The sequence below is a fragment of the Lacerta agilis genome, chromosome 8 (genome assembly GCF_009819535.1).
Source record: "Lacerta agilis isolate rLacAgi1 chromosome 8, rLacAgi1.pri, whole genome shotgun sequence".
NCBI classification, from domain to species: domain Eukaryota; kingdom Metazoa; phylum Chordata; class Lepidosauria; order Squamata; family Lacertidae; genus Lacerta; species Lacerta agilis.
This window is the reverse complement of record NC_046319.1, coordinates 75162015-75305538: the sequence shown is the minus strand read 5'-3', so window position 1 is coordinate 75305538 and position 143524 is coordinate 75162015. Positions and strand designations below refer to the sequence as shown.

General features: G+C 47.9%; 1 protein-coding gene across 4 annotated transcripts; it reads left to right on the top strand.

The window, feature by feature from the left end:
- Window positions 1-79932: 79932 nt before the first annotated feature.
- On the top strand, window positions 79933-143217 carry BCAM (basal cell adhesion molecule (Lutheran blood group)). Of its 4 annotated transcripts, none has more exons than XM_033158355.1 (17): window positions 79933-80023; window positions 119740-119873; window positions 119982-120198; window positions 123214-123284; window positions 124339-124435; window positions 125135-125317; window positions 126608-126732; window positions 127011-127170; window positions 127646-127761; window positions 129412-129553; window positions 131244-131371; window positions 132959-133097; window positions 135891-135926; window positions 136105-136125; window positions 138379-138526; window positions 140060-140174; window positions 140912-143217. In XM_033158355.1, the coding sequence occupies exons 1-17, from the start codon at window positions 79948-79950 to the stop codon at window positions 140915-140917; spliced, it is 1914 nt and encodes a 637-aa protein (XP_033014246.1). In that variant the 5' UTR covers window positions 79933-79947; the 3' UTR covers window positions 140918-143217. The 4 variants fall into 4 exon arrangements, with proteins under 4 accessions (XP_033014246.1, XP_033014245.1, XP_033014249.1 ...); XM_033158354.1 differs by having other exon boundaries at window positions 135888-135926; XM_033158358.1 differs by lacking the exon at window positions 136105-136125.
- The last annotated feature ends 307 nt before the right edge of the window (window positions 143218-143524 follow it).

Sequence of the window (143524 nt, the reverse complement as noted above, 5' to 3'; positions counted from 1 at the left end):
TGCAGCGAGACAAGAGACGAAACCCAAATTATTGGAACTCCCTTATCCGGCCTCGCACGCCCGTGCAACCCAATGCCAGTTTCGCTCCTGCTCCTTTAAAGGTTGTTTGCCCAGCATTTTTTTTTTTATTAAAAAAAAAATGTTCCCAAGGCCTTTTGGATTAATGAGATGGTTGTGTAATCGCGTGCCAGTTCCTCTCGAACCTGACCTGCCTTTAGGATGCTGAGGCGCTAACAAGCGGTTGCAGAAGCTCACAGACGGCAAAGCGGGGAAAAGGAAGGATCGGAAGAATCGGCATGGGGTAGGTTCCGCAGAGGTGGGTCCTTCTGAACCTGGGACCTGCAAGGAAATCAACGTTGCCAGCGGTGTTAGAAATTAGCCAGGCGCGTTTTCCGACTGGCGCGGGTCCAATCGCGACCACATGGAGACCTCTGGATGCCGAGTTGGCGACAGGGGAAAGCAAAACGTCACTTAGAGAAGGAACTGAAATAGTTTTCCTTGAAGCCTTAAATTTCTTTTGTTCTGGATTTCTTCATTTGATGTTCTGATGTGTTGTAAACCCGTCGAGATTTGTTCTTTGAAATATAAAGCGGTATACAAATTAAATGAAAAAATAAAATAAATTCCACCAGGGAGAAAAACAGTGCCTAGACGTTCCATTGTGGCAACCGTAACCTAGGTTTGGCGATTAGATTATATATCTGAGTTTCTAACCATGGTTGTCAATATACCATGGTTGTCTTTCCTGGCCCACTGAGAGAGAGAAGGTGGGCAGCCATCGTTAGTTTTGCAATTCTTCATGTAAGGAAAGGAAAGGGAGTCAGCGAAGCAAGGAGTTGGCAACGCCTAGGGCTTGATGAGGTATAGCGGATGAGAGCGCAATGCCCTACGAGACAGGACGTCCTGGGTTCGAATCCCCACTCAACCACAAAGCCTGGTGTGTGACCTTTGGCCGGCCACCATTTCTCGGTCTAACCTACCACACACATTCGTGGTGAGAAACGTGGGGTGAGAGGTGGCCGCCACCGCCGCTAAATGCCAGCTATGACTAAAGGCTTTTCCCATACGGAAAAGGCAGGGATCAAAAAATAAATATATATCAAAACAGGATTTTAGCTTAGTCACCACCACCTCTACTGCCATCTGCCTGGCTCTTTCTCTCTCATCTTTCCATCCACACTGTCCTGCCTAGCCAAGCAAGTTAAGCAGAAGGGAAGGAAGCTCTAAAAAGAGAAAAAAAAGGACGAACGAGAGAAAGAAAAGGGAGGCAAGAGGTCACACGCAGCACACACAGCTGCCCGACAACAGGCCTCCAATTCCCAGAATCCCCGCAGAATAGCATTGTCTATTAAACCCAGCCTTGCCTCAATTTGGAGGCTCTTGTGCTGCAATCGCCCCCCCCCCCCCCGGCTGGCCAAGAAAGCTTCTTTACTGCCCCAGTTTTGATGGGCAGAGCCGCTCTTTTAGGGTGGGGGTGGGTGGGTGAAGGTTCTCCAAGGGGGAATTTGTGGCAGTGCAATGGTTAAAGTGCCGGACACTGGCTGACCTGCGAGACCAGGGTTCAAATCCCCACTTGGCTGCAAAGCTCACAAGGCGAAGCATGTTACAAATGAGCCCGGCGCGTTTTGCGACTGGCGCAGGTCCAAAATTGCGACCACAATGTGGAGACCTCTGGGCGCAGGGACATCTCCATCTGGCTTGCCCCTCCGGCTTTCTTAAGCAGAAGAGCTCATTTATATCCCCACCTTTATTTCCAAAAAGTACAGGATTCAGGCCCCCTTCTTCAGTTAATCCCCACAGCGACCCTGTGAGGTAGCTTTAGAGGCTGTGACTGACTCCAAGGCCACCCAGTGAGCGACAGGACTGAGTGGGGATTTGAACCCTGATCTCCCAGTTCTGAGCTCAAGGCTCTAACCACTACTCCACACTGGCTCCCTAGAGTCCTTCTGCTATGGGGAAGCTATATAAGTGAAGTAGGTAAATACATACGGGGAAAGCTAGATGGATTGTTTTATTAGATGTTTTAATGTGTTGCAAACTGCTTTGAATTTTTTTTATTTAAAATATAAAGCAGTATATAAACAAACAACAACAACAAGTTATTGCAGGCAGGGGGAGGCGCGTAGACATTCCCTTGTGGTGACCGTAACCTTTAACCTTATGGTGATTATCCGATATATCTAAGAATCTGTTGGCGAATCACTGCCTCTCAGTCTAACCAACCACGCAGGGTTGTAGTGGGGATTAAATGAGTGGGAGAACCATGTACATATGGTACACTTTGGGCTCCTAGGAGAAAAAAGGTGGGATATAAATTCAATAAATGAAATAAAATAAAATAAAAGCTATGGGACCAGGATAGCTAAAAGATCGCCTCTCCCTTTATGTACCCAGTCGATCCCTGCTCTCTGCAGGCGAGGGCCTCCTGCAAAGGCCATCTTACCAGGAGGTCTGTTCTTGCACATTGCATGAATTCCTAACCTCTGGAATTCCTTCCCCTTGAATGTTCAACAGACTCCGTTGTCTTTTCGGCACCTGCCAAGACCGTCCTCTTTCAACAAGCCTTGGAAGCCGAGGTCTTTCCCAGTCTGCATTCTTGTACTGGAATTTTATTTTATTTTTAATTTTAAAGATGGCGTTACTCTTTTATCGCTTGTTGTTTGCTGCCCTGGGCCACATTTGGAGAGGGAGGTTGGGATATAAATTCAACACATAAATCAAATCTTACCAACGCTACACCCCAGTGCTCCGGAGTGGCATAGTTTGACACAAGGGGGCTTTCCGAACCCAAAATGTGAAAAACGAGGCAGTTGCTGTCCTGCAAAAACAGGGCTCTGCTGCCTAAAAAGTTTGTTCCACCAGCTCCAGAGAGAAGCGGTGCTGACATGCGCCATTAACTGTACTTTGGGGGTTCCTAAAACACCAGAGCAACTTCCACGCCGCTGAGGTAACTTTGGAAAAGGCCCTCCGTCAGTGCAGGTTTAAAACGGCTCCAATGGTTCAACTTGTTCAATTCTAATACAGTGGTAACCTCTGATTATTAATTTAATTCGTTCTGGAGGTCCGTTCTTAACCTGAAACTGTTCTTAACCTGAGGTACCACTTTAGCTAATGGGGCCTCCCGCTGCCGCCGCACAATTTCTGTTCTCATCCTGAGGTAAAGTTTTTAACCTGAGGTACTACTTCCGGGTTAGTGGAGTCTGTAACCCAAAGTGTCTGTAACCTGAGGTGTATGTAACCCAAGGTACCACTGTACTAAGAATGCTGTGCAATAAACACACACAGAGACACACACACGCACACACACACACACATACACGTATTTCTGGCTTCAAACAGGAAAACTACAGGCAACCCCAAAACCTTGACCTCATCTTGGTCCCTAAGCAGGCCATGCTCATATGCAGCAGCCCTTCCAAAAGTCTACACCTAATTAAGTCCAGGCTTTAATCCAGCACCTGCGCCACACAAATCTGAATCCTAAAACCTTGAGTTAAATATTCAAATAAGTAACTTTGCATCAAAGTGGGTTGATTCATGCAAAATAAGTACTCCCCCCCACACACACCCCTAGTCACAGGCAGATCCAAGGTGCTACTGGGGTCCTTCACATCCTCCCAAGCCTTCCTTCTGGGTCTGAGTCCTTGTTTAAGCTTTCGTAAGTATTTCTGAACCACTCCTCTGCCTGTCGGCCCTTCAAGGTAGCTAAATTTATATATATGCTGCAGCACAAAACAATAAAGAACAGGATGAATTAGTGAGCACAATACGGCACGAAGCAAACCTCAAGTGAAAATGAAGAGAGAGCCAGGAACAAACAAAAGTCAAAGCCAAAAGCCTGGCAGAATAACATAAGCTCCCGTTGCTCGGTCCCAGCTCCTGCCCACCTAGCAGTTCGAAAGCACGTCAAAGTGCAAGTAGATAAATAGGGACCGCTCCGGCGGGAAGGTAAACAGCGTTTCCGTGCGCTGCTCTGGTTCACCAGAAGCGGCTTTGTCATGCTGGCCACATGACCCGGAAGCTGTCTGCGGACAAACGCCGGCTCCCTCGGCCTATAGAGCGAGATGAGCGCCGCAACCCCAGAGTCGGACACGACTGGACCTGATGGTCAGGGGTCCCTTTACCTTTACTTTAACCGCACAGCGGAAATAATAATAACAACCTAAGCCATTGGTGTTCAACCAGACCTGGTATTGACAGCAGCGCTACTGCTATGCAAACACATGGGGAGAGAGCAGTGTTCGAAATTAGCCAGGCACATTTTGCACCTAGCTTTTGAACACTTGCAACCAAGTGAAGATGCCTGGGCGCCAGGATGGCGCCTGACATCTCTGCCATCTGGAGGATCATTGGATCTGGCCTGTTTTCACACACTAATACCCCATCCTGTAGAATTCTATCAGTTATATTTCATCTGCACAATCGGAATGAATTCCTGGAACCAAAATGCAGCCTGAGCAGGAACAGTCACCTTTAAGAAAAGGAGTTCGGAAGAGGCCAATATATATGTGGACTGTCCCTGGATCAAGTGACTTTTCTTCTTTAAGTTCCCAAAGTTCTTAAACTAGCTCAAGGTTGTCATCTGAACTAGCCAGATGCTTAACTGATAGTCCATCATAGTCAACACACCATTTGAAAAATAAGACTTTAGAGCTGTCTTGCCCTAAAATGGCAACTAGACATTCGGTTTCAGCGACTGTAACCTTGGTTTAAGGAGCCATTTGGCACCTAGCTTATATATCTGAGTTTCTAACACTGGGTAAAGCCTGGCATCAACAGCAACGCCATCACCATGCAAATGCATGGTGAGAGAGAGAGAGAGAAATGGGTTGCCAAGCATTTTTGGGTTAAAGCGAGGTCATAGCCTGGAAATTGGGTATTGGTGCCATAAGCCATACTGTCAATGCACTCCCGGTTATGTGTCACCAACAACTACACTTCTAATGTTGGGGTGACATGGAACCAAAGCCTCTCTGCTAAAGATCTTAACAAGCAGGCATGTTGTGTCTCCTCTCCACACACACACACACACCCAAAAACATACCCCAAAGGGAACACATTTTCAAGGCCACTGAAATTATACCTTTCGAAACCAAATTCCGCATTTTTGCAAAACGTTGAAATACACACCTAGCCTATCAGTTCACATCTCTGCAAGCACAACAGCTAGACAGCTTGGCTAGGTTTCTGAAGGGAAGCAACGATCTTCCAGAGGTCACACGCTGTGCCAAATCGTAAAAAAAAAAAACTCTGCTGTACATGGAACACAAACTTCTTTAAGAGACAGCTCTGATTTGTTGAGGTGGGTACACAATGCACTCATGTTCGAAGTGGACTTCTTAGGCTTCTTAGATGGGGAAAGGGGTGGGGGGTGGAAGGCCTCCTACAGCTAAGGCTGAACCTAACCTTGTCATTATTTGGGAACTTTTCTGACATGAGCAGTGCCAAAGCATCATCTTAGAACATGGGTAGGCAAGCTAAAGCCCAGGGGCCAGATGCGGCCCATCGCCTTCTAAATCCGGACAGTCCGGGAATTAGTGCATTTTTACATGAGTAGTATGTGTCCTTTTATTTAAAATGCATCTCTGGGTTATTTGTGGGGCTTGTCTGGTGTTTTTACATGAGTAGAATGTGTCCTTTTATTTAAAATGCATCTCTGGGTTATTTGTGGGGCATAGGAATTCGTTCATTTATTTTTTTTCAAAATATAGTCCGGCCCCCCACTAGGTTTGAGGAACAGTGGACTGGCCCCCTGCTGAAAAAGTTTGCTGACCCCTGTCTTAGAATCAGAGTTGGAAGGGACCCCAAGAGCCACCCAGCCCAACCCCCTGCAATGCAGGAATCTTTTGCCCCACGTGGGGCTCGAACCCACAACCCTGAGACTGAGCTGGCTTGTTTGTGAAACGTGTGGCACACTAATCAATTAAGCAGGATAGCCCAGACAACCGATTCAAGAAGGAGAAAGCAGCAGCAGCTACAACAGCCCTGGGCAATAGTGAACTAGGTGACTGTACACACACACACACACACAAGCCAAACCTGGCAAATATTCCATGCAACACTATGTGCATCTGCTGGCAAAGAGATAAAGTCATAATCAGATGCAGAATGGTAGACAAGATGGACCAAAGCTTTGCCCCAATGTGGCAGCCCTTGTGTCCTTACTCGAAGGATAGTTTTAAAAATAGACCATAATTATGTTCCTCTGTGTTCCAGTATAAAGCCAGAGAAGAGAGCTCCGGGCTGGTTTCGCCAGACAATTCCACTCTGAAAGAAAGATTTTGCTAAGGAAACAGACAAGCCACAGTTCGGCTTTTATAAAAATAGTCACAGGGTAACAAAGCCCCCACTCCTCTGTGCTCTCCTCCCGGCTGGCAGCTTCCACATTCTGAAGGGGGTTTTCTTTTCTTTTCCACTGTGTTTTGTTTTAAGAAGCCCATCCCACCCTAGGACAATTATCCCAGGGAGCCAAGCGCACAGGCCTGTGCCCCTAATGGGAAGCGACATTCCCGTCCGTAGCCCCACGCCGCAGTCAGGGCAATTCGGAGAGCGTGAATGAAGTTCCCCTTAATTTAATAAGAAGACAGATCGAGCGTAAGGCAGGAGCATTAAAAATTCAGCTTTTGCATGGGGGTGGGGTGGGTTTTTTTTAAAAAAAGAGGGCAAAAAGGGTAGATGCGGGAACAAGCAACCCTCAAGGATGTGGGTATATCGAAGAACGCACTTTGCGCGAGCGGCTATAAATAGACAGTCCTACATTTTAAGCCACAGATACTTTCGGTGCAGTTCAGAGAGCAGGGCTGCGTGCCTCCCACAATTCTGCAGAAGCGGAGAACGGGGATATTGGCCACGGAGTTCAAGTTTCATTGACGAGAACCCTGCAAGTTTCTCGAACTCATGCCTTATGTGAGTTGGCAACACGTGCTGCAATTCTCTGAAGACGAAGCCAGGGTTCAGCACTAAGCATAGCCTTCCGCTGCTCCTCGCTGGATGAATCAAACCGGAATAAGTTGTTCAGAGACAGATGTTGAAAAAGCCTGTGCATAAATCTGCATGCGTTTACCCAAGCCACACAATATGGCTTTTAAAACCAATTTTAAAGGTACGAGGTACACCCAGCCCAAGCCACGCAACTAGAGGAAAAGTACTGCATTCAAAGTTGCGCAAAGTTTTCCAAGCCTCATCCCTTCTTCCCATGCCCCACTGCCCACCCCCTATTACAACACACCCTGAATCGGCCAAACGTTGCTTTGCAACTACTTTGAGACCAACCATTTGATGAATTTGACAGGATTAACCACATGATATACTTGGGCATCTCAGCCCATATTCCTCAGTTTTGCTTCTGAAAACATAGAATTGCAGAGTTGGAAGGGACCCTGAGGGTCATCTAATCCAACCCCTGCTATGCAGGAATATGCAGCTGTCCTGTACGGGGGATGGAACCTGCAACCTTGGCATCATCAGTGCCACGTTCCAACCAACTGAGCTATCCAAGCTACATTCCCTCAATCTCAGGAATCCACATCAACCGCATGTTATCATGCGTATAGAAGTGGGGTGAGAGTTATGATTCTGTCTTCCCATTCCCATCTTGCAGGCTAACCTAATATCTGTCCCTGTGGGTGAAGCCCCAGAATGTCACCCTGGTAGTAGCAAAGGCACCCGAAAAGGTGAAGTTACAGGTGGGTAGCCGTGTTGGTCTGCCATAGTCGAAACAAAATAAAAAATTATTTCCAGTAGCACCTTAGAGTCCAACTGAGTTTGTTCTTGGTATGAGCTTTCGTGTGCATGCACACTTCTTCAGATACTCTGCTGCTCCAGAGAAGCGGACACGGAGCAATGGATTCAAACTACAAGAAAGAAGATTCCACCTAAACATTAGGAAGAACTTGCTGACAGCGAGAGCTGTCAGACAGTGGGATTTGCTGCCAAGGAGTGTGGTGGAGTCTCCTTCTTTGGAGGTCTTTAAGCAGAGGCTTGACAGCCATCTGTCAGGAATGCTTTGATGGTGTTTCCTGCTTGGCAGGGGGTTGGACTGGATGGCCCTTGTGGTCTCTTCCAACTCTATGATTCTATTTACAGGTGGGTAGCCGTGTTGGTCTGCCATAGTCAAAACAAAATCGAAAATTCTTTCTAGTAGCACCTTAGAGACCAACTGAGTTTGTTCCTGGTATGAGCTTTCGTGTGCACACTTATCTGAAGAAGTGTGCATGCACGCGAAAGCTCATACCAGGAACAAACTCAGTTGGTCTCTAAGGTGCTACTAGAAAGAATTTTCGATTTTGTTTTGTCTATGATTCTATGATTCTACAAGAGTGGGCAATGCATATTCTGCAATTCAACAGACAGACACACACACACACACACACACACACACACACACAGTGCTAGGTGCACAATGCGTCTTCCAGAGAGTCCAAACCTTCATGTTAGAAATGGATCAGGTTTTAATCCTTGAGGCTACAAAAGATGGGCTTGAAAGTATGCAGCTAATGTCTGATGCAATCTCAGAAACCAGATAAGACTGCCAGCGATTGGGGTGGGTGTGGAAAGGGCACTACGCACACAGCATTTCCAAGCGTATCTTGCAAACTTAGCTCATATTCTCAGCGTGTGGAATTCTAGATGTGTTCTGCACTTGCACAGAACAGCAATGTGCTATGAAACGTCCTCTGCCTCTGGTCAACATCTGCCTGTTCATCAGAGCCCAGAGAGCCCACTGAGACAGCACCTTCTGCAAAACCCAAGTCCCCACAGTGCTCAATCCAAATACAAATCCAGCAGATTACCCTGGTTCTCTTACTCAAATATTTAATCTGGCTGTTCAGTGATTTCAAGACCAATACCTCTACTGTCAGAAATCATGCTTCTCTAAACGCCAGTTACTGTGAATCACAAGCAGGGAGCATGCTCATGAGCTGGTTATTATGGGCTTCCCAAAGGCATCTGGTCGGCCACTGGACTATGTGGACATTCAGTCTGATCTCACACTTCTCATGTCCTCAGGAGCTGCACAATATGTCAATATATCAGCCGCACAGGGGCCAAATTTAATAGGCAGGTTTGTGTATCTAACTCAGTACTGTCAACACAGACTGGCAGCAGCTCTCCAGCCTTCCCATGGGGATTCCTTCCCAGGGATTACACCTGGGGCATGTTGCATGCTAAGTAGAGTCGTACCTTGGTACTAGAGTCAAATGCATTGGTACTCATATGTTTTGGCTCCTGAATGCCGAAACCTGGAAATAAGTGTTCCGGTTTGCGAACATTTTTTGGAAGCCGAACATCCGACGGGGCTTCTGCTTGAGTACAGGAAGCTCCTGCAGCCGATCGGAAGCTGTACCTTGGTTTTCAAACAGTTTCGGGAGTTGAACAGACTCCCAGAATGGATTAAGTTCGAGAACCAAGGTGCCACTGTATATGTTCTGCCACTGAGCTATGGTCTTTCCTAATGAGCACATTCATTTATCTTTTGATGACATTTCATATGTCACGCTATTGTAATAAGGAACGATAAAGAGAAGTGAGGAAATGTTAAAGCTTATATCTCTCCCAGAACGAACAGCAGGGTTTTATCTCAGTTTTATCCTCATTGTATCCAGAAAAGGCGAATATCTTGGTGATGTGCAAACACATTTAAACTTGATAAAAAAAAATAAGATTCAGAAAGTAAAGAATTTCCAGTTCTTCATCTGTCTGCTGCATAAAAACAATATTCACTTCATCCAATTTAAGGGGTGATATGATAGCCATGTTCAAATATATAAAAGGATGTCATATAGAGGAGGGAGAAAGGTTGTTTTCTGCTGCTCCAGAGAAGCGGACACGGGGCAATGGATTCAAACTACAAGAAAGCAGATTCCACCTAAACATTAGGAAGAACTTCCTGACAGTAAGAGCTGTTCGACCGTGGAATTTGCTGCCAAGGAATGTGGTGGAGTCTCCTTCTTCGGAGGTCTTTAAGCGGAGGCTTGACAGCCATCTGTCAGGAATGCTTTGATGGTGTTTCCTGCTTGGCAGGGGGTTGGACTGGATGGCCCTTGTGGTCTCTTCCAACCCTATGATTCTATGATTCTAATATAACACCCCTCTTTTCTATTCTTTCCTTCTTTTTCCTTCTATTATTTTTCTCCCCCACCTTTTTGCGTTTTTATGGTATCTATATAAAAGTCTTGGTTTGGTTTTAAAAAGGGAATAGTTATTATTATTATTTTATTTTTCTTTATAAACCTTAATAAAATTCATTTTTAAAAAAAAAATGCAAACCTATTTAAACTTAACGATTTTGGTCGATCTGTTGGCCTACGGCAAAACAACGAGTCAAGTAAAATAAATAAATAAATCGAATAAATGGTGGGTCAACAGCGCCCACTCAAAGCACAATGCTGCCCCCCCCCCAAGAAATCTTAGCATGTTCCCACAACAGGTGGGTAGCCGTGTTGGTCTGCCATAGTCAAAACAAAATAAAATAGCACCTTAGAGACCAACTAAGTTTGTTCTTGGTATGAGCTTTCGTGTGCATGCACACTTCTTCAGATACACTGAGACAGTGCTACTGGAAAGAATTTTTTATTTTATATGTTCCCACAAGTCTAGGACAAGAAGACATCCAAGACTGCACTGAGATGCGCAGGAATATGAAGAGTCAAGCCTGAATCTCCCCCTCCCCAGAGGAGTCAGATATTCCTGAGCTGACTGGAAAGGACAGGAGCCATGGCTGCAAAGTGAACAAGCCACTTCCAGCTGGGTTCCGCAGCGCCTCGGCAAGGCAGCAGTCAGCCGCCTCGGTGCTGCCTCCACCGCCCACCCAAAGCCAGCATGTGGCAGCTGCCACGGGAGCGCGGCAGAAGGTGGCGAATGAGGGCAGCAGCCTGACGGAGTTGCAAGCGTCGGGCAAGCGGACAGCAAGCGGCATGCTTCGTATCCCGGGGCAGGATGGAGACAAAACGGCCGGTGTGGAGACAGAGCTGCGACTTGGTTCAGGATCAAGAGTTCAAGCATACCGGGGACAGACTAAGCTCAGTCTCTGAACTGAGCTAGGAAACAGGAGTCCTGCTTTAGCACAAGATCATAGCTACTGGAAACAAGAGAGACAAAGAGTAGATGGGTGGACACCAAAAAAAAAAACAATGGTGGGAGGCTGTTAAAACCCAAGCGCTGCCAGACTTTCTTTAGTTCTGCTCTGCACCCAGCCTCCAAAAATCCTTTGTCGATTCACCGCTTGACAGCAGGACACAACTCCTCCTCCCCGTCTCTTGACTCCATACCTCGGCATGACAAAAAGGCAAGGGAGGAAAGTGTCGTTTTTTAAAAAAAACAAAAACAAATTGTTCAGCGTTTTTCTACATGCCGCGCGGCACAGACGTGGGGTATCACATTAAGTGGCTGTGCAAAACACTGTAAGGTCGTCAAACTCACGAGATCGTTATTGCTTTAAATAATTTATAATTCTTTAAAAGAACAACAGCCAGGAATTCCTGTCGTGAATCACTCTTTCTGCAGAATAACCACAAAGCTCCAGTGTCCTTTAAGGCAATAGGAAAAAAAATATAAACCCATCTTTCCCAGGAGGGAAATGTTCCCAACAATTTTGTCTCCGATAGGTGTAAATCGGGAGTGGGGAATCTGCTCCCTGAGCCATTTCTGGCCTGTCACATAGTCCAATTTGGCCCGTAAGACCATTTCCCCCAAACCATGTCCACTTGCCCATCAGCTGACATCACTGGTGGAAGGACAGGGTTTAATCCTGCATTGGTTGCACACCCTGTTCCCAGCAGGAGGGGCAGGGATTAAAGCCCTTTGCAAAAGTGCTGTTTGAAGCAGCTGATGCTTCTCCTTTAAGTGAGCAGTGGCAGCAGCCGGCATGCCAACTCACTTAGCAAGCTGCTCCAAACTGCACTTTTGCAAAGCGCTTTGAGGCAGCCCCTGCGCTCCCATTTTAGCCTCTAGAGGGCTCTCTTAAAACCTGCACTCCCCTTTTAAATCCCCAAGAATGAGGACTTGAAACAGAGGAGAGGGGGTAAGAATTGGAAAGCCACACAAGGGATTCGGACAGATGGGCTCCCCTATCCATTTCCATTTGGTATTGTCTAGCTTTACAAAATGGGAATAAAAGAGAACAGGTTTGATGAAACTACCAGTTCACCATCCCATTTAGATTAGAACACATAACACTTTTACCAACGCTAGCCGTTTCCCCAGCTTTAAGGAAAGCGGATGTGGTACGTAAACGTCAAAAATGGAGCCAGCTCTTCTCCTCCATCACTGCCATGCATTTCTTTGCCCAGAAGCTGGGGAAGGGAAAAAAGGAGCAGGGTGTGAAGCTACAAGTCAAATGAATAACAATTTTGAGTTATCCAACAACGGCATCCTAATCAGAGCTGTCAACTTTCCCTTTTTTTGCAATGGGAAACGGCGCTGGAATAAGGGAATTTCCCGTAAAAAAGGGAAAGTTGACAGCTATGATCCTAATCGCAGAAGACGTCACGGGGGGTGGAAGACAGCAGCCTGACAACACTTGATCTACTCTGGCATGCTAGCTGAAGCACCTAAGATTTGCACCGAAAGGTGAAAAGGTAGTCGCAACTCAGTCGGTCTGCAGGCCTGCTCAAGACAGATGTGAAAACATCCCAAAAGGGAGAGAAAGAAATTGACATCCAATGCAGCCCAGAACTGGAAACAAACTTGTTTTTGCTTGCGGTTTGGAGATGTTGGACTAGGATGCAGGATTTCCAGATTCCAGTCTCAAGACAAGGTGAGGAATCTTGTGCGTTTGCGGGGGGGGGGGGGGAGAGAGAGAGAAGGCAGAGGGAAACTCCAAGAGTTGTAGAGCAGGCATGTGCCCTAAGTCCATTCCAGGGTCCTTTGGTCGGCCCTCATGCATGTTCACGTCATCAAATCTGGCCCTCTTTGAAAATGTTTGGACACCCCTGTTGTAGAGCATAAACAGAGCCAGAAAAGGTCTTTATGTTAATTTCAGCCTGTTAATCTCCCTCAAGGCCTTCGTTCATAAGAAGGTCCTCTACCCCTGATGGCAGTAAGTGTCCAAGCCAAATGTTCTCACCCAGCAAGTTACTGCATCTGAAAGAGTCGTCTTCTGCAGAAGGGAACTGCTAACACATGTATGAAGGGCAAATATGCCAGCCCCTTCAGCTTCAACACATGCCTGCCCAGCTGCCAAGACAGAGGCAGCTGTCACTTCTGCCAGAAAGGAGAAAAGGACCCCTCAAACTTGGCAGGTGCTGCCAAGACAAGATTCCTGCTGCTCCGAACATAAGCAGCGGTGTTGGCCCTCTCACTGCGAAGGAACAGCGTGGGGCTTTGGGTTTCGCCCACGCTGCACTAAACTCTCAAGGCAAGGCTTAACCCAAGGCTTGCTAAGTACCAAAAGAAAGTAAAAAGATCCTGCTGGATCAGGCCAACCAGATTTCTTTCTAGGAGGGCTAGTGATTTACTTTTTCAGGAGGGGAAGGGAATCTCAAGAGTCTAGGGCACCAAGGAAAGCCTTCATAGGTGCCAAGATGTCAATGGGAACCAGCTTGGTGACCGCTAAACTTCAGTAAATGAAGGTACATTTCCTCGTATTCATTCTGTTACCTGTGTCTTTCCTACCTCTCTACACCAGCCTCCCAACCTGTCATCCTCCAGATGTTGCTGGACTGCAACTCCCATCAGCCCCAGCCAGCATGGCCAGTGGTCAGGGATGATGGGAGACGGAGTCCAACAACAACAAAATTTGTAGGGAATGACATTGTCTACTCTAACTTTATACTGTAAGCTCCTCAGAGCATAGGCCTAATTCTATCTCCTCCCCCCTTCCGTTTCAGATTGCTACCCAGCTCATTCCTGCTCCAGCTCCATCTTCCCTCTCTCTTCCAGCTTTTGTCTGTGGATTAAGAAAATATTTCTTCAGCCACAAATCCCCTTCGCGGGAAAGGCCTCGCAGACCACAGGTTTAATCAATTTGCATCCACACAAGAGCTGGAGATTCATCACCCCTAAGATCAGAGCGAGTAGGAGCGCAACCGTGGTCCTCGAAGCTCGGGCCCCTGAAACGTGCAAGGTCATTTCGCCGGGGAAGCAGCTCGCCAGGCCTTTTGCTTACGGGAGAGAAACCGGGCGAGATGCTGCTGCTAAGAAGAACCCGGGCGTCAAGAGACGATCAATACGGCTTAGCCACAGACCAAGCGTCCCTTGAGGGGATGGATTTTTACATATCTTAATATACATGCAAATTATCTGGGAGAATTAACTAGGTCACCCTACCACCACTACCGTTGCAGGCTGAAATAAAGAAAGACTTTGTGTGTGCACGTGTGTACAAACAACAGGAGACATATACAGGAGCAGAGAAATCTCACACTGGGGGCAGGGAGGGAGCCACGGGCAGAGCCTAAAGTGCTGTTTGATGTTCAGCAGCATGCAAACAAAGCGGTTAAATGGAGCAAGCTGCAGGGAGGGTATTTTAGAGGGCGGGAGCATGGAGCAACCTCCCAGCTATGAAGCCCCACATCCAGGGGGGAAACAGTAAACAACCCAAGCAAGGAGCAGCCAAAGCAGATCTTAAATGACAACCCAAAGAACTAGGCAGGTGAGAGAAAGAGGCTGATGGGGCAGGTGTCCTTCAGGGACTGGGAAGGAACATGTGCACAGAGCTCTCAAGCTTGTGCCTCTCTGTCTCCCCGCCTCCCTCGGCACCTCCAGTCCTCCTACCCATCCACCCAGACCCCCTGGAAAAGAGCAGAGGAAACCAATCAGATCAGAGGAAGAAAAGAGGCTTCGCAAGGTCACGCCTCCAGAAAGCCCGAGTCAATCTTTCTGCAAATCGCACGGAGCACGAACAAGCTGCTGTTTCCGGAAAACCTGAGGCCGTTTTGTTTTATTAAATGCCCTTTTCAGATTTAAAAGATGATAAGCCAGCGTACTGTTACAAAGAGAACAGAGGCATCCTTTCGGCCAATGAGGGTGGGATCTGTAGCCCAACAACACCTGGAGGGTGACAGGTCCGCCACCCCAAACCTTTAGCTGTGTGCCCCATCTTTAAAGGTAAAGGGACCCCTGACCATTAGGTCCAGTCATGTCTGACTCTGGGGTTGCGGCGCTAATCTCGCGTTACTGGCCGAGGGAGCCAGCGTACAGCTTCCGGGTCATGTGGCCAGCATGACTAAGCCGCTTCTGGTGAACCAGAGCAGTGCACGGAAATGCCGTTTACCTTCCCGCCGGAGTGGTCCCTATTTATCTACTTGCACTTTGACGTGCTTTCAAACTGCTAGGTTGGCAGGAGCAGGGACTGAGCAACAGGAGCTCACCCCATCGCGGGGATTTGAACCGCCGACCTTCTGATTAGCAAGCCCTAGGCTCTGTGGTTTAACCCACAGCGCCACCCACGCCCCATCTTTACGGAGTTTCAAATACAGAGAGAATGAGAATACGTTTCCTTTGCTTAGCAACTTCAGCCACAGTCCACATGCTTTAAGCCAGCGGTCAGCAAACTTTCTCAGCAGGGGGCCAGTCCAATGTCCCTCAGACCTTGTGGGGGGGCTGGACTATATTTTTTGGGGGGGAAATATGAACGAATTCCTATGCCCCACAAATAACCCAGAGATGCATTTTAAATAAAAGGACATATTCTACTCATGTAAAAACACGCTGATTCCCAGACCGTCCGCGGGCCGCATTTGGAAGGCGATTGGGCCGCATCCGGCCCCAGGGCCTTAGTTTGGGGACCCCTGCTTTAAGCAGAGAAGCACTTGTGTGGGGCAACATTCTGAGAACACAATCCGAAACACCTTTTTAGGCTTTTGAAAACGTGTAGCAATACTCCTGAACCACTGCCAATACCTTGTTCAGATCACAAACAAAGTCTACTTAGCACGTGAAAGGGAGAAAATAAAGTAGGGTCACGGTAGCAGGGCCTCCCATACTTCCCTCTGTTCAGCCAAAGGGTTGTGCAGTGGTTCGTCATTTCTGCTTTTGCAAGCCCCTAAGTGGACTCCCATTCATGAGCTTGAATATTAAAACAAGCGCCGCCTCTGTTGTCGTTTGGGTGCCTCCCAAAGACTTTCCCCTTTCAGCAACAAGCCTTTTAAGTTGGGGCCCTTCCCTGTCTGCATCTGCGCCGGAATGGTTTTTAAGATGCTTCATTATTAGTTGTTTGCTGCCCTGGGCCCTTTCAGGAGGAAGGGAGGGGTATAAATTTAATTAATAATCACCATGCCGTAATAACATGCTGGTGTTTAAAGCCCTAAATGACACAGGCACCAAATACTTGAAAGAATGCCTCCCTCCCTAAAGACCCCCTTGGGTGCCAGGATTGGCCAAGTGGTTCCTCCACACTCAGAAATTCGGAGTGATGGGTTGCCCAAGACACAGGGCATTGTCCGTGGCAGCCCATAAGTTGTGGAACTCCTTCCTCACTGAAGTGTACCGGACGTCTTCTTTACACAGCTTTCGGCTGAATGCTGACGACACACCTCTTCGTCCTGACTTTTAACAACTGAGGTGTATATTTCCGGGACCCACATCGCTTCTGTGGTTGTGAAGAACAGGAAGAAGAAGAGGAAGAGTTTGGATTTGATATCCTGCTTTATCACTACCCGAAGGAGTCTCAAAGCGGCTAACATTCTCCTTTCCCTTCACACTCTATGAGGTGAGTGGGGCTGAGAGAATTCAAAGAAGTGTGACTAGCCCAAGGTCACCCAGCAGCTGCATGTGGAGGAGCGGAGACGCGAACCCGGTTCCCCAGATTACGAGTCTACCACTCTTAACCACTACACCACACTGGCTCTCTTGTGAGTTGTTTTGGGCTGCTTTTAACATCTTGCTTTAATTGCTGTAACCTGCCCTGGTAACTTTAGGGGTGAAGGGCAGATAATAAACAACAACCACCATCCTGAGGTAAGCAGGGTTCAGGTCTTGCGTCAGTGCCAAATATTGAACCATGCCAATTCACAGTTGCCTCTACAACTGGCCCCAGTTGCGTTTGCTCGCGCCATTGTCTGTTGGTCTGGCACCAATATGGAAGCCCAAGCAAGTCTCCAAAGAGGAACAAGCATTAGCTCAGTGCAGGGAGTGTGTGGAATGGAAAGGGAGCTTAGCTCATCCACGTCCATTAAGATTACTCTTCTCCTAATCCCACTGGGCCCAAGGCAATGCAGAGTCCACGGGGAGATTTCGACAAGCAGAGACAGCGCTTCACAGCTCATCTTTTCAGCTCTCGCTATCGAGCAGCCAGCTCCTTCTCTGTCCTTTGTATTCTCTGCTCTTTCAACCTCCCCTCCCCTCCTCTTCCGCCCGGCAAAGTCTGAAAGTTGTGGGCAAGCAGAAGCAAAGCTTAGGACGACTGAAGAAGCAGCATTTCCACCTTTTCCAGCAAGGAACTTGGAACACAATAACCTCTAGTGAGAATAGAATACAGGAATAGGAAGCCCCAGTTGCCCCGTCAGCCAAGTCTTCTGCTGTGTAGGGACTCAAGAAATTGCAAAGCAGTCGTTTCACCTCCTGTTATCGCCACACTCTTTGCACAGGGAGCAGCCACTGGCTGCATAAACCCAGAGACAACTGGGAAATGGTGTGCAGAGGTCCATTTTCAACCATTCCTTAGCGTCTCAGTACAAAAGGATAATGGCAATGGCATGAAAGGGTTGTTTTCAGGAGAGGAGAGTTCAGTTCCAGGCTTAAAGGCCCCCAAGCAAAGAACCTACTTCCACAAACCTCTCAATGGCCTCATCATCTCAAACTGGACTTGGGTGAAAGGAAGCTCAGGCTGAATCTTACTTCAAACACTGGTGACAGGATAGCATCCTCCATGGCACCTGAAGGCAAGAGGCTGCTCTTCTCCCCATCCCCTGCAGTGTCAAGCAGCCACTCCACTCTGCCTAATGGTAGAGCCGGTAATACAGTTCACAGGAACCGAGCAGATGGGCCCTTGGATTACTTTCCCATTCCTTTTTTATGCACCCTAGCAACTTTCTCCTACACAAGCACACAGGGCTCTGTAAGCCCCTCTTCTCCAGCATAAACAGAAACGGAGGCCTCCATTATTATCTGCATTTGCTCATGCATACAAATGTGCAGCTCAGCTACATAGAGGGAGGATTCTTACAGGACCCCCATTGCTGGAGAAGGGAGTCATAAGAGCCTCTCCTGAACTAGCAGCGAGGGCCAATGCTCCTGGCTTTTTGGCTCCTGCTCAACTCAAAACATGCTCTCCCATCTTAAAGATTAGTTGCACCTGACCTGGGCTGAAGATTACTTGCACCTGACCCACTAATTGCAGTTTTATGCTTTTTAAGGTAAAGGTAAAGGGACCCCTGACCATTAGGTCCAGTCGCGGACGACTCTGGGGTTGCAGCGCTCATCTCGCTTTACTGGCCAAGGGAGCCGGCGTACAGCTTCCGGGTCATGTGGCCAGCATGACTAAGCCGCTTCTGGCGATCCAGAGCAGTGCATGGAAATGCTCTTTACCTTCCCGCCAGAGTTGTACCTGTTTATCTATTTGCACTCTGACGTGCTTTCAAACTGCTAGGTTGGCAGGAGCAGGGACCGAGCAACGGGAGCTCACCCCGTCGTGGGGATTCAAACCGCTGACCTTCTGATCGGCAAGCCCTAGACTCTGTGTTTGCTGCATAAAGCATCTGCAAATGTGCAAGTGATATGAAGAAGTGGATTTTTGGAGCCCACACCCCAAGCTCTCTCTGCTTTACAGACTTTTTAACCTTGCAAGCCAGCATGCTGTGTAGACGTCTGAGAGTCAAGTCCTGATTCCTAAACTGGGCAGAGGCAGATAGTATAGTTTTGTTTTGTTTTAATAGGTTTTATTGATTTTAAGCTGTGTATATACAAATGAACAGAAGGGCGGGGAAAACATGTTAACTAAACAAGTGTCTTTGGGCTACATAAAATCAACATATCAGTCTCATACAATAAAGAGATTTATATCAAAAATAATTGTAACCTTGCAGTATTTCAGTGGAAAATTAACAAGGGCAGTGCCTGCATATAACCTCTACATAAAAAAATTGAGTCAGTGGTGGACGTATCAGGATTCCATCCCTAGTTATAGTCAACATAAAAGTCCTACATATGCTTTCACAATTGACTGGTACAGCAGTTCCTCCAAGTACGCAACACTGATAATGCTATAAACGTTCAGATAAAGCCATGTCCTGTATTTTGTCTAACCAGCCACTCATGGTGAGTCCTGGTGTTTCCCAACAGCCGGCCAATTCCAAACAGCACTGCCGCAAGGAATGCAGAGACCAATTCCCCATAAATTAAGATGACACTGTGGTCTGGTTATCCAGAAGTCTCGAAACCACTCCTTGTCTCTACTGGAAAAGCCTGGCTTCTGTAGTCACAGCCAGAACACAGTCGTTCCAGGACTCAGCCAAAGCCTCCCCTCCGTTTATCTCAGAGCCCATCAAACAGAAATGGAAGACTGGCTCAGGAATGTTATCTGCAGTTGAAAGAAAGCCATGGCCTGAGCTGGGATTAAGCTTGGTTTGTGGAAAAAGCAAAACAGTGGTGAAGGGAAAGAGTTGAGGGGAAGGCCAGAGAAGGAGGAACAGGCACAAGTTTCATTAAGGTCTGTTGATAATTGGGTAGAGCAGGCATGTCCAACAGGTAGATCGTGATCTACCGGTAGATCACTGGACGTCTGTGGTAGATACTGACAAAACCCCCCCCACACAAAGAAGCTAAACAACTTTGGCTCCCCTAAAAAAAAAGCCCAACAACTATCACCTGAACCGCAAAAAACAGGGCTTTCCTTCCTAAAAAAAAAGCTCAACAACCTTTACCTAAACTCCTAAAAAACCGGCCCTCAAAAATGGGGTGGATCACTGCCAGTTTTTAACTCTGTGAGTAGATCACAGTCTCTTGGGAGTTGGCCACCCCTTGGGTAGAGGAAAGAGATGCCTCTGGTCTTGTTTAAACTGAAGAATACACATACAGGCGTGCCAAACTGGTCACTCCAGATGGAGCAGCAGGGCCATCTTAAGCACATGTGGCGCCGGGGTGCAAAGATCCGCCCAGCGCCCCCCCCCCAGGTTGCCCAAAGTTGTTGACCTTTTTTTTTTAGGGCGGGCCGGCGAGGCGCACACAGCAGAGCTGTCCCAGCCAGCCGCCTCAGCAACAGAGAAGTCTGAGGCGGTGGCAGCAGAGCAAGGCCAAGACCAGGCGGGGGGAGGGGGCAAGCAGAGCCCAGCACAACAACAGTCGAGTTTGAGGCGGCGGCGGCAGCTCAACAAAGCCAGAAGCCTCGTGTGAGCATCATGCGCTGGCCGTGCCTCTCAACGGCACGCCAATCTCAAACTCGCAGGAGGGCGGAGCCGGCCGGCTGCCTCAGCGCCTCACTCACCCGCAGCACAAGAGCTGCGGCGCTCCGACGGACTCCGACGGGCTCTTCCCAATCCCCAGACTCCAAATCTTGGCGCCCGAGAGCCCGGCGCCCTGGTGCCCCGCACCCCTAGCGCCTATGGGTAAGGCGGCCCTGTGGAGCACAGATAATCTGAACCTCTGCACCAGAAAGAACTGAATACACAGGTCAAAGGGGGGGGGCTCCCCCACATCTTGGGATGCCAGTTTACATTCAAGTCCAGGCTTGACACCACATATCACCCCCCCCCATCACAGCTGGAAGAAAGGGGGAAGCCAATGGCAGTCTGGTTCCTAGCAAGGCCAAAGCATGCTAAATCAGCAAAGAACATAGCAAAGGAAAGCAAGCAAAGACGTCAGGTGTATTGGCCCAAAATCTCAAGCACATAAAGATCAATGGGTGGATTGGCTAAGGACCCCTAGCAAACACATCCCAGAGAGCTCACACATTTTTCCACATGTGGGAGAAGGGCCCGTTCAGGGAATTACGAAACCTGGAACAACAGAAAACGTCTGTACACTGCCTGGCTTACAGATGGGTCAGCAAGCACAGCAACCCCCGAACCCCACTTTCCCAACTACTTCCCAAGATTGCTAACCTGCAACAACTACCCTTGATCAGGGATGGGCCAATCAAGGATAAGCCAACCAGGGCTGCCCCTCCAGATAAATGGTGGGCTACGACTCCCATCATTCCTGACCGTTTACCATGGTGGCTGGGGCTGAAGGAAGTTGGAACCCAAAAACAAAACACCTGGAGATAATAATCCTTCCTGGAAATTGCAGGGTCCCTTCATATGCAGCAAATTTGTGTGTTGCTTGGTACTTCGCCGAATTCTGTGGAGGTTACACAATCACTTAAAAGGTAAAGGGACCCCTGACCATTAGGCCCAGTCGTGCCCGACTCTGGGGTTGCGGCGGTCATCTCGCATGACTGGCCGAGGGAGCCGGCGTACTCATGTGGCCAGCATGACAAAGCCACTTCTGGCGAACCAGAGCAGTGCACGGAAACGCCATTTACCTACTTGCACTTTGACGTGCTTTCGAATCACTTAGCACAGCACAAAAAGTTAAAAGGGGGGGGAGGGAAGGAAGGAAGGAAGGTGAATCAATCAACAGCATCATATCTGTGTCAAGAATTGGCTTGGGGCTTTCTTCAGCATCCACTAATGCCTTGAATGTAAAAACACACACATTCTGGGGGTAATAGCTCTGGAATTGCCTGTCCTACCTGGCAGGGTTGTTGTGAAGTTAAAATGAAGAGGGGGGGCATATATGCCACCTTGAGCTCCTTGGGGTGGGAGGTGGGATATAATTGTAATAATAATAATAATAATAATAATAATAATAATAATACTTGCATCTTATATCCTTCAGCCAAAACAGGGTCCGCCCCTGAACACCTCACAGGGTGTTCAGATCCCCTATAGGTCTGCTAGAAGAAGAAGAAAAGAGCTTGTTTCTGCCTCCCAGAGAAGTATGGAAGGAAAAAGGAAAAGGAGAAAGCCTCCAGTTGCCATAGCAATAGGGAGCCGGACGCTGCCGGCTTGGCTCCTGGGACAAAATTGACACAACTCATTTGTCTATCTCCCAGCCTAACAAAGAGATGGGCTGGAACAAGGCTGGCTGGGTTGGATCCCAGCCTGAACTCATCGACAGGCACCTGTCCTGGAAGTCCCGACATATTGAGGCTATGCGAACAAACAGAGAGGGTGCTCTCAGGCGTGCACAGAGTGAATTGGTGGCCTCCTCTGCAACAAAAAGCAGCTGCAACATCTGCAGAAATGACACCAACAGGTGAAGACTCTCACCAAACCTGAATAGGGGCTGCAGTTCAGTGGCAGGGGATCTGCTTTACCTAGGGCTGCCCTATTTCAAAAAGTAAAAACCAGGGGCACCCTGACAGTTGCTGGGGTTTTTTTTAGGAAACCCCCAAAATTGTTGAGCTATTTTTTTCGGTTGACAAAGCAGATATTCCCTGGATGTCAATTCTGCCTTTGAAATCCCGGTAATGTCCAAAAAAATTCCAGACATATGGCAGCCCTAGCCACACCTGCAAAACGCCCCAGGTGTGTCCTCCCCCTGCCACATCCCCAAGGTAAGGCTCGGGAACCCAGGAAAGCCACTGTCGGCATTCCTATGCGCAGGTTAAAATCACTGAAGCCACATCTACAGAATACAGTGGTACCTCTGGTTACGTACGTAATTCGTTCCGGAGGTCCGTTCTTAACCTGAAACTGTTCTTAACCTGAAGCACCACTTTAGCTAATGGGGCCTCCCGCTGCCACTGCGCCATCAGAGCACGATTTCTGTTCTTATCCCGAAGCAAAGCTCTTAACCCGAAGCATTATTTCTGGGTTAGCGGAGTATGTAACCTGAAGCATATGTAACCTGAAGCATATGTAACCCAAGGTACCACTGTACATTCAGAGTATTCCTGCCAAAAAAAGGAACCTGGGAGCTTTAGTTTGTTAAGTGTGCTGTGTGAGGGGTGAACTACAGTTCCCAGGATTCTTTTTTTTGGGGGGGGGAGCCACGACTGCTAAATTAGTGCTCCAAATGTGCTTTAAAGGAGGTTCCCGGCACCTTGCATATCCGAAAAACCTCTGGGTAGCAACAGGGACACAGAAGACGAAGCTCTCTCATTAAATTTCGTGCACAAAGCTGTACACCACAAACGTGCCAGCCACGTCCTGGCATACTGAAACTCTTGTGCATAGGAGGGTTAGATACGTAAGGAAGCCTGCCAAGATATCGTAGCTCGTGGGGGCAAGGATGAGTCAACAAGCAGGAGAGATGAGATTCAAGAAACACAAGGGTGTGGGGATGTTGAGGTGTGAGCAAGGGCAGGGGGGGGGCAGAAGCACCCTGTGGGTGCCAACTGGGTTTCTAAAATAAAAATCTCCCCCAAAGCCACCCCCCCCCACCAGCACTCAGCCCAGGGTGAGCAAGCCGCAACTCAGCAGGGGCAGGAGAGGGTTAACCCCATCCTTGCTGCAGTTGCCTCCTCAGGGGCATGGCTTGCAGACGGCTTTTCTCATGCTAATGATGAGTTCTGGCTCTTGGGCAGGCAAGGGAGGGAAGGAGAGGGGGGAAAGAAATGGGTGGGGGATGGGAGCAAAGAGGGGAAATATTATTTTCAGACCTATCTGGGGGCCGGGGAGGGTTTGTGAGTGAGTGAGTGAGTGAGCTCGCAGCACTGCGGGGGGGGGGGGGGGAAGAGAGACAGCAAAGCAAAGAGAATTCCGCAAGGGAGAAAGCGTCAGTCATAGTTTTGAGTATTTATAGGATAGTGCATGTATGTGATTAAAAGATGCCAGATCTGCAACAGGACTTGTTTCTCTGCAACATGAGAGGGAGGGAGGCGAATGATGCACATGGTTCCAAGTTTTAACTTAATTACAAGCAAAGCAGCTTCTCTGCCCAGCTTAAGAGGCACACAAGTCTAGTAAAGAGGTGCCATTATTTTCATCATGCACAGTCTTCCCTCTATTGTTGGCAAAGGAACAAGATGGGTTAGAACAAACTAATCAGGAACTGGTGTGCTTGGGCCTCACTACGGCCACATTCACACCATACTACCCCTCCAAAGAACTCTGGGAACTATAGTTTGTTAAAGGTGCTGAGAGGTGTCAGGAGGCCCCAGTTCCCCTCCCATAGCTACAATTCCCAGAGTTCCTTGTGAAGAGAGACCTGATAGTTAAACCACTCTGGGAACTGTAGCTCTGAGAGGGGAGTAGGGGGGTGGGTCTCCTATCAACTCTCAGATCCTTTAACGAACTACAGCTCCCAGAATCCTCTGGGGGAAGCCACAAGTGGTATCATAGTGCTTTAAAAGGATGTGTGAATGTGGCCTCTGTATGTCATCATTAGAGCGCTTGGGAAAGGGCTAGCGCAGTGGAAGAGCACCCATCTGTCTTACATGCAGAAAGTCGTAGAATCGTAATGCTTGGCATCTCCAGTTAGGGCTAAGGAAAGCTCCCGCTTGGAACCCTGGAGAGCTGCTGCCAGACAGAGTAGACAGTATTGAGCTAGATAGGCTGACTTTGTATAAAGTAGCTCCTATGGTCCATTTTTACCATGTAAGCAAAGTGATGCCTGTGGCTTAAAATGTCTCTGTTAGGGACAAGGATGGCATCTCCACGGAATATTGCTACACAGGAACGACTTTGGTATGCAACGTGCCGGATGCTATTTCTACATTTCAAGTCCAAATGCCAGGTCACCTCACCCACATGCCAGTATTCAAGAGCAAGAAGAAGAAAAATGTCGGAACGAAGTGGAAAACAAAGCCTCTCCGAGTAGCGCTGTGCTTTGCAAGTGTGTGTGTGTGCACATGCGCGCATATACACCCACCCACACCCCGTTTGGGAAATCTACTTCTTCGTCAGGTGAATTTTGCACACATACTTTTACTGCTGACCCCTCCCCACCAAATAACAGAAACTACTAGAAGCTATTTAATCTGAAAGATGTCACAATACTCTGTGACACGCAACCGCACTGCCTTAACACTCCCTCTAACAGCAAACTCAAGATACGGAGTGCAGACTGGACTGTGGCCAAAATGGGAGAGTGCTCGGGAGAGCTCTGAGATTTGAAGTAGTGTCGTCCCCCCGGGCGGGGGGGGGAACCTTTAGAAAAAGAAAAATACAGAGGAAATAAAAACAGTCCACTGAAGATGGAGTATGCTGTGTAGCTATGGCATGTTGACCATGAGTTGGGAAAAAGAAAACAGAAAATGGTTGCGAGAAGCGGAATGCCCTGCTTCAGTTCCTTACGGCTCAGCACCCTAGAGGAAGGCATGACTTGAGGGCACCGAAGCAACCTTTTTGGGGGGGGCAATGTTGCTCACTGGGACGGGGCAGCTTGAGCATATGACACCGATTTTGGCTGTAGCAGTTGCCCATTAGTTTCCGGGCCCAATTCAAAGAGCTGATTTGGACCTCTAAAGGCTTAAATGACTCAGGACCACAATACCTCCAGGACTGCCTCTCCCCATATGAACCAACCCAGGCCCTGCGATGATCATCTGAGGCTCTTCCTCGTTAGGCCCAGAGGGCGGCAACACAAGAACGGGGCCTTTTCTGCAATGGCTCCCCATTTGCAGAATGCTCTCCCCAGAGAGGCTCGCCCGGTGCCTTCGTCATATATCCTTCCTCTTCAATCGGGCCTTTGGCTGACTAATATCTTATACCCCCCCCCCACCTTTTAAATGTGTTTGTTGTTGTTGTTAATCATGCACTTTGTGCTTTTAAGTTGCATTTTTATGCCCCGAGATCTGCGGCTGAAGGGCTGTTAATGCAAATACAATAAATAAATAATAGCCTGTTGCAAGTCCCACCTGTCTCCTTTGGCTCTCAAACCCTTTCAGGTTGAAAGAACGGCCATTTATCCAACATAAGTTCATAGCCAAGTAGTAATCGAGACACTCCCCACCCCACCCCCATTTCAAAAGCCTGCATCCCTCCGGCAGCAAACTCAGATACTTAGCGCAGCCAGGACTGACTGCAGTCAAAATGGAAGGCTGCCCATTCATGGGACATAAGGACCTTATTGTGCAGAATCAAGAGATAAGGTTCCTTCCTAGGGGGCCAGGCTTCTGTACACATTAGCAGAAGGTGCATGTCTTTGATAATAATAATAATAATAATAATAATAATAATAATAATAATAATAATAATTTATTATTTATACCCCGCCCATCTGGCCGGGTCTCCCCAGCCTGGTGGCGCCTACTCCAAGCTACCAATATGCATGCCACACTAGGTAAGGGTGCTGGTGAAAACGGTTTTGAACAGAGCCAGAAAAAGAAGCCCCAATTTCTGTACCAGCAGCCTAGGACAGATGCAAGAGTGTGCTGCTGCTGCTGCTGCTTTGCAGGACTTAAGACAAACTAGAACGGCTTGTGCCCTGTCTGCTCGCCCTGAATATTTTAAAAATTCCACCAAAACTGCATAAAGGGGTCCGCGGCACACTTGCAAGGACACAGACCCTGTAAAAAGTTGCCACGAACCGATTTACTGCTGGGCTGGGGCAGCGGAGTGGGAAATTGAGGAACAGGAAACATGCATATCTTTTTATACACGAGTTAGATCAGTGTTTTTCAACCTTTTTTGGGCAAAGGCACACTTGTTTCATGAAAAAAATCACGAGGCACACCACCATTAGAAAATGTTAAAAAAATTTAACTCTGTGCCTATATTGACTATATATAAAGTAATTTTTCAATTTTTCCCACGGCACACCAGGCAACATCTCGCGGCACACTAGTGTGCCGCGGAACAGTGGTTGAAAAACACTGAGTTAGATGACAGGCATTTGGAATTACCCCCCCCCCCCCGTATGTGAGATAATCACATTTGTGACGCTTTTATGTACACACACAACAGTTTTCACACACACACACAAACACACAAAGCCAGCTGGTAATGCTCAAGGAATAAGCATTTCCACTTGTTTGGTCTTACAGTTTTAAAAGCTTGCCTCGTTGTGGAGGAGTCTCCTGGGATTAGAAGGGCTCTTGAAGATGCTATATAGGAATACCTCTACGAAAGTATTATTTTTGTACAAAAGTTCCTACTACAACTTTGATTCCCCGTCGTGGAAGGAGCTCACCAGTTTAAGCCTGCCCTTCCCCCTCAGTTTACTTTTTTTTACTTGTCAATAGGATTGCCATCATTTTACTGTTACAGCTTCTGTGAACTCAGACCCTCTGAGCACGCGCAGAGTGCGTTCCCCTCTCCAGTAAAAATCAAGCTCTTTGGGGGACAGGAACTGAGGGGAAAGTACCGAGCGCTGTATTTGCAGAGTGCCCCTTTTGGAAAGCTTTGAAATAGGCCTCAGTCCTCCCTCTGAATGATGGTGAAGTAGATCTGGAGGGCTGGCAACTGCAGAGCAGCTGAAGTGAGCAGGAGATAAAAAGCATGCGCACATGAGGCCTTTGCGCTGTACATTTAGAGCAATATTACACTGCTTTAACAGTCATGGCTTCCCTCAAAGAAACCAGGGAACTGTAGTTTGCTAAGGAAACTGTAGTTTGCTAAGGAGACTGTAGTTTGTTAGGAGACTGCTATTCCTCACCCTGAGCTACAATTCCCAGAGTGCCTGAATCCCTCGTTCCAGGGACCTCAGGGAAATTGTAGCTCTGAGAGGGGAATAAGGTGCCCCCACCCAACAACTCTCAGCACCCATAACAACACTCTGGGGAAAACTATGGCTGCTAAAGCGGTATCATGCTGCTTTAAATTTATAGCGCAGGTGCCCCCAGTCCGGAGTCAAAAAAAGGCATACAAGTGTAGGAGAAAAGATAAGTATCCAGAGCAATGGTCACTGTTTGGCAGTAAAATGTAAAACAGAGTTATGACTATCAGACACGTCACTTTCTAAGGCGTAGGCAAAGGTAAATGTTTCCTCAAGGGGCCGGGCAGGTGAAATGAAGGCTGTTATTAACGGGCAGCCGCATCAGGATCTTTTGCGAGTTTTGCCAACTCAAAAACAACCAGAGGGTTTCCCTCCATAAATCTAAACATGCGGAAATAGGGTATTGTTTCTGGGGGGGTGGGGTGCCCACTGAGGGCCATCTTCCCGGAAGGTTCCAGAAGAACCTGAGGAGACTCCTTCGCCTTTGGAAAGGGAAGGCAAATAATACCTCATGATTACCTCACCAATTACCTCATGATTGCCACCCCAAGTTCAGCATCAAGGGAAGGCGTGTACAGACACACCGGATGTCCCACAACAAACGCAATTGCTGAATAACAACTGTGCTCTCAAACCAAGCGCATCCTGATGTGGAGAAAGAGCCTCAAGCTCCATAAAGCCTCCAAAAAATAAAACATCCACCCCCCCCCAAAAAAAAACCACCAGTAGCCAAATTTGTGTTCATATGATACATGCTGGTTTGTGGGTAGATCCCACACAGTCCCAAAAGTACCTCATCCACAGATGATAGCGGCAAGTGGTTTGTCTCGAGCAGAAAATGCTCACCGCCTCACAAAACAATGTATTTGGGTACTTTGGAGAGATGAGAGAAGGGAAGTCTACATCACAGCTTGCAAATTTATTACTTTCCTCAGAGGTAGGAGAGCTGGTGCGGTTAAGAGAAGTCAGCTTAGAAGAACAGGGAAACACAGATTCAAATCCCTACTTAAAACTGATTGAAGCGGGTTTTAAAATTTCAAATCAGATTTCTGGAAAACAGAACGTCGGATATGTTTCCATTAATATCTCTCTCTCTGTCCCTGCGAGCGCTCCAATTGGAACATAGCCTTTACCAAAAGCATCATGGGCTTTGAAGAAGCACAAACTCGGGAGAAACGACCCAAAAGGAAGGCATCTTTGGCAAACCCCTCATCGTGATCAACTTCTGCCCAGAAACATACAGTATGTCCCCACTGTGGAAGTACGTGTGGATCCAGATTTGGCCCCCACAGTCACTTACAGACACACCGTTAATACCACGTTCAGGGATCGCCAAAGAAACAGAACAGGGGTCGGCAAACTTTTTTCAGCAGGGGGCCGGTCCACTGTCCCTCAGACCTTGTGGGGGGCCGGACTATATTTTGGAGGGGGGGGAATGACCGAATTCCTGTGCCCCACAAATAACTCAGAGATGCATTTTAAATAAAAGGACACATTCTACTCATGTAAAAACACACTGATTCCCGGACCGTCCGCGTGCCGGATTTAGAAGGCAATTGGGCTGGATCTGGCCCCTGGGCCTTAGTTTGCCAACCCATGAAATAGAAGATCTGTCCCTGGTATAAAATGACCCTGGGCTGTTAACTCACACAGGGTGCATATTATTTAGACTTTCCTGCGAGTAAGTCCCATTGAACTCAACAGGGGTTACAAGCAGAACTACATAGTCAATCCACAATTTGAAGCCATGACTCAACATACCGAGAGGAAAGCCTGCTTTTTCTGTGGGAAACAAATCGGTGGGAAAAGCATGTAGTACTCTGAGATGATATATTGTGTTTATTTTTGTCCAAATTATGATTTCAGATTGCCAGCCAGAAATGAATGGAAATTTAATTTCCATGGCCCGAAGATAAGCAGCACGATCTTCAAGGAAATGATTATCGCTTAGTATCCTTATATGCGCACAGAAAACTCCAAGCAGATACTGTTAATTCACAACTGCACTTCTAAGCAAATGCGTATATGTGCACAGCACAAAAGACATGTGAGCTGTGTGACTCCAGGTTTTGGACTATGCCTCTGCATAAATATAAAAATTTATTATGTGCTTCATAAGCACAAATGTTTTATAGCAACCAATTAATATGCATGCTTGTCCAGGATATGTCTGAATTAGAAGATGAGAAAGCTAGTTTAAATGAATGGTTTTGAATTGGGCCTTTTTCTGGGCAATTTAAGTTACCTCGGTTTTAAAAACCAACCCTCAAGGAGGTATTTCTACCTAACACATTGGTACAACGGGAATAGTGGTTTCCGCAGAGAAACACATTCAATACCCAATACACAATGGTTAGGGCATTAATCCTCAAAAACACACACACACACAACCAGAGCCTTGAAACACTGGCATGGCCAACACCCAACCCCCCCAAAAAAATTCCTACAATAATGCACCTACTGAAAGGGTTAACATTACGTAGCTATCACCCAAGCTTTTTAACTGTTTTATATCAGGGTTGTGAACCATTTTACACTGCCTCTATGCAAACAACACTTTTCTATGGATTGTCGTCACTTTTGCATTATGGTTGCGTTATTGTATCTAATATTTCGTTTGTGACCCACCCAAGGAATGTGGATAGATGGACTGCTGTATAAATCCACAAAAAAGAATGGTAATAGGTCAGCCATACTGGTAATAGGTCAGGCCACAGAGTAACAAAGGGAAACTGAGGTCGCCCAGGAGCTTAGAACATTTGAACATAAGAAGAGGCTACTGGATCAGGCCAATGCCCCATCTAGTCCAGCATCCTGTTCTCACACCCAGAACAGGAAACCAGCAAGCAGGACCCGAGCACAAGAGTGCTCTCCCCTCCCGTACTTTCCAGCAACTGGTCTTCAGAAGCATTACTGCCTTCAACCTTGAAGGCAGAGTATAGCCATTTTGGCTAGTAGCCATTGATGGCCTTCTGCTCATGAACTTGTCCTGTCCTCTTTTAACGCCATTGAAGTATTTGTTTAACTGGGCTTTTTAGGAAGTCCGGATTTTTGAGCAAGTGCTGTAGGTCACTTCTCTCTTCTCCTCCTCTGGATGTTGGTCCCCAAAAGGGACAGAAAGAGCATGTTCACACACACATTCTCTGTTTTCCCAAGGGATAAGGGAGAAAAGCAAGATTCAGTGCAACTAATCCAACTAGTCTTGAAAAGCACATAGAGCTGAAAGAGGAAGTGGGGAAGAAATTCCCTCTTCCAGCATCCTGCTCCAGAATGCTATGCATTTTCCAAGCCTTCCTTTTTCTTCAAGGTAGAAAAGGGTAACCAACCTTGGCACCTCATCACAAGGCGGCAGAGGGAGGGACGGTTCAGAGGCTTTGTGGGTGCCAGGAGAAGGTCTCAAGGGTACCACTGCACCCACGGGGAACCATGATGGCAGTAGCCACCTCCTGTCCTAAAACATCTGACAGCAGCTCCTTTATTTTCCCCTTTGTCCTCATCTGACAGCAGCTCCTAACAAACGATTGCAGAAGTGCAACATCGTCCTTTTCTCACATTTTTTTCAAACTGCGGTCGTTCCATGGAACTTCCTCCTCAATGAGAAGATGCGTCATGGCAGACAAAATTCCCTTAACAGTGATTTGTGCCCATCTTCCTCATCCAGCCACAGAAAAGCAAACAGATTGTGTCCCGGGGTAATCAAAGTGGGCTTGTATTCTGCCTTTGCAAACCAATTGTGCACCTGAGGACATGCCTCAGAATCCTCTGCGATGCTCAAGGACTCGGCAGTCGACAAGGTTCCCCAAACGAAACAGGGTTTAAAAAAACCCAATGGAACATCAGAAGCCACCTTATGCCAGCTCAGACTGTCCACTGTCTCCTCAAGATTGGCAGAAGCTCCCCAAAGAAGGGCATTCCTCCATCACTGGCCCTTGAACCCAATGCCTGCTGCATCCAAGGCACCACCTGAGGTACAGTCTTCTTCATCAAGGGACTCTGGTCACAGCAGCTAGGAACAGGGGGGGACCACGGGTAGGAGGAAGCAATCCTTCTGAATGTCAACTGCCAGAAGCCATAAAAGAGGAGAGTGCTCTTATGCTCACATCCTGCTTGAGGGCTTGCCACCAGCATCTGCTTGGCCACTGAGAGAACAGGATGCTGGACAAGACGGACCACTGGCCTGATCCATCGGGGCTCATCTTACTCCTTATGACATCTTTCGGAAGCAACATGTCTCTAATTACCAAGCGCCAAGGACAAACAACAAGCAATGGGACCCACCATCTTGCCCTGTCGCTGGCAAGCTCCTTGGTTGAATCCCAGGGCCCCCTGCAAGATGCGGAGGACTGAGTTAGGAAGATGGAGCCTTTTTCGTGTGATCTATCATCTAGACACTGCAGTTCTTAATTGTCTTTGCAAACGGGAGCCCTCTGTTCCTTCGCAAAGCTGCTTTCAAGAAGCAGCCTATGAAGGTGAGAAGGGACCCTCCCCCTAGCAACTACCTGCACAGATGCTCAGCTCAGCTACACCAAGCTGTGCAAGGCAGACTTTCATCACAACCAGAGAACAGCAGGGAGCGCACAGCAAATCCTTCCAGGCATCACTGCTGGATACAAAATAATAAGCAACGGAGCTATGCTGGTGTGTGTGTGTGTGTGTGTGTGTTTGACAAATAGCACACTAGCCACAAGCAGATCCTACCAGAAACACATTACAGTCCAGGGTTGGGTGGAGATCTGGGCAACTTATCATTTCAGGGGCGAGATCTACAGGTTGCAGTGATGATCGTGCAACCAGTTACACTATGTGTGCATGTCCCCAAGGAGATCTACCCATCAGAAACTCAGCAAAGGTTCCCGCTATTCCCACCCCAAGCATGAAAAGAAAACAAGTTAACAGAGCTAATTCAACCAAGATCACACCGAATACCAAGCGCAATGGATTCCTTGGGAGACTCAACATTCCGGGGCGCTGCAGCTCTGGAATAGCTGGAGGAGAGCTTGGGAGAGAGATTGGGGGCTCAGAACGGAGCCTGGTCCTCGGTTTCCCCGCCGCCCCTGAAATTCTCCGGATTCCTGCGGGGAGGGGGCGAGGGAGGATCCCAGAGGAAGGGGGAGTGGTGGGGCTGGCGGATCCTCAAGGCAGCGAGACCTCCACCTTGCGGCCCCGCCCCGCCGGCTCCGGCCAGGTGAGGAAGTGTTCCGGGGCGTCTCCTCCCGCTCCGCCTTTCCCAGGGCGCCCAGCCAGAGAAACAGGTTCCCTGGGCCTCGCCATCTTGGGAGGGAGGGGGCGGAGAAAGAAACTTTATCCGGCAACTGGGCTGCTGCGGAGGAAAGCGGTTTGGGAGAGCCATGGGGCGGAGGCGGGAGGGAGAAATCGAATTCAAAGCGAGGAGGCTCGCCAGCAGCCAGAATCGGGAGAAAACGAGAGGATGGAAAAGGTGCGACGGCGGCGGGAAGGAACCGTCGAACGGGGAGTTCGCTCCGCGCTGGAGGAGGCGCAGACCTGCGCTTCTGGGGAGGAGGAATCCCCAAAGAGCACCAGATCCTGGCACTCCGGATCCAGGGGAGCCGAAGGAGAGTCCAGCGGGGAAGAGAGCGAGGAAAGTGGGTGGGCATTGGGCGGCTGGAGACGGCGCCGGGCTTACCGGAGAGGAGGCAGAAGAAGAGGCTCGCGAAGGCGCACGAACTCCGAGGCGCGCCCATGGGGCGGTGGAGGGTCCGGGCAGCAGATCAAGCTCCGGCTGGGACTCCGCTCTGGCTCGTCGAGGCGTCCGTCCGGCGCTGGATCGGCTTCAGGCTTAAAATCAATCCCGTCTCTTTCGGCGAAAGAAGCTGCTTCTTGCGCTCCGTGGCGACAACTGCTGCGTCTCCCCAGCTTGCGCGTTGCTACTGCTGCAATCGCCCGGCGCGCCTTTGGCGCCGCCCCTCGAGGGGAGGAGGGAAGGGGTGGCCACGCCCAGTCGGGGCTTCGCCCCCAGGTTTACCGAACCCCCGCCTTCTCCCGTCCCACCTCAACCCGGTGCAAGCGCACCTGTCTGGCTGGCACTACCGAGGTTTCCCTTAGTTGGAGCTCACGTTATGGGGAACCTCATAGGGATGAATGGGTCGCGCCCTTTAAGGAAGGGTGTGTGCAGGATCTTGACCTCTCTGTGCCTTAGAAGTATTTATTGTTGGGGTTTTTTGTATATTATAGAACTCATTGTGATTGATGTGGAAATTGTTCAGTTTGGTTGAGTATTTGTTTAATTTATTATGGATTGTTCATGGCTACTTTTGTTAAGTTGTAGTTCAGAGTTTTTTCCCATATTGTAAGCTGCCTTGGGCATGGTCTGAACTGTGGAAAGGCGGCATACAAATAAAATTATGTATGTGTGGAATCACATTTGGGAAGATTCGGGCTCGCGGCTTGCTTCCTCTTCGGGAGGGTTTAGGTCTTGCTGGTCGCCATTACTTTCTTAGGAAGGCTTGGAGGGCACCCTGCGGTCATGAACACGCAACCTTCAGGAACTAATCCAGTGCAGGTTTAGGCAGCCCCGTTGGATCCAACAGCAGGGCTCAGCCCCTGGTCCAAATTTATTTCTTCATCGTACAAGATTTCTATGCCGCTAGATTGTAGTAAAACCTCAGCGAACGGTTTACAAACTTTTATGTATATTTTATTGAGATCAGCAGCTCTGTGAAAGCAAATTTAGTCAATTGATTGTATGAGTTTTTAATCAGGGGATATCTCAGTCTCTACACAGCACAAGAGTCTTAATTTCAGGGTGGTGGGTTCCAGCCCCACCGTCAACAAAAGATTCCTGTACTGCAGGGGGTTGAACCTTGTGGTCCCTTCGAACTCTACAATTCTATGATTCCAAGTTGTATATCTGGGGAAATAATATTTTTGAAGCAAGAAGCATCTGGGTTATTTTGGGGTTGGGGGTCGACCACCTGCATTTGTAGCTAATGGTAGCCTTTTAAAATGCCTCCTGTGTGTGACAAAACACCTAAGACCAGGTGCAGTTTTCTAAACACTTGTATTAAAATACATTTAAATTTCCTGCCCTGTTATTTGTGGGGCAGGTTTTTGGTCCACTGGAATATATTTTTTTATAAACTGCAGTTCCTTACATCTCTTTTTACTGAATTCACTGAAGCTTTCTCAGAGGAAACTGGGTATATGATTGCAGCCTCCAGCGATTAATCTGATCAATTAATGAAGCATTGCCACCTTAATATCATTCTCTTGAATGTGAAGTGAATGTGATAGGCCTTGCTTACTAATTAAAGTAGGTGGGGTAGTAGTCTAAATCCCTGTCCTGCCCCACAGTGTTTTGTTTTTTAAACTCTCCATTTTGAAAATTGATAATAACCATTGCCTCTCCTGTCTCTCCATGATACCTTAGAGAGGGCAATTCTCTGATGTTTACTTGCAAGTAAAGCCTGGTGCTGGTACCTTACCCCCATTCCTGCCCCTTAGAAATCAAGCACTGCTTTTCTCTGAATTACTTCCTCTATGGCACAAGTGAGCAATCATTTCGAGGAATCACTCTCACTGGGTGTATTTCCTTATCTGTGAGATGTTGCAGAGCAAATGGCTTTCCTTTGGAACAACAGATTCTCAGAAGAAGAAGAAGAGTTTGGATTTGATATCCCGCTTTATCACTACCCGAAGGAGTCTCAAAGCGGCTAACATTCTCCTTTCCCTTCCTCCCCCACAACAAACACTCTGTGAGGCGAGTGGGGCTAAGAGACTTCAAAGAAGTGTGACTAGCCCAAGGTCACCCAGCAGCTGCATGTGGAGGAGCGGAGAAGCGAACCCGGTTCACCAGATTACGAGTCCACTGCTCTTAACCACTAAAACACACTGGCTCTCTGGGCTATGCTCACTGTGCAATCTCATTTAGCTGCTTGGGATTGGGGAGGCAGGACATCAACAAGCTATTGCGGGGGGGGGGGGAAACCTGTGGCTCAGTGCTGCCCTGCAAATCTTCACAGCTCCCCACCCCACCCCAATAATCTCACCCCTTGTTGATTTACTGGATGAGGTTGACCATGGGTGAGGTTTCTCTGAAATGTAAGCACAGGGGATTTCTAGAGGTATCTCAAGACAGGAATATCCCAGCGTGTTCCTGGTACTTTAAAAAGTCCCCCCGTTCTTACAGCATCTCTCTTCCTGTTCTCATGGATGTGAGATGGGTGTGAGATCAGTTGGGTGCTCACCAACCTAACACTGAAGGTTATTTTTTCCCAAAGGCAACGGCTATGCATTCAACAGCATTAAGTCAACAGAGAAGGCCGTGTGCCACTTCTGTGGTGTGCTTCCTGTGCGTGCATTTTAAAGAAACCCCTGCAAGTGGAAAGCTCTCCCAGCACGAATGTGGCCTTTCTCCCTGATGAGCTAGTTTTATACTTCCATGGAGGGATGTTGTTGTCTTACATGAGGAGCATCCGCCAACCTGGAGTCTGGACTGATAAGGTCTATTCTGTCTGCTCAGGAGAACTATTTCCTATTGTTGAATGTGCAGAAGCTCAGTCTCCACCTCTCTACCCGAAACCTTGCTTGGTCTCTGTCTGACCACTGCTATAAACAGACACACCTCCTCTTGACAATTTTTGTGAGCATCGATCGCCCCCTGGTGGTTGCTGTCCTGCAATGACACAGATAACTTGGGGGTTCATCTCCGTATTGCTGCATCTTGCAGTACATATACTGTACAGTACTATATCTTAAAATGAGCTCCAGACTATGTCAAGCCACACTGTGGAAATTAATATAAATTAATTATCAGCTGCCGAAAGAGGTTTTTCTTTTCATCCATCAGAAACCTATGATTTAATGCTGAGGGTAATGTAGCACATTTCAGGTGTTCAAAGTGTTCCACCTACATTATAGCAGTTATACTTTTATTACAGGCCTGCAAATTAGGCCAGAACAATTTTCCCATATTACAGATTGGTGACGGGGGAATACCAAGGCTAAAAGAACAGTGACTCAGCTAAGTTGGCCTAGTGAGTGTGCGGCATAACTGAAATTTTAAGTGGGGATTCCCCAGCTCCCAGTCATCAGCACTGTCAGTTTTCAGATCGACAAAAAACGTCAACATTGCTATAGAGTTGAGGAAGAGCAAATGATTTTTTCAGACGGAGAAAAATGGGCCAATATTGCCTAAGTTTTCAGATTGACAAAAGCATCAACATTGCTATAGAGTTGAGGAACAGCAAATAATTTTTCTCTCTTAAAAAAACCGAGGCTTGCAGAATCTAAAGAAATGAAGGCTGCAATCCCCACTTACTTGGGAGTAAGGCCCACTGAAATCAATAGGACTTACTTCTGAGTAGACATATATATGTTGGGGGGGCCATTGCATTTAAGTTTATTGCATTTATCATTTTTAACTATCTGAAAAGGGATTGATTCTGTAAGCATAACGATAATCATTTGGGGGGGGAGGTGCAGAAAAACAATTGTTCACATTACACTGTGTGTGTTCTGATGTTGTCTCAGTCTCCCTAAAGTATATTTTGTACTTAAGAGGAGCGGGTTGTAAAATTCTGAAAACGGAAGGGTTGGAAATGAATTGTAAATTGAACTGGAAAGGAATTAGCTGCTTTTTAGAGTGAGCGAACCTGAAGTGGATCCAGTTCCTTTTTCAGATGAACTTTCCAAGCACTGATGTTCACTATGAAGGATAGTGTGCAACTGGGTGTGTAATATTCATCCTTATGATAAAGCAGGTTCTGGACATGTAATCTTAGGCCTTTTGTGGGTTCTACAATATTCTTGGTTGCTTTTGCAGAAGCAAGACTAACACATCCGGGGTTTAATTTTTACTCCAAGCCTTTTCTCTCCAAGATTATATTAAGCCTCAGTCATGCACCCCTCGGTCATTTCTAACCAGACTTGAAAAACTTGAAACGGTCCTGATAGGAAGGCAGAATTTAAAAGGCAAGATTTATAGGGGGCGTGAACATGAACCACCACCAGAGACCTTTGGAGTTTCAGGTTACACATTGGTGAAACCATGAGACCTCCCCAGGCTCCTTTGACCAAATGGATTTATAGCATTTTTTCCCATGGAAGGTTGCGGTGGGTGGTCTATCTCTATTGTATCCTTTACAATCTCCCATTCTTTAAGGGGGCAACTCCCAAGCCCCCCCCCTCTTATCAGTGCTTGCTGACCATTGTTCCTATGGAGCACCAGGGGAGAAAACCACGAGGAAGAGAAACTATTTGCTCATATTTTGCTCCAAAGAAAGGGAAGTTATAAAGACTTAAATTCTGCTACAGGGTGAGGCAGGGGAAACTGCAAAGCATTCCAGGTCCAGCTGCGGTTGCTCAGAAAGCACAGTACATCCCACTCTCAAGTGGGAAGGGGGCGTGACTGAGTGGGACAGCATCTGCTTTGCATGCAGAAGAACACAGGTTTTCAATCCCTGGTCTCTCCAAGGAGGGCTGGGTATGTCCTCTGCCTCATACCAGGGAGAGCCGCTGCCAGGGTCCTCAGCCAGAGCCCTCTAACCACCCTTCTTGCTTGTACCCAGTCCCAAGAAGGGGGGTAGTAGGAGGACCTTGAACCCAAATTTGGCGCACGAACCTGCCTCTCACACTCCATTCTAAATAATATATTTGTTGAATGTATATTTGTTGTTGTTCAGTCGTTCAGTCGTGTCCGACTCTTTGTGACCCCATGGACCAGAGCACGCCAGGCACGCCTATCCTTCACTGCCTCTCGCAGTTTGGCCAAACTCATGTTAGTAGCTTCAAGAACACTGTCTAACCATCTCATCCTCTGTCGTCCCCTTCTCCTTGTGCCCTCCATCTTTCCCAACATCAGGGTCTTTTCTAGGGAGTCTTCTCTTCTCATGAGATTGCCAAAGTACTGGAGCCTCAACTTCAGGATCTGTCCTTCTAGTGAGCACTCAGGGCCGATTTCCTTGAGAATGGATAGGTTTGATCTTCTTGCAGTCCATGGGACTCTCAAGAGTCTCCTCCAGCACCATAATTCAACATTATGGTGTTGAATGTATATACCGCCGCAAAATAAAATAAGGTAAAAAGGTAAAGGACCCCTGGACGGTTAAGTCCAGTCAAAGGCGACAATGGGGTCGCAGCACTCATTTCGCTTTCAGGCCGAGGGAGCCGGCGTTTGTCCACAGACAGCTTTCCGGGTCATGCGGCCAGCAGGACTAAACCGCTTCTGGCACAACGGAACACCGTGACGGAAACCATAGCGCATGGAAACGCCGTTTTATCTTCCCACCGCTGCGGTACCTATTTATCTACTTGGACCAAAGTGCTTTCGAACTGCTAGGTTGGCAGGAGCTGGGACCGAGCAACGGGAGCTCACCTCGTCATGGGGATTCGAACCGCTGACCTTCTGATCGGCAGGCCCAAGAGGCTCAGTGGTTTAGACCACAGCGCCACCCGCGTCCCTTTACCAAGATCGATATATACAACCACAAAATGCATAATCAGAATAAAAGCAGCCACAACCCAATAACACCTCCCCCCCCCCAAAAAAAATACCACCACCACATTTTAAAAGGGCGTAGGATGTCAATCCAAGCAGCCAAAGGTCTTGGTTGAAAAGGAACATTTTTGCCTGGCACTTAAAGGTGTATAACGAAGGCGCCAGGCGAACTATAATAGTTGTGGCATCTCCTGCAGGGGTTGGATGCAGAGGAAGGGTGGGAGGAACCAGCTGGGGAATCCCCAAGGGAAGAAGTCTCGGAGTCCAGGATTGGTGGTGGGATGAGTGATCAGAGGGAGAAGACTGGGAAGTGGAGGTGTCTGGAAGCTGAAGAGGTAACCAGATCACTAGGCTCAGGAGAGCGATCAGCTGCGCCAGCAAGATCTCTGTAGGTTCCTCTTCAGGAAAGATCAGTGTGGTACAGGAACATAAATCCTACTCTTTTCTGAATCTTATAATTAACCTAAAAAAAGACATCTAATTACTAAATAGATCAACATATAATTATATTCTCTCCTAAGAGCAATAATATATGCCCATCGCCACCCTTGTGTGACTTGTCTCTCAGACTATAAAATTCATGGAGGGTAAGCAGCTGTTGTTGTTTTTTGCAAAACTCTGTAAGATGCCCTGTATTGCTGGTTTGGTGCAAATAATAACAGGCTGGCTAATTATTAAATTCTCAGGGAGGAATTACGGCGGTCCTAAAAAGAGGGTTATTTGATACACATGACAAGATATTTATGTTGTGAAAGTTGCATGTTGTGGTGTTACGAGAAATGCTCTTTACGAAACACACTTAAGATAACATATCACCACATTTTCTTAACGCTAAGAACCTAAAGGAAGACAAAACAGTTAAAACATAGATTTTTTATCTTCATACGGTGATGGTGGGGAAGTATGTGTTTTGTGACAAATGTTAACATGCTCAAGCATCATTAACTTTTATTGTCCTGAGCTCATCTGATTTTGTTCCAAACATAAAATCTATTGTCAGTTCACCAAATGAGAAAGCAAAACTATAATAAAAGGTCATTAACCTACTGCCTATTTTCTTAGAGAGGTCTTGCATGTTACGCTTCTGGTTATTTTACTCACAGCTAAAATACCATTTTGAAAAACTGTTCGCAGATCGTGAAACTTTGGGAAATGGTCTTTCGAATGATATATACAGCATGTCAACTATATATGAAACTGAAAAATGGGTCTGTGGGTTGCTGCTTTCATGGAAATACCCTTTTTTGCAATCCTCTCACTTTCCCTGCCCCAAAACAGAGCCCCCCCCCAAAAAAACCTTTTCAAAAACAGTACATACAAACATGCAATTTAGTTTTATTCCACTCCAGCTATAAACATTTAAAAAAAACAAATGGCCAAAGGCCCAATTATGTGTAAGGATCCAATTTCCTTTAAAAAAAAAAAAAAAACAACTACTGCAGGGATATTTATAGACATGTATATATAGCCAACTGACCTTTGGACTGAGAAATGCAGTGTTAGAAGTACGGTATCTTCCAGAGGAGCAGTACAGTGGGGGTTAAATTCCTGCATTTCCACCTGTGGAGCAGATGATTAATCATCTCTTTAATCAGTTGACAGCCCCTTTAATTATATGCTATTGATACATAACTGCGCTTTGTAACAAAAGCGGAGCAGACAGGTTTCACAAAAGCTTGTGCCGCAATAAATTTATGCAGTTTATTCGAAGTGCCGCAAAAGTCTTTCTTTCCAAACTTAGGGTCATTGCCAGGGGATGAAAAGCACTGAGGCAAGGGGCCATGGCACAAATATCTACATAGGCTGATTTGTAGGCATATCTTACTTGATTTATTCCACCCTTCTCTCCAAAAAGCTCCAAATGGCCTACATCATGCTTCTCCTCCTTCTCATTTAATTCCCAACAACAACCCTGCGAGGTAGGCTAGGGTGAGAGACTGTGATTGGCTCAAGGGCACCCAGTGAGACACACTGGCTGTTGAGAAATTAAGATGGCCGGCAACTGGTGAGTTCAGCCAGCATTTTACTTTGACGGCAGGTGCATGTGCAAAGTATTTTTTTTAAGGAATGTCAGTTTAAATGGAAGGAGAAAGGGCAAGAATCGGGGTCCTGCAGCAAGGCTCAAGCCTCCTGGGTCGTAACTCCCATAGCAGTGGCAGAAAGAACCTTTTTGAGTCCATGTTCAATTCCGGGCAACATTTCTGAGAGTCACATGCCTACAGTGAGGCGGGGCCAGAGACAAATGTGGGCGGAGCAATGAATAAGACATTTGCTTTTCTAAAGTAGCCTAGATTCTGCACACACTCACACATTCCTCTCCTCTATCCTCCATCCATCCAGCCGAGAGGCATTATCAGTGTCTAGGGCACATTCCACCTAGACAGGGAGCAGTTGGTAGCAAGGGGTGTGGCTTGAAGAGAAGGGGCGTGGCCCGAGGAAAATGGGTGTGGCCTGTGGAGAGTACCAAGGGCTGGACAGAGAGGGCTGGAGGGATGCATTTTGATCCCTGGGCCTGAAGTTCTCCCCCTGCCCTTCCTGGGTCAAACAGCACCTCCAAGGGTCTTCCCATTTTATCTTCACAATGACCCTGTGAGGTAGATCAGACTGAGAGGCTGCAACAGGACCAAGGTTTCCCAGTGAGCTTCATGGCTGAACAGGCATGAAGGTCCTAGGCCAACACTCTCTGACTATACCACACTGGCTTTCACCGTTTCCACCCATCACAAGAATCACCGTATGGGCTTGGTCAAGATATGCCACCCCCAAAGGACCCCCAGATCTGGCCTTATTTCCCTAGAGCACTACTGGAATTGCAGTGACGCTTTGCAGTACCCGGAACTGTTTGATGTAAGATGTTGTATGTGCTTTGCAGACTCGATCTGGGCGGCTGTCTAAATATCTTTAAAGCCTTGCGGTTGAATTCCAAGGGGTGGAACTGGCACAGAAACTGTATCTACCTCTGAAAAGGGGAAGGGGGGGGGTGAGTTTTGCTTGCTATCAAAATCTGTTCTTCGAATTCCTATGCAAACTGCTACAATGAAATGCCACAAAAAATTACAGCACGTCTTTCCTTTAATCATATGGCAGGACACACAGCAATCGCCTTTGATATTTTAGTTGTTTCCATAGCAGGAGGTGAGATTGTCTAGTGGGGTGCTGGAGATTTTGAATCAGATTTTGAAAAGCAGGCATCACTGGATCAAATCCATCAGTTTGTTGGACTAATTGAACTAATAGTTTTAATTGCATTTTGGGAAAAATGTGCAATTAATTGTTAATTAATTTTCTTGTGATATTATCCTCCTTAGTGGGTCATGCAAATGGCTATTATGAACAATGCTTTTTTATAGGGTACTGTTTTGGGACGGGCAGGTGTGGAGGACTCCCTGAATGGGGCAACTGTGCCCCTGAAGGACCAGGTGCGCAGCCTGGGAGTCATTTTGGACTCACAGCTGTCCATGGAGGCGCAGGTTAATTCTGTATCCAGGGCAGCTGTCTACCAGCTCCATCTGGTACGCAAGCTGAGACCCTACCTGCCCGCAGACTGTCTCGCCAGAGTGGTGCATGCTCTGGTTATCTCCTGCTTAGACTACTGCAATGTGCTCTATGTGGGGCTACCTTTGAAGGTGACCCAGAAACTACAACTAATCCAGAATGCAGCAGCCAGACAGGTGACTGGGAGCGGCCGCCGAGACCATGTAACCCCAGTCCCGAAAGACCTATATTGGCTCCCAGTATGTTTCCTAGCACAATTCGAAGCGTTGGTGCTGACCTTTAAAGCCCTAAACTGCCTTGGCCCAGTATACCTGAAGGAGTGTCTCCACCCCCATCGTTTAGCCTGGACACTGAGGTCCAGCTCCGAGGGCATTCTGGTGGTTCCCTCACTGCGAGAAGCAAAGTTACAGGGAACCAGGCAGAGGGCCTTCTCGGTAGTGGCGCCCTCCCTGTGGAACGCCCTCCCATCAGATGTCAAGGAAATAAACAAGTATCTGACTTTTAGAAGACATCTGAAGGCAGCCCTGTTTAGGGAAGTTTTTAATGTTTGCTGTTTTATCATGTTTTTTATATTTTGTTTGAAGCCGCCCGGAGTGGCTGAGGAAACCCAGACAGATAGGCAAGGTATCACCTATACTAATAAAGTGCAAGTGTCTCTGCGTCCAGTCCCTGTGTCCGTGGGATTGCGCTACTGCGCATGTGCCCCATGGACAGCCGTTGGAGCGCAGAGACGCTCTGCGCGTGTTCCCGATGTTGTTAGGGCAACAGGGATGCTATGCGCAGAGCTGGCTACGTCATGCGGCTCTCGCGTTGTTGGGGAAAAAAACAAGATAAGCGAGAGCTGCTTAGTCAGCTCTGCGCATGTCCCCGACGTTGCTAGGGCAACAGTTTGACCACATATGTTCTAGCGCCCGTTAATTTAACGGGGTTAATGTACTAGTAAATAATAATTTATTATTATTATTATTGTTGTTATTATTATGTGGGATGGGGATGGGTTTATGGAACCAAGGAGGCAGTGGCCGCAGAAAGTTTGGGCACCGCTCATCTGCAGCCAGGGATAACGCTGCCTGCTGTAATAAGAAAAAAATCTGCCCTTATTCCCTTATGGGGTACACAAGAGCCCTTGCAAAGTCCTTTCCAGGTTCTCCATTGGTAGGAGTAAAAAACAGAGGCCAACCAGAGAAGATTGAGAAGCAAAGCAGCTAGTAAGCTTGATCTTTATTGGAGCTGTTGCAACAGCGGTGATTTTCAGGGGGAAAGACCCAGAACAAAGCAGCCATGCTCTTATAAAGACATTTCAAAATTCACCTCCTCCCTGCAGATGAAAACACTTGGCCAGCTAGGATCAAAATGGAGTGAGGCCTGTCTTCCTGTGCTGTTTTCAGACATGTGGCCTTATTTGTTTGGTACATTAATAACAATTATTATATATTATATATGAAAGACCTTAAAATTCTGACAGCACTGCTCTCTTTGGTAAGCAAGAGAAGGAGGAGCGAGGAAACAGGTCACGATGAAAGTATCCATTTGAAGAAGAGAATGTGAAAGTTGCAGAAATATGAGCTCCCCCAACCCACATGAGAATCTCATCTCTCCTGGTTGTTGAGCTGCGAGGTGGCATTTGTATCCTGCAGGAGCTGGGATTTGTATCGTGTAATTCATTGTTGCAATGCAGTGCCCAGGAAGTCTTCAAAAGCCTCGCCCACATTCCTGCCATGCATTTAAAGTGCTATCTGATATCACTTTCAACAGTCACGGCTTCCCCCAAAGAATTCTGGGAGCTGTAGTTTGTGAAGGATGCTAAAACCAACCCCCCCCCCCGGCTGCAATTTGCAGAGTGGTTTATCAGTCAATCCCCCTTCACAGGGAACTATGGGATTTGTAGCTCTGGAAGGGGAATACTGTATTGGAGTTTAACACCCACCATCTGCAGCGTGAGTGTGTTTGTTAATAACGCCAGCTGTTTTTCAGCAGCTTTGAATACTTAAAAATGATACACAGGTGAGCAGCACAATGGCTTTACTGCACAAAGACAAAGCCTTCTGCAACTTCTCAATTCATACATGACATGCAAACATTATAGCATACATCCGGCGTCCTCAACACAGTGCCTATGGGCTGCCTACGCCATCGTCTGAGCCTCCCAATTATCCCCATTTTTTTTTACATTTTTAAAAAAGTTTTTTTGGGAGGTGGGGTCGGGGCTGGCTGCCAGGGGTTTTTTTTTGCCTGTGTTGTTGAGTGTGTTTTTGAGTGTGTGTGTTTTGCTGGGGTTTCTGCGCAGGGTGGGCGGAGTGTCCGAGCCTTGCCAGTTCTTCTGTGAAATGAGTATTTTGTGGCATCCACAGCAATTTCATAGATTCCCACATATGCCCACAGGGCCCTAGCAATATTCATAAAACCAGCCACGATTAAGTTGCAATAAGATCAGCCGTCCCCTTCATGGATCACTGCCTTGTCGTGGCGAAGGGGCTTGAATTACTCAGGGAAGCTATGAGCTATGCCGTGCAGGGCCACCCAAGATGGACAGGTCATAGTGGAGAGTTTGGACCAAACGTGATCCACCTGGAGGAGGAACTGGCAACCCACTCCAGTATCCCTGCCAAGAAAACTCCATGGACAAAGACAACAGGCATATAAAAGATATGACGCTGGAAGATGAGCCCCTCAGGTCGGAAGGCGTCCAACATGCTACTGGGGAAGAGCGGAGGACAAGTACAAGTAGATCCAAAGCTGATGAAGCGGCTGGGCCAAAGCCGAAAGGACACTCAGTTGCGGATATGCCTGGAAGCGAAAGGAAAGTCCAATGCTGTAAAGAAAAGTATTGCATAGGAACCTGGAATGTAAGAACCATGAACCTTGGTAAGCTGGATGTGGTCAAAAATGAGATGGCAAGAATAAACATTGACATCCTAGGCATCAGTGAACTAAAATGGACGGGAATGGGCGAATTCAGTTCAGATGACTATCATATCTACTACTGCGGGCAGGAATCCCGTAAAAGAAATGGAGTGGCCCTCATAGTCAACAAAAGAGTGGCGAAAGCTGTACTGGGATGCAATTTCAAAAATGATAGATTGATCTCGATACGAATCCAAGGCAGTCCTTTTAACATCACAGTAATCCAAGTTTATGCACCAACTTCCAGTGCTGAAGAAACTGAAATTGACCAATTCTATGAAGACTTACAACACCTTATAGAAATGACACCAAAGAAGGATGTTCTTCTCATTATAGGGGATTGGAATGCTAAAGTAGGGAGTCAAGAGATAAAAGGAACAACTGGCAAGTTTGGCCTTGGAGTTCAAAATGAAGCAGGGCAAAGGCTAATAGAGTTCTGTCAGGAGAACAAGCTGGTCATCACAAACACTCTTTTCCAACAACACAAGAGACGACTCTACACATGGACATCACCAGATGGGCGACATCGAAATCAGATTGATTATATTCTCTGCAGCCAAAGATGGAGAAGCTCTATACACTCAGCAAAAACAAGACCTGGAGCTGACTGTGGCTCTGATCATCAGCTTCTTATAGCAAAATTCCAGCTTAAACTGAAGAAAGTAGGAAAAACCACTGGGCCAGTAAGATACAATCTAAATCAAATTCCTTATGAATACACAGTTGAAGTGAAAAACAGGTTTAAGGACTTAGATTTGGTGGATAGAGTGCCTGAAGAACTGTGGATGGAGGCTCGTAACATTATACAGAAGGCAGCAACGAAAACCATCCCAATGAAAAAGAAATGCAAGAAAGCAAAGTGGCTGTCCAATGAGGCCTTAAAAATAGCGGGGGAGAGAAGGCAAGCAAAATGCGAGGGAGATAGTGAAAGATACAGGAAATTGAATGCAGATTTCCAAAGAATAGCAAGGAGAGACAAGAGGGCCTTTCTAAACGAGCAATGCAAAGAAATAGAGGAAAATAACAGAATGGGAAAAACCAGAGATCTGTTCAAGAAAATTGGAGATATGAAAGGAACATTTCGTACAAAGATTACCACAATTAAGGACAAAAGTGGAAAGGACCTAACAGAAGCAGAAGACATCAAGAAGAGGTGGCAAGAATACACAGAGGAACTATACCAGAAAGATATAGAGGTCTCATACACCCCAGGTAGTGTGGTTGCTGACCTTGAGCCAGACATCCTGGAGAGTGAAGTCAAATGGGCCTTAGAAAGCCTTGCTAACAACAAGGCCAGTGGAAGTGATGATATTCCAGCTGAACTATTTAAAATCCTAAAAGATGATGCTGTTAAGGTGCTACACTCAATATGCCAACAAGTTTGGAAAACTCAGCAGTGGCCAGAGGATTGGAGAAGATCAGTTTACATCCCAATTCCAAAGAAGGGCAGTGCCAAAGAATGCTCCAACTACCGCACAATTGCACTCATTTCACACGCTAGCAAGGTTATGCTTAAAATTCTACAAGGCAGGCTTAAGCAGTACGTGGACCGAGAACTCCCAGAAGTGCAAGCTGGATTTCGAAGGGGCAGAGGAACCAGAGACCAAATTGCAAACATGCGCTGGACTATGGAGAAAGCTAGAGAGTTCCAGAAAAACATCTACTTCTGCTTCATTGACTACGCAAAAGCATTTGACTGTGTCGACCACAGCAAACTATGGAAAGTTCTTAAAGAAATGGGAGTGCCGGATCACCTCATCTGTCTCCTGAGAAATCTCTATTTGGGACAAGAAGCTACAGTTAGAACTGGATATGGAATAACTGATTGGTTCAAAATTGGGAAAGGAGTACGACAAGGCTGTATATTGTCTCCCTGCTTATTTAACTTATATGCAGAATTTATCATGCGAAAGGCTGGGCTGGATGAATCCCAAACCGGAATTAAGATTGCCGGAAAAAATATCAACAACCTCAGATATGCTGATGATACAACCTTGATGGCAGAAAGTGAGGAGGAATTGAAGAACCTTTTAATGAGGGTGAAAGAGGAAAGCGCAAAATATGGTCTGAAGCTCAACATCAAAAAAACTAAGATCATGGCCACTGGTCCCATCACCTCCTGGCAAATAGAAGGGGAAGAAATGGAGGCAGTGAGAGATTTCACTTTCTTGGGTTCCATGATCACTGCAGATGGTGACAGCAGTCACGAAATTAGAAGACGCCTGCTTCTTGGGAGAAAAGCAATGACAAACCTAGACAGCATCTTAAAAAGCAAAGACATCACCTTGCCAACAAAGGTCCGTATAGTTAAAGCTATGGTTTTCCCAGTAGTAATGTACGGAAGTGAGAGCTGGACCGTCAAGAAGGCTGATCGCCGAAGAATTGATGCTTTTGAATTATGGTGCTGGAGGAGACTCTTGAGAGTCCCATGGACTGCAAGAAGATCAAACCTATCCATTCTCAAGGAAATCGGCCCTGAGTGCTCACTGGAAGGACAGATCCTGAGGCTGAGGCTCCAGTACTTTGGCCACCTCATGAGAAGAGAAAACTCCCTGGAAAAGACCCTGATGTTGGGAAAGATGGAGGGAACGAGGAGAAGGGGACGACAGAGGATGAGATGGTTGGACAGTGTTCTCGAAGCTACTAACATGAGTTTGGCCAAACTGCGGGAGGCAGTGAATGATAGGCGTGCCTGGCGTGCTCTGGTCCATGGGGTCACGAAGAGTCGGACACGACTGAACGACTGAACAACAACAACAAAGATCAGCCGTCACTGCTACCCACGTGAATCAATTCAGTTCAAGGAAGAACACAGTATGGTGTTGTTGTTTTTTTAAAAAAAGCCCAAGCAATTTATTGGTAGTGGTGGGGAAACCGCGACCCCTTCCCGTAAGTAATATAAATCTGATTACAGGCCATTAATATCCAGGAGTCAAGTTGCAATATTTTGCAGTGTTTTATCCAAAGGAAGAGACTATACAAACATTAAAGTATCTGGTTCTCACCTGTGCAACACGTCACAGGCGGCAACAACACAGGAACAGCTTTTCTCCCATTCCTTCGTCGTCATGCATTGAGGGTGGGGAAGGAGGAAGTTACACCTGTTGAATACTTTCCTGTCTCTCAGCAGTTAATAGAAGGATAGCTTCCTGAATGGGTTTTATTTCTCAGGGTGCAGTCTGTATTTTGGCCACATGGTGTCACTGCTGCTCCAGAGAGAGAGAGAGAGAGAGAGAGAGAGAGAGAGAGAGAGACCTACGAGTTCTTTGACTCACTACCGGTAATCAGCGGCTATTTATATCGCCTCTGTTCCCACCAGCGATCGCCAACCTGGCGCCCTCCAAATTATGCTGGACTCCAAAAGCATTTAAAAAGCACTTTATTGGCAGCCTTTAATTCGCCAGCTGCAGTTGCCCAGATGTTCAGCAGTTCTGGCAGAAATAGCTAACAAATAACTGAACCCAAAGCCAGCTTGCGCATAGATGTGCATGGATGTTTCTCTGCAGAGCTTGTGACAGTGTCCCCTCCTGAGCTTGCAGGTGGCTTCCTTTTTGCTATGATGCATTGGTCAGGGGCAGATGTTGGCAGGTGCGCAGCTGGAGACTGCCGCGGTCCATGGAGAAGAAGCATTTCTTCTTGCGTGGGAACTTCTGGTTAGGTCATACTCCTTTTCCTGTAGCTTACTTTCCGCTCCCACTTCCTGTTTTACACTAAAGCATCAACAAACAGCGGGTACTGGACATGATGGCATACCAAAGGCCTGCCATGATTCAGATGGGAGGAGATAACCTGTCATCAGGCCAGCTCATGCTCAGAGAGCCACAGAGTCCTCAGTACAGTTAGAGAGCCTGCTGGGGGCTGGGGAGACCTGCTTTCACCTTCCCCAAGTGGCTATAAAGCTGTTTTAGGAACCTGTAGTAAACCTGTAGTAAATCTGTAGTAAACCTGTAGTAAACTATCACCTCGCTGGGTTGTGAGGGTGAAAAATGTGAACATCCCTTACATCCCTGTATATCAGATTAACACCGGGAGAGCAAAAGGTTAACAGGAGAGTACGCCCAGGGATGGAAGGAAGAGAAAACACCAACTAAAGAAGAGTGGATTATGAAGACGATGGGAATACGCTGAAATGGCAAAGATGACTGGAAGAATCGGACACCAAGAGGACAACAAATTTAATACGGAATGGGGGGAAAATACATAGACTGTATTAAAGAGCATTGTAAACACTTAAAGACGTTAGCAAGATTTTTTTAATAACACTTGTAATTGCAAAAACCAAAAGACAAAAAAGGATTAAATTAAAGTTAGACAAATGTAACCAAATGCGGTAAAGATAAAAAAGGTACATTTTGAAAACCAGAGGGGTGGGGTGGGGGGAAGCCCGGGGGTTCAGAGAACCCTAAGTTTGTATCAGTGTTATTTTGTTTCAATGGATGTTTGTAATGTTAAAAAAAAATATGAATAATAATAATAAAGTGGCATGAGAGTGCTTTCCTGTATCACACAAATGTGTCCCGGGTTGCACTAATTTCCAGTTCCCCTTTCCGTTCCGCTTGAGGAAGAGCTCTGTGTGACTCAAAAGCCTACACACGTCCCAACGAATGCAGCGTTCTCTCCTGCCGGTTCCGTATGGTCGGCATAACTGGCACTCTCTGTCCCTGGCTGGAATGTTGATGGGGCCGGCGTGTTCTCCTGATAACAAGGGACATCCCTTTGAACACAGGATGTGTAGCAACCCTATCAAGATGGTCCTTTCTGCTGAAACCTTCCTCTGCCAACCACAGTACGTTGGTGGGAAGTTGCATTACCGCTTCTCTGTAAAAACAAAAGAAATCCACAAGGCAACGGCAGGCATACCTGCTCCTGCCCGGATCCATATTGCGCACCTGGTGAAGTTGGTGGGTGGCTGGGTTTCTCTACGTATAGGCCATATTCACACCATACCTTTAAAGTTTGTGATGCCCATTATTTATTTACATTTTATTAGTTTTCCAATAAAAACAGCCAATTAACATATCCATCAAATCATAATAATCCAATTAAAAACAATAAACTAAAATAAAAAACAACCAAATTACAATCAAATTATTAATTTTTCTGGGGCTCCCCATAGTCTGGACCTTGAAGCATCTCTCATATCTTCTTCCTGCTTTGTCGTTATTCTCAAATTTTCCGCATTCCGATCTTGACACTTTGTAGTTCATAGTTCTCCGTCCCTGGGTGTGCGATTCTCAATCGTGTCAGAAATCACAAATCCTTTCATCCATCAGGTACAGCTTTATTTGTATATAGTCCACTGTCTGTTTGCCTGTGCACCTTTTCCTGACTCCGTTCCATTCTTCCAGTCCAAGCTGTAGTCCGAATCTTTCCTCTGAAGTCCGAATCTATCCGTTGAAATTTAATGACGCAGCAACTGCCAAGTTATTTCAATCAGGGCTGTTATCCAAGCCTTAAGATTTATTGACAAAATAATTTCCACCTTGTTTCTTAGGCAAACTGTCTGCAATATTGAAATACAAATGAACTGTATTCCACAAATATAAATCATTGGGCGATTGATCAGCTTTTCTGGAGACCACACAGTCCGCCCCCCTCCGGGCCATGGAGCGGGGGCTGCTAGACATCCATTAAGCCTTCTCTCTCACTCATAATGAAGAAATTCTGCAAACAGCTGTGCTATGTGTTGTCCCAAATTATTGTCTCAAATCATTATGAAGTCAGCCAACAAGTATTTCCCACTTCTCTCAAAGAAGGGATGCATTCTTATTATTTGGTGCTGCTTCATCTACAATCGCCATCTTGCTTCTTCTTTTGTCCTTATCAAGTCTTTCAAGTCTAAGAAAAGTTGCGCAGTTAAATACTCAATTTTAAATAGAAGTCCATCTGTACTTTCCAAAAAATAATAATTGGTTCCTTAATGAGGCTTGGCATAGAAAACAATTGTAGATATCAAGAAGAAAACAAAGAACGTACCGATCTCCTCCGTAAATCCAAACATCATGTTGAGAATCTCTTTGTAGTCCAAGCTTAAACACCAGGGTCTATACAATTCTGCAGGTTTTTTTCCTCAATCTTCTTCAGTCCAGACTATGTCTGTTTATTGTCCAAATCTAATTATTTTATCAAACAGATATTCCCGGCTATGGGAATGACTTTGGAGAGTGCCAGCCGTGTCGTGTCATGCTCTGGGACCCAGCACCCTGCCACTTGCATCTTGTTGCAAGTTGGCAGTCTTGGGTGATCCGAGGGTCATTGAGACAGTCCACCCCCATCCTGGGGAGTCTGCCATGGCCAATTACCCCCATATCGACCCTGAATTATCGGCACGGCTGAGGTCCGATCGTATGGGAGTCAGCCATTTCCCACCGCTGGAAACAGGAAGCCCTCCTGTGATGCCCCTTTAAACCGTCAGCTTCCCCCAAGGAATTCTGGGAGCTGCAGTGTATCAAGGGGCCTGAGAGTTGCGAGGAGGTCTCTCTCCCCCCCCCATTCCCCTCGCAGATCTACAATTCCCAGTGTTGCCTGTGAAAAGGGATTGATTGTTAAACCACTCCGGAAGTCGTAGTATGGGGAAGGTAACAGGGGTCGCCTGGCAAATTCCAGAGGCCTTAACAAACTGAAGCTCCCAGGATTCTTTGGGAGAAGCCAGGACTGCTTAAAGGGGCATCACCATGGTACAAAAGTGGCCCCATATGCTGAACATACAAAGAATCAAAGAGCCTGCTGGATCAGGCCAATGGCTCATCTAGTCCAGCATCCTGTTATCACAGTGACCAACCAGACACCTTTTGGAAACCCACAAGAAACCCACAAGCTTCCAGCAGCTGGTATTCATACCTGGAGGGCACCCGGTTGGGGATGGCTGTTCTAAGCTACGTGACAGGTTCCCTCACCACCTCAGCTTCCTGTTTATCTTACAACAAACTATGAAGAAGACGAGAGTCTCGGCTGGAATCTCCTTTAGTGGCAGGTCGGATTCCCTTGCATTTTTGGGTTTCTGTATCTTTGAAGAGCAGGTCCTCCCCTGACATATCGCAAAACTATTTTGGGAAGCTGGCCTTGGTTTCAGAAACGGCTTGCCACATGGCACGGATTCCGGAGCGTAAGGAAAGAGGTTTTGCCGTCCTTTTGACCCTGGTCTCCCATTTCGGGCATCAGCGGCAAAAACAAGGGAGGGAGGAACAAGTCACTCCTGCGCATTCTAAGCTTCTTGATAATATTTGAACTGGATTTGTCTGAAGGAAGCGCTGCAAAACATGTGCTCTGCAGGCAGGTCCCAGGTTTGTTGCCCGGCATCTCGGGATATAGCTGAGAAAGAATCCCGCCCGAGCTCCAGGAGAATTGCTGTCAATCAGCAGAGACTAAGCTAGAGCTCGGGATGCGGGTGGCGCTGTGGGTTAAACTACAGGGCCTAGGGCTTGCCGATCAGAAGGTTGGCGGTTCGAATCCCCGCAACGGGGTAAGCTCCTGTTGCTTGGTCCCTGCTCCTGCCAACCTAGCAGTTCGAAAGCACGTCAAAGTGCAAGTAGATAAATAGGTACTGCTCCAGCGGGAAGGTAAACGGCGTTTCCGTGTGCTGCTCGGGTTCGCCAGAAGCGGCTTAGTCATGCTGGCCACATGACCCAGAAGCTGTACGCCGGCTCCCTCGGCCAGTAAAGCGAGATGAGCACCGCAACCCCAGAATCGTCCGCGACTGGACCTAATGGTCAGGGGTCCCTTTGCCTTAAGCTAGAGCTCATAATAAGGCAACTTCATAGTTTCGATCACCATTCTGTGAACTGCGCCCTTCCTTCTCGGAAGCTGGAGTGCTTTTGAGCATGCCATGACTTCACAGCAGGGGAAGTAGAGGACCAGTAGCTGAGTGGGCACATCTGACAGATTGCCTGTTTTTAACGCCCGGAAGACGTGACATCCAATCTGATGCTATAAACTTATATTACAGTCAGAAGCACAAGGAGCTGAGTGATAAAAAGTGGCAAGGGGAGGGGGAGAAGAGATTATCAGAGAGCAAATTGCGCCTCAGATTCAGAAATCTGGAGTTGGCAGCCACTCAGAGCACATTCAGCACCAATAATAATCTCTTTTTGGGAGCATCAGGTTTCAGGTAATGGCTGTCCAGTTTCCACAGACATCCATTCATTTAAGCATGCAAAACATAAAATGCACAGCTGCCATTGGGGTGGCAATTTCAAAATAGCGCAGGTGATGTTTTGTGCCAGTTCTGAGGGGCTCTTTTGAGGACCCCCCTTTTGCAAGAGAGTCTAACTTTGCAACCCCCAACCCCGCAATCCTTCATCCAGCCAACTCCAGGCATTGTTAAGCAGGTAACTCCCAGCCTGGGACATTGGAGCACTTTGGGAAATCTGCTTTGTATACAGAAAATTGATCTCACCTGAATGAATCCAGCAGCTTGGAGCCCCATTACTGGCAAAAAGAAAGCAAAAGCAACACACAAGCCAGCCCCAGGGGAAAAAATCCTTTGGGTGGGTTTTAATCAGCTGAAGTTCGCTGCAAATTTTCTTGATTCCAAAATACATTTGAGCGTAGATCACAAACTTGCAAAAGTCAAGTTGCACCAGAGGAAAATGATAGCATGCTGTCTCTGCAGTAGCTTCCCCTCTTTCCAGCGGCTGAGTTTTTCCTTGTTTTGCTTCTCTTTCAAGCAGCCCATTTTTGTCCTGCGTTAGCTTCTGTTTCCATGCGGAGTTATCAGCCTTTTCCAAATATTTTGGCACAGGCCCGAGGTTTTGTTTTGAAACGGCAGGTTCCGTTGCCAGCAGCTTCTGTGCATTTTCTGTCTGAGGAATCTGAAAATAGTCCATGAAGGACTGTGTGTGTGTGTGTGTGTGTTTGTGGTGTTTTGGGCATAGTTAAACTATGGAACCCACTGCCACAGGAGGCAGGGGTGGCCATTTGCCAGATCCAACAGACCCTTCTCAAATTCTTAAAGAGTATAAATCAAAGTTTTTTGAAATCTGACCGAGGAAAGCAGGTATACATAATACGATTAAATGTGATATATGTTCAGTGCGGATTTATTTATTATCATTTACATTTATAAACTGCCCCTCATCCCACACAATCCCAGGCAGTGAACATTTTGTTGGTGGTGGCTGGCATCTCGAGAGACAATGGAGTGCGCCTCCAGGGGTCAAACTACTGCATTAGCAGCACCGAAGTGACCTCCCCTGGGTGCAAGCCTGGGCATTGTGTCTGGAGGTCCTGAGCTGCCCAGGCGACAAGACGTAGCCTTGCTGATCCAAAGAAAAGCAGAGCAAGACTTTTGGCACCAGCTTGTCTGCAGGAGTTGCCGGAAGGAGGCGTACAAGGCGCGATCCAACCGCCTTAAGGACTCCACTCCAGATTTTTGTAGCCTTTTCTTTTCCATCAGATATCCTGCAAGGCATGTTAAGGATCAGAGTTTTCCTTCTCCTAGATGAGCTGTCTTCCCAGGTGGACGAGCCCCATCTGCCCCTCACTTCCCTCTATATAATAATAATAATAAACCCATAACGCTCTCCATTTTCAATGTCATTAAAATCCAATTAAACCGGTAAGCACAATTCAAAACAATTCGGCGGCGGCATTCAAAATTGCCTTGTTAAGTCACTGATGTCCCCTTGATGCTTGTGTGAACAGATGTGCCTTAAGCTCTTGTCTGAATATCGTCAGGGAGGGGGGCAGCCTCATCTCCGTTGGGGGAGAGTTATACAAATTGGGGAGGGGCCCAATCCCATGTCGCGTCTTAGGAAGTGCTTTTAAGGGAGAAAAAAGAGCAGTATATCTTGATTGCGGGTGGGCGACAGAAACAAACAAGTACTCTGTCTCCACTGAATCTAAAATAAAATGTATGTTTCCTCATCCAAAAAGCGTTTTGTGTTTTTTTTTTTTTTACATTCTGTGTTTTAGTAAAGGTCTCGTGCCCCATGCAGGGAGTCATAGAATAATAGGATTGTAGAGTTGGAAGGGAACCACAAGAGTCATCTAGTCCAACCCCCTGCAATGTAGGACCCTTTGCCTCAGGTGGGTCTCAAACCCTGCGATTAAGAGTCTCCGTGGAGTAAAGCTATCCAGCTTCGACTGAGCTATCCCAGGAATGAGGGCTACTGCCGATCACCCCCCACCTCAGCTCTTCAAGCCCCCTCCAGGGTGTTTGGTCATAGAAACGGGATGCGTGGAATTTTTCCTGTCCTTCCTCTCCAGTTCTCTGGCTGCAATTTGCAGGGGGGGTACATGCACGGCAGGCCCAAAATAGCCTCGGAAAATAAACAAGGGTGACCTTAACTCTCAATTAGCCACCACCAATTAATCAACGAGGATTTATTTCTGTATCGGAGAGGCTGCCCCCCTTCTCTACAGACCTTTTCAGGTGTTAAGATCAGAAGAGGGGCCCTATTTGTGAGTAGTTTCAGTGCTCTCAGAAGCTTAGGTTTTTTTGGGGGGGGCAGGCCAGGAGAAGGCATTTTCTCTGGCAGCCCCCAAAATTGTGCATCTCCCACCGCACAGAGGTGCATCTGGCAACATCATTATCCAGCTTTCATATGCTGAAGATGGACCTCTCTCTCTCTCTCCCCTGGCCTTTGACCCTAGAGAGAGAGATTTTTAGGAACCACTCCAGTTGCAACTGCAATTTGCTTTTAAGTTGTTTTTACTGCTGTGTTTCATACACTGCTTTTAATGCTGTAACCCATCCTGGAACCTTATGGTGAAGGACAGGTGATAAATGTAATAATCATCAGTCAATCAATCAATCAATCAATCAATCATTTGTTTAGGTGATTTGTGACTTGTTTCCCAGAAGGCACCCTTGAGGTGCTTTACAACATAAGAAAAACACATATTAAAAATATTTGAAACAAATTGCACCTACATAAAACACACACACTTTAAAAACAGCAGCAGCACAAATAAATCCATTTGGACCCAACCCAGACACCAACTGGGATAAAGATCTCCATCTAGAAAGCTTGTCGTAAGCTTTAGCAAATGCCAGGAAAAAACCCTAGATAAGTTGCCCGTCTGAGATATAGTGGCAGGGAGTTCCAAAGGGAAGGAGGAACTGCCATGCTATGAGCCCGACTCTGAGAGCATTTGGAACTGATCTCCTAGCAGGAAAGTGCCTGCAGGATGCCCTCTCCTGCAGAATGTATTATGAGTGGAGCTTGGCGTTTACAAATAAAGGAGTAAAAGACCCCAAACGCCCTAATCTGGGTGCCTTGCAGGCTGGAGGATGAGTTCATTTGACCCAGAATACAGCTACCACCCTCCCCCAGGACATCTTCACGTGGGGCAAAGTTAAACTACGGAACTCTCTGCCACAGGAGGCAGGGATGATTACAAGAGAGGACTAGACAGATTCATGGAGGAGAAGGCTATTAATGGCTATTAGCCAAGATGGCTTTATCATAGAATCATAGAGCTGGAAGGGACCATGAGGGTCATCTAGTTCAACCCTGTGCAGTGCAGGAATCTTTATGCCCAGGGTGGGGCTCGAACCCACGACCCTGAGATTGTTGGAGGCAGCAATGCTTCTGAATGCCCAACGCCAGAAACCGCAGGTAAAGGTAAAGGACCCCTGGACAGTTAAGTCCAGTCAAAGGCAACTATGGGGTTGCGGCGCTCATCTCGCTTTCAGTCTGAGAGAGCCAGCGTTTGTCCACAGACAGCTTTCCGGGTCATGTGGCCAGCAGGACTAAACCGCTTCTGGCGCAACAGAACACAGTGACAGAAAGCAGAGCGCATGGAAACGCTGTTTACCTTCCCGCCGCAGCGGTACCTATTTATCTACTTGCACTGGTGTGTTTTCGAACTGCTAGGTTGGCAGGAGCTGGGACAGAGCAACGGGAGCTCACCCCGTCGCGGGGATTCGAACCACCGACCTTCCGATCGGTAAGCCCAAGAGGTTCAGTGGTGCCAACCACAGTGCCAACCATGTCCCTAGAAACCGCAGGAGAGGGCTCTCATGCACAAGCATCTGGCTGGCGGCTGTGAGAAAAGGATGCTGGACTTGGTGGGCCTGACCTTCTGTTCTTTAGCACAGGAGAGTTTTAACAACTCTGCTTTTCAATCCCTGCTTAGGCGCACCAGGCACCTGAGAGGCCAGGAATGCGGAGAAGGCCCCGGGGTGGGAATTATGGCCTGCCCAGATGGACGCCAGCCAACTCCATCCATCAGGCCGCCATCCCCTGGTCTGACTCATGCCTCGCTGTCAGCTGTTGACAGGCCTCGCTCGAGGGAGGAGATGCCTGATACCGGGCCGAGCCGCCTCCCGTCCCAGGGCCTCGGGCTGCCTCCGCTCGGAATAAAAAGCCCCCCCACATGCGTGTGTGTGGCTTGCACCTCCTGGCCAGGCCCGTTGTCTGCAGCCAGATACGCTCAGATAACACAGACACACACAACTCAGAGGCTTCGCTTGCGTCTTTGCGCCAGAGGAACCGGCGAACGGAGTCTCTCCCACGAAACAGACCCACAACGCACCTCTGACCCGCAACCCTGCAGCCTAGAGAAACTTGCGGCGCACAGTGGACGAGTCACACAGCTTCCTAGCTTGGCAGTGGGTGCTGTCCAGGGAAAGCAGACCCCCCACCCCACCCCACAGCCAAATGTCATTCTTTATATTCTTCCTCGGAAAGACCTAAACACAGGTCCATTCGAGTGTCTGCCGTTACAGGGGAAAAAACAGCTTCCTTCTGCAGTTCCTGAATCGTCTGCCACACATGAACACAACACGCAGTGTAATGTTTTCATTATTAAATTTCACCAGCAGGTCCCAAAATTCAGAATTAAAAGCAGATAGGACATATTACATTTGCAAGAACCTCGAGTTCTTGCCAAAGGCCGCAGATTTTTCGGGGTTGGGTTGTTGTCCTACAGTTGTTGTTGTTGTTGTTGTTTTTGCAATCTTCAGTTATTCATATGCCCACATCAGTCTGTGGTATTTTTTCAAGTCTTGATGAAAAGTCGGTGGCATTTCAGCATGAATTTCAATAATAATAATAATAATAATAATAATAATAATAATAATAATAATAATTATACCCCACCCATCTGGCTGGGTTTCCCCAGTCACTGTGGGCAGCTCCCAACAGAATTATTAAAAATACAATAAAACATCAAACATTCAAAACTCCCCTAAACAGGGTTGCCTTCAGATGTCTTCTAAAAGTCAGATAGTTGTTTATCTCCTTGACATCTGATAGGAGGGCGTTCCACGGGGTGGGCGCCACCACTGAGAAGACCCTCTGCCTGGTTCCCCGTAACCTCACTTCTCGCAGGGAGGGAACGGCCAGAAGGCCCTCGGAGCTGGACCTCAGTGTCTGGGCTGAACGATGGGGGTGGAGACGCTCCTTCAGGTATACTGGGCCGAGGCCGTTTAGGGCTTTGAAGGTCAGCACCAACATTTTGAATTGTGCTCGGAAACGTACTGGGAGCCAATGTAGGTCTTTCAGGAGGACCGGTGATACATGGTCTCGGCGGCCGCTCCCAGTCACCAGTCTAGCTGCCGCATTCTGGATTAGTTGCAGTTTCCGGGTCACCTTCAAAGGTAGCCCCACATAGAGCACATTGCAGTAGTCCAAGCGAGAGATAACCAGAGCATGCACCACTCTAGCAAAACACCTTTCCCCTAATGAAATGCACCTGTATTTTATTTCCATTCATGTTAACGCATGCTTTGCTCGAGTATATGCCTTTTGGTATACACCTGGCTGGGGGACTGCAGCGCAAAAAAAAATCATAAAAGTGCCAGTTTTGACGTACGCCTGTTTTTCGGTTCGTGTGTTGTTTCCAAGAAACCCAGGCTTGAAAGATTCGCCTTTAAACGGGAACTGAATCTGATTTCTCTCCCAGCTAGGAACACCAATGCACAAGCTGTAGCCACGAGAAACACACTGCAGCTCACATTTACAAGTGCTGCCCATTTTTGCACACCGTCTATTTCCACACAAACACACACCAGGTGCCCTGCAAGTTCAGCTGGCTCATGCCGACCTTCCCTAGGCCAAAGGGAGCTAATCCCTGCGAGGGGAGGGGGGCAGAAGTGTGCCAGGCCTCCTCCATGTGCAAAACTCTGCCGTAGCTGTTGGCAACCCGAGGGGAGAGTGCCGGGGATGAAGGGGGGAGAGAGAGAGGGTGGGAGAAGGAACATTGCAGGAAGAGCGCCCAGCGTAGAGGAGATTCCTGCATGGACCGAGCCCTCGTTGGCTGGCAGCCGGCCAACCTGTCTATGCCCCTAATCCCTGAGCATGCCCACCCGACGTGGCAGAGGCCCAGGCCTACTCTAAGAGGGCGCAGCAAGGCCAGGCGGCAGCTCTGGCTGAATACTACGCATGCCTTCGGTGAACATTTGCAGGCCTTCCCAGTTTTGACGGGGCGGGGAAGGGGGGGGAGGAACGGTAATCCTCCTTTTATGTTACTCAGAGGAGAAAGGAAAAAGAGGTTGGCAGCAGGGTAGCAAGCCAGAGAAATGAAGAAACCTCTTCCTCTCTTCTGCAGCACCTATGGAAAAAAATGGCACAGATGCCCAAGGAGTTTTAGGTGGCGCTGTGGTTGTTGTGGTGGTCCCCAAGACTAAGGAATGAGGGCTCACCTATAGTGTCATTTAATGCAGAGTCAAAACAAAATAAAAAATAAAAAAATTCCTTCCAGTAGCACCTTGTTGTTGTTCAGTCGTTCAGTCGTGTCCGACTCTTCGTGACCCCATGGATCAGAGCACGCCAGACACGCCTATCCTTCACTGCCACTCGCAGTTTGGCCAAACTCATGATTTTAGCTTCGAGAACACTGTCCAACCATCTCATCCTCTGTCGTCCCCTTCTCCTTGTGCCCTCCATCTTTCCCAACATCAGGGTCTTTTCTAGGGAGTCTTCTCTTCTCATGAGGTGGCCAAAGTATTGCAGCCTCAGCTTCAGGATCTGTCCTTCTAGTGAGCACTCAGGGCTGATTTCCTTGAGAATGGATAGGTTTGGTCTTCTTGCAGTCCATGGGACTCTCAAGAGTCTCCTCCAGCACCATAATTCAAAAGCATCAATTCTTCGGCGATCAGCCTTCTTTATGGTCCAGCTCTCACTTCTGTACATTACTACTGGGAAAACCATAGCTTTAACTATACGGACCTTTGTCGGCAAGGTGATGTCTTTGCTTTTTAAGATGCTGTCTAGGTTTGTCATTGCTTTTCTCCCAAGAAGCAGATGTCTTCTAATTTCGTGACTGCTGTCACCATCTGCAGTGATCATGGAACCCAAGAAAGTGAAATCTCTCACTGCCTCCATTTCTTCCCCTTCTATTTGCCAGGAGGTGATGGGACCAGTGGCCATGATCTTAGTTTTTTTTGATGTTGAGCTTCAGACCATATTTTGTGCTCTCCTCTTTCACCCTCATTAAAAGGTTCTTTAATTCCTCCTCACTTTCTGCCACCAAGGTAGTATCATCAGCATATCTGAGGTTGTTGATATTTTTTCCGGCAATCTTAATTCCGGTTTGGGATTCATCCAGCCCAGCCTTTTGCATGATGAATTCTGCATATAAGTTAAATAAGCAGGGAGACAATATGCAGCCTTGTCGTACTCCTTTCCCAATTTTGAACCAATCAGTTGTTCCATATCCAGTTCTAACTGTAGCTTCTTGTCCCACATAGAGATTTCTCAGGAGACAAATGAGGTGATCCGGCACTCCCATTTCTTTAAGAACTTGCCATAGTTTGCTGTGGTCGACACAGTCAAATGCTTTTGCGTAGTCAATGAAGCAGAAGTAGATGTTTTTCTGGAACTCTCTAGCTTTCTCCATAATCCTGAGCATGTTTGCAATTTAGTCTCTGGTTCCTCTGCCCCTTCGAAATCCAGCTTGCACTTCTGGGAGTTCTCGGTCCACATACTGCTTAAGCCTGCCTTGTAGAAGTAGCACCTTAGAGACCAACTAAGTTTGTTCTTGGTATGAGATTTCGTGTGCTACTGGAAGGAATTTTTTTATTTTTTATTTTGTTTTGACTATGGCAGACCAACACGGCTACCTACCTGTAACTGGATTTAATGCAGAGATTAACAGACCCTCCAAGTGCCCCTATTTTCCAGGGACGGTCCCAGATTTACAGAAGCCGTCCCGGTTTCTGATTTGATCCCGGAATGTCCCGCTTTTCCTTAGGACGTTCCTGTTTTCATCAGGGAGAAATGTTGGGTGGGCCGTCTGCTCATACCAGGAAGGCTCCGGAAAGGAGAGGGTGTCACCACATTCGCATCGGGCCTTGAAAACACTACGATGCCTCTTTAAACACACGTGGCTTCTCCCTGCCCCCCCCCCCGCCCCCATGTATTCTGGGAGCTGCAGTTTGCGAAGGGTGTTGAGAGTTGTTTAGGACAGAGGTCTGCAAACTACGCCGCCCGCTGCTGCCGCTCGCTCTTACCGGGCCTCAGGCCAGTGCCTCCAGCGCCGATCGCACACGCTATTTCCGGCGCACGTCCGGGTCGGAGGAGTACTGGAAATAGCTTGTGCGCATGTGTCATTTCCGGTGTACTTCTGGGTCTGAGGAGGCCCATGCGCATGCGCACAAGCTGTTTCCGGTGCTCCTCCGACCCGGACGTGCGCCGGAAATAGCGTGTGCGATCGGCGCTGGAGGCACCGGCCTGAGGCCCGGTAAGTTTGCTGACCCCTGGTTTAGGAAATGCCTTCCCTCCTCTCATAGAATCCTAGAGTTGGAAGAGACCTCAAGGGCCATCCAGTCCAACCCACTGCCAAGCAGGAAATACCACCAAAGCATTCCTGACAGATGGCTGTCAAGCCTCTGCTTAAAGACCTCCAAAGAAGGAGACTCCACCACACTCCTTGGTAGCAAATTCCACTGCCCAACAGCTCTCACTGTCAGGAAGTTCTTCCTAATGTTTAGGTCTCAGAGCTACACTTCCCAGAGTTCCCAGGGACAAAAGAACTGGTTGTTAAAGCACTCTGGGAATCGTAGCAATCCTTATTCTGTAACACACAGTCACAGCAATCAAAGCTCTTAAGGGTCAGTGTGGTGTAGTGGGAGTGTCAAACTAGGAGATCTCAGTTCAAATCCTGACGCTCAGCCTGGGGCCAGTCACAGTCTCTGCCTCGCCTACCTCCCAGGATTGTTGTGAGGATGAAACAGGGAGGGGGAGAAGCACATATATACCACGTCGAGCTCCTTGGAGAAAAGGTGGGATAGAAATAGTAATAGAAAAGTAAACGAACATTTTCGCAGCAGTAATCTGTATAACGTCACTGTGAAAGCGGCCGGTACTGTTGTTTTTATCAGCGAACCTTTTTTATTTTGAAGAAGTAGGATCTAAGGTTGAGAGAATTGGTCTTAAGGCTGCCTAGAGAGTGTGAAGGTCTGGTGAGATTTGAACCGGGGACTCCCAGGCTTGCCCTTTTAGGAATTACATGGTGCCAGCTTTCAGATAATTAATGCTTTGCACGCAGGCGCTGAATAGGAACGTCCATAATCTTCCGCCAACAAAACCACGGGATCCAGTTTTCAAACAAGGCAAAAACCGTCGCCCGTGTGCAATTTTCTTCAGTTCAGCGCACTGCTGACCTGTGATAATCTTGTGGTGGAGATAAAGATCCCTTTATGGCCAGGTAAAATGCTGCAGTGGAGCATGTGTGTTCCTGGAAGTGTAAACATCTGACCTGCAAGCCTTGCCCCCCCCCCATCTTAGCTGTGTGAAGGCTGCCTGTGGTTACTCAATTGTCAGTGAAAGACTCCTAGTTTGACTTAAGCCAGTTTATCAGTGAAGGTGAGCCACAACCACATTATAGCCTCAGGTACACAAAGGATCAGCAACAGACATTCCCTAGAGCAGCAAAACAAAGCCAAATCTTGTATTTTTACGGTCAGTGACCAGCATTTGATCTGATTTGTGGTCCCCAATATTTTCTCTTTCCCCAGTTGTTGTTGTTGTTTAGCCGTGTCTGACTCTTCGTGACCCCGTGGACCAGAGCACGCCAGGCACTCCTGTCTTCCACTGCCTCCCGCAGTTTGGTCAGACTCATGCTGGTAGCTTTGAGAGCACGGTCCATCCACCTCGTCCTCTGTCGTCCCCTTCTCCTTGTGCCCTCCATCTTTCCCAACACCAGGGTCTTTTCTTTCCCCAGACCACTTGAAAATAGCCGAGGGTCTTTTGGCAGACAACTTAGTGGGTTCTCCCATCTGTCGTAGCATCTGTAATGCGCGCCGTGCTACATGCCGCACAATTTTTAATCGCACTTTGACAGCTTCCTTCATTTCTGTCAGGGTTGAGCCAGATGAGGAGGAGTGGTGGCAAGCTCCCCCTGGCGAGGCTGCACCCACGGAAGAACCTGGGGAAATGGAGGAGTTCATACCTGGAGAAGACTGGCGGCGGCACTCCTCGGAAGAGGAAGAGTCAGATGGAGAGGGGGAAAGACCAGAACAGGAGGAGGAAGAAGTTAAGCCAGAATCAGGCCCCTGTGAGGAGAGAAACCGGCAGGGCCCTTCCCCTCCTCCCTTCTCAGCTGTAGAGCTGAGAGATGCAGGGAACAATTGGAGGCAGCTGCAACTCGTAAGAGACGTGGTTACAGGCCAGCTACTTAAGAAAGGCCGGCTGCTCCCTTTGCTAGCACCTGCAACTGCTGTGCTGAGTGTGTGGTTGCTCTTGCTTGTTCTGTTCCTGACTCCTGGCTTGTTCCTGGCTCCTGGCTTGTTCCTGACTGACTTGGCTGGTTCCTGACTTGGACTGTTCCTGACTTCGGCTTCTCCTGACCCCGTGCTGATACCTGACTTCAGCTGGCTTCTGACCCGGACAGTTCGACCTCGGCTTATCTGGCTGTTTATCTATGCAAATATAATTTTAATCTAAAACAGTAAAAATGATCAGCAACCCCCTTTACAATCACAAAAAATAGGGTGGGTCCTAAAAATATACACCTCGGTGGGTCAAATGTCAGGGTTTTGTCTCACAACTCGTCCTCTTAAACATCATCATAAACAGAAACATCCACCCTTTCTCCAAGGCGCTCAGGGAGGGCAGTGTGCACAGAACTCCTTCCTTTGTCCTCCCAATAACCTTGGAAGATAGGTGAGCCCGAGAGATAACCTAAACAAACCATGGCTTAGTGTTATGTCCAGAGGCGGACAGCGATTGGTTCAAAGTACGGTAACCTTGGTGGCTGCAGCATCGTTCGTGATTTAGATGGTTTCCATTCCGTCCTTTTGCAAAAAGCCACAGGGCAGTTTGCAGCGAGGCAAATCCATAAAGATAACACAGCCCTTCAGAAATACATCACAGTGGCAGGTAAACAAAAAACAAAACATTGAATTGCAATTCCTAATGGCGGCAGCAGCAGCAAGCAGGTCCCCTTGGCTCCCAAACAGGGATCTGGTTCCTAGATATCATGTCAGAAATATATGAAAGTAAACAGATTAGGCTCTGGTGTTACTATTACAATTGTCGGCACCTGTCTGTCCCGGGAAACCGTGGAGGAGAAGGCCTTTGGAGGTGAAGTCAAACCGTTGGAGAGTTACAGCTGCTGCTGTGGCTGTGGAGACCGATATGGGAGAGACATGTTTTGTTGCAGCTGGGGCAGATGAAGGTGCCTGTGTGTGCTGCTGCAGATGCACCCTGGCGTTTCTTCTCTCTGTTCTCCTCCCGGCGGTCATTCCTCCTCTGGTCCCTGCTGCGGATGCACAACCTGATTTGTCTTCAGGGGCTGTGGCCATCTACATGGCAGGGTTGACGTTGTCATCCTTCGTGACACGTTTGCAGGCATCTTTATAACACAGAGTTGGTCTGGTGCCTGAAGCCAGCTCGTCCTTGGGGATCCTGCCATCTTACATTCTGTGGGCATGACCAAGCCAGCGTCGACGTCCTTCCTTGGAGGTTCTTAAGCAGAGTCTGAATGGCCATCTGTCGTGGATGCTTCCTGCATTGCAGGGGGTTGGACTAGTTGGCCCTTGGGGTCCCTTCCAAGTCTACGGTTCTGTGATTCCTTAAGACAGGTGTGTGAACATGCTGGGAATATGGGCTTGGGTGTGGAGTTAGCCTGAGGATGGGACAGCCGATAATTCTGGAGCCCTGCTTCCACCACACCGTGAAAAAGGGTCCGCTGGCTGGAATCTGAAGGTTAAGCTTGTGAGTTCGTAGCGTTGATGCCTCAGAAGTTTCTGCGAGCGTCTGTGAGTTCCAAGATGTTCCGGAAAATAAGATGAACTAAACTAAAAGGTGGCCAAAAACTAGACGCCCAAATAAAAGGCTTTGAAGTAAAAACGAAAATGAAATAAATACAGCGGAGACTGCAGTCTGGTGAAGAAGCATACCGCTACCCTGCGTGGTTGCTTTCAGTTTCTCTCTCTATCTATGATTGCCATGCAACGATGTTCTCACTCGGCTTGCCTCGCGCTTTCTCCACACCACAAACAGGGAGCGGCCACTATTTATTAGAAGATCAACCAACGTCACAACAAGCATAACAACCAATTACAGTCCTGTTACCGTGCTAAGTTTAGGCGGGAAGAAGACTACTGACCGTTATCTTATTTAAAGTTAGAGCCTTTTTTGCCCGCGGAAGGATCCAGGCAGTGAGCTGCCTATCAGATCCTTTTCTACTTTTCCTTCCAAGGCGGAAGGATATAATAAAGTAAACATAAATAACCACAGGTGCGAAAGCACCTGCTAAACACATTCCCACACTTGGGAGAGCACATCTTTGATTGAGACTCTGCCCTTGCCATGTGATGCCCCAAATATTCCTTGTAACCCCTGAGGAACTATCTGTTCCTGCTGCCCTGCGGGACGTCTTTGGAAGAAGAAAAAGCTAAGGTGGAAATGCTATTATAGTGACAGATTTAAAAGGTAAAGGGACCCCTGACCATTAGGTCCAGTCGTGTCCGACTCTGGGGTTGCGGCGCTCATCTCGCGTTTCTGGCCGAGGGAGCCGGCGTACAGATTCTGGGTCATGTGGCCAGCATGACTAAGCCGCTTCTGGTGAACCAGAGCAGCGCACGGAAACGCCTTTTACCTTCCCGCTGGAGCGGTACCTATTTATCTACTTGCACTTTGACGTGCTTTCGTGTTGTTGTTGTTCAGTTGTTCAGTCGTGTCCGACTCTTCGTGACCCCATGGACCAGAGCACGCCAGGCACGCCTATCCTTCACTGCCTCTCGCAGTTTGGCCAAACTCATGCTAGTCGCTTCGAGAACACTGTCCAACCATCTCATCCTCTGTCGTCCCCTTCTCCTTGTGCCCTCCATCTTTCCCAACATCAGGGTCTTTTCCAGGGAGTCTTCTCTTCTCATGAGGTGGCCAAAGTACTGGAGCCTCAACTTCAGGATCTGTCCTTCTAGTGAGCACTCAGGGCTGATTTCTTTGAGAATGGATAGGTTTGATCTTCTTGCAGTCCATGGGACTCTCAAGAGTCTCCTCCAGCACCATAATTCAAAAGCATCAATTCTTCGGCGATCAGCCTTCTTGATGGTCCAGCTCTCACTTCCGTACATTACTACTGGGAAAACCATAGCTTTAACTATACGGACCTTTGTCGGCAAGGTGATGTCTTTGCTTTTTAAGATGCTGTCTAGGTTTGTCATTGCTTTTCTCCCAAGAAGATACCTATTAGGTCCATAAATTAACGTAGAGCATATATTCAACACGAAAAACAGCGGCAATTTGTTGTCGACAAAGGACAGCTGGACATATAAAGGGCCCCGTTACCTTCAGTAGCTTAGGACCTCTTCAAACCTAAATGCGGCCCTGATTACAACCCACTGCTATTAAAAGGCAAAGGGAGCACAGCCCCACCAACCTCAGCCAGCCCCCAGCTGTCTGTCTCCTTAGGCAGAAGGCAGTGTTGGCTGCCAGCTTCCCCCTCCTGGGTCTGTGTTGCCTTGGCAGAGCTCAGCAGGGGCCAAACTGCAGATGGGGGAGAAACTGGAATTAGGTCTCCTCGCCTGTCTCCAACTGTTGTTGGCGCTGTCTCCACTTCTTGTTGGACTTCCTGCTTCCCACTTTACTAGTCCCAGCGGGCACCAGCCATCCCTGACTGCTAAAGAGGTTAAGGCTGTATCCGTACTACGCAGTTAAAGCAACATCATACCGCTTTAAACAAGCTACGTCTCCCCCCCCCCAAAGAAGCCTGGGAGCTGTAGTTTCCTAAGGGTGCCGAGAGATCTACCTCCCCCTCACAATGCTGCAGTTCACAGATCCAACCCTCTTCCCTATGGACTCTGGGAATCGTAGCCCTGTGAGGGGTTCCCCTGGCCACTCTCGGCACCCCGGACGAACTACAGTTCCCAAGATTCTTTGGCGAGAAGCCACGAGTGTTTCAAGACACCGCTTTAAATGTGTCGTCCTGCAGATGTGTCAGGAGGGGAGAGTTTGAGAAGGAGGCCTTTCTCACATCCCTTGAGACACAGGCCTTAGCTGAAACCTGGGCTCCCTCCTTATTCCCCCCACTCCTCTCCTCTGGACAGGAGAGCAACCTTTATCCAAAAGCTGTGGGGGCTGCAGTGTTGCTCCATCCCAGTGGAACATTACTGGAATGTGCAAAATGCAGGCTCTGGTTCCCTGCTGACTGGGAAAGCGAGGGGCAAGCTCCGGCCTGCTAGTGGCAAGGAGAGGTCACAGCCTAGAGATGGACAGACCTCGTGGCTTCCGTTCCTACATCAAGATAACAGGTTTTCAAAGTTTCCACCTTCAGGGATCCTTTTTCCAAGGAGTCCCTGAGTTCGCCTGTCAAGGAGCAGCATTGCAGAGGATTGTGGGTCAGATTCTAGAGTGTGTTGCACACTCGGTTTACACAGCAATAAGCAGTGTAAACTGCTCTGCCTCAGCAAACCGTCCAATGTTTCTCCAATGAAAATAAGGACTTCCTGTTCCATACCCTCCAATGTTTCTCCAATGAAAGTAGGGACGGCCTGTTCCACAGCCTCCAGCGTTTCTCCAATAAAAATAGGGACATCCTATTCCATACCCTCCAATGTTTCTCCAATGAAAATAGGGACGTCCTATTCCATATCCTCCAGCGTTTCTCTAATGAAAATAGGGATGCCCTGTTCCATACCCTCCAATGTTTCTCCAATGAAAATAGGGATGTCCTGTTCCACACCCTCCAACGTTTCTCCAATGAAAATAGGGACGTCCTATTCCATACCCTCCAACATTTCTCCAATGAAAATAGGGACGTCCTGTTCCACACCCTCCAACGTTTCTCCAATGAAAATAGGGGCGTCCTGTTCCACACCCTCCAACGTTTCTCCAATGAAAATAGGGACGTCCTGTTCCACACCCTCCAACATTTCTCCAATGAAAATAGGAATGTCCTATTCCATACCCTCCAACGTTTCTCCAATGAAAATAGGGACGTCCTGAGGAAAAGTGGGATATTCCGGAATCAAATCAGAAACCCACATGGCTTCTGTAAATCCAGGACTGTCCCTGGAAAATAGGGGCACTGGGAGGGTCTGCACTCAGTATTGCCCCTCGTGCAACTGGAATCCACCAGAAACGCACCCAACGTGGGCCATTGTGGTCAAACTATAATTCGGGAAAGCCTGCTTGCCACGCCTGGTCTTCTCGCCCAAGGATCCCTTGATGCGCTGCTGACAACCCTCCTCCCCTTCCACAAAATATGGCGTCAAAAGCTCTTTTCATCCAGAAATGTCTACCCCGCCCTTGAAACGCCTATGTCTTATTCTTGGCGGGTGGCAACACTTTAAAATCACACTCGGCGTTCAAAACAATATATACAACAGAGGCGGCAGCTACTGATAAAACACAGCCTTTAAATAAAACATCAACTACTCAGCGAGGTAGAAGCCTGCCAAGATTAAAAAATGTCTTCCCTGGCCAGCAAAAGGCAGCCGGGGGGGGGGGAGGTCTAGGGCCTTGGCTGGTGACTCGGTTTTACGAGGAGCGGCATTTTGAGGACACATTATTTGGGTTAAGCCGCCCCCAAATTTCCTGAAATTGTCTAAGGCCTTCCTCATCCCTACCTATACCTGCCTCACTCCCTTTCCCAACTCCTAGCTGGGAAAACGCCATAGCTCAGTGCAAGAGCATCTGCTTTCCACACAGAAAAGCCCCAGGTTCGAATCCGGACGCCTCTAGTAGGGCTGGGGCCATTCCTTGCGCGAAGCCCTGGAAAGCTGCTGCCAGTCAGGGCAGGCAGTACTGAGGTAGATGGAGCACAGGTCTGACTGGGTTTACCCTTCTTTCTCTCTGACTGAGCCTGTATTGCTCAGTGAAGGTGTCTTGGTATTTTATTTTATTTTAATATAAATTATTATTTGTCATTATTGTGACAGAGGACACGGATCTAAATCCTGGGATTTTGCCACACCCCAGCGCTTATTTGCAACCAGCCTGCCTTCCCCTTTTCCGGCCTTCTGAAATGTGAAAGGTTTGTAAATTTCCTTCCATAGTAAAGGGGATTTCACAGCAGAGTGCACTAAAACCACCAAACAGCCACAAGAAAGAGGGGAGAGCCTGCAGTCTCCTCACCGCAGGCCAACAGCAACACACACCAAATCGCCCTTCTAATAAAAGGGTCTGGCAGAATCATAGAATTGTAGAATTGGAAGGGACCCAAGGGTCATCTAGTCCAACCCCCTGCAGTGAAGGAGCATGAGACTCTATTTTTTTAAAAAAATCATTTTTATTTTATTTTATACATATCTGTATAAAGAGATTTCTCTGAATCTCGAGGCTTTTCACCATCCCCTCCCTGGGTCCTATTGTCGGCATTTTCAACTGCATATTATTTCATAATCTACATTTTGCATCTGTCCATATTGCCCATAGTGTTTGTTACATTACAAGTGATCTTAGAATCCTGCTAATGTTTTCATCTGCTTACAGTGGTCTCCTAAATAAATTATAAATGTTCCCCATTTTTTCTTGAAGCCTGTCGTCTAGCTCCTGAGCTTTCCGGTCAGTTTTGCCATTTCAGCGTAATCCAGCAGCTTGGTTTGCCATTCCTCCCTGGTAGAGACTCTATTCTTTCCATCTCTGGGCTAGTAACATCCGTGCGGCTGTCGTCGCATACATAAAAGAGTATTTTCTGCTCCTTTGGGATGTCGGTACCTTGGAGCATAAGACTCTTAATCTCACGGTCGTGGGTTTGAGCCCCACGTTGGGCAAAGGATTCTTGCATTACAAGGAGGTGGACTGGACAATCCTCGTAGTCCCTTCCGACACAATTCTTTTACTCTGTTGTTGTTGTTCAGTCGTTCAGTCGTGTCCGACTCTTCGTGACCCCATGGACCAGAGCACGCCAGGCACACCTATCCTTCACTGCCTCTCGCAGTTTGGCCAAACTCATGTTAGTAGCTTCGAGAACACTGTCCAACCATCTCATCCTCTGTCGTCCCCTTCTCCTTGTGCCCTCCATCTTTCCCAACATCAGGGTCTTTTCCAGGGAGTCTTCTCTTCTCATGAGGTGGCCAAAGTACTGGAGCCTCAACTTCAGGATCTGTCCTTCTAGTGAGCACTCAGGGCTGATTTCTTTGAGAATGGATAGGTTTGATCTTTTTGCAGTCCATGGGACTCTCAAGAGTCTCCTCCAGCACCATAATTCAAAAGCATCAATTCTTCGGCGATCAGCCTTCTTGATGGTCCAGCTCTCACTTCCGTACATTACTACTGGGAAGACCATAGCTTTAACTATACGGACCTTTGTCGGCAAGGTGATGTCTTTGCTTTTTAAGATGCTGTCTAGGTTTGTCATTGCTTTTCTCCCAAGAAGCAGGCGTCTTCTAATTTCGTGACTGCTGTCACCATCTGCAGTGATCATGGAGCCCAAGAAAGTGAAATCTTTTACTCTAATCTACGGCAAAGAGATGCTCCTTTTTATAGTGGGAGAACCGCAACTTTGTACAAGCTCCTCTCCTCAGTGCGACAGGCTACGGCAAAACAAAATCGAAAATTCTTTCCAGTAGCACCTTAGAGACCAACTGAGTTTGTTCCTGGTATGAGCTTTCGTGTGCATGCACACGAAAGCTCATACCAGGAACAAACTCAGTTGGTCTCTAAGGTGCTACTGGAAAGAATTTTCGATTTTGTTTTGACTATGGCAGACCAACACGGCTACCCACCTGTAACTGAGGCTACGGCAGACAAGGGTGAGCAGATACATGGTGGTCTTGTAGTAAGGTTAAAGCTTACTGGGAAATGATACACAATGAATTGAAAAGGATGTTCAAAATAACTTTTGCAAAAAAACAACAACAACAACGCAGAAGCTTTTCTTTTGGGAATTATAGGGACAGAATTACCTGCCGGCAGCAAGAATGCTACTCGCCTCAAAGTGGAAAGAAGCAGAAGGCCCAGCAAAGGAAGAACAGATACAAAAACTTATGGAATATGCAGAAATGGCGAAACTTACCGTAAGAATAAGAAGTCAAGTACAAACTTTTTATAAAAGAGTGGAAATGGTTTATTGAATATTTACGGATAAATTGCAAACAGATAAAAACATTGGCAGGATTATTGTAATAGCCTGCAGTTTCATACGAACGTATATTTAAAGTAGATAATTAAATGAGCAACTTAAATGAATTTGGTTGGATGTGCAGAAGATATTTAAAAACTAGTTTAAGGAACCGCAGGAAGAGGGGGAAGGAAGTCAAACTTTGAAATGTTAAATTGATTGTAAAACTAATGAAATGTATAAACTTGAAAAGTATAAATAAGAACTTAAAATTTAAAAGGGGGTTGAGCAGATAGAAATCCTTTAAACCAGCTTTAAATCATTTTGGAGGCGCAACTTGCAAGAACAGAAAGCGTAGCTTTCTTGAAATGGGCAAAATTAGAACGCCACCTGCTTGCTGTTTCCTAAGAAGTTAAAGGAAATCCCCCCCCCCCCTTTGCTACAACGCTTTTCAATACTGAGGGAAATTTCCCTTTTATCATTAAAAAGGAAGAAGGGAAACGGAAACATTTGGGCTAGTATTCAGTAGTCAAGGTTAGCACCCTTTGAGCGAACACTTACCCACGGCCAGAAAACATATCAAAGGATTCTCATCACATCTTCGTGTGCTGATTTATGTTAACGATGCCCATAGACATTATTACAAAAAAACAGTCTTAATTGAATGCAGTGACAATAATTTATGATAATAAAGAGTGGACACATAGTCCTACATATACAACCGGCCCTTTGAGGGTGACCAAACTGCTGATGCGGCCCCCGATGAATTTGAGTTTGACACCCCTGCCATAGAGAAATAATTGCTGTAATTTAAATGGAAATTGAAAAAAATACAGCTCACTGTAGTGGGGGGAACTGTGACCCAGTGATTTGGCTGGCTTACTGTTGATGGGAGTTGGGAGGGATCCCATGGGTCATCTAGTCCAACCCCCTGCAATGGGTACCACCTTGACAAAGGCTGAGGCCTCGCTCACATCCTGCATTTACACTAGGATTCTGCTTTAAACAGTCATAGCTCCCCCTCCTCCGGGGAGTTATAGTTTGTCAAGGGTGCTGGGAGTTGTTAGGAGACCCCCTGTTCCCCTCCCAGAGCTACAATTTGCCAAGTGGCTTAACAGGCAATCCCTCTTCACAGGGAACTCTGGGAACTGTAGCTCTGCAAGCAGAACAGGGTTCTCCTCACAACGCTCAGGCCCCTTAACAAACTGCGGCTCCCAGAATCCTTTGGGAGAAGTCTGTCTGTTGGCATCTGTCTCGAGAGACAATGGAGTGCGCCTCTGGGGGTGAAGTCAAGCACTGAAGTGACCTCCCCGGGGCGCAAGCCCGGGTTAGCGTGTAACAAACTACAGCTCCCAGAATTCTCTGGGGGAAGCCGTTTAAAGTGGCATCGCGGCACTTGGTGTTTGAGTTGGCTGCCTGGCCTCCAACTGAGAGCCTTCGTGAGTCTCCTCCGGCTTTGAGATGGGAGAAGAAGATTGGCTTGCGGCCAAAACATGATCGGATCTCTGACGTTGTTTCACTTCAAAGCAGGTCTGGATCCGAATGGCGGTGGTGGGGGAAGGGTCTGTTTCACCCTCCTCTGCCTGCCGTCTTCCTGGTGCAAATGCAGTGGAATAAATACCTGTACAGCAAATTGCCTCCTCCCCACCTGGGAAGGGGAAAATACAGGCATGAAAGACCGTGCAGGGAATTCCCAGGTCCTCAACCCAGTTTGTTTACCCAACCTTCTCCACACACACACACCCCTGTTTTGCCTGGCTAGCCTTGAGCTGGTCCTATCTGCTTCTGGGCTGTCCGTTTGCCATGGGATTCATCCGGACTGCAATTAAACTGCTGCTGATCCAGGTTAGCCTGATAGGAAAGGCTAGGAGATTTCTGACCTTGCAGCAGAGCCCAGCAGCTTGCTGGGATACCCAGACCAGAAGGGGGCAAGGCCGTGTGGGTGTGCAAAGGAATTTTTACAGCAGAGGGGATGGGAAAAAAAGGGAATATCCTGCATTAGCATGCCAGTAATAGAACTAATTCTCCAAATGTGGGGCCTTGAAACAGCGCCCCCCAGGCCCCACCTGTGCCCTGCATTTAAAGCAGTATCATGGCACCTTAAACAGCCACAGCGTCCCCCACTGAATCTTGGGAGTTGTAGTTTGTTCAGGGTGCTGAGCGTTTCATAGAACTGGAAGGAGTCCCTACGGTCATCTAGTCCAGCCCCCAGGAGTCTTTTTGACCCCTATTGCCTTCACAGAGCTGCAGTTCTCAAGAGTGTTTCAACAAACAATCCCTCTTCCCAGGGGACTCTGGGAAGTGGGGTCTCCTAACATACTACAATACCCAGGATTCTTTGGGAGAAGGCATGCCTGCTTAAGGTGGCTTGATAATGCTTTATTTGTACAGCGCAGATGAGGCCTCGTTGGCTAAAACTGAAATGAATTGCCTCCTCGCTCACAATTCTCTAAACGCTAATGCTCAATATCGCCATAGCATTCTTTGGTTAATCAAATATTTCCAGAAGGCTTGGTGCTGGCAGTAAATAAACCGATAACCCAGTTTAATTATTTGGTACACGATAACTGACTCTTGAGAGTCCCATGGACTGCAAGAAGATCAAACCTATCCATTCTCAAAGAAATCAGCCCTGAGTGCTCACTAGAAGGACAGATCCTGAAGTTGAGGCTCCAGTACTTTGGCCACCTCATGAGAAGAGAAGACTCCCTGGAAAAGACCCTGATGTTGGGAAAGATGGAGGGCACAAGGAGAAGGGGACGACAGAGGATGAGATGGTTGGACAGTGTTCTCGAAGCTACTAACATGAGTTTGGCCAAACAGCGGGAGGCAGTGAAGGATAGGCGTGCCTGGCGTGCTCTGGTCCATGGGGTCACGAAGAGTCGGACACGACTGAACGACTGAACAACAACAACAACAACTGACATGCAATGTTGTCTGGCATTATTTCGTCACTGACATGCAATGGTGTTTCCTATCAGACTGCTTTTAGCCTTTTGAAACTTTCGGCTGGACGGTGCCTGCCAAAAATGAAAACAATGAAGATATGTATGAACCAGTCTAATGCGCTCAGGTTTCAAATGCTGTGAGGAAAAGCAACGTTGACATTCGGGATTTCTGTTTCCAAATGTCGTGTCTGATGTTGTTTGGCCAAGTTTTGCGAAGACGTTTTGGCTTAACCACTGGATGGCGCAGCAAAGTTAAGCACAGAGGACGTGTCCCAGAGAAGATAAATATGGGATGCTGAAGAGCAGAGGTTTCCAAATTGTTTTCTGAGGTACCCGGACCAGCCCCAAAACATTTTGGTGTCTGAGGCTGTCTGAGGCAGAACAGCAAAATGTCCAGGGCCATTTTGACCCCCTGAGGCAGCAAATCCCACAAGCACCTCCCTCTGGCAGTAAAAATACAATAGCAATATATTAAATCACTACCATTTTCTCATAACATCCAACCTCAGGTGCCTGGAAACAGAAGCCACTAACTAATGGTAGAGCCGGCCAGCCCTGGATTCTCTGGGAGGCTATGGGGAGTTTCTCAAGGAGAAAATTAGTAATAATGCATAAGTTTCCCTGACAGAAAGAAAAAACCCCACTTACTGCCACTTACTGGATTTATATGTAAATATTTTTCTATGTACATATATGTATATGACAAAAGAGCCTTGTGGAATTGTAACAAACGTATTATGGCACCGGTTTTTTGTGGACTTCTTCAGACACTGTGGTTCTGAGGTCCGCAAAAAGCTAGCTGATGCCTTAATTAATGTAGTCGCTCTTACAAGAGCCTTTGTAGTTTCGGCCTTCTGGTAATTTAGATGTATAAATGCAAATTTAGAATTTAGATGTCACAACTAATCTTCCGTCCAAATCGCCCCAGATAAACACTTCAATTAATTTGCGCCGCATCCCAAATCACCCTCTCTAATCAGTTCTCCTTTCATTCATTTCTCCCTAATTAACTTCCCCAAAGACCCTGCTCAAAATCAGTTCGGTTCCCCTTCATTTACCCCCTTCATTATCCCAAATCAACTCTAGATAAAGCCATCTGAAATTAAGTTATCGCGCCCAAATTAATATCCCGCTCAGCGATCCAGAACACTGCCAATTCGATTCCTCCTGATTTCATTGCCAACACAGAAACACTTGGGGCACTCAAGAAAATACTTGGGGGTCTCTGCCCTATATGCCCACCCATAGCAACGCCTGTGTGCTCAAAAAGTTCATTGGGATGGGTGCTGTAAGGATACGACGTTTGAAAACAGCTTCTCTGGAGGGTGGGGGGGGGTCAGTGGTGAGGTCGGGATTGTGAATTATGTGAAGAGCCAATGGTGGAGCTGGTGACTGATGATAATCTGTGCAGGGAGGTTCAAGTTGGAGCCTGGAGTCAGCGCTGTGGAGAGTCGAGGGCTGGAATTAAGTAGTAATAATCAATAGCGCTTCTGAGCACATGCAGAGTGCCTTTTGCACCCCCGAGAGACCAAGGGTCTCACCAACACATCTGAGAATGCAGAAGGCTCGATTCCTGGAAGAGGGCTGCTTATTTTCATTATTATTATTATTATTATTGCAGCTTTGTGAATTTTAGATCTAGTAGAGTAAATAAAGACACGTTTGGGGGAATATTCTTAGTCTTACAACAACTTGAAAGCAGCACAAGGATGAACGTTATCATTAAACCTATTACTGTATTCCGAAACATTGCAAACGTCCCCCCCAACCAATTTTTCCATGTGCCTATTAGGTTGATCAGTATGGATTATTTTGCAATAAGTTAATTTAACCATTATAGACCAGCTCCCCCCTCCCCAAAAAATCTTTTCACATATAGCAGGAGATACACTGGAGAGATGCTTATTTTCAAAACCAAAAGGGGCCCAAGTCTTCCAGCAGACTTTATCTCTAAACCCAGATATTGAGAGTTGTTTTTCCCCTTCTTCGTACTCGGTATATTTCCTCTCTCACTTAGCCAACGTAATTGGGGAGATTCCAAAAGGTGTGTATGTGTGTGTGGGGGGGAAGTTGCTGTTCATCTCCTTGGTCAGAGTCCTTCAAGGTCCCTGATGCTATTTAGCATCTACATGAAACCATTGGGAGATGCTGCCCAGGGACTTTGAGGTCAGGTGGCAGGAGCATGCTGGTAACACCTGACTCTACAGGTACCCCTCTTTCCCATCTGAGTCCAGGAAGGCTGCGGAGATCCTGAACGGAACTGGATGGGGACTCACAAACCAAGACTTAGGCTGTGTACACATAAAGCACATGATTTAAAAAGAGCCCTGCTGGATCAGGCCAGTGGCCCATCTAGTCCAGCATCCTGTTCTCACAGTGGCCAACCAGATGCCTGGGGGAAACGCAGGATCCGAGCACAAGAGCCCTCTTCCCTCCTGCAGTTGCCAGAAACCGACATTCAGAATCATTACCGTCTCAAACTGTGAAGGCAGAACACAGCCATCATCAGGTGTTGCACGGGGCGCCACACTGAACTTTAGCGCCACAATGAAATTTGAGAGCCCAAAGTCCGCCGCCGCCATCATGTCTTTCCCCAAAGAATCCTAGGAACTGTAGTTTAAGGGTGCTGGGAATTGTAGTTCTGCGAGGGGCAAACTACGGTTCCCAGGATTCTTTGGGAGGGGGCAGAACCATGTGCTTTCAATATGCTTTAGATGTTTGGCATGTACATAGCCTTAATCTAGCGGACAATGCAGAAGAGATATCTGTATTGAGGAGCAGGGGAGAGATTTCAGGATTAGGCAGGCAACTGGTTCTAGACAGGACCACACAGTCATCTTCTGGAAGAGTTCAGGCTTGCAGCCTAGGCCTGCTCCTGGAGCCAGTGCCACTCTTGGGACATCCCGGTTGCAGCTATGTCTAGGAGCAGGGCCGGATTTAGGTGTGATGGGGCCCTAAGCTACTGAAGGTAATGGGGCCCTTTATATGTCTAGCTGTCCTTTGTCAATAACAAATTGTCTCTGTTTTTTGTGTTGAATATATGCTATATGGTAATTTATGGACCTAGCCTACACAACACAAAACACTGTTGCTGTATGTAGGTTTTATTGTATTTGCTTTTTATCTTATATTTTGGAAATGTACATCCAGTTCTTTTTTTCCTTTAATTTTTTTGGGGGGACCCCCCCAAGAGAGTGGGGCCCATATAGCTTGTTTAGCTTATACGTAAATCCGGCACTGTCTAGGAGTGAATTTGTACCCTTTAACTGGAACAAGCATCTCCGGCCTCTGCCGCTCGTGCCTTGATCGCGTCCAGATTAGATTACTACATTGCATCTGCGTGGGGACGGTCTCTGAAAAGTTTCCACAAACCTCAGCCAGAGAATTGACTGCGGTTTGCGAAACTTGTTCAATTTGCATTGGCTTCAGTGCTCAGTTTGAAGTGCTGCTATGAAGCTCTAAAACTGTCTGGGACCAGGCGATTTGATGGGGGGGGCCCCTCTTCCGCTAGCCTGAACCTGCTCACCCCTTGCATGCGAAATCTGAGACTTTGATCCAGGCTGAGATTGTTCCTCAGGGCCTTCTCGGTTGTGGTGCCCGGAGCATGGAACTCAAGCTCCTCGACTGTCTTCCCTCCCTTCATGGCTTCCCAGCCACCGGTAAAAAATGAGCCAAGTTCTTTGATCTGAGTTTTCTTCTTCCCCTTGCCATGATGAATGCATTTTAGACAGTCTTCCAATTTTCTTCCGTTTTTAATTTTACTTTTGGATGTGATTGGAGTTTTTTTTTTTTTTTTACTTGACTGTTTCTTATGTGAACTGCTTTGAGCACAGATGTATTTATGGAAACTCCGGTATATAAATAAATTGCGGCTATTATTACCATGACCATTGCTTTGTTACAGCTACAGTATACTGTGTATTTCACTGTTCAGGGTTGTTGCTGTTGTTTGATTCCAAGCTGCCTTGGAGACCCATTTGAGCCAAAAGAGGAGGTAAAAATACCTAGATAGGTAAATAGGCCATATAAAGCAATATTAATTTCTGGAGTGGCAGCACCCCGACCCCCCACGAATCTTTGGCACCTGAAAGACTAGATTTATTGTCATAAAATTCCATGTGTTTCATTACAGCGCACAAAGTATCAGCTTGAGTGACAGCTATATGCATCAAGAAAAGAACGACACTCTGCACTTGCTCAGAGGTCCTCTTTTATTTACCTATTTAGGGTAAATAAGGGAAACTTATTTGTTATTGTTTAGGGAAGCTTTTAATGTCTGATTAATTATTGTATTTTAATATTGTGTTGGAAGCCGCCCAGAGTTGCTGGGGAGGCCCAGCCAGATGGGTGGGGTATAAATAAATTATTATTATTATTATTATTATTATTATTATTATTATTATTATTTCTAGGTCTCAATCTCGGTGCTTAAAAGTGGGTAGGCAAGCGGAAGTATAACCTCATTTGTATTTTAAGGGAATATGATATTGTTGTTATATTGTAACTATAGGAGCAAGAATTGATAAATTGATAGCTGATGGATATTGGGAAAGGGGAAATAATACAAATTTTAAAAATAATTGCAAAATGAATATAAGGAATGAAATGTGAGTTAGAGATAAATATTGTAATATCAAGAAGCAAAGGGGAAAACTAGGGACGCATCTAGGACGAGGAAACTATTTTGGGATTTTTAAAATTAAATTTGATTTAATTTGGCACTGATTTGTTAAATTTTTTTTGGAAAACTAATAAATATTATTTGGCAAAAAAGAGAGGCCCTGGGCCTGAAATCCTGGTCCAACGAAGCCCTGCGCAAAGGAAGGCTGAGCCCCGGCACCTCTCTTTTTAGAAACCAAGCCCCGAGGGAGAGGGGCGGGAATAGGTGGGGGGATGGATCTCGGCGAGGAAAAGCGGGACGGCGGAGTGACGGCAACCCCCTTTACCTGGGAGTAATCTCCGTAGAATTCAACAGGGCTTACTTCCGAGGAGAGGTGGATCGGATCGCGCGCCAACCTGGCGACCGTCTCCCCTCCGCCGGCCGGGGAGCCTCGCTCGTTCTCCCGCAGGCCCGGGGCGGGGGGCGCGGCTGACGCTGGCGCTGAGCCGCTGGGGGCGGGCCGGGGGGCGGGCCGTCTCGCCGGGCCGGAGGGGGCGAGCTGGCGGCGGCGGCTAGGGTGCCGGAGTCGGTCTTTGCAGCTCCTCTCGGACGCACCAAGGCTCGCCATGGGCTCCGCTTGCTCCCCGACGGCGCTCCTTCTGCGCGGCCTCGTGCTGGGGCTCTTTCTGCTCGCCTGCTCAGGTAAGGGGCGCAGGGAAGACCCCGATCGCGGCGGCGGCTGCTGCTGCATCTTCTGCCGGCCGGGAATGGAAAGGGAAATCGGGAGCCCGGACGCGCGCGCTCCCCGGGGTGGGAAGAAAGAGACCGAGCGCTGCCGCCGCCGGGAATGGCAGCGCAGCTCGCCCGTGATCTCCCTGCGCTTTCGGTCACCCCCTTCCCCAAAATACCTCTTTGCCCACCAAGGAAGCTTCCCCGGTCTATCTGCCAGCCTCCCCCTCCGCGGGTTTAAGCGTCGGATCCACCTGCTCTTCTCCGCAAGTCCCTCCCTTCCCAAGTTTCTGGCAACTTTTACGCGTCCGCGGGAGGAAGAATTTGGAGGCGAGAGGGGTGGGGTGGGGGGTTCGCCTTGCACCTGCGATCTGCCCCCCCACACCCTTTTTGCGAGCAGCCAGCCTGCCATCTCGCCCTGCAGAAGGGTCTCTTTCTTTCTCTGTGCGTTGCGTTTTGTGGCAGATCACGATCCTTCTTTTCTACCCGTTCCCTTTTAGCCAACCACCTTTCGGGACCAGGAAAGGCGCCATTCGTTCTCTTCTCCAATCCCAAGGGGGAGAGAGCCAAAAACGAATGGCGCGGGGTGGTGGGGTTGGCGGGGGCCAGGTTCAGTTCTAGGGGAGGTGGAGAAGAGGGGGGGGACACCTAGTAGATCAGGGTGGGGTGCAGGGACTGGGAATAGTTCTGTGTGTTACTGGATAGGTGTCTCCTCTTTGCTAGGAATTCAGCTTAGTACTTGGAGAAGCCTGGGGCTGGGGTGTAAGCGTCTCCTGGTGGGAACCAGCCAGAGATCCCATCTCTGCCTTCTCCGTCCTGCTCTCTGACACCACCCGCATTCTCCACCGCCTCTCCAATTGATATGCTACAGAGCCCCTTGGCAGGATCGAGGGTCCCCTTGGGGTCACCCCAACATAAAGCGTGTGACCCCCCCTTCTTTCTCTCCCCACCACCCAGCTCTCTGCGCTTCCACCTTCCCCGTCCCTCTTTGCTGCCCCAGGACTGCTGCTGTTCCCTGCTTCCCCCCACCCCACCCCACTCATATCCTCCCCATCTCTTGGCATCGACCCCTCATTTCCTGGCACTTTTTCTTGCTCAGCGGTGACTTGACCGTTCTTAAGTGACTCATGGGCAGGGTGAGGAGGAAAAATAACGTGCGAGTTCCTTCCCCCCCTCCAACCCCCCCCCCCCCAATCAAATACAGAAGAGGAGCTGTGGAGAAGGGTGCCATCCTGGACTCAGACACACCTGATTTCGTCCACACACGCCAGATGGTGCTATTTTATTCCAGGCTAATTTAACCTGGAATAGATCCTGAAGCCTGGTTCTGTGCACATTCTTGCTCGCGTGTTGCAGGAAGTTCACATTAAAAAATCCCACCCTTAAAACATCAGCCTTTCCTTAACCATCTGGATTATGAAAGGTGTTTGGTCCTTATCATGTAAAAAAAAAAAAAGCTGTTTTGAGTGCTAAGGCTGTGTGCTCTCTGGAGCATGAGGATTAAAACAAAAGAGTGCCTCTGGGCGTGTGCAGAGTTTAAAAAAAAATCTTAGTAACCGCGGCTCAGCCCATCTTTACATATTTGGGATTAGGACACTGAGCTCAGAGGGTGTGGCCTTTACACAGGGGTGAGATCCAGCACCTCTAATTCTTGCTACAGTACTGTACCAGCTTTCAGTCCTCCTCACTGGAACTTTAGCAAATGTATCTAGCCCGTGATTCAGAAAACAAGCTCCGCAGAGTCTTTTTGTTTGGGTTCAAAACTACCCCTTGAGTACACTTTCAATCCCCTTTCAACTCATTTTGGGGGGCCCTTTCTCTCTGGACACCGGGTTTTGCCCCCACCCTGCCAACACCCCCTGAGTCATGACCCCCTCGCGCTGGATTTTGTAGATGACAGAGGCTGGCACACAGGGGAGGATGTTTATACAATCTGCTTTTAGGGAGGCGGATGGGCTCTGGATGCCGGAATGGTGCTGGGTTGGGTGTGGAGGGCTCTGCTGGAATGAGGCAGAGGGTGCCCAGAAGAGTGGTGGGGGGGAGGAGGAGGAGGAGAAGGTGTAACTCAGTTGTAAGTCTCCCCCAGTCCCCTTCCCCCAGCTTGGAGTACTGGGAGGGATGCTCTTACCCAAACATGACCCAGCTCGTTGTTTGCTCAGCCCTAGCCTCTTTGCATTCCTGGTCCCCTGCGTTAGCTTTTCCCAGCCTCCTGGGCTCTTCAAGAACCGCTCCCTTTACCCCTCCAAGCAGTGGCTTAGATAGCTGCTCCAAGGCAGCTTTGCTTCACCCCAGGCAGAGGCAACAGCAAGCATCTTGGGGGAGGATTTTGGGGGGTGGAGCAGGGCTGGAGAAGGTGTCCCACTTGTCGTCCCCTCTCTTCGCCCTTCTTGAAACCTTCCCATCCAGAGCACCCTTTATAAAAGGAGGCGTTCCAAGACTTGAGCTCCTCCTGTGAAAACTACATATCCTATTACTAGTTGGTAAGCCTCTTTTATGGCAGGACCCTTTAAGAACCCATTTTGTAAAGTGATTAATTCATCTGATCCTGGCGAGCTCAGCTTGGGCATCCTTCATAATCTTGAAGTCTTTTCTCCAGGCCCAGAAGTATGAGATCAGGGTGGCTCTCCTGTTTTCCTGACTGGTGAGGAGGAGGGGGAAATCACTCTGCACATGCTCACTGCAACCATCGCCACCCCGTTCCAGAATCGAATCTTGGCTGAGATTTCAGTTCTCACGCAGCCCTTCTTTAGGCATATCCTCCTCCTGCAAAGATTTTTACCCTTTTTGTGTACATAAGAGCCATGGAAATCAATAAATTACAGCAATTAAAGCCTCTCCAGGTACAATTCCAGCAACTTACAGCAGCCGGAACATTAAAAAAGGAGGGCAAAGAAGTCAATATCAATAGCAAATGCCAGGATAAACAGAAAGGTTTTAGCTGCCTGTGAAAGCAGCCCATTGCCACTGCTTTGTTGATTTCCATTGGTAGCTCACCTGCAAAACGGGTGCCACCACAGATAAGGCCGTCCTCTGAACCCCTGGCCAACCAGGCTTCAGGAAACGGGAGTCCGGTCTGGAGGGCTTCACGCATAGATCACCCTGAGCTGCGTTGGGAAAGTTGGTCTTGGAGAGAGCCGGGTTCCAAACTCTTTCGGAGCTTTATAGGTCAAAACACGAACCTTAAATTTGGTGTGCGGCAGCTAGCTGGCAGCCACGCCCTGGGTGGCATAATATGTACTTGGCACGATTCCTGGTTTCTCTATCTGCGTTCGCAGCTTCAAATGACAAGGGCCCGAGATAAGGAGTTTCATTTACTTCAGTTTAAATTAATATCGGCAACTGCCTCTTGGATTTAAGGCTGCATTTTAAGTGTGTGTGTGTGTGTGTGTGTTTTTATTAATGCATGCTACCTTGGTGGTGTAGCTGAAAAGTAGGATATTTATTACATATTACATAAATATATAGTTTTTTAAACAAATATCTTATTGAATTGTAATTAAACAAATATCGAATTGTATAAAACGGGAGGCAATTAACTAAGAGTTCCAAATGCAATGCTATATGCTTAAATTAGTTGCTTGTGACGCCCGTTATAAATCTCCTTGCACTCTGCTAATGGTGAGCATCAAGGAGTGGTACGGACAGAGATGTTGAGGAGGGTTTTATCTAGTCCCCTGATTACTAATGGGGTGCAGATGTGCTGTGAAATCATCCCCAGCTCCTGTGTAGAAGCAGTGCAGATGGCCAGCTCCCCATGTGGCCGTCTATCTGCCCTAATAAGTCCGCACTTGGTGAATTGAGGTGGTTAAAGAGGTAAGGAGATTTGATCTCTTGCAGATGCAGGGGTCCCTGTCCTTGTTAATGGTGATGAGGGGCAGGATAAAGGGAGGAGAATAAAGAAACTGCAAAGCTCAAAACCCGAGATGCAGAAAGGCCAGCACGACATCGGGTGTCGTGTTCTCCAGCGGTGCGCTCATACAAGCCTAAACGGGCTCCTCGGCTCTGGTGCGTGTAGCATCGTGGAAGAAGCCTTGAGCCCTTGAGGAGGCAGACGGTTGTTTTTGCTCCTGCTGCTTAATTTTTTAAGCCTGCAGTTTATACTTCTGCTCAGCTGCTGTGTCGTTTTTTTGCGGTGTTGCGTTTTTATGACGGTTTTAGTGGGCGTGTTTGAACTGTGTTGTGGATTCCTAACATTCTTATGGGAAGGCAGCATAAATAAATGGAAAAACATACATTGTTGTGGGAATTTTTTCCCCCCAAACTGAGTTTCTAGTCCTCATGGATGTGGAGAAAAATTTAAGAGTTGAAGGATGGACTAGCTTGCAATTGACTTCTCAATAGCTACTTTCTTGCTTTCTTTATGGTGCTTCTCCTTTTTAGAAGTAGCTGCTCTCCTTACCCTGAACCCCACACTTCGATCAGATCACTCTGTCTTCTGACCAGTGCCTCTCCTCACCTATAGTTTGGAAGAAAAGGGTGGAGAAAGAAAATGAGATTTTTCAGCCCAGTTTGTTTGTTCTGAAGTAAGTCCCCTGTGCTCAGTGAAATGTATTCCCAGGTGAATGTATGTAGAACTGCAGCCTCCATGTCTATTTTGGTTCTCAAGAGGATGGAAAGTTGGGAGTCAGATACCAAGCTGACAGATCTCTGCCTGGGGAGACGGTGGCGCTTGGATTCTGTGAGATGCCTCTTCTTGGCTCAGCCTCAGTGCATTGTGAATGAGACCGGGTGTGAGCCTGCTGCCTTTTGCCCAGCCCTTGTGTGTGGTGTGTGACATTTGAGGTGTGAAAACTGCCTTGGCTCACTGCGAAACAAGACTTGGAGCTGCTTTCCACAACAAACGGCATGAAGGATGCTAGAAATAATTGCCTCTGCCTGGGAGTTGTGCATATAGCACACCGTGTTCTGCGTCCTGAAAGCAGTGTGCATGCACGGCCACACTCACACCATGCGTTTAAAGCGCTGTGGTACCACTTGAAACTCTGGGAGCTGCAGTTTGTTAGGGGCACCGAGAGTTGTCAGGAGGCCCCTGTTCCCTTCCCAGAGCTACAATTCCCAGAGTGGTTTTAACCGTCAATCCCTCTACACAGGGAACTTTGGGAACTGTAGCTCCGTGAGGGGAACGAGCCATAACAAATGGCAACTCCCAGAATCCTTTGCAGGGAACCCACGGCTGCTTAAAGCCCCTTAAACATGGTGTGCATGGGGCCTGTGTGTGGCAGCGAGGGGTCAGGCAGCCGTGGCGGCTCTTCCACGCAAACAGCTTGCCTCGTGGGCTGACCCTCGCGCCCAAAGAAGCCCGGGGCTCGCCTGGGTGCACAGGCCCGTCATGGCTCCCTCGGCGACAGGGCTACGTTTTTGTCCGTTCGGGGGCGCCTCTCGCTCCTTTTCCAAATCCTGCCCGCTTGCTTCATCTCCGCACAAATGCTCTCCCTTGTCTGAGAGAAAATGCGCCTGCCAGGAGGCGGCTAAGCGGTGCCCCTGACAGAATATGCCGCTCTTGTGTGCCAGCCGTGGCACTCACAGTGCCATGCTGCCAGTTCTGGGGCCTCTTCCTCCACCTTCTCCCCCTCGGCCTGATTCCCTGATATCATCTCTTGTATCCCTGAGCCAGAGAGAGGGAAGACAACAGGTCTGGCCACTTCAAGGGGCCCTCAGAGCCCGGAGCAGCAGCTGGGGGCTGGGCTGCCTTCCTTGGAGAAGGGGATGTGGCCAAATCCGCCCTTCAGGCGTACCTAAGGGGGCAGCGCCCCATCCCCTATTCCCTTGGCAACCGTCCTCTGCTTTGTTCCCCTGCCTTTCCCATCAAGGCCTCTCAAAGCCCCTTTATGCCGCGGCTTCTGTGGTTTCAGGTGTGTTGAGGCCTGTTCTGTCCCACAAGGAACGCCTTTCATTGCTCGGCACCTGCCCGGCTTCCTCCCTTCCTGAGGCAAGGCCTGTTTTCGCCCCCCCCCCCCCCTTCCACCGTCTTTCTCTGCCTCTCCCTTCCCGACGCCCATTTCTCTCTCTCTCTCTCTCTCTCTGTCTCTCTCTCTCTCTCTCTCCACCCCCCTCCATTTCTCTTGGTCTGCCTGACTCCTTCTTCGCCCGTCCATCCCCTTCGCCACATTGTGTTTATCTGACCAAGCGTGTAAACTTCTCTTCAAATCGCAGGCTAGAAATTAATGTGCGTGTTTCCCCCCTCCAAACACACACATGTGCGTCCGTGGCAGAACCTGGACAAAGATTGCCTGGTAAACTTGGCCAGAACGGACACTTGACTTCTGGATTTTGATTTCTGGAGTGCTTTTGTGTTCTGCTTCTTCTAGGTTGCCATGCTGTCACAGGGAACCCCGGAGTCCTGGAAATCCTGTTCCCAGACCTATGGTCTAAACTAGGCTGTGCTAGAAATTGACCCCGGAACTTTTTATTTTAAAACGCCAAGGCTAAATGCAGAGACAGGTTTCTCTGAGCACGTGCAGAGTGCCTTTATCTTTCCGCTAATTATCCATAGCTTGCAGGTTTTGCACATGCCTAGGGCTACGGGCAAAGTTTCTGGAGCCATGATTGATCGCCACCACACAGAAATATTTGGGCGAGAACTGACACAAAGTCCTGCCTCAAGGGGTGCCTGCTTGGATTCAGTTGTCTTCTCAGAGCTGGGGAAAGAACCCAGGAGTTCTGGCTTTGATTTTTTTTTCGCTCGGAGCACCCTTTCTCCTTGCTCCTCCTCCTGCTCTCAAATTCCTGAAAGTTCCCTCTCCCTTTGCTCTGTTTGGAAGCTCCCACACCAGGCAAACTCCAGTTCTCCCCCATGTTAATTAGCTGGCTTCATTAAGCGTGTCTGCAGGCGCCCCAGCCCGGCTGGGATGCTGAGTTGATGCCTTGCTCTCATCACTGCCCTGGGAGCCAGGGAGATAAACAATGAGCCCAGCAGCACCGCCTTCCCTTTCATCCTTAGACTGGCACAGCAGCGTAGGGTTGTGGTTATTTCTAGACCCCGGGGCTTTTTTTAGCTCCTCTGGGGATTTGGGGCTGGTCCCCGCAGGCAGCTCTGGGCTGGAGCTATTCATAGCTGGGCATTTGGTCTGTGGGAGCTGGGAAGGAAAGCGTCCCTCGTTGGCTCTGAACGTGACGCCGAAGAGCAAAGGAACTGTGTCGGATTCCAGCCCCCTTGCTCCCACCCTCTGGAATTCATGTGCTGAACATAGCAGGAACCCGCGCGCATGCATGCTACCTGGCATGCCCCGGATCTGCGGGAAAGCTGCGCCGCGGGACTTGGTGTGCGCATGCAAACTGCAGGAGAGTCTGTGGTGTGCAGACACGCATGTCGCTACATGTACTTAGAAACACGCTTAGGTATGTGCCCCAGGGGACGTTGGCCGTGGGTGTGCATGTTCTGCGCTCGATTTTTAAAAAGCAAAAGCTCTTTCCAGGATTCTGCAAGAGGATGAGCTGAATTCCGCGACCCGTGTACATTGTACACATTAAGTAAATCCTAATCCCTGCTCCCCTGAGCTTGCAGAATTTACTTTGCGGAATTGTGCTTATGCCACACAGTGGAAGAGAAATCGGCCAGGCGCTGAAATTTAGAACACATTAAAACATCAAATAAAACAACCCGTAATAAAACAAATTCAAGCTTCGGGGAAAATATTTCAGATCCTTCTTTAAGTGACATGTTGCTTTCTCCCTATTTATTTAACTACTTATCTTGCAGAGCTGCCCCATAGCAGAAGGACTCTCGGAAGGCAATGTGGGGTAGTGGTTAGAGTGTCGGACTCGGACCTGGGAGATCAGCGTTCAAATCCCCACTCAGTCATGATGCTCACGGAGTTAGTCACAGCCTCTTAACCTGCCTCGCAGGGTCGTTGAGGGGGATTAACCGAGGAGAGGGACAAACCATGGGCCCCTTGGAGAAAAGGGTGGGAGATAAAAGCAGTGGATAAGCTCTTCTGCTTACCTGCTTAAGGTAGCCGGAGGGGCCAGCTAGATGGAGATGTCAGCCACCAACCTGGCAGCCAGAGATCTCCACGTGGTCGCAATTGGACCAGCGCCAGTAGCAAACTGTCTAATTTCTAACACCACATCAGGACCAGTAGCTCTGATAATGCCTGATGCTACAATGCCAGAGGCTGCATCCAGCATTTCATGGTTGCACATGCTGTCAGGAAGGGACCCCCCAAACTTCTCCTCTCCTTGCTAAGTGAACTTTTCTAAGCCCGCTTTGTGCAGCAGCTGCTGCTGCTAAGTAAACTAGGGAACTCGGTATCTCAAGCCGGCCATCCAGCCTCCCCTTGACCTTCTGCCATCTAGTCAAGATGTTTCTTTTCCAACATGCATCTGGCCTCTCAGGTTCAGTTTTTTTTTCCAGCAGATCGACTTGTTTATTTGCACTGCTTTTATACGCTGCTCCTTTCTCTTGTTTTATTGATTGCTAACATGCTACAAATTGATTTTGTAGTTGTAGTTGTTTTTTTTGTTTTAAAAACTGTTGTTAGCTACTCTGCGATTGCAGCAGAAAATCAGCTGAAATAAAAACTAGCCAAAGAATAAACATGCAACAAACAACAGACAACACGGTCAAATTGCAGGATGTATACAAATAACACAAACCGTGAGAGTATTCAATCATATACGTATATATATATATACAACCGGAGGGGATATAATCCATAACACATACAAATGTCTCATTTATCCCCGTTTCACTGAACTGTTGAAGTTTGGGAGCATTTCAGCCTTGCTAATTTTCTATGTACGGATATTTGAAGTCCGTCCCTGGAAGAAACGATAACTGTGAAATGGGGTTAATGCAAGCTAGCCGCCCGTCGGAAAACAGACGTGGACGCCTAAGAGACCTGAGCACCTTATCGCATTGAACTTTTTGCACATTGAACATTGCGCTTTTGGAATCTTAATCGCCTCTTTTGAGACATTTGTATGTGTTATGGATTATATCCCCTCCGGTTGTATATATATATATACATACCAAAGAATAAATATGTTAGGTGATGGGCATGTCATGGTGAGAATTGCTCCTCTGGTGAGAATTCGCCCTTTTCCAGATCTGGTATAATATCATAGACTTGATCACGTGTGTGTGGTGGGATAATATGTGGCAGATAAATGGAGGGATGGGTCTCTGTGGACTGCAAAACTGATTTCAGCTGCCGAACTGATTTCTTGGTTGTCCTTGGAGTCATAGTGTTGTCGAGTTGGGAGGGACCCCCAAGGGTCATCTAGTCTAACCCCCTGCAATGCAGCCGTTCCTGGGTAGGCTCAAACCACCGACCTTCTGGTTAACAGCCAGACACACTGACCCATGGCGCCTTTGCCTGCACATCTCGTTTCCTTGCATACACCATCAAGCTTCCTTTCCCTCTTTCGCCTCTAGGCTGTGTGTATGTGTGCGAGCATAATATTATTGTTATTCTTGTTATAAAAATCTTAATTTTATGGCACGGAAATCCGGTTTCTGTAGAACAGGGTGGAAATGTGTTCAAATCAATAGATTTGCACACATTTTTATTTATTTATTATTTCCTTAACGTGTGTTCTGCCTTTCTCCCATTGCAGGGCCCAAGGCGTCTCACAGGATAAATTAAGCAGATGCAAAATAATAATAATAATAATAATAATAATAATAATAACAACAACAACAACAATACTTATTAAACAAATAAGTAAACCTATCATGCATTGTGTGATTTACGCAGAAAGATGCACATGTATGTCTTCATTTTTCTTTTCAAGGGCCCAGATATTCAAGGCATCGTTTTGGATTCTCGGGAGAAAGATGGAGAGGCAGCTATGGGACACGGGGTGGGGGGTGAGGGATGCCTGCAGGTTATCATGGTTGGTTGGATGCTAGGAAAGAAAAAAAAACAATGCGATGGCGACTGAAGATTGCCTCTTGATCTTTGCCTCCGGGAGTCTGTGGTACCTCTTCAGATACTGCAAAGCTTCTCGCCAGCCACGAGGGATAGCCAGTTTTTTTTTAACAAAGGAGGCAGCCAGAATCCCAGGACGCCAAGTTTTGAGCTGGCTGCCCAAAGCGGCATTTGCAAGCCCAAATCCCAGTGGCGCAGAAACGCTGTGTTCTTTCTGCTCCCGTTCTTCCTCTAGGTTCCTCCTCCTTCTCCCTCGGCCCCCCCCCCCGCTCTTCCTCCCCTCCCTGTTTTTATTCCTTGGTTGTCCCTGGCTCCTTTTTCATGGCAGGCCACAGCTGTTCCCTGGGTCAGCGGCACCTGTTACTGTTTAATCAGCCTCCCCTTTCTCAGTAACTCCTTCGTCTCCGCCACCCCAGCCCCTGGGGGACGACCTGGAACCCACAAGGCTAGCAAGGGAGATCCCTCCCTCTGGGGATCTGCAAAGAGAGAACGGCCTGTGTGATCCACTTCTAGGACTTCATCAGGATCCACCCCCTTTTGCTCTTTTTAGAAGTGACTAAATAGCCATGCTCCTCAAGTCACTGGGAAGCGTGACATAGAAACGCTGGCTCTGCACCCTCTCTCTCCTACTCTTGTGCATGGCCTCAGGATACGTCCTTCTGTCCCGTGTTTCTTTTTTTCCTTTCCAGAAGCGGAATTCAGGTGCCTTTTGAAGATCAAACTGTTTCAGCAGGCCTTTGGCCTGGTTGGCTGATGATCAGCGTTCGAAACTCCCGTTGTTCTAGGCGCATTTTGCGAGCATCATCAGCGCGAGCAGTTTCTGAGCTATGGGCGCAGTATTGCGCCTAGGAAGGAAAGGAGGACCATTTTCTGCCCCCCCCCTTCCAGCTACTTTCTGAAGACTGGAGAAGAGATATTCTATTAAGAATATTAGGCGGGTGGGCAGGGGAAGGACTAGACCATGTGAAAAATGAACACAATATTTTAGCTGTGGTTCATTCATTTTCAGCTTTGTATTCTTCTTATAAAAAAGCACGCCTAAACATTCCTTTGCTGCGCCCATAACCTAGGCTTAAGGTGCCGTTTAGCCCCTAGCTTTCATATCTCAGTTTCTAACCCTGATAATGATATATTGATCCCCCGTGCCCCAAGATGTCTCTCTTATCTAAGTGGCTGGTTTGCATTTAATTTTTGTGGGGTTTGTCTGGTGTGTGTGTGTGTGTGTGTGAGAGAGAGAGAGAGAGAGAGAGAGAGAGAGAGAGAATTGTTCTGTACGCCATTCTGGGAGGTTAAGAAGCAGAAACAGACAGTCGATGATACATCAATATTTTAAGTAAATAAATAAGCGTGCTGCTGGGTTCCCCATGGATGGGGCATGCCTCCTGCCTGAAGGAGCTGTGTCCTAAGTGCCTTTTCATGCTGTGACTGCATGTCAGCTACTTGTAGACACCCCCTGGCTATGCGTGGGGGGCAGGGGCGGGAATCACCTCTCTTTATGCGTTTCTCCATTCTGTCTCTCCTCCTCCTCCTCCTGTGACATGAAACCATATCAAGGTGCATGTTCAGAACAGCTAGCTTAACTCAAAAAGCTGCCTTAGGGTAGGCCAGACCATCTCAGCACTCCTGTGTAGATCTGTTTGGCTAATAAAGAGTTAACTCCGACTCACTCGGTGTGATTTACTGCTGCTGGTCAGCCCAGGATGTCTTCTACATCAGCCTTCCTCAACCTGGCGCCCTCCAACTATTTTGGACTACGACTACTCCTATTCCTTGGAGGAAATGTAGGGAATCGATTGAATAAACGAAACACCTGGAGGGCACCAGGTCGGGGACAGCTGTTCTACACCACCTGCTACCTGATCCTCGTAAACGGGAGATGCCAGGGATTTAAATGGACTGTGCCAGCTTGTACTCCCTACCACGGAGTTGTGACTGCCCCCTCTTAAGTTTAACAGCCTAGCTAACTCCTCAAAACCTTTCGCTGAGCTCTTGCCCAATGGGACTCATTGCAGCAGCTTCTCCCACACCACCCTTATCTGCGTGTAAGCGAGTGGCTAGGAAATTCTGAAGGAATTACATGTTGCAATTTAACTAAATCTGCTGCTGCAGCTCCCTGTTTGGAAGCCGAGTCATCTTTACGGCCTCTCTTTCATTCCCCTAATGCATTAAGACGCCGCGGCCAAGAAGCCTCTGAGAAACCGCAAGCCAAGCATGCCCTTGCATCTTGGCCCCATCCATTAGGAGCCTTCCCTCCAATTGGCTGAATCACCTGCAGATTGTATGGTTTCAAGCTTTTGGAGGCCAGATAATACAGAGGAGTCCTAATCCGTGTTTGTGATTGGGGTGGTAATTCTGGATTAATTAACGCAGAGCAGGAGAGTGTGACCTTGTCGTTGTTGACAAATATTTCCTCCCCACTGTTGTTTTCCAGCAACTGGGTTTCTTCATTGCTTTGTTTATGTGACAACCTGTTGTTCTTCCTCCAGATTTGAGGAAGTGTCTTCTCCTTGGCCAGAGAGGCGCTGTCCACTCTCTGTCCCCTTTATCAGCTTTGCACAACCCCCCCTCCAAAAAAAAAGACTTGTTTGGGATGGTAGCAGCTTGATGGGCAGGAAAAGCAGGGCATAAACATTTTAGCGAATAGATTAATGTTCAGTGGCAAGCACCCAAGCCACCCAGATTGTTTCTCTTTGCTTTGGAGAGAGTCTGTTTTCGTTCTGCGCTTAACACTACAGAGGTGTAGGTCATGGGGCTACGCATTGGCAAAGAAGAGCAGTTCCCTTCTGACTGTCTCCTTGTTTATCGTGGGATCTGTTGCTCCGCTGTGGCTATCGATTAGTTCCTGGGCTCAGTCCAAAGGGCTGTTTTTTGATCTCCAAAGTCATTTAATGGCTCAGGTCCACCATATCTCAGGGACCCTCTCTCCTCATATGAACCAACCCAAACCTTTAGTCAGAGGCCCTTCTCTGTGTGCCCCACCTGAGGATGGAGAGAGCTTGTTTTCTCCTGCTCCGGAGGGCAGGCCCCGAAGCAACAGGTTCAAGTCACAAGAAAGGAGATTCTGACTCCACAATAGGAAGAACTTTCCGGCAGCAAAAGCTGTTAAGACAGTGGAACGGATTCCCTCGGGAGGTTGTGGGCTCTCCTTCCTGGGAGGTTTTCAAGCAGAGGTTGGATGGTCACCTGTCACGGATGCTTTAGTTGAGATCCCTGCATTGCAGGGGGTTGGACTAGATGACCCTCGGGACCCCTTCCAACTCTATGATTCTATGTTTCTAAGTGCAGTATGAGTGCTGACAGGAGTGAGGCCCTGTCAGCATATAATAACTCTGCTCAGAGAGCTGCACTGGTTTCTGATGTGCTACCAGGCCAAGTTCAGTGGGTTGCTATTATCTTCCCCCTGAAAACCGGCTCTTTAGTGCAAAATCAGTACCCCAGAGATGCGGATAAACACTTTGTCATCTTTTAGGCAGCAGGCTAAGACCTTCCTGTTTCCCCCTGTTAATGCCTTTGGTACATTAACGTTGCATCTTTTTAATGGGGGGAGTAGAACTGGTTGTTGGATTTTATTTTGTATAGTTGTTGACTTTTCCATTTTTCTGCTTTTAAATTGCTCCGACGGGTTTCGCTGTGCCAAGCCGCTTTCGAGGCTTTTCAGTTGTATAAAGTGGACCGGCCAATGGAATAAATAGATAAATAACAGCAATAAGAACAGAAAGGGGCTGGGGATAATCAATACTGGGGTGTGTGAAAGGCACCGCATTCTGCACCCAAAGCAAAGTGGATTCTGAGACTGGGATAAATGAAGCAAAACGCATTGTCAGCTGTTGTGCATCGCATATCAAATCTCCTAGACTTGAGGATCGACAAGGAACTAACCTCGCAGCGCCATAAATCCCTGCTCCCTAGAGATCCTGATCAGCCCCTTCCCCAGCTTTTAAGACTTTGCTGGGCTCTGCCCAAACACTTGGAAGCATAAGCCTGCCTTTCCCCTGAGATTCCTTTTTTTTAAGCTGCTGCATTATGTTGCCATTTCAAAATATTTTAGCCCCTCTACCATGCAGTCAAGGAATATGCAGTTCTGGCTATGATGTCTGGGGCCCGATTGCATGTTTTCTGTCCATTCACGAGACTGTGGCCTGAGAGACGGAAGAGAAAAGGTATAGGAAAACCTTGAACCTGCCCAGACAGCTCACTCGATTAGTATGTGGTGTTCATAATGCCAGGTTGCCGGGGGGGGGGGGGTTGGACTAGATGACCCTCAGGGTCCCTTCCAGCTCTACGATTCTTTCCACTTGCCGCTGCTCCGCTCCCAATTGTCTCTTCAAAAGATGTCCCCACTTCCCTTTTTTCTTTTGGAAAGAGATTTCAAGCTGCAGTAACACGCTTTTGCGTGCCCTGTGTAATTTGGCACTGACAAGAAAGGAAGGGGGGGGGGAAACACGAGGCGGGGAGCTGACCTGGGTTTGGAAACTTTAGTTAAAAGAAAACCACTCTTTTGGACGCAGGTTAGTATGTCGGAAGAGAGGGATGGTGTGTCTGGATTATTGCATCACTTCCATGGCTCTCAGCAGGGCAGAGTTGGGACACTTACAACCTGACAGTATATTGTTTCGATTCCAATTCCCACCGGCACCAACGAACCAGCATGCCCAGTGGTCAGGAATGATGGGAACTGTAGCTGAGCAACATGTGGAAATTACCTATCTCCCGCTTGGACTACTGCAATGCACTCTACGTGGGGGCTACCGTTGAAGTTGACCCGGAAACTGCAATTAATCCAGAGTGCGGCAGCTAGACTGGTGACTGGGAGTGGCCGCCGGGACCACATAATTACACCGGCCCTGAGAGATCTACATTGGCTCCCAGTACGTTTCCGAGCACAATTCAAAGTGTTGGTGCTGACCTTTAAAGCCCTAAACGGCCTCAAAGGCCCAGTATACCTAAAGGAGCGTCTCCATCCGCATCGTTCTGCCCGGAAACTGAGGTCCAGCTCCGATTGCCTTCTGGCGATTCCCTCATTGCGAGAAGTGAGGTTACAGGGACAGAGGGCCTTCTCGGTAGTGGCGCCCACCCTGTGGAACGCCCTCCCATCAGATGTCAAAGGAATAAAAAACTACCTGATGTTTAGAAGACACCTGAAGGCAGCCCCTGTTTAGGGAAGTTTTTAATATTTAATGCTGTATTGTTTTAACACTCGATTGGGAGCCGCCCAGAGTGGCTGGGGGAACTCAGCCAGATGGGCGGGGTACAAATAATAAATTATTATTATTATTATTATTATTATTATTATTATTATTATTATTATTATTATACCTAGTTCCCTATCCCTGCTGTAGGGGAGGAATTCAGGTGGGGAGGAAGAAGGTCAAGATTTGCAACTGAGGCCCCTGGTTTCTTTCCCCATTTTTGGGAAGATTGTTGTAGGCTCCAAGATGTGGATCTTCTCTGCATCAGGGCAGGAGTTAGCATCACTTCTTTTCTTTTCTTTTTTTGCAAACCTGCAATCAAGGTGGGAGGTAGGTCCCCTGGGTTCTCTTCTTCCCGCTTCTGGGAGATTCATTATTTTTACGAAATGTTCATGCTTCAGGAGCTCCGTCTTCAATGAGCAAAAAGTGTGTGTTAGAGTTGTGGTTTCGTTTGTTCTGGTGAGGACGGGATTTCTTGCCCAAGTGCATTTCAATCTGTTTTGGCTCCGGTTTTGAAAATGTGCTTGGAGGCAGAGAGGAAAAAAACTTCCTGTTTTCTTACGGATCGGATGGTTATCTGGAGAGTCCATAAAAGGTGGTAAAAGCTTGGCTGGAGTTGGCTGAACAGAGTTCAGCAGGGCAGGAGGGATTAGGAACTTGCAGAGTTTGGGAAAAGGGGGTTGTAGGAGCTAGCCGAGGCATTTGGGGCCCACTGAGAGGCAGTGTGGCGTAGCGGTTAAAGCAGTTTTCCACCAGCATGGTGGCCTTCAGACGGTTTGGGCTAAAACTCCCATCAGGATGGGAACTGTAGTCCAAAACAGCTGGAGGGCACTTGGTTGGGGAAAGCTGGGCTAGAGTGCCAAACGAGAAATGACGAGACCCAGGCTCAAATCCTTCCTCAGTCACGAAACCTACCTCACAAGGTTGTTGTGAGGATCAAATTGTGTGTGCTGCCAGAGTGGAGGGTTGGAGAACAATGTGCACTGGCCGCCCTGAACTCATTGGAGTGAAAGTGGGATCGAAATGTAATAGCTGACAAACATTTTACCCCACATTTTACTACACGTTGGCAGTGGTAAAGATTCTCTTTTTTGATGCAGAAGATGGAGGCTGTACATTTGGAGCTCAATCAACACACACGTCAAGCCTTTAAACATACATAAAATCCCACCAAGAATCTAGGGAACTGTAGTTTCTTAAGGTTACTGGGAATTGTATATGTGAGGGATGAACTACAGTTCCCAAGGATTCTTAGAGGGGAGGCAGTGTGTTCTAAATGTCTGCAGGGACTCTGTTGCTTTTGCAAATCCCCCGACCGTTTGCTTTCTCCTCTGCCCTGAGAGAAGTTGGCTATTCTTAGGAGACCCCCTCCTCAATGTGAATAAAGAGGCTGGCCTGGGTGTACTCCGGCCTCTTTCATCTGCCCTTCCCATGCCACTGCGGGCTGTGTCTGGCGCAGGCTCGGCGATTTGGGGTGGGTGTGGGCGAGGAGGCTCCCTTCCCGGCCTGGGAGCGTCCCCAGCGCCAGCTGTCACTGGTCTGTGTCCCCTCTGCGGGAATCCCACTAACAAGGCTAATCTGTCACTCCAGCTTCTCTTCCCTGGCAGGGGAGGCCTGAGGGAGGACAGGGCAACCTGAACCCAGACAGGGCTGGGGGGGGGGGCTGGGGGTGGGAGAGAGAAAGATGGCCAGGTTGGGCTCAGATGGGACAGCTTTTGTGTGCGTGTATCAGAGCTGGGACACCGAGGTCCCACGGTCTGATATGGGGTGAAGCGGCTTCTGCAGCAGACATTTTAAGCTAACCAGACAAGCCTAGCATAGCTTTTGGTGGTGGTGGTGGTGGGGAGTATCACGGATTGGGGTTTGGCCAGAGCGGAGAAGGTTCCCTCGGAATTTGCTTTTAAAAACAAGTGAAGAAAACCTTCGAGTGAAATCTAGGGGGCTGTGAAGCTGTCAGAAGTGGCTGGCTATTTACAGTTACAGGTGGGTAGCCGTGTTGGTCTGCCATAGTCAAAACAAAATAAAAAATTCTTTCCAATAGCACCTTAGAGACCAACTAAGTTTGTTCTTGGTATGAGCTTTTGTATCTGAAAAGTGTGCATGCACACGAAAACTCATACAAAGAACAAACTTAGTTGGTCTCTAAGGTGCTACTGGAAAGAATTTTTTATTTTGTTTTGGCTATTTACAGTTTGGATATGGTGCGGCAAGAGGAAAAGGCTCTTTAAGAAAGGAAAAAAGAAAGCAATTCTTTGCCAAATTGTGGGAGAACTAGCACCGGGATAAAATCCATTTAGCTGTTCTTTATACAGGGTGTTGTGGCTTTAGGTGGGTGTTAAGATGCGCATGTGTTAAGGATGCGGGTGGCGCTGTGGGTTAAACCACAGAGCCTAGGGCTTGCTGATCAGAAGGTTGGCGGTTCGAATCCCCACAATGGGGTGAGCTCCCGTTGCTCGGTCCCTGCTCCTGCCCACCTAGCAGTTCGAAAGCACGTCAAAAGTGCAAGTAGATAAATAGGTGCCTCTCCGGCGGGAAGGTAAACGGTGTTTCCATGCGCTGCTCTGGTTTGCCAGAAGTGGCTTTGTCATGTTGGTCACATGACCCGGAAGCTGTACTCCGGCTCCCTCGGCCATTAAAGCGAGATGAGCTCCGCAACCCCAGAGTCGGACATGACTGGACCTAATGGTCAGGGGTCCCTTTACCTTTAAGATGCGCATTTCCTTATATTTTTGTTTTTCAAAGCACCAGTAGCTCATTTGACAAGCAGGGTTCAGGTTGTCAAATGTCTCCCCCCTCCCCATTTTACCCTCACAACCACACTATGAGGCCCACAACAATTCGTTTGGTTTGCAAATGTGCCCACTGGCCCCAAAAAATTGGTGATCCCTCGTGTAGCTAAACGTTCTCTTCTCCATAAAAAATATAATTCAATAATGTGATAGCTGCAAAAGCTAATCTGGTCGGAAGTGAAGAGATGAACACAAACATTATGGCTGTGTGCACATTCCCAACTTGAAACTCAGCTGGTTCACTCTGTTCCTCAGTTTCAATGGAAGATGGTTTGGGGGCAGATGCATCAAAGTGCAGTGTTTCGTAAGAAAGTGCAGGATAGATACAGGATAGATAGGGAATACAGCAGTTATTTTGTGTGCACTGTGTTTCCAGAACAGTGGTGATTGAACTCTGGATGCTGACTTAGGCTCCAAAATCTAGTTTTTTTCAGTGTTGGAGTTAACACCTACCATCTCATTGTTCCGATGTGCATGAGGTTAATTTCCGTTGTGTAGCCTAATGGAGAGAGTGCTCCTAGGTACATGCAGAGTTCAGTTCCCTTGACGCAGTCACCACAGCCAGTCCTCGCTCACCCAGGATCTTAGCAGTGTCGGAATACGTTTCACGGATCCGCCATGGATTCATAATTAATTGGTTATTTTATGGGTTTTTCAAGGTCTACTTTTGGTATAATTGCGCGCAAAAGTGAAAGTGAAAGCATGAATGAATAGTGTGATTCACTTACAAGATTAATCCGCCTTTATTTTGTAGATCCGGTCATGTTCAAAGTTGTTAATGAGCGTTAAACTTGCTTCCCGCCCTTTTGGAGGGCAGCAACAGTGATTTTATTGGTTAAAGTACTAATGATGATGTCACGTTTGTTCCCTAATAAAAGGCAGAGGCACCCCGCTTAGGCAGGAGGAGTAGCACGAGACCGCACGTTCTTCTTATGTTCTTTTAGTTGGGTTTTAGTTGAAGTCAAGTTTAGTTTAAGGGGCTAGGAGCGGGCTGGACGGGTTGGATGGGTTTTTCTTTAGTTAGAGTTAGATCGCGGAAGATCATTCGGTTTAGCCTTAGTTAGGTTTTCTTTAGGTTTAGCCTAGGGCTAGAATTGCGGAAGATATTTCGGTTTTAGTTTATTTAGTTAGCCTCGCGGAAGATTGGGCGCGCAGGGTCTTTAAGCTTAGGAGAACTTAGCTTAGGGGACGAGCCTACGCGGGTTCTGCCGAAGCCACTAAAGATACAACCGGTGTCTGTCTTCCTTTGGGGTTAAAGGGGGGAGTAAAGTAAAATTTTTATTTCTTTAAACTGGTCCGTCTATTCAGAGTCAGGGTATATATTTTATTTCACGAGGCAACTGTTCATTAAAGAAGGCAATTAGGAACTCACACTTCATCGGAGTCGTCAATTGGCTTACTCATCATCCTTCAGACTGTGAGGCTTGGCCGGCGACCGTGCTCAAAAGCACGCGGAACGCTGGCCACTTTCCCCGCAACTGGTACCTCGTGCATAACCAATCCAAGGCCGTGCACGAGGAGCTCCAGCACCCAAACCCCGACAAGTGGTGCCCCGTGTGAGGCAAAGCGTAGTCAAAAATCGCTTCCACGAAGACTCCGGTTAAAGGCAACATATCGGAAGTGGCTCGGAAACAGACATTGAGAGGTGAGGTATAACGGCCCGGTTTATCCAGGATTTCGCTGCAGTAGCGCGAATCCACCGCTTGCCCAAAGTAGTGTAAATAGAAGTCGCGCGCGTATATTTTGCCCCAAGGGGTCCCCGGGTAGAGCGGCAAGGAGTTTAGTGTAAGCCTACGGGCAGAGTAAGGTCTTCCCTAAAGCCTACGGGTGGGAAGGGTTCTGGCAAAAGCCTACGGGTGCCAGGGTCTGGCAAAAGCCTACGGGTGCCAGGGTTTTCGGTCAAAGCCTACGGGTAGGGCCGGTGTCTCCCGAAAAAGCCTACGGGTGGGAGGGAAAGGTTTTCTGGCTAAAGCCTACGGGTGCCAGGTTTTTCGGTCAAAGCCTACGGGTAGGGCCGGTAGCCCCTAGTAGAAGCCCACGGGTGGGGGTGGAGGTTTTCTGGCTAAAGCCTACGGGTGCCAGGTTTTTCGGTTAAAGCCTACGGGTAGAACCGGTGTCCCCTAGTAGAAGCCTACGGGTGGGGGAGGAAAAGTTTTTGAAAAGTGTTTAAAAAAATGGGCTCCTCACTCTCAACTGCTCAAGTAAAATTTTGTGAAGATTTATTGTACCTTTTGAAAAGAAATGGTCACCCTGTCTCTGAATCAGAAGTAGAGCTTTTAGTTAAAACCATTGGGGAAATTTGTCCCTGGGTCCCTAAGGAGGGAACGAAAGATTTAGCTTCATGGGAAAGGATCGGGTTAGAATTTATGGCCAACCCGAAAATCGGAATTCCTGTACAATTAGTATGGAGCAAAGTAAGAAACTGCTTTCAACAAATCGCTCCAAGAAATGTTTTGCTTAATGGAACAGTGAATTTAGGAAATACTGCTTTTAATAGTGCCCCTGTGCTGCCGCTTGCGGTTGTGCCATTTTCGGCCCCCTCGCAGCAGCCAGTTCAGGCCCCGTTGTCGTACACGCACTCGCCCTTGTCCAATTTGTCATTGCCAGATTCATTGCCGCCTGTGCCGGTGCAGCAGACGCCGTCGGCCTTTCAAGCCCCGCCGCGGACTGCCCCACCGCCAGTCGCTCAGCAGTCATCGCAGGCCTTTTACCAGCCAGCGATTTCAAGTCAGCAGCAGCCGCGGACCTCGCTCCAAGCAACGGTCCCGCTTCCTCCATCGCAAGCCGCGCTTTTGCCAGCGATCCAGCAGCAGCAGCAGCAAGCAGCCTTTTTGCCAGCAAACCCTGCTGCCCTGCAGGCCGCGCTCAAGCCAGCAGCTCCAGTTTTGCAGCAAGCTGATTTCCAATCAACAGCAATCCAAGCTTCAATGCAAGCAGCACAACAGCAATTTACCAACCCTTCAGCACCTCCAATGCCAATGCAGATTCCAAGACAAGAGCAAAGCCAAACAATGATGATCCAGATGCCAGGACTTGCAGTACAGAGCCAACAACCTTATGCTCCAACTTCAAGTCAGCCATCTTGTCTTCATCCAACTTCAAGTCAGCCATCTTGTCTTCATCCAACTTCAAGTCAGCCATCTTGTCTTCATAGTCAGCCATCTTCAAGGCATCCAGATGTCAAAGACTCTTTGGCACCATCTAGTGGCTCATCATTTGGAAAGCATCAAGAAGATTTAAACTCACTGATGCCACCTACAGATCCAACAGCAATGCAGCCCATCTGCAGAACCCAAGCTTTGGAAGCAGCTTTGGGACAAATAGACTTTAGTGCTGATCCAATGCACATCTTTCCAGTGATTCGTGCTAATGGAGGACAACCTGCAAGATATCAAGCCATTCCTTTTGAAACACTACGTGAACTGCGAAAAGCCATACGCGAAAATGGACTTCAAGCTCCTTATACTAGAAGTTTACTTGAAGGACTGTCCACTAGTAGACTTCTGCCATCTGATTGGAAGTTGATTCTTCGCACCTTCCTGTCGCCTACAGATGCTCTTCTGTGCCTGCAAGAGTGGAAAGAAGTAGCAGCCAGACGTGCAACGCCACTTGCCACAGAAGATATGCTCACAGGATCAGGACATTACTCCAATCTCAATCAACAGCTAGCCATACCTGATGCTGCACTTGTCACCATAGCAGACATTGTAGTCAAAGCTTGGCGCAGACTACCCAATCGCACAGATGCTAGCTCAGTATCAGGATTCGCTGCAGTTAGGCAAGGTCCAAAAGAACCTTATGGGGACTTCGTGGATCGCCTGATTGTTGCAGTGGAACGCCAGATAGAAGATCGTCATGCCAGAAACATGCTGACAAAACAACTTGCCTTTGAAAATGCCAATGATGACTGCAAGAATGCCCTAACAGCAGTTGCAGCTCGTCCAGATGCCACATTGACCGAGATGCTACGCGTCTGCCAGAATGTCGGTACCCACTCCTACAAAGCACAGCTCTTGGCAGCTGCGGTACAGATGCCACGTCAAGACAGCTCTACGCCAGTCAAGAAGTGCTATGGGTGTGGAGGCGATGGGCATTTCCGGTCGCAGTGCACAACAACGCCAAGGCCTTCTGCCAAGCCGCCAGAGAGATGTCCCATCTGTCAGAAAGGATTTCATTGGGCGAATGATTGTCGCTTGAATCCACAAAACACATCACCTACCTCATCTCCAGTTCAGGGAAACGGTTCTGCGGGCCGCGCCCCGGCCCCGGTAAAACAATAGGGTGCAAGTTCAAGAACATCATGAAGGTCAACCATCCCAGAAAGGTGAACAACGCTACTCCTTATCCAGGTCATCAGGAAAAAGGAGTGATCCAGAGAGATATCTACTCTTCAGATGTCCAGAGAAAAGATGTGACCTCATCAAGCATTCAGGTTCCAGAGGTTTCATCATCTGCCTTACCTATTCAAAGGGTTCCAGTAGAGAACACAGCATTCAGTTCACCTTCTGCTGACCGCCCTTCAGTTCCTGCTGATGTTGATCCTGCTTCACAGCAAGCAATCACAGTCAAGCCTCTGATCGCAGAATTGCCTTCAACGTTGAGAAGACATCCTACTGAGATCAATCTCGCAACTCCTGAGCTTTATTCATCTTCAAATCAAGGTCAATCTGTCATTGAAGGACATTTGCCCTTGATGAAACAGCAGTGTTCAAGTTGCAACCCAGCTGATGATCACTTTCCATGTGGCCAAAGAATGCAAGTGAGTGGGCCAGCTCCCTCTTGTGGAAGCTTAAGCATCACTCCAGTTAACAATGTCCACACCTTTGTGTCACCTCCAGCTTTTAAGCTCAGCCCGCCACAACCAAACAACTATCAGGAACAACAACTTCTACTGCCTCGTGTCAAAGAAGAAGTTCCATCCTGCCAGTTTGATGCACAACTGACTGAATGCCAGCAGGTTCAACAGCATCAGCAACTTTTACCAACAGAGGAACCTCAAGTTTGCCAACTCAACGCCAAGCAGCTTCAGAGTTGCCAACTTCAGCAGTGCAAAAAACCCGAAGCCAAAAAGATATCTTCAAACACTGCCAACGAAGAACAAGAAGCTTCTTCTGTCCCAGGTATACCACTCTTCTTAACAGAGGACTGTTACTTTTCAAATCCATGGTTTGCTCAGCAATTGCCAGCATCCATTCGTGGTCCATTCCCAGACACCTCAATTTGCCTTATCCTGCCTAGGATGGATCGCCTCCCTGCCACAGTCACATTGACTGCAGGCCTAGTTCGAATCACAGATTCATCGCAGTTGCTGATTCCAGGATTTTCAACTGTTCCTTGTGTCCTAACAAAAGGTTTGGAAATTGCCAGACTCTATTTGCTTACTTCTACGCCTACAGCTCCTGTAGACTCTTTGCCTCCTCAGACAGCAATGGCGCTAATCAAGATTACAGAAGAACGCCCTCATCTCGTCTTAGAAATGGGTGGACGAAAGATCAAGGGTCTTCTTGATACAGGCGCAGATGTCACAGTGATCGCCAGAAAGGATTGGCCTGACCAGTGGGCAACGACTGTCACCCAGGAAGTCTTCGGAGTCGGAGGTTTCGAACCCGCCCACCAGAGCGTGCATCCGATTACCTTCCAGTCAGACTCAGGCTCCATGGTGCAGCTCCATCCACTTGTTATGGATGTGCCTATCACCCTTTGGGGTAGAGACTTGTTGTCTAAAGCAAGAACTGTTATCCACACTCATTTTTGATGTGGGCCTCTGCATCAGCGCCAGTTCATGCTCTTCCACTCACATGGAAGGAAGGACCCCCTGTGTGGGTCGACCAATGGCCGCTGACATCCGAGAAGCTCGTCGCAGCAGAGGCCCTAATTAAAGAGCTCATTCTCTCTACAAGCCCCTGGCAAGCACTGCTACAAAAGTGCATTGTTCTTTTCTGCATTGCTCACATCTATTCACTTTTCCTTTATTCAATGATCCAATCGCCAGCCATGGAACATTCCTTGTTATGTTCAGTGCTGACTTTGGCAGTGGTTGATTGAAAAACTATAACTCCCGGCGGAACTTTTGGTTCTTTGGCTAGATTCCTATTTCTTTATTATCCTCTATATTAACAGCATGCTGAGAATATTCAACTCGTTGTTTGAACACACCAGTTTCTCAAAGCAAAGGACTTGTTTCTGTTCCTTAAGAGGAAGTTTCTAAAATTTGGCCCAGCCATGGAGAACTACGGTTTCCAGCTGCCCGCCTTCGTTTGTGTGTTCAACCTCTACTCTTCAACAAGACGTTTCTACAGTTTGTCCAGTTAGGGAGAACTACGGTTCCCGGCAATTTTTGCCCAACGCTTTGTCAAATGCAGCAATTCTTCAACTATCCTCAACCTATGCCTTTTGTTTGCCCCTGGGCAGCCCTCTGATTCCTGGCTGCCTGAATTTGTTCCAGTTACTCTCATACCTGCATTCACTAGCAGATCACCTTGATTTGCTTGCTTAACCTCCTTTCTTCTACAGGTATCGTTGTTTCTTCAGAACTCGATGTTTCAGTACTTTCCTGAGCTCCATGAACTTTTCCTGAGTTCCAGGACTATTTCTTCTACATGGTCATGTGTAGTCGGAGAAGAAGACGACCGGCAACTCATTCATCGTCTTCATCCTCCTCTCCAACACCATTTTGCAGTTCTAAACCTGTCTTGTATTTGTAAAAATTGCATATTTACCTTTGTATGCTTCTTGAAATATCCGCCTCGCATATTACATGTGTTTTCCATATAGCTTGGTAATTAATGATATGGATGTTTATATATGCAAAGCTTTTCTGAAATGGTTTCCATTTAGAGCGTCACAATTTTGATGATATGGAAATGTTTATGTAAGGTCAAAGCATCGTCTTTGTGCAGTTCTAGTCATAGACATATTTATACATATATGTTTTATTTCAATAATCCTAAATCTCCACGTTGTGCTTGCAAAAGTTGTAGTTCAAAATATGGTAACACTTATATGCCTTATTTGAAATATTTCCTTTGGTCAAAGAATTGGTCATTCTCGGATTTGTTCAAGATATATGTGTCAAGTCTGGTGGCGTCCTACCCTTTTGGTACCCCTATTTTCTTTGAAGAATACCCCTCTATATGCTACCTTTGGCAGTAAACCAGGTTCCCAGCTTTTCCCTTCACTCTGTTTCCTGCTGTTGATGGGAGACCCTTATGTAGTTGGTTTAAATCCCATCTCGTTTCGCTGGAAACCCTTGCGTAGATGGTTTAAATCCTCATCCTGGCTGGGACACCTTTATGTAGGTAGCTTAAATCCCCTCTCTGGAATCGGACCCTAGTTCCCCGTTACCTGTGGTCGCTGTGGTAAGTCCAGAATCTAAAGTTCCCTCGATTCTGTAGCCTCAGAGCCACAACCCTTTTATGTTTCCTTATCCATTTTCCTTAGTTTCCAAATAAAAAATTTAAAAAAAATGGGGGAGGGGTCTGGGTAGGCCATGTAGCCCCAGCTCTAGTTATACTTTAATTTTGGGTCCCGGATCGGGACCTCTCTTATGTTTGGGCAGTCGTTATCCGTTATTTTTAATTTTGGACCTGTATCAGGTCCTCTCTTGTGTTTGGGGAGTAATTTGTTGTTTTACGCTGCACGCGAAAGTATACATGCTTATGAGGTGATTTGTTGTGTTATACTACATATTGAAGTATTTATATATGCCTAGAAGGTTTACAGTGTATCGGATCGATCATTTTTTATGTTCGGCTAGTGGTTTGTTATTTTCATGATTTTATTGCTACATTATTGTACAAGTATTTCCTCCTATGAAAGGGGTGGATGTTGATGGTTTTGCTGGTGTTTATATCACAGTCTTGATGTGGACACTGTCAGCACTGTTGACGCTTTGCCTTTTCATGTCGAGGTTTATATCGAAGCAAATGGTAATGTTTGTGTCAAGATAAATGCTTATGATATCTCTAATTTTTTTTATATAACTAAATCAAAATTAATTTAATTTAAAACAAAAAAAGAAAGATGATATGTCGGAATACGTTTCACGGATCCGCCATGGATTCATAATTAATTGGTTATTTTATGGGTTTTTCAAGGTCTACTTTTGGTATAATTGCGCGCAAAAGTGAAAGTGAAAGCATGAATGAATAGTGTGATTCACTTACAAGATTAATCCGCCTTTATTTTGTAGATCCGGTCATGTTCAAAGTTGTTAATGAGCGTTAAACTTGCTTCCCGCCCTTTTGGAGGGCAGCAACAGTGATTTTATTGGTTAAAGTACTAATGATGATGTCACGTTTGTTCCCTAATAAAAGGCAGAGGCACCCCGCTTAGGCAGGAGGAGTAGCACGAGACCGCACGTTCTTCTTATGTTCTTTTAGTTGGGTTTTAGTTGAAGTCAAGTTTAGTTTAAGGGGCTAGGAGCGGGCTGGACGGGTTGGATGGGTTTTTCTTTAGTTAGAGTTAGATCGCGGAAGATCATTCGGTTTAGCCTTAGTTAGGTTTTCTTTAGGTTTAGCCTAGGGCTAGAATTGCGGAAGATATTTCGGTTTTAGTTTATTTAGTTAGCCTCGCGGAAGATTGGGCGCGCAGGGTCTTTAAGCTTAGGAGAACTTAGCTTAGGGGACGAGCCTACGCGGGTTCTGCCGAAGCCACTAAAGATACAACCGGTGTCTGTCTTCCTTTGGGGTTAAAGGGGGGAGTAAAGTAAAATTTTTATTTCTTTAAACTGGTCCGTCTATTCAGAGTCAGGGTATATATTTTATTTCACGAGGCAACTGTTCATTAAAGAAGGCAATTAGGAACTCACACTTCATCGGAGTCGTCAATTGGCTTACTCATCATCCTTCAGACTGTGAGGCTTGGCCGGCGACCGTGCTCAAAAGCACGCGGAACGCTGGCCACTTTCCCCGCAACTGGTACCTCGTGCATAACCAATCCAAGGCCGTGCACGAGGAGCTCCAGCACCCAAACCCCGACATAGCAGGGCTGGGTTTCTCCACAAACAAAAGAGCCTTGGTGAATCTTGTTTTGCAAAATAGGCAGCGTACAAAATGCGTTTCAAGGTCTTTTGCTTGCCCACACACAGGGCTAGGAAGGGGGGATTAACTGCACACTATTTGCAAACATGCACATGGGCACATGCATTTGTTTGTATGCAGGCACGCAGCAGGGGGGGGGGCAGAAAACCATTTTTTGCAGCCAGTCACACGTTGGGTTCAGTGAGTTGTTACCAGAAACACAAGCCTTCCTCTTCTGCCAAAGGGACACTTTTCTGCTGCAGAAGCTCATTGACAAGACGGACATTCTTCAAAGGACTGCCTTAAATTCTAGCCTATGCTTCTAAACCCAGCTGCTAAGATTACCTGGATCTGAGTGGCAAAACTCTTGCATGGTTCAAGCATTTGAGTAAATGAGCTTCCTTTCCTAGTCTCCGCTTTTGGGTGTAATGCCGGGAATCCTGGCTGGTTGAAAAACACGTTGACAGTTGAGGTCGCTGCCTGTATGTTTTATCACTTGATCTTGTGTAGTTTTCATAAGTAAACATGTGAATTTGGCTCTCGTGATGAGTCAGAGCTCCGTTTCATCTAGCCCGGTGGTTTTCCCCTCTACGTAAGCATCTCGGTCATTTTCTGCTTCAACTTGCCTTTTGAGTTATACCTAGGCATTACCTGAACTTTTCTGTGTTGAAGAGGATTCTGGGCAGGTTTTTGTGCAAAGGCTTGGTTCACGCATGGCGTTTGTTGCAGGCCTATTGAGTCTTGCTTGCTGTGGCACTATGTAAATTGAAAGGTTGCCCTAGGCAGGAGTGTGTGAAATGACCACGAGCTCATTTCTGCCGCTGAGAATAAATGCTCAGGCTGAGTGTGTGTTCAGGTGTGCTGTGTTCTTGAATTTTAAGTGTGTGACTTGTTCACACTCCCCATCCCTCCCCATTCTCTGTTTTGCATCTGCCTCCTGTTGGTGAATAAAGTAGATTAAAAAAGCCTGGCGTCTGCCCATCCCTTTCTCAGAGCACGCCCAATACACCCTTAATTTCCCTCCATTGCAGAGGAATCAGAGAATCATAGAGTCGGGAGGGACACCAAGGGCCATCTAGTCCAACCCCCTGCAATGCAAGAACCTCGACTAAAGCCTCCACGACGGATGGCCATCCAACCTCAGCTTAAACAACCTCTCAGGCACAGCTTGAAAAATCACAAATCTAGCCTGGATCGCCATGTTCTCTGGCAGAGCTCCTCCCTGGTCTCGCTACCGGAGATATCTTTTAAAACAAAACAAAGCTTGGGGATGTTGCAAGCTGAGCCATGAGACTGTTTACCTACATGAGCCGAATGGTTCCTCTCCTATACTGTACAAGTGGAAGGGCCATAGTTCAGTAAGAGGACATCTGCTTTGCATGCAGAAGGCCCCAGGTTCAATCCCTGGCATCTCTAGGTAGGGCTGGGGATGTCTCCCTTTCCGAACCTCTAGGGAGCTTCTGACCTTGGTGTGCACACTACTGAGCCACATGGCCCATTGCTCATAACTTCTTATAAAGCAGTTTCCTATCTCCTTCCAAGGGAGGATAATGATCTGCTCGGGTTCAAATCCTACTTCAGCCATGGACTCCCTCTCTGGAGCTGTCCTTGAGATACGGGTGCCAGATGTACCCGGTTAAGCGGAACAGTTCTGGGGAGCGCATGAACTTTCTCCCTGTCAGTAGAGCGCAACATCACCTTCCTCTGCCGTGCCAGCGAACTGAGAGGGAAGGAGGCAGGTGTTCATGTTGCGAATGTGCTTTGCCACCACTCGTGGAAAGGCATGAAGCCATGCATTCCAGTGGAGCCTTCTTCCTGGGCGCACCCTGTGTGCCACTATGGCCCTGTCTCCCTCTTGGTGTGGACAAGAAACAAAGAGAGCGAGTGGCGCACGTCTAAGACTGGCAGCTCGAGTTTTTCTCACCATTATCTATACAGGCCTTTCGAGAATAACGTTCTTCCCACAGGGGAGCCCTTGGAAATCTCTTTCCCACCCCGCTTCTTCGATGCGCAGGCTGGAGCATGGCTCTGGGGGAAAGTGTGCTTGACAGGCCCGAACCGACAAGGCCCAGCCTGACCAAAGAGCCTCTGGATGTGGGCCAGAGGTCCTCATTCTCGTCCTTTCTCAGTCATGATGGAAACAGCTGGTTGGCCTTCCCAAGTTTAATGTCCCCAAAATAAAATGAAATAATCCCAAGACAAAAACGGGCCTGGCAGATCACCCTGGGGACTAGAGAAAGGCGTGTGGGCCTATATGGCTCCACACGGTTTTAGGCCCCTGGAGGGAGATACACCTCAGGTGAAGGGAAAATGGGTGTGTGTGTTTTTGATTCCTGGTGTTTTTGACCATTCTTGTGAGGCATGGCGTCACACAAGCTCTGTTTTCACTGCTGCAGGGTGGCAGCAAGCTGGCAAGCTGCCTTCTGGTACAGACTGCCAGTCGCTGGCATCTGTCTCGGCCTCCTTCCCACGGGAGACTTGACTTGCACTCTGAACATCAGGGATGCAGGCAAACCCAGTCCTAAGCCAGAGGGCATCCATTTTCAGGGTTGTTGTTGTTGTTGTTGTTTTGGTAATGTTTATTGTAGAATATATTGTAGAAAAACAGAGCTCCACATCCGCATTCAGTCGCAAGATACAGCCAGACAGGGGGGGTCTCTTCATAGCTCCATCATTACCAGACATCGTAATATATTGATATATCGTGATGCTTAGCTGGTGATATATCGTGATGCTGAAAACCAGATATTGCCCAGCCCTAACAAACAAAGCACTGAAAGGAAAGGGGGGGGGAGAGACACTGCCTTGTTTTCCATCAGTTAACCAAGTCGAAACTCACATATTATTATGTGCAAAGCATGCTGAATGGTCTAAAATTTAAAAATGTCTGTAAGCAATATAAACGAGAGACAGGGGAAGAGGGAGGGAGGGAGAGAGATTTTTAATTGCTTCGGTTAGGACCATCAGTTTTCCACTACTGGATTTACTGTAGAGGAGATTAATGTAACAATGCATATTTGCTGTTGTAGTTCAGCTTTGCCACCTCTGTGGCCGACAGTTGGTTCAGCTTCGGCAGCCGCATTGTGAGCTGACAGGCGGCAGATAACCTGCCCATCTTATTTATACATAATTAACCTCATTTGCATACAATTAAGCATGTGCTTGGCGAGGGGAAGACTACAGCCGGTGGACATATTGCAACATTTCCGCGCCGGTCTTTTGTGTAATTTCTAGGCTGAGGCCAGGAGTGAGCTATTGTTTATTTTCTTGTTGCTTAAGTGTCATGCTGGAGACAAATGAGAAAATGGACGGTTTCAGCTCTTTGCAAACGGAGGTCGCAAGTCTCCTTTTGCAAAGTCTTCCAGCCATATTTAATGGAGGCTGGGAGTCAGTGGTTGTGAAGAAAGGTGAATGTAAACAAACAGAACATTTTTCACCTGGGCCAAGGCAAGGTATATCTGCCAAAATGATTTAATTGATGGGGACAGGGGTGCCCTCCTCCTTTCCATTGCCTTGCCCCAGCCAAAATGAGGGTTTGTCAACTCAAACGTACCAATCCTAAGTTAACCTAAAGCGTGGTTTGCAAACCCACTTAAAACTACAGTTTTGGATTCCAGTTTGCTGTCCAGTTGTGAGTCACGGTCTGTCAACTTGGACATTATGCCGAGCCATAGTTAGACTACAGGAGCTATGCTGTGGAGCTAAATTCGTTCAGAGCCATAAAGCGGTTGTCCCTAAACATTCAAAATCACAATGCTGTCTCTCAGAATCACGATATAGGGGTGCGTAATACATCTGAAGGACAGGTCCTGAAGTTGAGGCTCCAGTACTTTGGCCGCCTCATGAGAAGAGAAGACTCCCTAGAAAAGACCCTGATGTTGGGAAAGATGGAGGGCACAAGGAGAAGGGGACGACAGAGGATGAGATGGTTGGACAGTGTTCTCGAAGCTACCAACATGAGTTTGGCCAAACTGCAAGAGGCAGTGAAGGATAGGCGTGCCTGGCGTGCTCTGGTCCATGGGGTCACGAAGAGTCTGACACGACTGAACAACAACAACAAAATACATCTGAAGCTCTTCTGAGTTTTGATAATAAGGTGTTTACCCGAGTTGCATCTGCAACTCAGGAGGCTGAGAATTGGAGGGGGAATTGAGTTATTGCCTCCTCTCACTGTTCCGCAACTAGGAAAAAAAGCAAATTTCAAAGTGAATAAATCAACTTGCTTAGTTTTCAGAGAAACCTGTTAGTATGCCCCTGTGTGAGGACTGGATCTCAGGACTTGCCTGTCACACATCTCACCATATGCAAGAAAGGAATGCTCAGTATTTTCTCGGCTTCATTTTGTCACTCGCTCCGGGGCAATTGCCTTCTCAGGAGCGTGTTTTATCCTGCTGCAGGAAGGAGAATGGTAAGGGCTTGTTCTGTAACCACTCCCCCACTTTCAACCCTCTTTACCAAAGCTTCAGCTTCTCCCAAGAGAGAAACCCCGAGTTGGGTTTGCTCAGCATCTGTAGGGCTTGGGCATTTTAAAACAACACCACGTGGTCTTTCTTTTACGAACTTGCCCTGTGTCTTCATGTCTTTCTGCTGTGAATCACCCCTCCGTACCTCGGCATGCAAAACGGCATTATACGGAGAGTGATTATGGGTGCATCTACTCCAAAACGTTGCAGAACAGTCAAGAATGCTTGGCCTTGATTCATGTATTTTTTCCTGGTGTCTGAGATCGAAGCTGTTATTGCCCAGACTAACAAGGCCAAAGCCCCAGGGCTTTGGTTTTCATAAAATGGAGCCGGTGTATCAATTCATTTTCTTCTCTAAATTTATCAACTAAAAGGCCTCTTCTCAACGGCCTGGTTTGGGCCTGTGATATTTGGGTAAATATGGTGCTGTTTTTAATGGTTTATGCTGGTGCTGGGGAGAGGAAAGGAGAGGAGAGCATTTCACAAGTGGGGGGCCACCACAGAAAGGGCACGTTCTCATGTTGCCACCCTCCGGACCCTCTGGTGGAGGAGGCACATGAAGAAGGGCCTCAGATGACGACCACAGGGTCCAGGTCGGTTCATATGAGGAGAGATGGTCTTTGAGTTATTGCGATCCTAAGCTGTTAAAAGCTTTATAGGTCAAAACCAGCTCTTTGAATTTGACCCAGAAACTAATCAGCAGCCAGTGCAGTCGGGCCAGGATCGGTGCAGTATGCTCAAACCATCTTGCCTAGCTGCCAAATTCTGCACCAGCTGGAGTTTCCAAACTGTCTTCAGAGGTTATTCTTTCGGAGTGACTTAGGTTATGTTTTCTGTGAAGTTCCATTGGGCACAACAGAACTAAACGGCCCCGGCCCTGTATACCTGAAGGAGCGTCTCCACTCCCATCGTTCAGCCCGGGCACTGAGGTCCAGCTCCGAGGGCCTTCTGGCAGTTCCCTCACTGCAAGAAGTGAGGTTACAGGGAACCAGGCAGAGGGCCTTCTCGGTAGTGGCCCCCACCCTGTGGAACACCCTCCCAAATGTCAAAGAGATAAACAACTATTTGACTTTTAGGAGACATCCGAAGGCAGCCCTGTACAGGGAAGTTTTTAATGTTTGATGTTTTATTGTGTGTTTAATATTTTGCTGGGAGCCACCCAGAGTGGCTGGGGCAACCCAGTCAGATTGGGGGGCATATACATAATAAAACTGTTATTATTATTATTATTATTGCACACCGTTCTCTTGAAACCGAAACCACTTGTGTTTTCAGTGTTCCTAAAGGCTTAGCTTTGCAAGGAGTGGCTACGAATCCCCACTTTCACACTGACGTTGGAGACAGGGACCCCGTTGCAGAAATAGTAAGGGGTATTTGAGACACACACACCCTTTGCCCTGTGCCCTGAACCATTGCTCTACTGGTTGGGACACAAGGAAAGAGAACTTGACGTGGTCCTGTCCCATTCAGCCCCAGCCCCACGTTCCCTTATAAAGTGCAGTAGTTCTCCTCTGAGCTCCCAGAAATCAGAGTGGGACAGAAACATCCCCAAAAAGAGAGAGAGAAAAGGGTTAAGCACCACGGGTAAGAGGGGTGTGGGAGGATATTTGGGAATGGTTGGCCTTGAAGCTAAAATCTTTTTAAGTTGCCAGGCCAGCTGCTTATGCATCTCTTTGCCACAGGGTTGTTTGAGCTTTGCTGCTGGTCCTTTAGCACAAAGGCGTTTGCATCTGAATAATGCCAGGAGCTGAAAGCTTTTGATTTGGCCTCTCTGTTCCTGCTGTGCTCTTAATTTCCAATTTCATTTCCTCTTCTGTCTGGGGGCACCTGTTTTCTCTTTCCCCGTAAAACATTCTAGGGTGGCAGCACTTACATAAACCCAAGGCTATCCCCGAACCTCTAATAGTTATTCAGAACAGGGGTAGGCAGACTTCTAGAACCCCGGAATCTGCAAGGCAGAATTACGTGCAAAAGACTTGGAATTAAAGAACAGTGAACAGAATACCTGTGCTGAAGACCGCAGTACTTCAAGGACGGTTTCTCTCCATATGAACCAACCCGGACCCTGCGATCATCATCTGAGGCCCTTCTTTGTGTGCCTCCTCCACGAGAGGTCTGGAGGGTGGCAACTTGAGAATGGGGCCTTTTCTGTGGTTGCTCCCCGTTTGTGGGATGCTCTCCCCAGGGAGTCTCGCCTGCATATCTTTAGGCACCAGGTGGAAATGTTCCTCTTCAACCAGGCCTTTGATTCTATGGCCTTATAAATGTGCTTGTAGGAGGAGAGTTATTGTCTTGTTTTTGTTTTATTTCGTATTTTGTGTTCCCATTTTGTATTTTCGTGTTGTGAACTGCCCCGTGACCTCTGGATGAAGGGTGTCATACAAAATGTATTTAGCAGATAATAAATGACTCTCAGCACTTTCTCAGTCTAGGAAATTGCTTTTCTTACTGGAGCTAAACTTAGCTTGCAAACCTTTCACATAAACTTCTGCTCCTTACTGGCCTCCTTTTTCTCCCCCACTTCAGCCACTTTATTTACACGGAAAAAGGCACTTTGTGGTTGCCGTTGTAAAACAATCATAATCCTTTGCAGCTCCTGGGACGGAGTTTAATTTTGTTTTAATTTAATTCAGACAGAATTACCGGTAAATGGCCAGAGAGATAGATGAGAGGGTATTGGTTTTGTGGTTGGCATGTTGTGATGTTATACTGTATTGCCAAAATCTGCCCTGGGACCAGGTGGGTTGTCAATTGGAGAACTAATAAAGGCATTTGGACAGGTGCAGTTTATCTACATAATGGTTGACCTGGGCGGCCCAATCAACTCCCAGAAAACTGTGGGCCACGTGTTCTGCGTAATATCTAGCAGCGGGCATTAACAAAACAGTAGTGTTGTGTTCCATGGCAATACACCGGTTTTGGATGTAAAAAGCCTTTGGTTGAATCCCTGATAATCTCCAGGTAGGACTGGGAGAAACTTCCTGTCGGAAACCCTGGAGAGCCACTGCCTCACATTGTAGACAGCACTGAACTAGATGGAGCAATAGTCTGACTTTGGTATAATGCAGTTTCCTAGGGTGAAGACTGGGAAAAGGAGGTGGCAGAAGCTGAAGAAGTAACAGACTTTGGTGAGCAGGGGGAGTATGTGGCAGAGAGAACTCCAGAATCAGAGGCAGAAGCTGAAGCTGAAGCAAGAGAGGCCAAGAGGCACAGAGGAGTCAGTCTGGTGAAGAGTCAGGGATGTCTCCCCCTCCTGCTGCAACAAGCTCCCCTCTTCCCTTGTCTCCCAGAACCAGGAGAGGCATGAAGAGAGCGGAGGAGAAATTAGCACCACGAAGACGCAGTCTCACTAGCAGGCACCTGCTTTCCAGAGTTTTAGGCAAGGGAAGTTCTGAGCCTTACCTGGAGATGCTCAGGATTGAACCCGGGACCTTATGCATACAAGACACATTCTGTACCCCTGAGCTACGCTACACCCCTTCCCCCCAGGAGGATTGCAGATTGCTGGAAGTGTTTCACACAAGGGATACAGTTAGCAGCGGCAGTCGCGGGAGGCCCCATTAGCTAAAGTGGTGCTTCAGGTTAAGAACAGTTTCAGGTTAAGAACGGACCTCCGGAACGAATTAAGTACGTAACCAGAGGTACCACTGTATTTCCCCTGCAACGCAAACATCCACCCCACCATCACCCTTAGTAAGCAAGCTTTCCTTTCAAAATCTTAAGCAGCTGAGTGTAACCAAAAGGGGGGGGGAGGCATTTGTGTGTTGTACCCCAGAGACAGTGATGCCTCTGCCACTTCCCTTGGGCATTGTATCCACCCAGCGTCCTTTAGACCTTGCAATCCCTCCCTGTCTCTGGGCCTTGTGCCTGCCTGCTCTGCAGTCCGAATAAGTTCCTTCCTTCCCTACTTCCCAGAGAGTCTTTTACAGAGGAGCTTATCATAGCCCTGTCGCCGCCTCTAACTTTGGGTACCCTTGGGGATGCGGGGGATGGGGGGGACGGGACAGGACCTGTCCGTTCCTCCGTCTGCCTTGGTTTGAGATGTTACATGAAGACGAGGAGGCTTCTGTCTATGCACCAGTGTTTATGAATCAATCTCTTTTTCTTTCCTGGGTTTTCCCAGCTGGTTCCCTGGCGCTCAGCAGTTTCTGGGCATTCTGCCTTGCCAGAACCCCCCCCCCCTCTCCATTACCCGGCTGGGAGATGAAAGCTGGCTCTCCCCCCCCCCCCCCTCATTTGGAGGGGCTTATCCTGGAACAAAGCCCTCAGCGCCAGCCTGGAATCCCAAGCAGCTGCCGGCTTGCTTGCTTCCTTGTGGGCCCTTTCATATCGCCAATTTCTCTCTCTCCTTTCACACATACCCCACCCCTCAATGCCAGATAGCTGCTTTATTCCTCTTCTCTCCTCTTCTCCCCCCCCCCCATGCTTCATACCAGCTCCTCCCAGCAATTCTTAATCAACATTGCCTTAAGTGTAGCTAAAGGCATATAATATCTGATATTTGATGGAGGAAAAGGGGGCATGTTTGTCCTTTTTGAGTGCATGAGAAATGCACAACATACAATGTAATAGAGGAAGCTCTCTCTGTGTGTTAGGTGTTTGTGTGTGATGCCGCACAAACCAGAGTCTCCCTACAACTCACACACATAACGCTAAACCGTGGTTAACATTGTTATGATGAAAAGACCCATTGCTCAGTTCAGATGATCCCCTAACCATGGTTTGGAGGACTGGGTATAAACCATGGGCTCACATATTCCCCGTCCCCTTATTCTGTGCAGCTTCACTTCCCCGTTTCCTGTTTGGAGCTAACCATAGTTTGCCATGACACCCGGGTCAGCAAACTATGGTTAGCTCCTGCTCTTCCACTGTGCTGTTGTTTCTCTGCAAATTGGAAAGGTGCAGTTTTGGTTCTGTGTGCGTTTGTGTGTACGTGCAGGAATGTAAAAACCCTGTGTAGGCTTGCAGATTGTTGAGTTGCGTATGGAAGGAGGAAAGGTGGTATATCTGGAAGGGTATTGATCATATAGTTGTAGACTTGGAAGAGACCCTGAGGGTCATCTTGTCCAACCCCCTGCAATGCAGGAATCTCGTCTATAGCATCCATGACAGACGGCCACCTGTACCCTGCTTTAAAACCTCAAAGGAAAGTCCGTATAATAAAAATAGTAATATTTGGAGGGGTATTAATTAGTACACGCATACCAGCTACAATCCTATGTGGCATGGGAGGATTGGGTACAATTGGCAGGGTATCCTCAAACCCCACTTTATTCTAGTAGTAAAACTGGAAGTTGCAGCATCATACCTCTGGGGCTTTAAACATAGAATTTGTAATTTCTCCGCAGGATGTTGCAAAGGATGTGGCTTCTGGGCCATAAGCATTAGGCGGTCTTCTGGTAGCCAGCAAGTGGAGAATAAAAGGATTGCGTTTTCCACTTAAGGCCAAGCTGCCCTGGCCCTTATCTGCTTCTAAGACACCGCAGCAGAGAGAGAGAGGGAACCGGCCATGGATATTTTTAGAAAGGCTGAGGAAAGAGGAGCCAGGCATTCGGTGGTCCTGCTTTGCAGCTTTGAAACTTTCGAGGGCAAACTTCCCTTTGGAACCATCTCTCTCAACAGCGGCGGGGGAAACTGATGTTAGAAAATGTTTGTTGAGTACTGCGGGGATCTGATCGTTTTCAACAGTTGTGGAGACCCCCCCAGCACAGCCCTCAGGGCAGGACTTTGGGGTGAATGTCAAGGTTGCTGCCGAACGCAACATGTCTGCCTTTCCACATATTTGCAATTCCCAGAGTTGCTTGGGAAGAGAGGCGGATGGTTAAATTACCATGGGAAGCGCAGCTCTGGGAGGGGAATAGGGGGTCTCCTAACAACTCTCGGTGCTCTTAACAAACTACAGTTCCCAGGATTCTTTGGCGGAGGCTAGGGCCACATTCACGGCGTACACTAAAATTTAATTTAATTTATTTATTACATTTATATGTCATCTTTATCTTCCAAGGATTTCAAGATTGTGTACGTGTTTCTCCTCCCCATTTTGTTTAATCCTCACAACAACCCTTTCCTAAATCTCGCTCCCAATATCTCTGCAGCCACTTGCAGGTTTTTTTTTTTTAAAAAAAAAAAGCATGGAAGCCCTTCAGAGAAGTTGCCAGCGTTTTTGGTGAAATCTGTCCTAATGTACATACATGTACACAGGTTTAATAAATGTGTAGCCGTACTTTGGAAGCCAAACGCCTTGGCTCCCAAACAAATCGCCTCTCGAACGATCGAAACCCAGAAGTGATTGTTCCTTTTTTTTGAATGATTTTCGGAAGCCGAACATCCGGCGCAGCCTCCGATTGGCTGCAGGGTGCTCTTGCAGCCAATCGGAAGCCGTGCTTTGGTTTTCGAATGGTTCCGGGAGTCGAACGGACTCCCGGAATGCATTCTGTTCAAAAACACAGGTAACACTGTACACATTTGCGCAAGTGGTTTTCCTTACTATAATTGAGGACTTTGTACACTTTGGTTTTGCTTTGAGAACTCCGCCGCAAAATTCAGAGAAGTGCAAATTTTGAAAGAATAGTCACGTTTCGAGAAGTGCAGATTTGGGGAATTTCTGATTAAGATCAACATCAAATTTCTCCTTTCAGAACGGTCACTGGTGATGACAGGCGCAAGGAGAGAATCTGCTGAGGGCATTTTGTCCAAGACCAATTTCAACCACACACACACACACATACGCACGAGAGAGAGAGAGACCTCACATGTTGTGAGAATCATAATTCTATATAGAAACAAGTTTCACACCTTTCAAATCAAGGCGTTTAGAGGCGAGAGAAATGAATTGCATTTTCTTCAGAGGCATCTTACTCCCCATTGGGAATGTTACCCATTGTGATAAAAGATGAGCTGCCAATTTCAATGTTTCTCCTCCTCCTTCTGTTGCCATGGATGGGGCAGAGGAAAGGGCCGCTGTTTACAAAAATAAAAAAATAACACCGCAGCGAAGGGGGGGGATGACCTGTTTGTTGAAAAGATAGCCTGGCGAAAGCTGCCGCTGCACCATAATAGATAAGAGCAAGTGCTGTGAGCCAGGAAGTGCACGGTTCAGATTTCATCTCTGCTCTGAATTTATTAGATAGCTTTGGGCAAATAACCAACCAACCCCCCCTCCCCCCACCCGGCTTCTTCTCCCCCCTCTCAGCCTCAACCTTTGCAATATGAGAATAAATGCCTATCTTGCAGGATTTCTCCGGTGAGGCCTGAGAGGAAGCACTTTTGAAAAACACTTTGTGAGAGCTGCATAAATCCTAAAACATGTTGCTGTTATTTGGTTATTTAAAATGATGGACGAGAGCCGTAGCTCAGGGGCAGAGCACTGCCCTTTCTTGTCAAAGGCCCACGGTTCAATTCCTGGCATCTCCGGGTCGGGCCTTGCCTGGAGGCCTGGAGACCTGCTGCCGGTCAGTGTAGGCAGCACTGAGGTAGATGGAGCATTGGCCTGACTTGGTTTAAGGCAGCTTCCCATAGTTTCCAGAAATTAGTATTCAGAAGTATTGCTGACAGCCATCATGGGAAGAATCATAGAATACTAGAGTTGGAAGGGACCCTGGGGGTAATCTAGTCCAACCCCCTGCAACGCAGGGATATGCAGCTGTCCCATACGGGGATCGAACCTGCAACCTTGGCATCATCAGCACCACGCTCTAACCAACTGAGCTATCAACAGCCTTGTCCTCCGTTAAGTTGTCCAATTCTCTTTTCAGACCGTTATGTGGCTGAAATAAAAATACGTGTTTATGACTGCGACACCCGAAAACGTGCCGTTTCGTGCTGTAATTAATTTTGGCATTTAACGTTTTCGGGAAATAGCGCCTGTAACAAATGTGCCCCTTTCCCTCTGTCCAGCATTGTGTGTGTGTGTGTGTGTGTGTGTGTGTGAGAGAGAGAGAGAGAGAGAGAGAGAGAGAGAGAGAGAGAGAGAGAAAGCACTTTGGCTGCATCCGCATGAAAATATGGTAAGCAGCACTGAGCACTTTGTAAGGATTACAGTGAAGGAGCTCTTGACAGCAACACAGCCGTTAAGATAGAGGTCAGCAACTGGCGGCCCCCAAGCTGAATCTGGCCCCCCTTGAAGGAAGCCCAAAAGTTGCCAGCTTGGGGGCAAAAATATGGGCTATGGAAGAACCGTTGACGGTGGATATGGAGCTTGCTTGGGTAGGTCCTTAGGCAGGTGGGCCTTGGGCCTATCCATTTTGAGGAAACCTCTGACAAAATCTACTGCTGAGCATGGCCTTAGGTTGTTTTCTGGTCAGTCCTGATCGCCATTCACTTATTCATTTATTCATTCTTTTTCTCCTCCCCTCAGCCCCAGAATGCCAGGCAGAGGTGCAAGTATCGGTCCCAGCTTTGTTGGAAGTCCAACTAGGCCACAAAGTGTCCATCTCCTGCGCACACACCACAGAAGGTCACAATGGCTTGTCCCTGGTGGAATGGTTCATTGTGAGTATGCGGGTCTTGGGAAGGCGGGTAATGGCGGCTGGGGGTGTGGTGCTTTTAGACGCCCTTAGTAACCAGCCCTTTTGCCCTTGGCCGTGAAAACCTCCGCAGACGGACAAGAACGGGGAGCAGAGGCGTGTGGCCTACAGCGATCAGGGCCGGCAGGGGGTGGACCGAGGCACCGAGTACACGGACCGCGCCTCCATGGAAGCCGGCCACAGTTTGGTCATCAAAGCGGCCGAGGTGATCGACGAGAGAGCCTTCTCCTGCCAGGTGACGGCGGGCGCTGCAGGGAGCGGAATGGGAGTGACACAGCTCAAGGTGTACGGTGAGGCTCCTATCATCGCTTCTCTCGCCATTCGGACCGCGAGGCGCTCCTGCCTCTTGTCTCCTTGTCCTTCCCTCGTAAAGCTTGTCCTTGTTTTCGCTGCCTGCTCAGAGGTTTTCTGGCTCCACCCTTGCTCCCCTTGCACCTGAAACTCTCCTTTGGGCCGGCCCTACCGTTGAGGCAGTGTGAAACGGCCGCCTCAGGCTGCTGGTTTTGGCTGTAAAAGAAGGCTAGCAAACGACCAGCTACCTAAATTATTGCTAGTAGATTGGCAAGGAGGAGGAGAGGCGCTTGTAGCATTTTCTGCCTCCGGGACCAAAATAATTTTGCTGCCCTCAGGCTTTGTGCATGAGAATTGCGGGCGGGTGGAGATTTATTGCTCTGCCTCAGGCGGCAAAATGTCTTGGACTGGCCCTGCAGATTCCACCTTCAGATCCCAACCTTGCCTTCAAACACACCGTTTTTTGGTTAACCCTTAGGCCTCCACATGAACTGGCACAAAGCTTAAATATGTCCCTGTGGCTGGGATTTGCATCCTTGGAGCCAGAGACCTCTCCCCCCTCCCTTAAGGTAGCTGTATTGTGAATCAGTAAAAATGAATCTTGCTCTTCTTGGCTTGGCTAGCCCTTAAAAGCATTGTGTGAATCAATCGATAGAGAAAAACAATCCCTGCTGCGCAGCCCTTCTTGAGGAGATGTTTCCCCCCTTCTTTCCGGGTGTCTCGGCCCTTTTATGTCATCTCCGTATTCCCACTGCCAAGCTCTGAATCCTCCCAGAGAGGAAGTTCTAGGCCCTGAGATGGCCCAATATATTTCTGGTACCCAAAGCACCCTAATGGTGGTAAAATATTTCATGCTATTATTATGATTGGCAGCTTAATGGTGCCCTCAGAGCTGCAGCCTGAGGTGTCCCTTGTCTTGCCTAATGATAAGGCCGGTCCTCTCTAGGCGTCTTCCTCCACATTAACCTGTGAATAAATTAGAACTAAGCTGGTGTTTTGTGTTAAGATATTGTGAAATGCCTGCCTTGCATCAGTTCAACCTGTGTCAACCTGTTTCCTTATCTCCTTAGAAGGCCCCTGTTTTTGTGTGTGTTCCTTTTCATTTCGTTTCACTTTTAATTTGTATACCGCCTTCCTATATTACTATACGCAAGGTGGTTTGCAAGCTGAAGAAACAGCACCTTATAACAATCTGATCCAGTGCAAATAAGTCGCAATAGACACATAACTTTAAAATAAACAACTTACATAAAATAAAATAATAACCCATTAGAATATAATACAGTAGTACGCAATGAAATTTAATTATCAGCAAACGACAATCAAATAGCAATTCACTCTTAACAATTACAATAAAATAATTGCTATAATCAGTAAAAATGACAGGGAGTCACAACCCATAAAATACCGCAATACGTTCAGAACCACGAGGAAGGATCAAATTGAGAAACCAAGACACACAACTTGAGCCTGGTTTTGTGGCAGCCTTGCCTTGCTTAACGCTGGTCCTGCTTGAGAAAGATATAATATAATTTCTTAGAGATGAAATAGCATCATAGAACTGTGGAGCTGGAAGGGACCCGTGGGGTCATCTTATCCAACCCCCCTTGCAGTGCAGGAACCTCGACTATCAAAACACCGATGGAACATATTGTAGCATTGCAGGGAGATCGCTCAGTGATCCCATTCTGAACTGGCGAGAAATACCCTGTGCCCCCATCTCTTTGCTATCCTGATTGATCTCCCCCATCTAGGACTATCATAACTCCCTGCAACCTAGTCCTCCTAGGGACCTAGGCCAACCTCTTTTCCCTCCAGCACCCAGCTGCTTCTTCGCCCGGTGTTGCGTAATTCCTTCCCTTACGAAACCGTTTCCCTGCCCGCAGCAAAACACCTGGAGACTCCACCTCCGCTCTTTTGCCAAAGGTGGCTTGCATCTCTCATCCTGCCTGTACTTTCCCCTCCAGCAACCTAATGCTGGCGGGTCTTGTATGTTCCAAACTTCCAGTCTCCAGGTTCAGATCAGCCTTCCTGACCTCAGGACAGCAAAGGGCTCCCAGTGGCTCTGTCATGCACCTGCAAACACAAACGGTACAGGCAGGGAGAAGCAGCTGTGTTTGTCTACACACCTTCCATGCTAATAAACAGAGGCGCCCGATCATTTCCCCCTCTCTGATCGAGAGGAAGCAGTGGGGTTTGTGGTCCCGGAATCTAGCTCAGCGCTGGTTTGTTTTGGGGTCCACCCCCCCTCCCACCAACCTTGCTTATTGAATAAGATAACTTCTATTGTGTTTTTCGTTGAACCGCAGCAGCACCGAGCGAGATAACAAAATTTAAACCTGATAACAGAAACTCACACAAAAATTCAATACTCTCTATTTATAACCAGTAATTCATAAAGTTAATAATTAGGATTAGCAAAATGAAAACATTCATACTGAACCATGAAACAGATTAAAGCATATTCTTTAAAAAAAACATTTGTTTAATACAAAACTGATATCAAGGTATGTCGCTTGTGTTTTCAGATCTCCAAGGTACCTCCATACTTATTCTTATATTATATAAAGCAGCCTTTTTAGCAAAATAAGCAACCTTCCATACCACATACTGATCAGTGACTTGTGACAGGAAACCCAACTTCCTTTTCACACCACAAATTTTGGGAAACCTGTTTACTGATGGGGGAGCCCTGCATTTTGTGGGTGAGATCGCCCTGAATTTTGTTCCAAGACCAGGGCTCCTGGCTTGTTTACCCAGTTTCAATCTCTTCATTTCCCCTTGAATCTGGGGAATGAAGATGGGAGGAGGCGGGACTTCCTAGGAAGGAATTTCCGCGGTTTGGGTGCCGCTGGTGAAAAGGCCCCGCCTTGCATAGTCACCCACTCAGGACCCATCCTCAAAGGAAAAGCTTAATAAACAGGGATGTACACGCAGAACATGGCAAGTCTTTTAATTGAGCAGAGTAGTCAATGGCCCTATTTTGTCTGACCTCTACTGTCTCCTCGGAACAGGTGCACCTGAATCCCCAGAGGTCATACCTAACAGCAGGACCCTCTCTGTGACTGAGGAGGACGCCTCAGAGGTGAGATGCTGCTATCCTTTTCTTAAAGACAAAAATAAAACAAAATAAGGCCCAAAAGCCTTATTTCCTGACCTCAGGGCTTGGAATAGGTGCACTGACCATGGAGCCTTTGCATCAGAGGGAGAGCACTCTGTACATGCTTAGAGGAATTTGCCCTTCTCCAGCCCCTGTCCTGGCGCTGGAGTGAAATGGCTCAAAGAGATAGATGAGGATGAGCTGGAAACAGCCTTGAGAGTGTTCCCTGCCCCGTAATTATTATTGTGAGGGAGGTTTTTAAGACTTCCCTTGGGTATGTGGATCTAGCTTCCCTTCAAGTTGGAAGACCCCACAGTTCCATGGGAATTAAGTATGGCATCAGTCTCAGATTTCAGCTACTTGAACTTCTCCGTTTTGAGTTCCATTTAAAAAAAGAAAGAAAGCATCTTTCTAGCTCTCGTGCTTCAAAATGTGTGGGCTGTGCCTGGTGAATCTCAGGGGACGCCACTGAATAAGATTTCCAGTTGTCCGGAGTCAGGCTTCTCTGCCCTATATAGCGTTGTCTCTCCCCATAATCAGCAGAAAGAATAAATCATGCAAAACCCTCACTGCGCTCGGCAGGAGATGGTGCTCCAGCCAACTGCCATCTCCTCAGGAGGTCCTCTCCAAGTGACGTAAAAATTGGGCCTTCAGCCTTGCCAGTATTATCTTATTGGTGCCTATTGAATGCCTTACTTTTTCAACAAGACTTTTTAAAGTAGAGATTATCGTAACCCAGTCCGTGTCCGTGTTATAGCTAAAACTTTTATTTTCTTTTTTTAAATTGTAAATGGCTTCGGGATGTTTTATGGGAAGCGATTAACAGGAAGTTAGGAAAGGTTGCAGAAACCAGCGTAATTTAGCGTTTCCTCTTTTCTTTTCTTTTTTGTACAGCCCCACTGGCAAGGCGGGAGGCTGTGACTGTAAATAAGGCTAACTAACATCCCAGTTGGGAGAACTCTCCTAAGGAGAGTGAGGGAGAGTGGTCATAGCAGGGCCATACCATACCAGTGATTCAATGCCTTTCCTTCCTCCCCAGATTGCAACGTGCACCAGCAAAAATGCCAACCCAGTGCCAACCATCAGCTGGTACAAAGATGGCCGCTCTCTGAATGCCTCCACAGAACGCAATAAGGGTAAGGAAGCTGTTTTCTGCTGTTGTCTTTCCTTCTGAGAAAACATAGCTCTAGGTACATCCCCAACTGCCACTGCCATTTTCGGTCTTACGTTCCTGACTGCCACTGAACATCTTATGCCATCCTGAGGCTAATTTGGAATAAATGTAGACAAAACAGGTGCTCTCTCTAATCCTTTCCTCAGGTTGCTCTGTGCTAGAGTGCTGCCTGTTGTTTAAATTTATTTTCCCCCTCAAAATAGGCCTGCATCACTCAAAATAGCCCTCTATTCCTGCAGAACCTTAAAACCAACCATTAAAACAACACCACACAGCTGAAAACCATATATATAGCTGCTAAATCCTTAAATTGCACGGAAGTTGCCATTTTATATACCGTGGTGCCTCGGTTTTCGAATGTCTCCGTTGACAAACATTTCGGTTTTCGAACACTCCTTGGAAGTTGAACATGCCTGAATGCAAGATTCTGAGGCCGAGCTGTTGGCTGTTGAGTTTTCGGATGTTTCAGAACTCGAACGGTCTTCCGGAACAGATTACATTTGAAAACCGAGGTACCGCTGTATTTCTTTCAAATCACCAAAATGATGTGTTGAAAAATATCCTTGTGCTATCCCGTTTCCGGAGTTCTCGCCTCCCCATGTGCCCCTCGGCCGGCTGGCCTCACTCTCTGCATCACCGGTATACTTGTGCTCCTCCCCAGAGCTGTATGTCGTGTCACGGACAGTGAAAGAGGCGTCAGGGCTGCTCTCCGTCTCCAGCACCCTGTACCTGCGGGTGAGCAAATCTGACAAGGACTCCAGCTTCCTCTGCCACGTCAGCTACGCAATGCCGCACGGGAAAGTCGGCAGCGCAGAGTCGGACCCCTTCCATCTCACGTTACACTGTAAGTTACGTGGAAATGTTGGGAGCTTCTGTGAAGCATTCATCCTGTATGGTCTCAGGTGTGGTGGCCCCCAGTAAGCATTTTCCGTATGACTGTGTTAATGTTATCATTATTGCTTTATTAATTCCCTTCCAAACCACCGTTCCGAGGCGATTTACACATGTTTGTGTCCCTGCCCAAGTTTTAAGTTTTAAGATCTACTTTGGAGGCCTGCCTTTGCTCCTCAGCAAAGGCCCAGTGGATGGGTACAGGGCCTTTTTGGTGGTGGCCCACAGACTGCAAAATGCCTTCCAGCAGCTGCCTGTCTACCAGGTTTCCTCTTTGACCTGTTGTTAGAGGTACAGCCAGAAGGGGTCGGTGCCACCTGAGGGATAGCTCATTCGGGAGAACATGGGACTCTTAAACTCAGGGTTGTGGGTTCGAGCCCCACATTGGGTGAAAGATGCTGGAGGGTGGGCTAGAGATGACCCTTGTGGTCCCTTTTAATTCTATGATTCTACGAAGACACATGCCTTTTGGTTTTGCTTTTAAAATTATGTTTGTTGCAAGCTGCTCCGAGGTTCCTAGTCGGGTAGAAGGCGCAGGATTACAAATATTGTTCAGAATAAATCTGTTCCGGCAGGCTTTTAATTTGCTTTAATCCTGGCTGAGGGTTTTGATGTATGACCTCAATGCTCCTGCTTCTAGGATCTTGCCGAGCATCGGTTCAAATTTTATTGTATCGTGGTCAGGCGTAGCTAGGTACTTAAAGGAATTGGTGCATGGTCCCATGGCTCAAATTCTCTCAGCCTAGCCAGCCTCACAGGGTCTTTAAGGGATTAAAGGAGGAGGAGGAGGAGGAGAACCATATAAATAAACTACAGTGGTACCTCGGGTTAAGAACTTAATTCGTTCCGGAGGTCCGTTCTTAACCTGAAACTGTTCTTAACCTGAGGTACCACTTTAGCCAATGGGGCCTCCCGCTGCCGCCGCGCGATTTCTGTTCTCATCCTGAGGTAAAGTTCTTAACCCGAGGTACTATTTCTGGGTTAGCAGAGTATGTAACCTGAAGCGTCTGCAAACCCAGGTACCACTGTACCTTGATCTCCTTGGAGAAAAAGGTGGGGTTATAAATGCAAGAAATAAACAAATAAATACTGTGCAGCAGGCTTATGAGATCTTGGGAATGTGCAGGAGAAACTCTTCCACAGACTGCAGAGATCTACAATTAATAGTAGTAATAACAACAATAATAATACAGAAATAAATAGTCATGTTCTGTCAGCGTGACCCTCCTTCCTCTTCTCTCAGACTTCACAGAGAACGTGCAGTTTTCTGTAGATTCCCCAGAGGTCATCAAGGAAGGGGATGACATCGAGTTGCAATGCCAGGCGGACGGCTACCCCCCGCCGGAGTACGTCTTTTACAAAATACAGGTACCGTTGACCATGCCGCTTCATCCATGCCCAACCTGTTCCTTCCTGGGGGGAGGCAGGGTGAGGGGTGGGGTTGAGATGATCTGCGTGTTTTGGTTTTATCTGCTGGAAAACAAGGACATCCTTTCTGACAGCAGTGGGCATGAAGTCACTTCTCCAGGCCTAAGGCTGGGTGATGTTGCAAATGCTGTTTCACTTCAGACAAAACTGGCCTCCTGACCTTTTTCTGGGTGGTGGGGCCTTCACTTCTTCCCTTTCTGCCTCCCTTGCAAATCCAGAGTGAAGACAGACAGGTAGACCTGGGGTCCCACGCCAATGGAATCCTGAGCCTTCCGCACGTGACCAAGGCAGACAGCGGGACGTACCGGTGTCAGGTGCTGGACTTTGACAGCCCCAGTACCGTAGAGCTGGAGAAGGAGGTGACCATCTATGTCAACTGTGAGTGCCCCGTGGACTGCTGGGGGAGGGGTCAACAGGGCCTCGTTCTGGGAGGCAGGTTGGTGGGGGACGACAGCAGTGAAACCTGTTAGCAAAGTCACTTAAATAGCACAGAGTCCAGAGAGAAAATTAATCCTGACAACACCTTAGAGAAGAAGCAAAAATGGTGTATAATTTGAAGAGAATGTACATAGCAGGGAGATGTACAACCAAACATACAGAGGAGAAACTTCCTCCAAACTACACAGCCAACCAGAGCACTCGCCAATCTGTCTGGTTGCCAAGCAACACCTCTACATACACACGCCCTTCTTGGGTGATTGACTATCACTGAAAATGGAATTAACCCCTTAAGTTACAAACTGAATGATCCCTGCTGTTGCACTTCCATCAAAACCCTGAGTATTGCCAGCTCTTCTCACTCTCTCTCTCTCTCACTCTCTCTCTCCCCCCCTTCCCCCTGTTCCCACTTTAGATCTGGACCCCCTGGTTCTGAACCCGAACAAGACGGTGATGGCAAGATTGGGCGAAAACATCGAGCTGACCTGCTCTGGTACTGGCTCCCAGATGCCCACCTTGCTATGGAAGAAGGTGGGTGGAGGCTCCACAAGCTTACGAAATAACGCAGGAGCTACGATCTAGCTCAGTATCTCCATTTGTTGCGATTCAGCGCTAAACATCAGGTTTTCCTGGGGGAAAGTGGCGGAGCAAACGGAAGTTCGACTCATGTCCTTTCTCTCTTGCAAAGCACAAACTCCACAGGTGCCCTGGGCAGGCTGTGATGGTTTGCACACTTCTCTCCCTATTGTCTTCATTCCTCTAGCGGCTTAACTCAGGCCTTATCTCGTCTCACAGAACTGTGTCTTTACATTTGCAACTTGCAAGGCTGAAACGGCACTTCTCTCGAAAGGCACAGCTAGCAGAACAGAGCCTAAAGCTGCACGCTCAAAGGAATGCTACGGTTCTCTTGCCCAGCTTCCCATAGTTGTAAATGGAGCCTGTGCAGGAGAACCACCCTGTTGGGTTGCAGACTGTCCTGCTGGTCATAAGGGTGGGAATGGTAGGCAGTCAGAAGTGAAGAATCTCCAAATCCCAGAGTCTTTTCAGAAGGCACCCTGCCTGCAGGTTATCAGACCTCCTGTGACGACACTGAGGGATAGAAACTTGCATTTTAAGCGTAAGAATGGAGATGCTTAGAAAATGCATGTGGCGGTGGGTGGTGGGCCTAGGAGAAACCTCTCCCCCTGGTTTGTTTTTAATTGTACTTCGCCTTGTAGTTATTCGTTTCATAAAATTTATATACCGCTTGATTGTGGGAAAAGCCTCAAAGCAGTTTACAAAAAAAGGATAAAGCAATAACCTTATCATTAAAAGATTTGCATCCATAATTTTAAACATACAGAAAGTATAAACCGCAGTAGAGTAGAATGAAACAAATCAAAACTCCTACAAACTTTCTGGGTAAAGGTAAAGGGACCCCTGACCATTAAGTCCAGTTGCGGACAACTCGGGGGTTGTGGCACTCATCTCACTCTATAGGCCAAGGGAACCGGCGTTTGTCCGCAGACAGCTTCTGGGTCATGTGGCCAGCATGACTAAGCCGCTTCTGGTGAACCAGAGCAGCGCACAGAAACGGTGTTTACCTTCCTGCCGGAGTGGTACCTATTTATCTACTTGCACTTTTGACGTGCTTTCGAACTGCTAGGTGGGAAGGACCTGGGACCGAGCAACGGGAGCTCACCCCGTCGCAGGGATTCGAACCGCCGATCGGCAAGTCCAAAAGGCTCTGTGGTTTAGACCACAGAGCCACCCACGTCCCAGCTTTCTGGGTAGGCTTGTCTAAATATGAATGTCTTCCGAAAATCCTGCCCATTCTCAAAGGCTCAAGGCAGGTGACCCCACTTTCAGAAGTAATGGTGGATGATTTAAGGTCATTTATGCTCTGCCTTTATCCCAAGTTGGGGGTTCAAAGTATGGCTTGCAGCGTTTAAAACGGACGAGGCAACAAACTAGCTAAAAACAATCATTAAAATGCATCGGGACACATTTAGGACCAGCAGTTAAGATCCACTTTGCCTGGACAGCAGCTGAGTGAGCAGCTCCTGTCTTCCGCTCAGTATCCTGAGCAGGAAGGTCTCGGGCTGCTAGATGACAAAGAGGGAGCTGGGCTAGCCTCTCTTGGGAGGGAATTCCACCATTCAGATACAGTCTCCTGATTTCCGCCCCCCCTTCCCCCTGCAGGGAAAGACTAAGGTGGGAGACGGCGAGACTTTGCCCCTGAGTTCACTGAGCTACCACATGGCTGGCGGGTACACGTGCGAAGCCTCTGTGCCCAGCATACCTGGGCTGCAGCGGACCCAGACCGTGGAAGTCGTCGTGGAAGGTAGGCTGGTTGGGTGGCAGCAGAAGTTGGGAAAAGAATTGCCCTGCGGAATCAGGCCGGTGGCCCATAATACTCCAGCATCCTTTTCTCACAGTGGAGACAACCTGATGCCCAAGGGAAGCCTCAGAACAGGACATTTTATTTATCTGTCTTGATACATTCCTCCAAGTTGTTGTTGTTGTTTGTTGTTATTTATTAAATTTGTAAACCTCCCTTCATCCGTAGAGCTCAGGGCAGTTCACAACATAAAAATACAAGACAAAAGCACAAAATACAGAAGAAAAACAACAAGGAACGCCCCCCCCCCCCAATAACCTCCACCCCCTCTCACAAACACATTTAAAAGGGCGTCAGACATTAATCAGCCAAAGGCCTAGTTGGAGAAGGTCATTTTTGCCTGGTGCCTAAAGGTGTATAATGAAGGAGCCAGGCAGTCCTCCCTGGGGAGTGCATGACACAAACAGGGAGCCACCACAGGAAAGGCCCATTTGTCATGTTCCCACCCCCTGGACCCTTTGTGCAGGAGGCAAACGAAGGGCCTCAGAGGAGGGTCACAGGGTCCAGGGCAGTTTATGTGGAAAGAGGCAGTCCTGGAGGTATTGCGGTCCTGAGCTGTTCAAGATGGCATGCATGGTTCCCCCCCCCCAACAACCCTGTGAGGTAGGTTTGCCTGAGAGTCAGAGGCGGACCCAAGGCCACACGGTGAGCTTGAATCCTTTCCTCCCAGTTTCTTTTCCAACTCTCATCCGTTGCCCTTTTAAATGTGTTGTGGGAGAGGGGGGGATTGTTTGGTTTGTTGTTGTTCATATTTTTACTGCGTGCTTTGTGGTTTTATGTTGTAATGTTACGTCGTGAACTGCCCTGAGATCTGCAGATGAACGGTGGCATACAAATTTAATAAACATTAATAATAACAACCACCACAACACGTCCGGCACGAGCGACCCAGTCTTCCGGTCACTGGCATTCGGGCGTTGGTTGACTGCTTGGGATAGGCTTGGGCCTACAGCTGTCTCTCAGCCCAGCCTACCTCAAAGGGTTGTTGTGACGATAAAAATGGGAGCTCCTTGGAGAAAAGGCCAAGTTTAAGCAAATCTTGGACACAACTCTCATACATGATTCTGTGAAGGGGGGGTGGGGGACAAGGTTTGCTGTTGAGATTACTCTCCTTCCTTCCTTCCTTCCTTCCTTCGCAACTTTCTAGTCCCTAAGACTATGAAGATCAGCTTGAAGGTGTATAGGCCATATTAGAAGCTCACTAGAATACATTTGTTGTTGTTTAGTCGTTCAGTTGTGTCCGACTCTTCGTGACCCCATGGACCAGAGCACGCCAGGCACGCCTATCCTTCACTACCTCTCGCAGTTTGGCCAAACTCATGCTAGTTGCTTCGAGAACACCGTTCAACCATCTCGTCCTCTGTTGTCCCCTTCTCCTTGTGCCCTCCATCTTTCCCAACATCAGGGTCTTTCCCAGGGAGTCTTCTCTTCTCATGAGGTGGCCAGACATAGATGGAGAGGCTAAAATTCATTCTGTTAAGTCACGAAGAGAGGCTGGTTGACATTTTCTGTGCATGTTGCAGAATCCATCCTTTTCCTTGGCCCAGAGCTTAAAAGCTTTTTTGGGGGGGCAGGGTTCATGTGTCTCCTCCTGGTTGTCATGTCCTGACTTCCTCCTCCTTCCCGAAAACAGGAACCCCGCAAGTGGAGCAGCCCCAGTCCACACGCCATTACCAGAGCCTGGGCCAGAAACTGACCTTTACCTGCTCTGCTTTCGGCTACCCTGAGCCAGAGATCAAGTGGAGCGTCACTGGGGAAGAGGTGAGTCCGGCGGCGAAGAGGTTTGTCGGGGAAGCGGCCGGTGAGGATTGTGGAGCAATTGTAGCACCCTACAGGGGCGCTGAACCTTCCCCTTCACTCTACTCTGGGCCTGAGGGCACTGAGGTTTGCAGAGTGTGTTCCTGCTGGATTTCTTGGGAGCTGGTCGGGTCTTTCTCAAAGGAGGCCAGTGGCGGCAGACCAGCTTCCCTGAACACATCAGCTCAAGGGTGTGTGTGTGTGTGTGTGTGTGTGTGTGTGTGTGTATGTTGGGTCTCTTTTGATTCTGGGGAGCAGACGATTTGCTTCCTTAGGCCAATGAAGAAGAAGAAGAAGAGTTTGGATTTGATATCCCGCTTTTCACTACCCGAAGGAGTCTCAAAGCGGCTAACATTCTCCTTTCCCTTCCTCCCCCACAACAAACACTCTGTGGGGTGAGTGGGGCTGAGAGACTTCAGAGAAGTGTGACTAGCCCAAGGTCACCCAGCAGCTGCATGTGGAGGAGGGGAGACGCGAACCCGGTTCCCCAGATTACGAGTCCACCGCTCTTAACCACTACACCACACTGGCTCTCTAATGGGCTTTGTTCCCACATGGCCGGTAGCGCAGCGTGCAGCTCACCCCACAGATCACAAGGAGAGCTGACAGGCCTGCTTGGGGGGGCCCCTATTCAGCACCTGTGCCCCAAAATCAACCCGGATAATCCCCTGCAACGTCCTGGAGCTGAAAAGCAGGCTTGCAAGGGCTTCATTAGTGGGCGAGTCGGCGTCCGCAGGATTCCCTGCCGGAAGATTGTTCGCAAACCGCTGGTTTTAGGGGTCCTTCTCTCCCCCACACCCTTGCCTGCTGATACCCAGCTGCTCTCAAGCTGTCAGGCTGGGGGAAGCGGACTCCCTGGGTGGCCTCTTTGTGCGCCGAGATGAACAGAGGGAGCGGGCAGAGGCTGCAAGAAGAAGCCCAAGGTCATGAGTAGACACAGAAGAGCTGTCTCTGCCGTGACCTCGCCCCAGTCCGCCCCCCCTCACCACCAACACGCAAGGCACACTGGGAATTGTAGTCTACAGGACAGAGCTGAGAATTCTCCCTTCGTTCTGTGAGGATCTCCATCTGTCCATCTGACTGGGTTGCTCCAGCCACTCTGGGCGGCCTGCAGCCTATACAAAAACATAATGAAACATTAAACGTTAAAAACTCCCCTATACATGGCTGCCTTCAGATGTCTTCCATAGGTTGTATACTTATCTTACAGTTATGCAGGTTTGGGGACACATATTGGCCAAAGTAAGCTGTAGTTCTGCCCTTGGGCACCCTTGCAACAACCTTGCGAGGTAGGCCGGTATTTGTAATGAGGTCGGGTCCTGCACTGCGCACACGTCAACCTGGTTCGCAGCTCAGTCTCTCTACCCCTACTCTGCAGCAGCATTCTTGACTGCTTTCGTTGTAGCTCCTGCGTGGAGAAGGCCCTCTGGCATCCCAACCCACCTGTCCAGGTACAAACAAAGTTGAATCAGGTGTGAGGCAGAGAGCTGGGGATGGAGAGAGACTCTGTCGCATGCGAAATGCTGCCATTCTTTGCTTCTCTCTTCCCAGCCGTCCGCGAGGTCCTTTGGCAACAGAGTCATCAGCGAATTGTCGGTGGAGGTGACCCCTGAACTGGCCCAGAACGGGGTCACGTGCTGGGCTGAGAATGAGCATGGCAAGGCCGAACAGACGTTCCTGTTACAGATGGGTGAGTGTCCACAAAGGGAAGTGCGGGACCTTTCACCCTTTCGCTCCGGACGCCTCTGCTCATCTTTGTTCGCAGATGACTTGTAGTAAATAGTCCAAGCAGCAGCATAATCCAGGGACGGAATTAAGCAGAATGTTAACTGCACAATTGCAATTTGACCTGCGTGGTTTTTAAAATTTAAGTGGCAGCAGTAATGGTCGGGGGAAGAGCAAGATTGTCTCCCCAAATGCTCACCACGGCCGTCTCCTCACCGCAAACTGCTACCTACCCAGAAATCACAGAATTGTAGAAGGGACCCCAACAGGTCATCTAGTCCAACCCCCCCCCCCCCCGGCAATGCAGGAATCTCAACTAAAGAATCCATGATCGAAGCCTCCTCCCTCCCACATGCTGCTGTCCCAACCCTGACAGCCAGGCATGCTAAATTGCAGTCGTGCAATTAATTACATGCTCAGTTTGGCTCTGGCTTGAATTGGTTCTGGGGATGCCCAAACCCTCCAGAACGGTGGAGATTTTTGGCCCAGGTGTGGCGCTTAGTCATTTGCGACCCTCGGGCTGCTTCCTTCCCCCTAGGCTGGGCAGGTGTAGACAGGTTGGGGGGGGGAAGGGAGCACGTGGCAATGGTTAGACAACCACAGACATCGGTTGAGGCCACTGCAAGGTGCGTTTCCACCCCCTTTCAGTAGGTCTGCCTCTCGTTCTAATTTCCTGTCATTCAAGCTGTTGAGAAATTATTAAACTTTGCATTTAAACCAGTTGTGGGGAACCTCATGTGTGACAATGAGCCTCTCTCCAAAGGCATGCTCTCGGCGCACCTTGCTGCAAAGGGTTTGCATTGAACCTGCTGCTAAAACTGAGATTTTCCCTCTCCGTATTAGCAGGGAGTTCAATGCGCACACCTCCCCGATTCTGGAGGAAGCTGCACTCCCAATGCCCAATCGCCAATTTAAAAATCATGGCCGTCAAGTGCACAGCCTCGCGGGTAAACTGGTCCCAAACTGATATGTAGGATAATCTTGTGAGGAGGAGTGTTGCGATTTTTGTGCAGGTTCCCTATCTTTGGGGGGGGGGGTTGTGCACAGGGGTTGTGGGTGTTAGGGTTTGACTTGACTCCTAGACAAACCTCCCCCAACCTGGCGCTCTCTCAACATTTTGGACTACAGATCCCATCAAGCCCATAGTCCAAGACCATCTGGGGGGCGGGGGGAGGGGCACCAGGTTGGGAAATGACCCAAGGAGACTTTCCCCATGGCTGCGTGAACTCTGCACAAAGTCACGACCCAAAAGTGTGCGCTTGGAAAAGCTCAGTTCTTCCACAAACTTCTTGCAAGGTGTGTGTTTACTTCTGCGAAAACATGCATAGGTACTTCCTCTGCTAGGCCACGGATGGGGCAATACGCCTCATTCCTGGAGCAACAGAAATCGTACTCAGCACCAGGTTCCTCCTCCTTCCCCCAGCATCTAAGATTTCGCCATACGTTGCCTGTATTCTTTCAACAGCCATCTCTCCTCCCCCCCCCACCTTCCCAAAAAGGGAACATAACAAAGGTGCTTGTTTTTCTTTAACTGCCCAACAAGCCCCTTGGAACGGAAAAAACCGTACAAAGCCGTTTCACAGCAATGTGGGGGCACTGCAGAAAGGGAGAGGCTCTCTTGTGAAATCCAAGCACTAGTGGGCCCTGCAGTTACAGAATCGTAGAGTTGGAAGGGACCCCGAAGGTCATCCAGTCCAACCCCTGCAAGGCAGGAATCTCAACTCAAGCATCCATGACAGATGGCCATCCAAACTCTGCTTAAAAACCTCCAAGGAAGGAGAGTCCCCAACGGCTCTTACTGCCAGAAAGTTCTTCCTGATGTTTAGTCGGAATCTCCTTTCTTGTAACCTGAATCCATTGATTCGAGTCTTACCCTCCGGAGAAGGAGAAAACAAGCTTGCTCCATCTTCCATGAGATACTCCATTTAGATATTTCAAGATGGCTATCCTGTCTCCTCTCAGCCTCCTCTTTCCCAGGCTAAACATACCCAGCGCCTTCAACCATTCCTCAGAAGACCTGGTTTCCAGACCCTTGATCATCTTGGTCGCCCTCCTCTGCATACCTTCCAGCTTGTCAATATCCTCCTTAAATTGTGGTGCCCAGAACCGGATGTGGGAGTCTTTTGGTCATCTGAATGATTGAAAGGGATAAGGGGAATTGGGGATTTGGGTGCAGGCAGAGTGACTGCAGACCGCAGCAAGAGTTCAAGTTCACCCTGTACCTTGATGATGATGATGATGATAATAATAATAATAATAATAATAATAATAATAATAATAATAATAATAATAATAATAATTTATACCCCGCCCTTCCCCGCCAAACCGGGCTCAGGGCAGCTAACACCAATAAAATCACAACAAAAACATAAAACAATTCATTAAAATACAGATTAAAATACAATTTAAAATTTAATTTACACTGCAGCATCATATTTAAGTAGCCCACCAATCACACCAAAAGAATGAAACATCAGGGTTAAACTGAAACCAACCCAAAGGCCAGGTGGAACAGCTCCGTCTTGCAGGCCCTGCGGAAAGATGCCAAATCCCGCAGGGCCCTGGTCTCTTGTGACAGACCGTTCCACCAATTCGGGGCCAGTACTGAGAAGGCCCTGGCCCTAGTTGAAGCCAACCTAGCATGCTTGTGGCTCGGGACCTCCAAAAAGTTATTATTTGAGGACCTTAAGGTCCTACCTGGGACATACTAGGAGAGGTGATCCCTTAGGCTAACAGACCTGTCTCTCTTTCCAAGCAGTTGCACCGACGACATCTGCCTCTCCCGTGCCAGCAGGTAAGTCCTTCTTTGCCTCCCTCCTTCTCCATTCTCTTCCCGCCCCGCTGCCCCCAGACTCTGCACTGCTCTTACAGTGGGTGGGCAGGGTGGGCAGAGACAGCACAGCTTAGCTGGGTGGGCTTGCTGACAGTTCAGGTGGCTAACTGCTTTTTCCTTCTTGTGCATGCTGCCTCAGGGAACCCCGAGCTCCGGACAGGTGGGTGTTTGAGGATGAGAAGGCAGGACAAGAGTCACATGCACAAACACAATTGCCGCATGGAAAGGGTAGAGGCAGGGCTTTTTTGGTGGCGGCTCCCTGTATGCGGAACTCCCTGCCCCAAGAAATTGGGTTGCCTTCTTCTTTATTTGCATTCAGCCAAATAAAGGAAACAGCCATAATAATAATAATAATTCCCTGCTTAAAAGTATCAGTTGTCTATGCTGGTCTCTGCATAGCTCCATAATTTATGTCTTAACAGTTGGAACCTTTGGCTTTTCTGCTTGATTTGATATTCACAAGACTCTTTGAGCAACTGCTCCATGAAGGGGAAATAGTGGAGGTTTTTTTGGGGGGGGGTGCTGGGGAGAAGCCTAATAATAATAATAATAATAATAATAATAATAATAATAATAATCTGTATTCTGGGTTTGGCTTATTTCCACTTCTCCCTCCCCACGCAAGGGGACAAATGGGCGAAATGAATCTCTTTTGTGGAATCTCTTTCCACCGCAGAAAGATCAGAATAGATTAATTTCCCAGATGTTTTCGCTTGCAGGTTTCTTTTGCTTTCAAGTGTAATAAGGTCAGGGAAGGTTCATTGTGTGTAATTTCGGAGCTCAGAAATGCTATCCAAGTTTGAAGTGGTACATGATTCGCTCACCACAGTTTATTTCTCCCTGAGGTTTTGGGGTTTTTTATTTTAAAAAAATCCAAGATTTCAACTGTGTGTGTGTGTGTGTGTGTGTGTGTGTGTAACACACCACATGAATAGGTGTGGTTTTGTGCTGTTGGTGCCCTGTGGCTGAAACTACACCGTGGAACGAGTTTTTCCTCAAGTTTGAGTCCCTAGCTGTTGTTGGACTACAACTCCCATCATCCCTTACCTAGCAGTGGTCAGGGATGATGGGAGTTGTAGTCCAACAACAGCTTAAGAACCTGAGTTTGAGAACGCGGCTAAGACCTATAGAAACTGGCTCCTCTTCCTCCCGCACCTCAGCCCAAATTCTGATAATTGCTGTTTTGCCCCACCTCCTTCAGAATAACAGTTCCCATGGTTCCTTGGGGAAAACCCAGGACAGATAGAAAATAAAGCATCTCTCCACGCATCACGTGGTTAAACCCTGGAACTCGCTACCTCAGGAGGCAAAAGTGGCCGGCAACTTGGATGGCTTTGAGAGGCAAATTCATAGGGAGAAAAAAGGCTACGATTGGCTACAAGCCACGATGGCTATGCTCTGCCTCCACAGTAAGATTCCTCGTAGATCCGCTGAAAAACGTAGTTTTATGGTGTTTCCTGTTTTAATGTTGTACACCGCCCTGATACATTACAAAATGGCAGTGTTGAAATAAATGAATGAATGAATGAATGAATAAATAAATAAATAAATAAATAAATAAATAAGCAAGAGATCTACCAGCAGATCCTGATCAACATTCATTCATTCATTCATTCATTCATTCATTCCCTGACCAACCTTCTGACCTGCTTTAAATTGCCAGAACACAAAGTACCTGTTGGAAAAGTAAGTGAGGAACAATTGACTATAACCCTCCTACAATTTTACGAGAAATCATGGGGTATTTCAAAATGGCCCTCCTGTTCGGCATTAGTAGTGATCAGAACTACAAATGATCACGTGTGTGTGTGTGTGTGTTTGTGATTTTATCTAATGAGTATTTAGTTTAAATGGCATTGTTACAATTCTCAGCAGTGCAATTTGCTGTTCTCGTCACAACAATGCTGTTGTTGGTCTTATTAATGATAATATGTATTTCATTTATACGTATTATAACAGTAAATGCATCCTTGCACAGCACATAGCTGTCAACTTTTCCCTTTTCTTGCGAGGAATCCTATTCGGAATAAGGGAATTTCCCTTAAAAAAGGAAAAAGTTGACAGCTATGATATAGCAGCAGCAATAATAATAATAATAAATGTTATCGAACAATACTATTATTGCGGCACGATTAGCAATAGAAGTTTATCTGGTGAACCGCTCTGTGATCTTGCGATGCAGTGCTGCATATAAATCTAATCAACAACAACAACAACAACCCCGCTTTAAAAACAACAACAAAGTTTTTATCTGCAGCGACGAACAAAAATGTGGGTAGGAACATGGCTCCGCTGTTCAGGTGGTCCTTCCCAATCTTTGCCAGACAGAAACAGGCAAGGAGGCTAGGGAAGGATCTGTTATCTGCAGGATCTCAACCTCCCTTCACATTTTCTGCTTCCTTCCCTCCAACAGTGGACGGGGAACAGAGCCAGGGTGGCAGCACCATTGCCGTGATTGCTGTGTGCGTCTGCGTCTTGCTCCTCCTCCTCATTGTGGGCTTCTTCTACTTCATGCAGCGCCGCGGCCAGCTGCCCTGCGGCGGAGGCGAGAAGAGATCATTGTGAGTAAGGCCTCGCGGGCCGCTCAAACCGCATGCATCCTACAGCCCCTTCCGCCTCTGCGGGGCTCGGCACCAGTGGCAACTAGCCACAAGGCCTTCGATGTCTAGTAACAGGGCTGGCCCATCCGTGAGGCCAAATGAGGTGACCGGCTCAGGCGGCAGGATCCGCAGAGGCAATGACACGCCAAACGTTCTGGCCTCCGGTGTTCCTCATCTGCCATTGTTTGTGCCTTAGATACACGCATGCAGTGAGTGGTGTCTGTCAAACCCCTCTGCCGCTCCTCAATGTGTGTGTGTGTGTGTGTGAAGTGCTGGGGGGTGGGGTTAAAGACCTCTGCCTTTCTTCCATCATGGCTGATCAGGGGAAGGGGAGAAGGCTTATGCCACAGCCCTTCACTCTTAAAGGGTAAAGGTAAAGTGGCCCCTGACCATCAGGTCCAGTCGTGTCCGACTCTGGGGTTGCGGCGCTCATCTCGCTCTATAGGCCGAGGGAGCCGGCGTTTGTCCGCAGACAGCTTCCGGGTCATGTGGCCAGCATGACATAGCCGCTTCTGGCGAACCAGAGCAGCGCACGGAAACGCCGTTTACCTTCCCGCTGGAGCGGTCCCTATTTATCTATTTGCACTTTGACGTGCTTTCGAACTGCTAGGTGGGCAGGAGCTGGGACCGAGCAACGGGAGCTCACTCCGTGGCAGGGATTCGAACCGCCAACCTTCTGATCAGCAAGCCCTAGACTCTGTGGTTTAACCCATAGCGCCACCTGGGTCCCTTCACTCTTGCTAAGTCCAAACAGTGCCACACTTTTTTAAAAAAACACCTACCTGCCAGCTCAGAGGTCTGTGCAAATCTGGCTCGCTTTATGCTCATGCGCAATTAAATGTAGACGAACCAGTGGCCTCTGGTTCCGTATATGCGGGTGTTTTGTTGGCATCTGTCTGTCTCGAGAGACAGCGGAGGGGTCCTCCGGGTGTGACACCAGAGCATTGCAATTAGCAGCACCCAAGTGACCTCTCCGGGGTGCAAGCCTGGGCAGTGTTCATAGAGGTCCTGGGCTGCCCCGATGATATGACCACCCCCACCCCCTCGGCCTCACTGATGTGGTCCAAAGGAAAGCAGAGCAAGACGTTGGGCACCAGCTGAGCTGCAGGAGTTGCCGGAAGGAGGTGTACAAGACTCCATCCTTAGGGTTTCCACTCCGGATTTGTGTTGGGTTTACTCCTTAGCCCTTTCTTCTCCTGAAGGATGTCCTGCAAGACAGCGGAGGTTTAGGATCAGAGTTTCCCTTCCCTTAGATGGGCTACCTTCCCAGGCGGCCCGAGATAGAGAGATAGGTGCCCCTTTTATTTTTGATATGTAAATCTCCGCCAGCCTTCCCTGGGCTGCCGAGCCATAAATGGATGAAGGACTGGGGAGTTGTGCAGGGTGGGTGGGGTGGGTTCGGGGAGAGGCTGGATGTAACCGTACCCTGTTGGCTTTCTTGGCCACCTGTTCCCGGAATGCGGTGCTCAGATATCTGTTTCCTCCTCTCGCCAGGACGCCCAAGGAAGGGAATCCTGACGACACCGTGGTGGAGATGAAGACGGACAAACGGAACGAGCAGACGGGGCTCTTGAGCCCTGGGGGCGGCGGTGGCGTTGGGGCAAATGAGGTGAGGAACGGAGGAGAAGGTGGAAGACGGTAACCCTGCTCTCGCTGAGCTCGGGGCAAGGGATTATCCCTGTTTCTCGAGGGTGCCAGGAATCGTAGCTCCGCAAAGGGGGAACTTCCGTCGGGAGGCCTCTAGCTCAGTGGGAGAGAATCTGCTTTGCATGCAGAAGGTCTCTGGCAGCATCTCCAGGTGGGGCTGGGAGAGATCCCTGCCTGAAATCCCAGAGATGTGCTGCCGGTCAGTGTGGGTAGCACTGAGATGAATCCGCATCAGGCAGTTTCCTATCCCATTTGCAGACAAATTGGGGCGATGCAAAGCGTTTCCAGGGCCTGCTTTGAGGAACAGGGCTGCGTACATGTATTTGAAGCACGTTTAAAACTTTGAGCCCCGTATTGGGCAAAAGATTCCTGCATTGCAGGGCGTTGGGCTAGATTGCCCTGGGGGGTCCCTTCCAACTCTGTGATTCCATGAAAACATATTCTGCCCCCAGAGAATCCTGGGAACGGTGGTTTGCTGCTGGGAATTGTAACACAGCGAGGGGTAAGCTACCGTTTCCAGGATTTCTTTGGTGTGGGGATGTGCTTTCAAACGCAAGGTTACAGTCCGTGTCTCTGTGGCAGGACTGCAATGGGTCCCGTAGGGAGAAGGCTGGGTGGGAGGGGGGAGCTGAGGGAAAAGTCTGGGGCACAGACTCCCTGTTTCATTCTCCCTCTCTTTCAAATCCTGTCTCCCTGCAGTGCTGAGAGCAAGCCTGGAGTTGTCTTCTTCTGGAGGATCTGCCTCTTCCCTGCTCTGCACCACACAAACCACGGGGCGAAGAGGACGCCAGGGCTGGACTGTGCGAGGGGAACCCAGTCCCTCCGGGGCCCTTCCTTCTCTGAGGGCAGGGGAGCATTCTTCCTTGCATCTGGACTTTTTTTTGTGCAAATGGGGTGAGGTGAGGGGGTTGTGTTTGCCGCTACTCCTTCTTCCTCCTCGAAACGCCTGATTGTTATTATTGTTCTTGTAATTATTTTAAAAGAAACTGACACTTGCCCGGAACCCCTCTGGCGTGAGTAGACGCGCCATCGACACACAGGCCCCTGTCTCTCCACACACCGGTATGCCTCTTGCCGACTTGCGGACCTGAACTAAGCCCACACGTGCACTTAACACCCTGAACATGGAAACACAGGCTTGGAAGAAAATTCACACAAGTTGACTGGCCCCTTTCTGTTGGCACACGGCTGTTAGCTACTTGTGGTCTTAAAGGACTCGCTTTTTGTAAACCTTCCCACCACCATCCCGTCCCACTTAGTCGCTTGGAGGCTATTCTCGCTCGCCATAGGTGATCAGGCTAGCAGTGTCTGTCTTTTGCCGTTGGGCAAAGACATGTGGGCACCTATATTCCTGTGCACACTTCTTCTTTATCCTCCTTGTGTAACATGCAATGTGAGTGAACACATACAAGCACACCCTTGTTTCGTCACGCATCGACACCCTCACACCCATTGAACGCGGTTGTCGGGAAGTCGTGCGAAGACTTGCAAAGTTGACATGCTCCCCGCATGCATGTGAATGTGTTCCGTCCATACATTAACATGTTCGTGTGTGCCACAAATTTACCTTAGGGGTGTGTGTGTGTGTGTGTGTGTGTGTGTGCGTGCGTGCATGTATGCACACAAGGCTTTGCAAATTATATGTGGGCATCGTGGCTGAGTATTAATTTCTACTAGACAGCCCCGAGGTCCACTCCACAATAGCAGCACAACAGCATCCTATGCATTTATGAGCACAGACACTGTCCGATGAAGTGATATCACTCAGGCTGCAATTCTGTATATGCTAAGCCCCATTTATCTCAATAATGCTTGCTTCTGAGTAGATCATGCTGTCACGCTTTAATCTAGGTTGACGAACACATGGCTGCTTTTTTTAAAAAAAAAATATCCTTTCAAGTTGTGATTCATTCCACAGCCTCTGCCTGTTTTCGTCTCCTTCAGATTTATAGGATTGTTCTTCACACACACACACACTTATTTTCTGGCACCAAACCTCAAAATACAGGAAAACGTTGGGTTTGGCTAATCAGTTACTTGTTTTTAATTTTCTGTCTGAGGCGTTTTAGTACAAAATTGAAGAGCGGAGCGGAGGGGCTGTTTTTGAAAGAGGACTTCTGCATAGCCGTCAACCCTCCCTGCTGTTTCCCAATGCTATAATAAGGGAATTTCCTGCAAAAAGGGGAAAGGTTTACAGCTATGCTTCTATGGCCACTTGAAATCCAAATCTTTTTTTGGTGGCCTGACTGCAGCATCTACCTAGGGAGTTTGTTCCTTTGAAGTCAGCAGTAAAACTAGTTAGATACCCAGTTTAAGAGAGTCCGTCTTCAGCCAGCCAAGGTTCAGCTTTCATTTAGGAATGTGAACAATCTCACAAAGAGGTGTTTATCCTATTTAAACTGCTAGCCTGAAGTAGAAATCCCATCAGTTAAGGAAACAATTTCCCTTCTCTTAATGAGCACAAGCAAGGATCTCTTGACTCTGCCGTCCTGCTTGCTCACCCACCCTCTTGTTTTTAGTTCTGGATTCTTGGCTCGACACAGTTGATCTGCATAGATAAAGAACAAGCATTGCCCTACAGAGAAAATCTCTCTGTTACGTACATATATATTTTTTTGAAATGCAGCGAATATGTCACGGACAGTAGTAGAATTTAAAAGCCTCGTTATCACTTAGTAGTAGAATTTGAAAGCCTCGTTATCATTTGCCAGAGGGAGAGCCTTTTGCCACAATTACTCTGTTTTGTGGTTTTATGGAAGCCTTATGCATGCATGCCTGCACACACGCACAAACACACGTGTGTGCTCACCACCATAATAAGAACACACATACATTTCCAGTTAGTAAGTATATTTGTGTTTCTAGCACATTCACAAGCCACCTGATGGGCATATTAAAGCAGCCAGCTTCTGGAACCAGGCCTCTGCGGCTACCCCCTTTTAAACAACTGTTTGATTTGCAGCAACAAGCAAAGGAGAACGTTTAGGGCACCACGCCATGAAAAATAAATAAATAGAAGAAAAGCTTTGCTTGCAGATTTCTCCGGCAGATCAATACTCTGTTGCAGCAGCCCGGGCCGGTTTGGGTGTGCTTGTTTCCCTGCCGTAGCTACGTGGCTGGCAACCTTGCAGCAGGCCGGTGCCAGATAAAGCATGCCAGCAAACACGCCCCCCCCCCAATGCGGAATAGGCGCACAGGTTCCCAATAAGTCGCGTCAGGATCCTGCTTTTTAAAAATCACTGTTCCCAGAGGCTGGCTGTTGGGAGAGCACTTCCCTCCCTCTCTGCGTCTCCCTATGCAAAATGCTTCCAC

Excerpts from the sequence above, each read along its gene's own strand:
- BCAM (XM_033158354.1), top strand. The coding sequence starts at position 79,948 with ATGGGCTCCGCTTGCTCCCCGACGGCGCTCCTTCTGCGCGGCCTCGTG. Across the intron at positions 126,733-127,010 it reads ACGTCTTTTACAAAATACAG|AGTGAAGACAGACAGGTAGA; the intron begins GTACCGTTGACC and ends TTGCAAATCCAG. Across the intron at positions 127,762-129,411 it reads CCACCTTGCTATGGAAGAAG|GGAAAGACTAAGGTGGGAGA; the intron begins GTGGGTGGAGGC and ends TTCCCCCTGCAG.